We start from the raw sequence: 142,322 nt of genomic DNA, 5'->3' as shown, positions 1-142,322 counted from the left end.
TCTGCACAGGCTAATCAGGAACGACACTTTCCACACTAACTGGATTTTCGCGTAGAAAAGACATATTTTAAAAGAAAAAGACAATAAAACTGGAGAGTGTCGTCAATGATAAGCCTATGCGGACTTCAAAGGCTTATCCGTGAATACACTTAACGCACATGCACACTGCCCCATTGTCACCAGAGCGCAACTAAAGTATAAACACGTTTTGGAGGTTACCCAACCGGGCTAGGGCGGCTACATCGAAGCCGGTGTCGATGTTCGATTTTAGCGACGGAACCTTAGCCGTCAAGAGGAAACCTTCGTCGGCATACCACGCAAAGACGAACTTCAATTCCTGCAGTGGTGAGGGCGAGTGAAATGAGCGAAATGTACATACGACATAACATAGTAGTGGACTGAGTTAAGTTAACGGCGGTGAACTTTGTAATCATGTGCTCTGTGTAAATGTCTTAAGTAAACTGACTCTTAATTTAACTAGCATTACGAGTTTTTAGAAACTCGTTATAGATGTGTGTTAAACGTATGTTGTATTTAAGGAAAAAGATGTATGACTTATCAAAAGTAAAGTAACAGCATCACAACATATCGATTAAAGTTAAAGAAAATAATTTCAATATTGTACACTCAATGAGTTTTTTACGAAGTTCACGAGTACCCTCCCCGCCTAAAATACTAAGCGCGAGCACCGGGAGTATGTCTTGGAACCACTGCCTTAGATAAATAGAACCGCGTTGTTCTCCAGTAGGAAAACTGGGCTTACCGTAAAGCATATGCGTTAAGTGTCGTCCAATATTAGTCTGTGCATGCCGCACATGCTACTCCGGGACGACACATTCCCCTACACTGGGTTTTCGTTTAGATAAGATCGCAATAAAAAAATATATAGTCTAACAGCGGAAAGTGTCATCCCTCATAAGCATGCACGCACTGCATAGGCTAATTTAGGATAACACTTTACGCACATGCAAAAAGTCAAGTTTCCCAGAACAAGGCACAATCCGATATTGGACGACTTCTAAACAATAGATCTGCGATTTTTATATATATTTTTTTAATTTTATTTTTTAATTTAAGGTATGTGTGATTTTATTATGTCTATAAAAAGTTCATGCTTGGGTAGCGGGAAAAGAGAATACCAATCATTGTGATCGCCGGATTTTATACATGTGTATGTAAAATTGTAGGACTCACTTCAACCAAACGCACGTAGTTCTCTTTGTCCGAAGCCTGTCCGCCTCTGGAGCCCGGGTACTCCCAGTCAAGGTCAATTCCATTGAATCCATAGCGACGGAGAAAGGTCAAGGTCGACTCAATGAACGTGCGTCTGTTGGACCCAGAAGAGAACATTCTTGTGAACTCTGCACTTCCGGCATTCCATCCACCCACCGAAATGAGCGTCTTCAGACCAGTGTTGTTTTTTCTTTAGAGAGTTGAATAGTTTAATCCTACCATGGGAAGAAAACGGTTTAAGGCAAATAACTTAAAATAAAATAACGTATTATGCGTTTCTGGCAGATCTTTTTTATTAAGATGGCTTACGACTGTCTTATACTAGAAACAATAATCACAAGCCTATGCACATTTAAATTATATGTAATTTTTATTACAATAACTACCCAAAGTAACCCATGCGGCTTTTTATTAATTTTGAATGATTGGACGATAAAAGAGCAATGAATAACTTACATTTGGTCGTCATTACGCCGCTCGACTGCCTGCACTTGGTTGTCCACCAATTTAGCGTGGGCGTATATAAGATGCGTGCAGAGGTTTGGGTGAATGTTAGTTGGGGTGTAGCGCCCGACCCCAGGGCGATACTGGGACCAGTTGGTATAGTAACACACCCTCTTGTAGTCCACATCTTCGGTACTTTGGTAGAAATCTTCGACAAATCTGGCTGAAATCAAATGGTTCTACTATTAAAGGGGCTTTTTCACAGATTTTGGCATGCTTTGAAGTTTGTCATTAAATGCTTCTATTGATAAATGTAAACATTTGCTCTAAAAAGCTCCAGTTTAAAATAAAGAATAAAAAAAAATTAAAAAAGAAAAAAGTAACCCTTAACAGGGTTCGAACCACTGACCCCTGGAGTTCTGGAGTAAAAAGTCTACAATTTAGACCCCTCAACCATTCTTCCGCATGCAATGTAAGCTGTATTTTATACTATATGTCACGGTACCGAACTTAAGCGGGACTGGTGGAATGATGTGTGGCGGCCCGGTTAACTCAGTCGGAAGAGCACTCGCCCTGTAAGCGAGGTGTCCCGGGTTCGAGTCCCAGACTGACTGCACACTTTTCACCACCCGGCGACAATGGCGCCAAACGTGGGGTCCGTGACACTAGCAGTTCTCCATAGAACCTTCCCGTGGGTTTGTCGGGATCAGTATTTCACTGTTCCTTGTGACTCGAATTCGAGGACGAATTCCAACTTGGCAGGGGAGAATGTCACGGTACCGAACTTAAGCGGGATGGGTGGATAAATGTGTGGCGGCCCGGTTAGCTCAGTCAGGAGAGCACTCACCCTGTAAGCGAGGTGTCCCGGGTTCGAGTCCCGGACTGGCTGCACACTTTTCACCACCCGGCAACATATATATAAGCAATCCTCGTACTTTCACAAAATATAACGACAACAACAGAATTCTCCAAATTTTTCAATCGTTTCGCGTTGCAACGCATTATAATTTTAAGTTTTTTTTTAAATCGTCAAAACATGCATATAATGGCTATATTAGAGCATGGTAAATATTCAGTATTACTGTTTCCTCACAGATATCATAACTAAATCGAAAATATACGAAAATATACGAATCTGAAACAACTTTTTTTAAATTTTGTCAATTTACCAAAACGTGAAAAGGCCCCTTTAATGTATTGTTTATTTGATCTTGGAATAAATGTTTTCACAGTTAATCTGTTGTTGATAATGATTATAACTATAATATTTACAGCATCATCATCATCATCATCATCAGCAGCAGCAGCAGCAGCAGCATTCTTCTCCATTAATATTTTTAACATGGCTTTTACCATTAAATTGTTATTATTGTTATTATTATTATTATTAAAATAATAATAATTATTATTATTAAAATAATTATAATTATTGTTTTTGTTGTTATTAATACTGTAATTATTATTATTATTAATATTATTAATATTATTTATTACAACTTTTAACATGCAAAGCACTATCAAAGTCACATATTTCAGCGCTTTCATTCTAGCTATATTCATTCTTTTTATTTTGAAATCGAAAATTGTATTTCTTTTGTCCCACTTTTCACGTAGTAATTCTTTAAATCTGATTATTTAAATGGGTCTCTTCTTACTGGTAGCGTTTATCTAAACAATCACTGTTTCGAACCAAACTACACTAACATTTCAATCAAATTTATACTCACTGTTTCGTTGATAATAGTGTGGACATGGACAAATAAGTGGCCCGTTTTCCTAATCGCAAAAAAATCTCTTCCTTCCTGTACCGTCAAGACTGATTCATACAAAACATTAAATGTCCATTGAACACGCACTTACAAGCATGATTCGAATGTGTCTTTTGGCTTCGCACGTATTCTTATACATTTTAATACATATGGAAAGCCCTTGGTGACCCCCGATTAAATATATTAAATAAGTATTTAATAACTATCGGGATTTTCGCGGAACTCTCACTTTCCGTCTGTCTGTCTGCCTGTCTGCCTGTCTGCCTGTCTGCCTGCCTGCCTGCCTGCCTGCCTGCCTGCCTGCCTGCCTGCCTGCCCGCCCGCCCGCCCGCCCGCCCGCCGCCCGCCCGCCCGCCCGCCCGCCCGCCCGCCCGCCCGCCCGCCCGCCCGCCCGCCCGCCCGTCCGTCCGTCCGTCCGTCCGCCTGTCTGTCTTTAATCATATTTTATTTCCGAGAGCAAATAATGACACTATTACACATGTGTATATTTGGATCATAAAGAAATATTGGAATAAGGATTAGACACTAATTGCTACTTCATTATCGAGGGTCTATGCCTTGGGATAGTATATCCTCCCTAGAAGCTGATAAGAAATCATTAAAAGACTAAGTAGTATATCTCCAATCACAGTCCATCAGAAGTAATTTAGTGTTTGTAAATATTGAAGAATCAGCCACAGAAACAAACATCGAAACAGAATCTAAACTAAAAACCTTTCTTGTTTAAAGATGCAGATTGCGAAGGATTATGTTAATCAAATAGTGCTCGAAAGAGTTCACAGAATGGGTACCAGCCGGAATGGAAACCCAAGAAGCATTGTGGCGAAGTTTCATGAGTTTAAGGACAGAGAGTACGTACGTAAGCAGGCGAAAACGTTGAAGGGGACTCGTTTCTATGTAAATGAACAGTACCCTAAGGAGATAGCAGACAAAAGGAGAAAGCTTGTACCCCAGATGAAAGCGGCTAAAGAGCAAGGGAAGAAGGCCTGGATATTCTTCGACACGCTATACATCGACGGTCGTCCAATAAGAGACTAGGGCTTCCAGGGAGGTGATGTGCGGATCCTTAGCTGGAATGTAAATGGGCTTTCCGGCCAGAAAATGGACGATCCTGATTTTTCAGAACTTATATCAAGCCAAGATATTATTTTCTTGTTTGAGACATGGGCTTCAGAAACCACTGACATCAATCTGTCTTCCTTTGATAGTTACAATTATTTTCGTAAGTTCCAACATAGAAATGCAAAAAGAAATAGCGGTGGTGTAGCTTTATATATACATGAACGAATTAAAATTGGTGTAGAAATATTAACTCATGAATACGATTCCATTATCTGGTTAAAACTCTGTAAACATTTCTTTCACTTAGAAAAAGATATTTATTTGTGTGGTGTTTATATTTGGCCTGAGGGGTCACCAGCATACAACATTATTGATGTTGATTTTTTCGATAATTTAGAAAATGATATAACAGTTATAATATTGAGGGTCCGGTTTTTATTACAGGTGATTTAAATGCCAGAGTTGGCCAAAAAGACGATTTTATAGTGTTTGACCAATGTGTTGATTTTCTTGATTGTGAAAATTACATTCCTGATAATTTTCTTAGCAGGGCCTCAATGGACAAAACATGTAATACGTTTGGTTGCAAACTGGTTGACCTATGTAAATCTTTGGATATGCGATTTGTTAATGGGATGTTATTTGATGATTGTAACAAAGGTTCATTCACATTTGCGTCACGTAACGGTACTTCCCCTATTGATTATGTACTAGCACGTGAATGTCACTTTACTCTGATCACTGATTTTGCGGTGTTAAATTTTAACCAGTTGAGCGATCACGCACCATTGTATTTTGCTGTCAAGTGTAATAATAACCTATTGTCAAAACATGAATATGTTGAAACCAAATATAGATGGAATGATTTTAAAAATGGCTTATTGTCGATTACTGAACAATTAGACAATTTAACATCAAGTATTGACTCAACTTGTATAAATGACGTTGTAAATCAGTTTTCATGTCTCTTGAACGACGTTGCTGAACCACTTTTTGCAAAATCTTTTACAAATCGTAACAACAGTTATTTTGCACCGTCGTCAGTTGCCAAGCAAGCAGAATGGTTCGATAGCGATTGTTTACAAGCCAGACTTATATATGACGAATCTTTACGTATTTTTAATCAGCGTATGACGCCTGCTTCTCGAGAATATTTGTGTGCTTGTAAAAGTCGTTATAAGAAATTAATTTCACAAAAAAAGAAAAAATTTGAGTCAAAAAAATTAAAGGATATCGAAAATTTAAAATAGAGCAAACCTAGGGATTTTTGGAAATATTTTACCAAAAAGAAAAAGGATCATATCGATGCCACTATATGTTTGGACGATTTTTATAGATTCTTTTCAAACTTAGAACAAGATATTTTTCAGTTGCCCAACGAAACTGTAGAAACTTTTTGTACGAGTCACGATTTTAATGCAGATGCCGATTTTAATGACGAATTAGATTTTCCTATATCGATTGATTAAGTTAAGAAAGAAATCAAAAGATTAAAACGAAATAAGGCACATGGTATAGACTGTTTACTAAATGAGTATTTTATTGAATGTAATGATATTCTCTCGCCATATATTTGTAAAATATTCAATGCGATATTAGTGTCGGGTGTTTCTCCGGAAAGTTGGGCGGGTGGAATTATTATTCCACTGTTCAAAAAAGGCGATCGTTGTTCTGTTGCAAATTACAGAGGTATCACTTTATTAAGTTGTTTTTCAAAGTTATTTACAACTATATTGAATGTTAGAATTACGTCATTTTGTGAAAAATATAACCTCATTTCCGATGCACAGTTTGGTTTTCGTAAAGATTTGTCCGCTGCGGATGCCATATTTTCCTTATTGTCTGTTGTCCAACATTATTTGAATAACTAATAATAATTGATTTAATTATCTCGGTTGTGTTTTTAAATATACTGGGAATTTTGCTACAAATAATTAGTTCTTAATTGGTAAATCTTTAAAAGCTTTAAATATTTTGTTACATAATCTAAAAAAATATCCTTTCAGTCCAAAGTCATGTTTTGAATTGTTCGATGCTTTTGTAGGTTCTACACTTAATTATGCGTCCGAAGTTTGGGGTTTTACCAAGTCAAAAGATATTGAACGTGTGCATTTAAAATTTTGTAAAGCAATACTAAATGTAAGGAAATCAACTGCATCTGTAGGAGTATACGGCGACTTGGGGCGATTACTTTTATATATATCCAGGTATACGAGAATAATATCGTATTGGTGTAAGATTTTGCAGAGCGATAATATAATTATTTCATCTTTGTATCATAGAGCTTTAGAAGATTGTAAACTAGGTCACTCTAACTGGGTGTCCTGTGTTAAGAAACTTCTAGATGATTTTGGGTTTTCTGGCGTATTTTTAAACCCAGAAAATGTATGTAGTTCTTTTCCTTTCATATTTAAGGAGCGGGTTATAAGTAATTTTATTAAAGAATGGCAATGGTTATTACTGCGTAGTCCAGTTTTAACAGATTACGCTCATTACAAAACTAACTTTGCCTATGAAAACTACCTTGATATATTGCCTGTTAACCTGAGGACATTTGTTACACGCTTTAGGATTTGTGCACACTCATTAAGAATTCATACGGGCCGTTATGGCTCTAGTAATATACCAAGAAACGAAAGATACTGTTTGTATTGTGGTAGTCGCGATCTAGAAGACGTGTACCATTTTATATGTATTTGTCCATGTTACAATACTGTAAGGAGAAGATTCCTTGATAGAAAATTTTACGTTAGACCTATTCAATTCGTTAATGGGATCTGTTAACGCATCTGTTCTTTAAAATGTTGCTAACTATATCAAATATGCACTAGATATCAGACAATCTGTTACTGTGTAATACATGTACATCACTCTCCATGTGTATGTTACGTAGTCTGTACACTGTATTTGAATCAATATTTGTTTTTTTGTTAAAAACATTACCTTAAACATTACCTAAACAAACTGACCACTGATTTATTGTATTTAATCACACTATTTTCTAGATTATCTACTCTGTACCGATCTCGAATAAAATGTTTGTCTTGTCTTGTTGTAAAGTATAAACATGTTATCAAGGTGACAGATCTAATTTACCAAATATACAGTAGATAACACATTTTCAAACGCAATAATAATAATAATAATAATAATAATAATAATAATAATAATAATAATAATAATAATAATAATAATAATAATAGTAATAATAATAATAATAATAATAATAATAATAATAATGATAATAATAATAATAATAGTAAGTAAAATATTTTATACGGTAAAGGATAGGATTAAGTATAGTAATAACTCATGTCGAGCAAAAAATGTTACATAGTTACTAATCGCTTTGTCGTATTAATATATCTATGAAATTCGTTAAGAATGGAGCCTTTTATGGAGGTATTATTTTCATTGTTTAATTAAGGCTTATTAAGAGTAGCAGCTCACATATCAATGGATGAAATGATCGAAGTGCAGTAAAAAAAGCTACTCGCTGCAAACGTTAAGAAGGACATTGAAAGAAGTAATGCGCAACATTTTCTAGCTCATTTTTGCATGCACATAGGGATGTGTTTGCTTTTGCGAAACTTTGATATCTTCCGCCAGAGCTATTGTCAATTAAACAACGAACACAAAGTGTGTGTGTGGGCGGGGGGGGGGGGGGCTAAAAATCGCGCGGAACTTGGTAGAAATGGGGGGGGGGGCTAAAAATCGCGCGGAACTTGGCAGAAATTGTATTGAAATTGTCAATCTATCGACTTTGCTAGTACGAGTTATTTTTCAGGAACGATTATAAATGTGTATTGGATCGACCATAAAGCAGAACATGACAAGATTTAATTGTGATATAAATTATTTTACATTGGATGATGCAAATATCATTTTAACGTATCAGTGAAGTTATGTCAAATACGGACAGTAGAACATATGGAGAGTGCTAACTGAAGCCGCACATTACAGAGAACCCTGGAGTACTGTTGCCGAGGCCACTGTGCTAAACAAGGAATTGAAGGGAATACGCCAAGTAAGGCAAGTACTTATGTGTTTAACCATTGTAAGCCGGGAAATTGTCGTCTGCTAAAATGTCGTCTGCTCAATTTCTAAAATTAGCATTTTCTTTGATTTTGTTTTCAAAGAATATTATCAGAATAGCAAACAGTTTTGATCCTGATGAGACGCCACGTTCTGTGGCGTCTCATCTGGATCCAAACTGTTTGCAAAGGCCTTTAAAATTCGGTTCCAGCGCTGGAAGGGTTTATAAGATATCATTGGTTCAGGTTTCCACACACATTTTAATAACATGTTTCAATATATGAAGCGAGATATAAAATAATCAAATCAACGATTGCATAAAATAGTTAACTGTTAATGAACGAACTCTTATCTGATGTGTTGGTCGTTCTTAACGGAAGAAACCTGTTTATCAAGTTTGACATTTTTTTATTGTTTTATCAGATCTCAAACAAGTAGGACGATGTTTCGTACTTATACGGATATATTAATTTGATTTATCAGTTCTAACACAGACAGGCCGATATCCTACTGTACACGGATCTGGGACCTCGCCGGGGTGGTTTCTACTTCCTAATATGATGGTTTACACCGATATTGCGCTCGAATTACAAGTATATACATTGTATAAGTGAAGTAAGGGCCTACGGGGTCGTTAGTTTCCTTCGAGATCTTTGATATATTTCATGATAAGATTAAAATATACAAAATACTCATTATGCGAAGATTTTTTCAATATAAACCCAGACAACACAAAGTCGTTGATGAGTCAATTTGAACAATGAAGTACATCTTGACCTATGAGGTTATATTTTTACCTCTTAATTACTTATATCTTCCATTAAGGACGTTTATATAGGATTTGGCATGATTTGTCATAGTATAGGCCCTACGATATTTTATTAAACGAGTTCAGGAATTGTACTAGCGCATTTCCTGGACGAGTTTAATAAAATATGGTATGAAATGACAATGAGTGTCAGATCTTTTTATCACATGCTTTTAAATGAGCAAATTTAATAAATATTTACGCAAACATAATGATAAATCCCGAATGTTGTTTATATTTCGTGACGTCATTTGACGTTGCAACGTCATTTCAGCAAAATAACAAAATGCGATTGGTCAATCGAACGAACATAAGCCAATGAAAACGTTTAAAAAGTATAAATATACACATGTGTAAGATAAAAATATGATTATGTAATGGTTATATTACATGGGAAACAGGGTATAGCATGTGGTAAAAGGATAAACGATCGTTTCCAATTAAATGTCCTTTATTTATTTTGTCGTTAAAGCTAAAAAAAGGCAACGATCTTGTCTTGTTGATTTAAAGTCAAAGGCATAAAAGAGGAAAAATATAAATATTCTTCATTCCGTTCGAACGCAATCCCACAAACACTATCAACAGAGGGGGTAATCACGTGATTGTCACGATGGCAACGTCCATGCCGAGAAGTTCCTTTTCGCCGTTTTATACGCTTTATTACTTTTGTTTATTTTGTAAATGACGCTCACTTTCCAGCCATGTCAGGAAAAAGGTGATTGGAGTTTATTTCGTATTTCAATTTGCTTTATAGCTCGACTTTACTCCCCGATTTTTTTTAAGTGGAGCCCTAATTAGTAATTAGGTCATCTCGCCAAGAACGTTTGCAGCGAGTAAAGTCGATATATATAGCGAATATTGCTATGAATTAAACGCCAATAACTTTCTTGTTTATATGGGTGGAAAGTGAGCGGAATTTTAAAAATAATACTAGTAATAACGGGTATAAAACGGCGAAAAATACCTGCCTCGGCATGGACATCGCCGTCTTGATAATCACGTGATTACCCCCTCTGATCAAGATTTAAGATGTTTTAGCATCGGTGACTGCTCAAATCCGTCGTCAAAATGGTGTGTTCGAGCATAGGCGCTCGATGGCAATGTTTATTTTTTTTTTTTATTAATTTATTTATTTTAATTACCCGTTGTTTATTATAAATGCATACATACTAAATCAATAAAAATCTTCCGACAAAACGTCCTCTTAAAAAAAGTTAGTTCGACAATGTACATAGATATTGTTTAAGTCGAACTATCTTTTTGTATTGGGTAGATGCAATTTCGGGTCAAAACCTCCCGATCTCCGCACAGAGTTGTCGTTCCTTGCTCTCACATTCAATCTCTGTCATCACAAGAAAATCCTACCAGATTAATTCGATTTGTTTGTTTAAGAATTATATTACGAAAGTAGTATGGTTTTCTTTTATATTTTGAAAATAGTGTATTAGTTACCCAGCAAACATGAGACGTCTTTTAGACGTCTTTATTTTGTTGTTTTACGGTCGCGACGTCGCCGCCAAATAAATAGAGAATACTAGGTCGGTGCCGAATAAAGCAAAGTTTATTTTGCGAGGCTTAGAAAATCTGAACCACGAGCCTTGGCGAGTGGTTCAGATTTTCGTGCCGAACAAAATAAACTTTGCTTTATTCGGCACCGACCTAGTATTCGATTTATCCCATCAGTTTTCTTAGTCGTAAATTATTTCTTTAAAAATTGAGTAGGAAAATCGAACTACACGGAAAATCCCAAAGTTATTCTAAGCAAACATTGTTTCATTATTTTAATCGTGCCGAGCCTAATTCATTACAAAAAGATCAGTAACTAACCGGTTTTTCTGTTTATCATACCTCTACGTCCCCGATTTTTAAGAAATAATGAAAAAAAAACACTAAACAACTGCAGCTTTAGCGTAAAAGAACATGCATTGTGTCGTATGACGTGTTAATAATGACGTCACGAATACGCGCACTATATATTTGTTAATAATGTTTTTTTTGCTTTTTGAGTTGCATTATGTGTTAAAAATATATTACATCTTGGTATCAAATTGTTTGTTTTGTTGAATCTGATTCGATTTTACTAAAAATGATTTCTTTATAGTTGATTCCGAGTAATATGACAATTCTCCGCCGCGCGTGACAGTTATATTTCAGCACTGCCGAAATAGAGGAAAATTTATTCCACAGTGGTTTGTTTCGACAATGCACGTCTGATTATGGGATAAACAACGTCTTTTCAACGTCTTTTTAGCGATATGATAATAACGTCTTTTAAAAGACGTCAAAAAAGACGTCGAAAAGACGTTTTTTTGGCGTGGAAAATAATGACGTCTTTTAAATTACGTCGAAAAGACGCCTTTTTACAGAGAAAAAAAGACGTCGTTATAACGTAACACTATAAAGACGTCTGAGAAAATTGTAAAATAAACGTCTTTTCAACGTCTTTTTTAGCAACATGATAATAACGTCTTTTTAAAGACGTCGAAAAGACGTGTTTTTAGCGATATAATAATGACGTCTTTTAAATGACGTCGAAAAGACGTCATTTTAACGTTACTGTATAAAGTCGTCTGAAAAAGTCAATGCTTATTATTATTTTTTAGTTTTGATCACGTTTGTTTTCTGTGTTGTGCTGTTTTATAAAGTATTGTTCTAATATGATTATAGGTGCTACCTAATTTACGGGCAAAAGCTTTTTAAGTTTTTTTGATTACTATGTATTTTTAATAAATATATTGACATGATTGTGTTCAAAATATTATAATTGTTGCAATAATTAAGTAATGCATACAAAAAAAATCAATCTTAAAACAAGTTACATGTTCCAAGCTTAAAGATCTAGCATCTTATATATTTTTTGTTTTCTAGCCACAGGAATTTATAGCTGGTTCGGTGTCTGTGGTATAGTGGATGGGGTGTCTGCTAACTGGCTTAGTCACTGGGAGGTCTCTGTATTGATCTCTTAAGTGGGAGCATTCTTTAGATAACCCTAAAGACATACTATGGCGTACCATTTGGGTTGAAAGTCAAGAAGACCTACAAGTAAAAAAGAGAAATGTACGTCAAAGTACAATAATTGTACGTCGACATAAATATAAAGTACACTTCGAAGTATATATTTGTACGTCAAAGTACAATTTGTACTTCGACATACATGTTTGTACTTCGACGTACACATTTTTTGAACAGCCAATCAAAACACTAGTCTCTTGAGCCGCTTTTCCTTCAGATTTATTCATAATAAATGTTTAAAATCTCTTTTTTAATTGAGGACAAAATGAATAAAAATATCAGAATGGCAAAAAACAACACATAGAAGTTTCAAGTATTTAATGCATTGAAATAGATTATTTACAAATTTGAAGAAGATTCAATTGTTACCTTTTTAAAATTAAAATTATTCAGCATATTGTGAGTATTTATTGATCATGCGGGGCGGAGTATCACGACCGTCCAGTGCATTACTGTGTAGGAAATTCCAAACGGTGACCAAACAGTTACCAAGCATTTACGGGATAAATAATGTATTATAACCTCTCCGTTGGTCGTATTTTGTGATAACCATAACTTGCATAAGTCAGAGGTTAATTCCGCCACGCCAGGTCAATAAATACGTACAATATCTATGAGTTAGCGGTCTATAGTCGCATAATTTGGTATAAATTATAATAATAATAATGTTTAATAAATACGCACAATATCTATGAGTAAGCGGTCGATTGTCGCATAATTTGGTATAAATAATAATAATACTTATGTTCAATGTCAAATATTTCTAAAAGCAACAGATGTAAGGTGTCTTCTGATTGGCTAACACTCAAGGGTCGGTGAAAACTGTACGTCGAAGTACATTTCTCGTTCTACCTAGTAGGTCTTGTAGACTTTCGACGTCATGGTACGTCATATAGACACGTACTGTACGTACTACCCAGGAACCAGTTTGTTTCATCAAATGTCTCAATTCAACTTGACAGCTTGCTAAAGCAGTTCCATTTAGCATACAGTACATCTGATGTGTCAAATCAATTTTGAATGACAAATTTGACAGGATTTTTTTAATCCAATAAGTTTTAGACTGCCAAATAACACACACTACGTATTGAAAGCCATACCTGGAGCTTTCGTCTTTATACCAATTACTTCATCAGAAGAATGATTTCTACTGTTGGGAAACGTTAACACCACTAATTGTCTTCTTATTTATTATCAATGTATAATTATGTGTAACAGCATAACAACATACTTGTTTCGCAATTAAAATATTTAATAAATACAGGTATCTTGCAGGTTTCTAATATTCTTTCGCAAACTATTGTTGAATAGTTTAAATTGTGTCGCCACTAAAAAACTAGCCATTTTGTAGCAATTCTAAAATCACAGTCTAAACTGCATACACTTAGCTCTACAGTTACAATTTGAATGCAAATATTAGAATGCATCATGTTATATCATCCATATTTTTATTTAAACATTCAAATAACACATAATACAGTACATATATAAAAAGATATGTGGTATTGTGTGGATATACAAAACACTTCACATCATTTATTTGCACATAAAATGTTACAAAATAAGTAAAACTCATCAACCTACATTTCAAGAATATTTACGTATATGAAATTACAAAGTGGTGTTATTGTATTACCTTTTACAAAATAAACATTGCTGGTTTTGCACTAGCCATAAAACATTTATCATGGATTAGCAAGTAACAACCAATTTATTAATTACACAATAGAACGGAAATCATATTAATTGCATTATGCATTTACTAAACAAGCTATTTGCTACTGTTTAGAATTACACTATCTTACTAAAAATGATCACTGGTACTTAGTGCTTTTACATACTTGTGGTAAGTTTTGTATTACTAGTTTGACAATAATCGGCAGACACTTGTCGATATACAGACAAAATGTGCATGGAAACTTTTAATATTTTTTCAGCATAATTGCCTTCCAATTGTTAATTTAACAACCCTTTGACATTGTTTGCACATCTGATCTTATTATACCACAGCTGATTTTTATTTACAGATAGACATATATAGACTTTTCAAAGTTCTATAAAAGTTCACACATGTTCCATCCAAGTAAACAAACAGAACCAATAAAGATCACCACAGATAATAACTGTGTGTATAGCTTGGAAATTTTGATAGTTCGGGAATCCCTCCTTTGTTGATTTCTGTAAACCAAAACTGTTAGTTTTGCTGGATAGAATGGCTTGTATAATGCCCAGCTCTTGCCTTGGCAGAACAGCTTCTAAAAACGGAAAACCAACACATATCTTAAAATTTGATCAATAATGCAGACAATTTATAAATGTCTTGTTTTTTGTTGATTTCGAATCTGGAAGATTTTTTACGTAAGATTGTGGTACGAAAATTCCAACGGTATCGGATTTTGTGGTTTTAGGCCTAAACTATTTATAGTGATATGTAACCTTTCGGGATATCGGTAAAGTGCGAGCAGACGAGGTGTAAATACTTTAAAAATTAAAGCTAAAAGACTAAAAAGTTAGATCTGAATATCTTAAAAATGTGTGAATAAATGTGTTTCTGGTGGATAACAATGACAACTTACCAGAATATTGCTCATGATCAAACGTTAAACTTCTTTCTGAGAGCGAATGGAAAATGCGTCACAAATTCTGATACATAAACTGTAGGGTGTCGTTATTGAAATACCGTGAGAATACTGGAAGAATAGAGATGCCAACTATAGTGTTTAAAACAAATAATTTTTAACAAGCGTTTGTGATTTGTCAGGATAATAATAACAATAAGATATCGAAAGATCAAAGCAAATAAATTCGACAGAAATCGGAGATTCGGCAATATATTAAAGACGGGTTATGTTCCCTTAAATTGTGTTCGGTGAAGACTGTTACTATATGTAGTGAACCAGTCTTCGGCTTATACCCACTGAAGAAGAGCATTCAGGGGAGATAATTGAGTAATGACCTAATTCTGGAACGGTTGCGAAGAAAAACAAATAATGCGAGAATATTTAGTGCGATTCGCTACACAATTATGATGTCATTGATAAAACTTTTCCTGAGGTATGTATTTACATGTGATTTAGCATATGTCAAAGTGTTTTTGATTTGTTCAAGTTCAAAAATAGCATCGCGAAAATATATGTCGCGTGGCAAATTTTTTTGAGACGTATCCATATGTGGTATTCTTATGTAATTTTATGTCTAAATTCCCATATGTATGAACGGTCAACGCCCGCTTCGCGGGCTTTTGCCCGTATTATAAGCAATTGGTAATTTTCCCTAAATTCCCATAGGACTTGCGCTTGATAACAATGGTTTCTTTTCTTGTAATGTCTCTGCCGGAGTTTCCTATAATTTTAGATGATAAATTATGTATTGATTCAAACGAACCAATCAGCACACCATTATCGGATAGATTCGGTAGCAAAACGGTATATCGGCAAATCGTCTATCCGATATTAGTCCGTTTCGCCGCCCGAAATATGTTATTTACAATAAAGTCATTTAATATGCAACACTTAATGAAAAAATAAAAATGTATATATTCGTACCACAAAACATAAATATGGTCAAAAGTTAATATGCAGCTTGTGGTTAATTTTATTAAGTATGTTATTTGATTCCAATAAGTGTTCTAATCTATTTTTGACCATTATTTCTAATAATTTACCTGCGTGTGATGTTAAACTTATTGGACGATATGAGTTTGGATCATTTTTGTCCTTACCGGGTTTAGGAATTGGAATCACTGTGGCCTGCTTCCACCCGGGTGGTACCGTGCCTGTCCTATACACCTGATTGAATAGATTAAGCCAAATTTTGAGAGTTATGGCTGGCATATTTTTAAACATTAAATATGCAATTTTGTCAGGCCCCGTGGCAGTGCTGCTCCTGGTGTTAATGGCATTTAATAATTCTGTTATAGTAAATGGTAAATTGAGAGGCGTGCTGTTGTCCCCAGGCTCATTTAAAATATTTTGGTGCTCAGTCTCAAACCGCTTTTGATAATTCAAAGTTTCAACGGGAAGGTTTGAGTCACTGGAAACAGATTGGAAGTGTCGTACCAAAAATTGAGCCTTTTCCCTTGGGGTAGTGGCAATTTCGCCTTTGTATTTAAGTAACGGTACAGGGGTGAATGATTTTCCTTTAATTCTGTGATTTTTTTGCCAAAAATCCCTAGTATTTTTCTTATTATAATTGCTGAATCACAGAATTCTTTCCAATTTTGAGTTTTTGCGTTTAAAATAACCCGCTTTGTCAGATTTTCGAGGGACCTATAATTAAGAAGATTATGCTCAGCGGGGTTCTTTTTAAGAATTTTTAAAGCTTTTTTACGGGCCTGCTCCGCCTTGGAGCACGCCTCATTCCACCACGGGACCCTATTTCTGGCCTTAACCTTGCCGGAGGAGACCGGTATGCTACATTCCGCTATGGACAGTATCTTGCTAGTTAAGATGTTACAAAACAGATTTGAGTCCTGAGAGTGAACATCTGCAAGGGAGAGATCTGAGCATTTAAAATATTTTGGTGCTCAGTCTCAAACCGTTTTTGATAATTCAAAGTTTCAACGGGAAGGTTTGAGTCACTGGAAACAGACTGGAAGTGTCGTACCAAAAATTGAGCCTTTTCCCTTGGGGTAGTGGCAATTTCGCCTTTGTATTTAAGTAGCGGTACAGGGGTGAATGATTTTCCTTTAATTCTGAGATTTTTTTGCCAAAAATCCCTAGTATTTTTCTTATTAATAATTGCTGAATCACAGAATTCTTTCCAATTTTGAGTTTTTGCGTCTAAAATAACCCGCTTTGCCAGATTTTCGAGGGACCTATAATTAAGATTATGCTCAGCGGGGTTCTTTTTAAGAATTTTAAAGCTTTTTTACGGGCCTGCTCCGCCTTGGAGCACGCCTCATTCCACCACGGGACCCTATTTCTGGCCTTAACCTTGCCGGAGGAGACCGGTATGCTACATTCCGCTATGGACAGTATCTTGCTAGTTAAGATGTTACAAAACAGATTTGAGTCCTGAGAGTGAACATCTGCAAGGGAGAGATCTGAGCAGAGTTCCCTAAACTGAGCCCAATTTGCTTTTTCCAATAAAAACTTTTGCTCTCCTGAGCATTGAGCCTCAGTTCCCTGTGCAATGTAGTTGAACAGGGTAACCTGTTGTGGGAGGTGATCAGATACCATGGTATCATTAACGGTTGCCCATGCAGACGCACTTGCTATCCTGGCATTAACAGCAGTAAGGTCAATGTGGGAGTTTAAACCAGTGGGTTAAGTCTGGTTGGAGAACCGTCATTGAGCAGTATAAGATCTTGCTCGTCCAACCATTCTATTACCGCCCGACCTTCTGCATCTGAATTGATGGAACCCCAAGCAAGGTGATGTGCATTAAAGTCGCCTGTGAATATTACATCAAAGGGTCCTTTAATGGTCCTTAATTCCTTAAAGAGGCCGTTCAGAGTTTCAAGATCACATCCTCTTGAATTTAAATTGACCAGGATAAGAGGCCGGTTCTTGTCAATAACCAATTTAATTGCTAATGCCTCAATAGCAGTGCTACCATCAGATTTAAATTGGTTGTTCACTCCCAGGTGTTCATAATTAGTTGAGTTTTTAATATATATGGCAAGGCCACCAGCAATATTATGGTTTAAAATACCAAAATTTTTAAATTCACAGTTGTACCCAGGTATATGTTTTACTGTACTATTGGAAAATTTGGTTTCCTGTACGCATAGGATATGAGTATTAGGGTTATTATCAATACAATACTTTAACTCTGTAAGCGGTAAGACCACCGACATTGAAAGAAATGATTTGCAGATTACTGTCCATAGTGGTGTGAAATTAACTTGCGTTTAAAATGATTGATTTTATGATATGGAGATTTAACTCCTAATTTATGGCCAGCACAGGCCCCTTTGAGTTTCGCGGGGGTCCTCGCAAGCCGAACAGGTTTCTTATTTACGGAGAGGGGGCCGCCGGCCGGGGGGGGGGGACATCCTGGATCTGCTATTTTTGGAGGATCCCCAGTTCCAGAATGGATTTTGTTAGTTAGGGATTTGTCAGGGGGGATGACCTTTGTTAGTGATTCTCTGCAATTTTTTAACCGAGAATCAATTTTGTTATAAATGTAGGAGATAACACGACTCCCAGTGGGCCTTTTCTGGTCCTTTAGTATCTCAGCAACCAGATCCTTGATTTTGATAAATGAATCCCCAGCAAACGAGTTACGTCTGCTGGTGTTGTCGGCAGGGGAACTCATTGGGGATGTTTGGGAGTCGACCATTCTGGGACGGTTAGGGGGGACACTAACTCGGGGCTCCTCCTTTATTTCGCAGACACCAGAGATAGTGAGATTCTCCAATATACTGGAGTGCACCGACACCAGAGAGCCTCTCCCCGTCACATCAAATATGGAGTCGTCCGACAGTGTAGGGCCACTACAGGTGGTGTCGCTAGCACCGTCGGTCAACGGGGTGGACGGGGAGGACCCCCTGGTAGCCACAGGAGGGCGTCTCTGAATGGGTGACTCCCCCTGGATAGGCGATACAGGGGGGGGGGGTGCGTAAATCTGGTGTGTGATTGGATACCGGTTCCACAAAAATAACCTTAGGGGGGGTCCCTATTTATAGGTTGAGGGGGGGGGGTACTCTTAACCACTAACCCCTCAACTATTGGACATGTCCTCCCGGATTGGGGCGAGATAATACCGGTGGAGGCATGTTTGGGTGATGACGTGGAACCGGTTGTGGTGGTTGTGTTCCGGGCGCCCACGCTGTGGCTCACAGTGTCAGGTGCAAATAGCCTGCTCTCCGCTTCGGACCAGGTGACCCCATAAAAGTGAGCAAAAGTGGCTATAGAAACAGCCTTCTTATAGGAGGGGCAACCCTGGTAGGATGCGGAGTGCTGGCCGCCACAGTTGGCGCACGAACGAAGCTTGTTGGTGCACCTTCTTTGGCAAATAGGGCCGGCGCAGCGGCAGCAGGAAGTGGTATTATGGCATTTACCCCTACTGGCTATATGCCCGATGCCCTGGCAATTAAAGCATCGGACAGGTGTGGTCGGGCAGGGACGACTGTCGAGGGCTATGCTGGTTCCCTTGACAAAGATTTTGTTAGGGACTGGAATGGAGGTTAAGAAAGAGATCTTGACCAGTCTCGGAAAGCCAGGTGGGGCAGAGCGAAAAGGTACAACCCTTTCCAATTTAGTGATGAGAATATCAGAAGCAGATATCGCAGGGTTAAAAGAGAGAAATGACTGAAGTTCCATCAAATCCTGGCTTTCCGGGATCCCTGCAATGAGACCATGTACCGTTCTCATGTTTGACGGAGATAAGGCCCGGACCGCGACTTTGCCTAGGAGAAAGGTACCCCTGGAAAGAAAAGTGGCAAGCGCTTGAGCGGACTTGAGCTGCAAGAGAACGCAGCCAGACGCCAAGGGCGCCGTCCGCTCAACAAGTTCGGATAGTTCTCCTGTCAAACACGAGGCCAGTTGAAAAATTGTAAAAAGAGACATGATAGGGCCTACACTTCCAACTGACTGGAGGAGGCACTTAAAGGGCATGGTATTGTTGGGAAGGTGGTGGCTATCCAACCCTGAAAGTGCCTCCCCTAGTAAAGGAGTCAGGTTTTGACTTTGCCCCTTGGATGGTTTGTTATTAGAGGCCATTGTAGTGGATTGGAGAAGGTTGGTAACCAAAAAGGAATAATAATGATATAGATGGTAATCCTAGGTAAAGTGTGCAGTGTGTCAACCAGTATAGTGTCAATTATCACAGTAATTTTTATCACAATACAAAGTACAGCATTAAATGTGAGCACCGCACCGGTAAACAACCCAATAAAGTATATATACGTTAATGGAGATAGTTAATTAGGTCATTTGGTAATTTATTTGTTATAATGAAAGAGCCAATAGATAATAATTTCCAACTACCAAATGACGTCCGAAATACTGCAAGTTTTGGATAACGAAAAAAGAAAAAAGGGATCAATGGACGGGCAAGGAACAATAATGTAGCGGTGGCTTGATGGTAATGATATAGAAGTGGAAGGTTCTTCTCTTTACGTCAGTTTTCACTTTTTCTACGGCGGTATAAGCTCTGATTGTAAACAACCTCTCTACAAGATGGCGACCCGCTGTAAATAGGTGTAATAAAATATAGGACCGAATAAGCCTGGTCGATTTGGGTCCGAAAAGGCCTGACATTTCGGTCTGGGCCGAAAGAGCTTGGGGCCGAAAGAGCCTGCTACCGTTGCCCAGACCCAGCCCTCAACAGCCTACCCGCATTTCCAGTGGTGAATCTTCAAGGTTGTTCTGACAGACCACAAACGATAGTTTCAGGTACATATTATTCCTGAAGTTGTTTCTTTGGTTATTAAAATGCTATTTGTACTTTGTATTTTTTTGACACGTATAACAGCATAAAGTACTAGTCAGCAGTAGTGCAATTCTTTATGCAGATAAACTGATCATTTGAATTAAATGTGTTAATCAGGTGACTATAGTATATCGTTTAATTTAAACTGCCATAATATTTCAGGTTTTAAACCCGTACATCAAAATTAATAGCCCTGAATATTTGAAAAGTTAACAAAAATGCTTGTCGATGAAAAAGTGAATATCTTGTTTTAATAAATTAAAAATCTTGGGATATTTAAGCAAATGTATTTAAATGATCATTACTAATCCTAAATGTGTACTTTTGCAGAAGCTGTCAAGCGAGTCTTTCCGAACTTAACGAACAGTGAAATAGAGTAGCTGCAAAGCCAGTCATTTCGAACTAAACGAACTGTGAAATAGAATAGCTGTCAAGCGAGTCTTTCCGAACTAAACGAACAGTGAAATAAAGTAGCTTTCAAGCGAGTCTTTCCGAACTAAACGCACGTTGAAATAGAGTTTTTCATAAAAGATTTGTTCGAAATGCCAGTGACCGTGACTGCCGTGAGGGTTGGCGTACCAAGCCATCAACGGTGACATCAGCCATGGCTGAAGAAGATCATGATGATTATTTAACTTTCTATGTGACTGTCAATTGCATTAATAGTTACAACTAATAAGGTTTACAATTTAAATCTTAACGTATACACTTTTAATTATGACTTATTGTGTAAGCCTGATACTTAGACTGCCTTTTGTTGCATTTTATATATGTATTCTTAAATATTGAGGCGTTAAATAAATATACTAACATGAATAGAATTTAAAACGAGAAATTTTGAGAAAAAAGTTTGCCTTATCGGGGCTCAAACTGCTGTGATCACTCGGCAATCCGGACTGTTATAAGAAGTCTGCTTTTTATACTTTATTTATATAAGTGATCTACGTGTTGTTACAAAATTTAAAGGAGTTAACAGAAACTAGCCATTCCAATACATTACATCATTTCGGGTTTGTAACATTTTATACTTTTATCAATTTCAAATAATCACTAATCATAAACTACACTGTTTTTTCAACAACCGTCTACAACATATAGTGTCATTTGGCAATCTGTGAACAATGTCCTTCGGGGCGAGCCTTCTCTTTCTTAAGCCAAATTTGCATCGATATATAAACAATGTTGTTATGTTTGCTATGTTATGGGTTTAATAATGAAAAAGATGTAGCCGAGTATAAATTTCTTAAACCAAATGTTTCAACTTGAAGCCATCGGCAAAATTTGGTAAATGGCAGAGTTAGTCCTGTCCTTTAAGACTGTCTATTGTTCCAAATAGGTAGTAAAGATAAGATTGTAGATGAAAAGTGCATTGCTACACTAATTATGTAAATTAATTTTGATTAAGTTTATCAAAATTATCCAAGTCATCACAAAGATTACATATTGAGACATGCAGATGGGCTACACCTAAGGCTATTCAATTAGATTTAAGAAAGTGTGTTATTTGTAATAAATTCGAAAATAAGTTTAATTTTATTCTTGAATGTAAATAATATACGGAACTGAGATCAAAATATATAACAGTTTATTACAGACAAAGACATAAAATGTACACATTTATCGAGCTTATTACATCAATTAATGGACTATTAATAAAAAATTGGGCTGTTATATTTATTGCTCCTTTCAGGGATGCATACTACCTTTGTATCATCAATTTAATGTATTCTGATGTGTTGTACCGCATATATCATGTTGTTACTCAAATTGTATTTGTTATGTACATAATGTTGTTACTTAAACATTATAAAGAGGGACCTAACGCGGACTTTATGGATTGTTTGCCATTTTATAATTGTAAAAACATACTGGCAGGGAATAATCAAATATTCTTCAACACCTGTATCAATAAGGATGTTATAAAAGCTATGTTCTGATATTATCTAATGATATTTAGTGTAGTAAGCCTTAAGACTGTTTATTGTTTTGTTAAGGATAGAAAGTCTAAACGAGGCATTTATAGACTACAGTTAAAATGGTTGCGATTATTATATTTATTGGATATGATCAAACATGTTTTGCTTTCAGACTTTCTATTGTATTGAATAGGTAGTCTAGAATTAGGCATTAACATCAGTATATAAACATGTCATTGCTATAAAGAATAGTATGATACATTTACTTTATATTGTCCTACAATACAAAGTATCAGCCATACGGAAAAAGACTTGGAGGATGTGGTTTCAAAGATTTTGAAGTACGCGTCTGACAGAAAAGGCGGTGTGGGCCGAAGGCTAGAAAAAAACCATCATCTTAATGTGCAGTCAGATAGACTCTGGACCATAACATATATCATTATGGAATGTGTAGTCACTAACACCTTTGGTTATTCCCATTTGATTGCTAAATAGCTGGTCAAGGACCACCAATCTTGCCATTGTCAGTGCCCTTTTGTGTTTAACACTTGACCAGTATGTAGTTTATGTATGTACAAATATAAATACTTAATTTTAAATAAAAATCTTGACATTTCATTTTTAATTTTATTGGGATATTTAATTGTACCATGACATATATCAGAACCTTCTTAAGAGCACTCTTTCAAACATTTACAATTTACGTTCCCTCTTGGTAATTGTACATGTTTGCATTTTTTACAAATACCTTTTTGGGAGCATGCACTTAATTGTATATAACAACCTATGTTTGTCTTTAGTTTGTATTGTGTTTAATTGTATTTAGATATGTAACTCAAAACGTGATAATGCTGTGTCGTGACTTTGTTATTGATTATGTACTACAGTGCTGTATATTTAGATAGTCTTTTCAAAGAAATAGGCATGCTTTTCTACTTGCCCTGCGTATCACGTTCGGTAGGTTTTTGAGTTGGCTTCTAAGGGCTGACTTGAAGGATACTGAACATACTTAAACACTTGATACTCTTTATTTAAATAAACCAAAATTTCGTTGCTCTAGATAGATTTTTGTCAAAAATATGTTTGTTATGCTAAGGCAAATAAAATTGCATGAAAATATGAAGATTCAAGTTTTGGATTATACTGTACCCCCGCAAACGAGGCTTGGCTTCATGAACACTTGCAATCTATATTTGTAAAACACAGAGGTGTCAGTTATCCGGATTATTCCGGAAATCCGGATTTCAGCCGTCCAGGGTCGATTTTGAGATAAATTTAAATCCGATTAAATATTTTTTTGCGGGATGGGGTGGGGGTAGGGGAAAATATGATTGAGTGCGTGATCAATTGAAACGTAATTTATATATTTGTTAAAGCTTCATCGTCTTTCTGGAATTTGGGCTCGGTACCGATTTTGCTCCGTATTTCATTTATTTATTTCTGATTGGTTAGCGGCTGGCACGAAAATGAACGGTAACTGACGAAAAAAACTCGCTACTTTCCATAAATCTTACACTCAATATATGCAGTCATTCGTCCATTTTACAAACGGTGGAAGTCTATATGACGTCCAATAATCGGCATGTACGTCTTTTCTTATACACAGGACGTACAAAAACAATCGTACATCCTTAAACACTCTAAATGGAAGCTATAAGTGGTGAAAAAATATTAGGTCAAGATGTAAATCCTTGTGTAAATGGACTCATCAATCAGTATGTTTGGTCTGGGTTTATATAGATAATAAAATCAACTCATTGAAGTAAAAGTATCTTGTTTATTTGTAGCTTATCTTGACCTACGTTAAGGATGCCAAATGACACTAACGACCACGTAGGTCCTTGCTGTACTTATAGATACTTGTAAATCGAGTGTTACTTCGGTGTAAACTATCATATTAGGAAGTAAAATCACTCGAGCAGTCACAGATTCGTGTACTGTAGGATACCGTCCTGCCTGTGTTAGAACTGATAAAACACTTAAAAAAGGCCAAACTTGCAAAACATTTTTTTTTCGTTAAGCTCAACCAACAAATTAGTTAAGGGTGTGTTCATAGAGAGTTCATTATTTCATGCAATTATGAATATGAATATTTTCTTACTCGCTAATTATCCTAAAACATGTTATTTCAAATCTTTTGAACAGTATACTTCCTGCAAAAGAAACTGTTCTTTGGTCAACACATTGAGTAGGTCGGTTTGTGCACCTGAACCAAACTTATCTTGTTAACATCTAAGTACTAGTATCCGTGTTTTACAAAATTTCAGTTGTACGTTAAAATTAATGATTTTTATGATAGAATGTAAAATAAAATTAATATCAAATTTTATATGTACTTAGCTTTTTATAGGGCTTTGCTTTATGGTTGATCCAATGCACCTTTTACAACTATTCGTGAAAAATAACAAACAGTCGCACAGCCGGTACATTGGTGATTACAATTACATTTCTGGCATCCAGATTTTCATGATTCATAATATGTTTTGGTTGTTATATTCAATTTAAAAGATAGAATTTCTTGTACAAGAAATAGTACGGCTACTAGCTTTATAGCTTTATTTTAAATCGTTACATCAGTGAAATTGTCGATGTTTATTCTTGAGATCACCTTTTATATGATGCAAATTACTGACCCGCATTTTTTGTAAATATTAAATACATTTATTAATATATGCAATATTGGTACTTAATATGAGATCCGTTTATTACAATTTAGGTGTTTTAATGTAAGTTTTTATGCCCCTGGATCGAATGATCGGGGGTATATTGTTTTTGGCCTGTCTGTCTGTGTGTCTGTCATTGTATGTCTGTCTGTCATTGTATGTGTGACAAACTTTAACCTTGGTCTTAACTTTTGCAATATTGAAGATAGCAACTTGATATGTGGCATGCATGTGTATCTCATGGAACTGCACATTTTGAGTGGTGAAATGTCAAGATAAAGGTCATCTTTCAAGGTCAAATGTCAAATATATGGCTTCAAAGCGGCGCAGTAGGGGCATTGTGTTTCACAAACACAGCTCTGGTTTAATATTTTGTATCGAGTTATTGAATAAACACATGTATGTATGCATATGTTTTACGATACTGTAAAAATGCTTTTGCAAACCAATCAGTGCTCATGCTGAAAAATCCCGATTGTAAACAATAACAATCATCTGGTCTACATGATTTACTTACAATTATATAAAAATAATTTTTGTTGTAGTTTTGAATAGGACAGCTCTTCTCAATTTTAATATTTAAGTTGTACAGTAAAATAAAAAACTTCTGGATAAACTAATTAAGACAAGTTTTGCCTGACAATAACTTTTAAATGACTCGTGCAATTTGTTCTCTTTTAAAACGCATAAAAATGAATTTGGATTTTACTTAGTGTATCGAACAACGAGTAGCTAGAAAACAACTTTAGATATGTGAGCATACATGCTATGTTTAATGTATATCATGATGCGATTAATTTCATTTGCTAAATATAGAAAAATATTAACCTTTCCTTTTATTGTATTTTAACAATCATACAAAAGACACAACAACACACAACTCATAGTTCCGAAGCCCATTGTAAAAAACTGAAATAAAAGTGGGACTTTCAGATATTATGACTTGGACTTCCAAAATTTAAGTCAAGACAGTAAGGACTGCCAACTTTTAAAAGCTAGTGGAAGCGCTGCCTTTATCTCAGTAAGGGACCGGCGTCCACAGACCCCCCGGCATAATGTTTCGGATTTTAAATTTGGGATAATTGACACCAGTGAAAACATGATATGTGATGTCTTTGTTGCTTTTTGCGTCTGAAATATAGTACGTCTTCTTTACGTCGAAAAAGACGTCAAAAAACCTTTCAAAAATAACCAAAAACACACGTGATTAAGACGTCGCAAAACGGCCTCTTTTTCGCGTCACGAAAAGACTTCAAAACACCTTTCAAAAACAACCATAAACACACGTGATAAAGACGTCGCAAAAAGACGTCTTTTTCGCGTCACGAAAAGACGTCAAAAAACCTTTCAAAAACAACCAAAAAAGACATAATAAGGACGTCGCAAAAGACGTCTTTTTCACGTCACGAATAGATGTCAAAAAACCTTTCAAAAACAGACGTGATAAAGACGTCGCAAAAAAACGTCAAAAAACGTTTCAAAAACAACCAAAAAAGACATAATAAAGACGTCGGAAAAAGACGTATTTTTCGCGTCACGAAAAGACGTCAAAAAATTTCAAAAACAACCAAAAAAGACATAATTAAGACGTCGCAAAAGACGTCTTTTTTCAAGTCTTGAAAAGACGTCAAAAAACATTCAAAAACAACCTTAAAAAAGACATAATAAAGACGTCGCAAAAAAGACGCCATTTTCACGCCGCGAAAAGACGTCAAAAAACCTTTCAAAATAAGACGTGATAAAGACGTCGCAAAAGACGTCTTTTTCATGTCACGAAAAGACGTAAAAAAACATTCAAAAACAATCAAAAAAGACATAATAGAGACGTCGCAAAAGACGTCTTTTTCACGCCACGAAAAGACGTCAAAAAAACTTTCAAAATAAGACGTGATAAAGACGTCGCAGAACAACGTCTTATCAACCATAGAAAGACGTCATTTGTTTGCTGGGTATGTTCCACAATTAAAAAATACATACATTAAAATAGAGGTAAGAAAAACAACGGGAAATGATTGTACCACCTGGCTCTGCTATCATCACGTGGTTAATTATGATGTCAGGCATTCGATCCAGCTACGCTGGTTCTAGTCAGATCTCTTCCCGGAAATAGATCCAGCTGCGCCGTTTCCAGTCAGATCTCTTCGCGGAGATTGATCAGGCCACGCTGTTTCCAGTCAGATCTCTGCGCGGAGATTGATCCAGCTACGCTGTTTCCAGTCAGATATATGCTCAGAGATTGATCAAGCTACGCTCTTTTCAATCAGATCTCTGCGCGGAGATTGATCAAGCCACGCTGTTTCCAGTCAGATCTCTGCGCGGAGATTGATCAAGCTACGATGTTTCCAGTCAGATGTCTGCGCGGAGATTGATCAGGCTACGATGTTTCCAGTCAGATGTCTGCGCGGATATTGATCAAGCTACGATGTTTCCAGTCAGATCTCTGCGCGGAGATTGATCAAGCTACGATGTTTCCAGTCAGATGTCTGCGCGGAGATTGATCAAGCCACGCTGTTTCCAGTCAGATCTCTGCGCGGAGATTGATCAAGCTACGATGTTTCCAGTCAGATGTCTGCGCGGAGATTGATCAAGCTACGCTGTTTCCAGTCAGATGTCTGCGCGGAGATTGATCAAGCTACGCTGGTTCCAGTCAGATCTCTGCGCGGAGATTGATCAAGATACGCTGTCTCCAGTCAGAACTCTGTGCGGAGATTGATCAAGCTATGCTGTCTCCAGTCAGATCTCTACGCGGAGATTGATCAAGCTACGCTGTTTCCAGTCAGATCTCTGCTCGGAGATTGACCAAGCTACGATGTTTCCAGTCAGATGTCTGCGCGGAGATTGATCAAGCTACGCTGTTTCCAGTCAGATGTCTGCGCGGAGATTGATCAAGCTACGATGTTTCCAGTCAGATGTCTGCGTGGAGATTGATCAAGCTACGCTGTTTTCAGTCAGATCTCTGCGCGGAGATTGGTAACATACACTTGCATTTACATGTATATGAACACGATAGGTCGATGGTAAAGTATGTTTTGAGATGTTAGTAAGTTTAGAAATGAAAAATAATATTGTATAGAACCTTACATATAACCCGAGGAATTTATTTATAGCTACGATCTTAAAGGTACCATTGAAAAGCACTACATGACATTGTGTAGTCAAAGCATATTCATGTCTACGATGTGGATAAGTCACGTACTCTATGCGAGGCTTTTTAAGTTCCTCGTTGTAGCGCATTGTTGCTTATTCATAAGCTGTATTCATAATAATAAACCGTTCAACAAAGTACATTATTAACAATTTAATATGGCAAACATTAATGTAAATTCATAACACGGTAAACGGTATCAAGACAAAATAACATGTTTTCTATAATTAAAAAAAAAACGAGAAAAGGAGATGTAAAATGCGAATAACTAAAATGTGCCACAAGAACCAAAGAACAACGAATTCAAATAAAAGATTTCTAGCTTATAATTTGCTTGTGGTAAAAATATACATTTTTCCGCCTTTCCAATTTTCTAAGGTCTTATCTCCGAGGATTTAAAATAAAATCATGTGTTATATACCGACATTTTCCTAACTAGACCCTTCATTCATTACTCGAAACTGATCAATAGTACAGTCATGCAGTGATATAAATTATCTCGACAATTGCCTTTCTCATACAAACAATTAACAGCAGCCAGCAAAAGCACTGGAACAAAACTTTCGCTAAAGTCTAAACAATATGTATATCATAATGTTAATACAATTCGTCGCTTTGGTTAAGTCATCATTAAGCATGAAACGTGGTTCAGTTTCTACACGGGTAGTTATGAGGCCAGTCGCAACTCTGGATAGCAGGGTTATAGACCAGAGTCCCTGGGCAGGAGAACCGGAAGGGCTGTTGGGACACGCAACGGAAGAACTTGTGGCAGTTCTTGGGGTCTGCGTAGAATCCGTCCGCCTTTCCAGCGCATGAGAAGTCTATAAACAAAATAATAACTTAACTCAGAGTTTTGTCGGTTAACAACGCATCACAATGATGTTCATAAAACAGTTGTTTGCAAAGTAATTTTTTTAAACAACCAAACGTATACTAGTAATTTATTGTAATCTATACGCATGTGTATCTAATTCAACTAACCTTGGCCCGAATGTGCTGTTGTCGTCTGCTGCGTTGTTGCTTCTGTTGTTCTTATTGTTGTTTTGGGTGAAGGGGATGTCGTCTGGTGGCGCGCACTTGTGGTCGGCAGTTGCCCGGATGTGAGGAGTGTGAAGATGGTGTTTAGGAGCGGATACTTGGATGCGGAGGACTGGCACACGCCGTTGAAATCATCAAGGTCGAGAGCCCATATCATGGCGCCGGCATAACCTTCCCGCATCAACCATTGGACCTGTAACCGGGCGAGAAATGTTACGAAATATTAACTTAACCTAATCATTCTATGCTAATTTTCTCAAAAATGACATAGTTAACACATTGTCGGTGTTATATGCCCTTTATACATTTTTTTCAAAAACTAATTTTTCTGCTGTTTATCAGTCACAAGCGGCAAGCGCTAATTAACATGTAAGTCGTCTCCCTTGACAATAATTCTATTACGCGTGATCATATAAGAAACAAACACATGTCGCCTATATTTGTCCAGTAATCAAACATATATACATATTGGTCACGAAAAACGCGCAAACACAGGGCGTTTCAACAGCATGTATTGAAAATAATAAGCCTCACGGTCGCTGAAACGCAAATTTAGCAGAGGCTGCGACTAGTTATGTTAGTTTAAACTAGGGATGCAAGAGGTTAACCGGTTAACCGGTTAACCTACCGAAACGACCAGTTAACAGGTTATATTTTCGGGAAAAGGTTAACCTGGACAAACATGTTTGATTATGCTGTTTTTTGTTCATGGAATAAATAGTACGATTTTAGTTTTGCACGTTACATACTGCCAACTTGCGCTGGCTACTAGTTAGAACAACATGCCGCACCATCGACGGTAATATATAACGTGTCAACAATCAAAGTAATACAGCAATAAATCAATACCTGTGTGATAACTAATAGGGGGTACGTTTTGATAACTGTAACTATTGTTTTGTTTGACTCGCGAACATTTAATTAGCGAACTGCGGAGAGTCGGGGCAATTAGCGAAGACGTAATTGACACGTTTATTGAACTCGCGATAAAAAACAGTTGAGACATTGGACGGCTTATTTTGGCTACTTTAAACCTATTTATTTTAGCTCGATTACATCGAAAGCATCATTGAAACGCTCTCGAGTCTGACTCCTGGGACTACTTGAACCAGTACTTGATGTCTTTGGAAGAGATCTAAAAAACGCTCCAGCAATAGAGATCTAACCCATAACCTCCCGGTCGCTAGGCGGACACCATATCCATTACACCACGGCGACCTTAGTTCTGTTGGATATCTACGCAAGCAGCTTTAAAGCGATGTTAGTATCGTTTTTTATGGAACATAGAATTACTTGGGATTTATTCGGATAAAAATCAACTGTACTCAAGACATGTTCTGATCATAATAACACATTTATTATAAATTAATTACCCAAATGGAGCTACACTCGACCAACCTGACCACATAGCATTGTAGCGGATTCACAGTTTATAAAATTAGACTAAACATTGAATAGCGATTTCAGGACATGAATTTGAACTCATGTGGGCTCACATATAATCAACAGTTGCGGACGACTGCTTATAACCTTATTCTATAAGCGAACGCACCTTATCGGCAATGCTCCTTTGATTATCGAACCCCACCCACAGATCACCGTTGACGTAATATGGCACGTGTTGTTCAGGTTCCCAGTGGCTTGACCCGGCTCCACTCTCTTGCATCGTACATATCTGAAACGGGAACGCGAAAACATAACTTAACACTTTTGAAGTCCCTTAAATATACCATAACTAGATGTTCTTATGACAATTTATTTAGATTTTACCGTAGACGGGAGTCGCGGGAGTGAGGCAAACAGTTGTTTTTACAGTAGACGGGACTCGCGAGAGGGACGCAAACAGTTGTTTTACAGTAGACGGGACTCGCGGGAGGGACTCAAACAGTTGTTTTACAGTAGACGGGACTCGCGGGAGGGACGCAAACAGTTGTTTTACAGTAGACGGGACTCGCGAGAGGGACGCAAACAGTTGTTTTTTACAGTTGACGGGAGTCGCGAGAGGGACGCACACATTTGTTGTTTACAGTAGACGAGAGTCGCGGGATGGACGCAAACAGTTGTTTTTACAGTAGACGGGAGTCGCGGGAGGGACGTAAATCATCATATTACAGTTGACGGGAATAGATAGAAACCGTTGTTTTACAGTAGACGGTAGTAGCGGTAGGTACGTAACCCAGTGTTTCACAGTAGTTTGGATGAGCAAGAGGGGCAAAAATCATAATTTTACCGTATACGGGAATAGATTGAGGGATGCAAACCATTGTTTCACAGTGGATGGGATGAGCAAGTGGGACGACAATAATTATTTTACCATACACGGGAAAAGATGGATGGACGTGAACAATCGGTTCACAGTAGACGGTACTCGCGGTAGGGCCACAAACATTATTTTTATATTTAATGCGTGAGCGTTTGCTGTTAAATACTTTTAAGCTTACACCATGAAATATCATATTGTATCAGCTCTCTGAAATTTTGCTACGAGTTACGAAAAGAGTGCGAGTACTTTTGCCACCGCTTGGTAGTTCAGGTAATGTTTGCGAACAGTGAGGCATATCGAGCTGACTTTGGTTCGCGGCAAACCCTGCTTTACGGTCAAGGTACAAGTACAAGGTACTTAAGAATGAATGGATGTACATGCCTTCTCTATGGTTCTGTGTCCTTATTGTATATCTCAACTTAGATATCTTAAGTGCTTTGATACGTCGCGATACTGATGTCAATACATTTAATCACACGTCTGATTTATATACTTTAAAGGCATATCAACTTACATGAATAAATTTCAAGTACATTGTATAACAAAAAACGGACTTTGTCCGCATCTCAAGTGCAGTTAAGTTCTAACAAGAGGAAATTCTTTCCGTTTTCGTGATAATGCAAATGTATAAATATACACAGGAACAGTTGAATGTTCCCACTAGACCTTTTCTCTTGTGCATTTTCTCTTATAGTTTGCGTAATAATTAAAAGTTATTTAAAGTACAAACATGGACGAATAAAAGTTGAATGTGTCCAAAATGCACCAATTGCCTCATAATACGACAGGAAGCCCGCCTCCCTGGTGAACGGTCCCGTCTGCGCGTCACCAGAGGCGGGTGCCCCGACTCCCGTCTGTCGGCGGTCCGATAGTTTGAATGATCGGCCGTACGTCGCCATGCCAATGACGATCTTGTGTTTCGGCATCCCTAGAGAAGTCCAATATTGGGCGGCCCATTGCTGAAATGCAGAATGCATTTTATTTGAGGAGTTATCTTTGGATACGCATGGTTGATGGTTGATAGCAGTTGATTCAGTTTGATTGGTTGAAGCATAGTTGATTAATGAACTGTTCTTTTATCCTTGCACAAGTACGTATAATGACAAAGATTATGTTAAAGGGAGGTTGTGCCCACCATGTTCAAATACGTCTGCTCGCCGGTCTCGCCCGATCTCGCGTACAGAGGCGAGTTCGCGCCTGTCACTCTCTCAAATGACCCATGCAGGTCATACGCCATCAAGTTGATGAAGTCAAGGTGGCTGAAACAAAAGTGTTTAAAAAATAAGTATGAATGCGTGACTATCAATGTACGTTGTTCACACACGATTGTGCTATAAAGTGCGATAAATCACGGATTAATTTAAATACCAGCGTCGGTGTTTTTTTCTAGCCGTGCATGCCATGCCGTACATGCTATGCTGATACATGAATCCTTTCATTATTATCGTGACAGTGAATATAACACTGACGCAAAGATAAAGAAAAAAATATGTTTCAGGCAAACAAGTTTTGACAATCGTTGATATATAATGTTACTTTTTTTTAAACATACACAAATGCAGAGAAAAGCAGAAGTTTCCCAAAAAGTATTTATTTAATTGAGCTTTGTTGTTACACGGAAACTGGAACATGTTTTTACACATTTGTTTAAGTATCGCTCTGGGAAAATCGGGATTTATGATGTGCGTAACGTGTCGTACCAGATTAGCCTGTGCAGAGGCTAATCAGGACTATTCTTCCCGCTTTAATGGTATTTTTCGTTTAAAGGAAGTCTCATCGTAGCGAAAATCCAGTTTAGGCGTAAAGAGTCGTCCATGGTTAGCCTGTGCGATGTGAATTGTTGTTTTGAACGGTTCATTCAAAAGCTGCATTCTTATTAGTATATAATTATATTCTAGTCTGAAAGTTAAACGTACCTTGCGAGGGCCGTTATGTCGAATCCGGCGTCGATGTACGACTTACCCGCCGGCACCGCAGCCGTCAATAGGTAGCCGTCGGCAGCGAATGCTGACTTCATTTCCTTCAAAGTAAAATAAGCGGTCATGTAAATACGAAATCAAAAGATAATAATTTGAATTGAAAGTAAAACGAATTTTAGGGCATTCATCGACTGTAGATTCAACAATAAACATTACGATTTGTTTTCATAATGGTATATATTATTAATGTCGTCCCAGATTAGATTGTGCAGTTCGCAAAGGCTAATCAGGGACGACAATTTCCGCCTACATTGGATTTTTGCTAAGAAGGGACTTTCTTTACACGAAAATTCCCACTTAATAGAAAAGTGTCGTTTTGATTAACTTGAGCGGACTGTAGAGGCTATCATGGACGGCACTTTAAGCACATGCATGAAGCCACGTTTCCCTAAAGCGATGCTCTTATATACTAAAACATACATGTACATAAAATATCCCCTCACCTGAGCCAAGCGCAGGTAGTTCTCTTTGTCCGAAGCCTGTCCGCCTCTGGAGCCCGGGTACTCCCAGTCAAGGTCAAGGCCATTGAATCCATAGCGACGGAGGAAGGTCAAGGTCGACTGAATGAACATGCGTCTGTTTGACGCAGATGAGACCATTCTTGTGAACTCTGCACTTCCGGCATTCCATCCACCCACCGCAATGAGCGTCTTAAGACCAGGATTTATTTTCTTCAAAGCGTTGAATTTTTCAAACCTGTTATGCCAACACAAGTTAGAATGAGATCACATTTGTAAGTCGCGTTTCACGATATGAAATTTAAGTATTTTTTTTATATTTCTAAATAGAATACAACTGCAATCAATTTATAATCATATATGTCACATTCAAGAGATGATGGAGATAATGGTTTACCATTTTAAGTACGGTATTTGACATATATTTAGACGGTATTTAAGCAAAAGAAACAAAAACAATTTAGTAGGACAAAGTTTAAAGGGATGATGTTTATAAAATACTAATAAACGACCATACTCAAATAAATAAAAGCATGTATATAACGAACTCAAAAAGATGTCGATTTAAATGTAATACTATCAGTGCTTTAGTTATCGTTCAATTCGGAATGTATGCCAACGTTGTTTTAAATATGCGAATTTCTGTAACAAAATGTTTGATTTAGGTTCTTCAATCAAAGACGAACACCTCTGTAGTATATGTATATATCGCTGCATCGAATAATTCTATAATGCATGTTTAGAGATAGATCGACGTTAGAACGTGGAGCTGGTGTAATTGATGTATAATTGTTCAGCATTTTTATCGGTTTCACTTTAATTCTCGCAATTAACAACAACACAACTAACTTACATTTGGTCGTCATTCCACTCTACAGTCAGGAGTTCGTTGTTCACCACTTTGGCGAATGCGTACATAAGATGTGTGCAGAGGCGTGGGTCGATGTTGTCGGGAGTGTATCGCCCGACCCCAGGGCGATACTGGGACCAATTGGTATAGTAACACACCCTCTTGTAGTCCGTATTTTCAACATTTTGAACATTTCTGGCTGAAATCGAACCATATTATTGATTAATTAATTAATTTATTTATTTATTCATTATTAATGCATTTATGGCGTCACCATTGTCGTCATCTTCATCATCGTCGTCGTCCTGCTCCTCCTCCTCATTTTCATCATCATCATCATCATCATCATCATCATCATCATCATCATCATCATCATCATCATCATCATCATTGATTATTCATTATTGCTGTAATTATTATTATTATTATTATTATTATTGTTACCATCATCATCATCATCATCATCATCATCATCATCATCATCATCATCATCATCATCATCATCATCATCATCATCAACAAGAACATCATCATCATCATCAACAAGAACATCATCATCATCATTATCATCATCATCATCATCATCATCATCATCATCATCATCATCATCATCATCATTATTATTACCTTTTGCAATATTTATCAATATGCCAAACACTAAGAAAGTAACACATTTCAGCGCTTTCATTTTAACTATATTCTAATTTTGTTTACTTTGAAATTAAACTTTATTAAATTGAAGTTCCGATTCTTTTATTTATATTATTTCCGCTCTACACAAATGTATCGTGTAAATGTTTTATCTCAATGGTTGGCTAAAATAATTGACGCGCTTAATTTTAAAAGAAGAGAATGCACGACACGGCGTTCTATAAGTGACTATACAAACTACTAAACAGTTAATTGTATTTATACTCACAGTTTCGCTGATGTGTGACTCAATCCCATTAAAAAATCTAATTGTACTCGTTCCCTTCCTGCTGTATTGAGTCTGAATCATGCAAAACAATCAATGACGCTCGGACACGACCGCTGATAAGGCGAGTTCGGTCCGTCCAAAACAGAATATATCTCATATCCGCATATGAACGAAAAGACGGAATATCAACGAATAAAGGCTATATATTGATGTCTTTTTCAGATTTTTTTATGAGCAAATCATTGTATAATGAAAAATGCACAATGTAAGTTATATATGTTTACACTGTCTCAAATTAGAGCATTTTATTAGACATGGCGTGTGAAGCCTTTATGTCAATCGTATATAAATATGGAATTACAAACATTATAATGTCAAGACACACTATATGTTTTAGTCTTTCTAAACAGTATTCCAATATTAATATATTAAATGATTTTTATTCACATGTCATATGTTAATAAATAAATTGGAAAACATAATTAAATAAGCCGTTATCTGTTCATATTCTCTCTTTTCAGTCATATCCGCTGAAATGATTCATATACGGTGATTGGTCTTGCATCGGCAAGCGAATCCTTAAAGGAATGTTAACATTGACTAAGGCTTAACACGGATATACTTATGATTTATTATCTTAAGGCAAGTCACTAGTAACAAGTCACAATCATAAATTAAATATTGAAGTTGATAGACAGTTGCATATAATTTGAGAATTTGTAATTTTTGTTTTAACGAGAATAATGTATATTTTATTGATTGTGAATACAACGCTTTTTTTTCCAATGTAGTAAATATGACGTTGTCTGTAGAGAATTTCTATATAACTGGTATATGGGTGCAAATACTGTAAATGACTTAAATAATCTAATAAGCAAAACAGATAATGACACCCTATTGAATTATGCTTGTATGTGTATCATCTTAAAGACTTTTGAAGAAAAATTATTAAGCTGATATTTTTTTAATGAAACATGTACACAATGTAATACGTTGATATATTTTATAATTAAGATGATGTGTTCGCAACTAAAAACATGTGTTATCTTCTGTGTCAAATACTGTGTATTTTGGGCCAACGGCCTTTATTTATTTAAGCTGAGTTAAGTTAGACATCCGGATTACATAAAAGCTGTCAACTTTGTAACCTTTTGGCTTTTTCACAGATTGGTTTGTGCGCGATGTATAGAATGGCTTTTTTTCTTTTTTTTTTTAGAAGAGTTAACTATGAATTCACTCAAGATTAACGTACCATGTCAACTAATTATGTCCACAAAGCCTTTTCCGGGACGTCTTGTGGCCCTTTATGGTATTTTCAATTCAATGACGAAGCTTCGTATCAAAATTCAGCTTTAAACGGGAAAAATGTGAAGCTTAACGCAAGTTAATACGATCTTGTGACTTTTTTTCTTAACAGATAAAACGCTGACAGATCAAATACTAGTAAATGATAGAAGAAGTAGTTAGAGAAAATAAAGTAACATTGTTTTCTTCAATATCAAACTAGAGTTTGCCGGATCTTTGTCACAGACGTGACGTATACCCCCACACGTTGCATTGACAAAGAATATTTTGCACGCTGTCTTGACAAAACAAGAGAAGCTAATTTATGACGATTTTTAAGAAGTATTATGACCATTTTGACCTCTGAACTCTTGAATTCTTTCGCATGACACGCCGTCCATTGACTGTGAACAAAATTAATGTATAGAGTCATTTTAAAATCTCATAATGTATGACACCGTCCAATTATGGTGAACACATGTGCCAAATTATTTTAAAATTTCACAATGAACGAAATAGTTATGGCCCGGACAAGCTCATTTATGGCTATTTTTTACATTTGAACTCAAAGTGTGACATTGACGTTGCAGATATCGACGTAATTCTTTCGCATGACACACAGTCTAATGATGGTGAACAAATGTGCCAAATGATTTTAAAATCTCACAATGAACAACATAGTTATGGCCCGGACAAGCTCATTTATGGCCATTTTTGACCTTTGAACTCAAAGTGTGACCTTGACTTTTGAGATATCGACGTAATTCTTTTGCATGACACACTGTCCAATGATGGTGAACAAATGTGCCAAATGATGTGAAAGTCTCACAATAAATGACAAAGTTGTGGCCCGGAAAAGCATTTGACCTTTGAACTCCAAGTGTGACCTTGACCTTGGAGATATCGAGGTACTTCTTTCGCATGACACGCCGGCAAATGATTGTTAACAAATGTACTAAGTGATAAAATCTAACGATACATGACATAGTTATGGTCCGAACAAACTTTCGGTGTAAAACGCACTAAGTGACCCCGTGACCTAATTTTTGACCCGGCATGACCCATATTTAAACATGACCTAGACATCATCTAGATACAACTTCTGACCAAGTTTGCTGAAGATCGGATGAAATTTACGGGACAGACAGACCGACCGACAGACCGACAAAGTGACTCCTATATAGCCCCATTACCAATGGTAATGGGGGTATAATAATGTTATCCTGTAAAGGAGAAAACTCTTGCATGTGCACAAGCCATCTGATGTGCTGGGTGATCCCCATTCGTCTGTGCAGATCCTTTCATACGAAACATGGACACAATTTGGTTCTACAAACACAGGAAACCAGTGACCTATGTCAGAAGCCGTGATTTTTTTCAAAAACAGTTAACGTTTCACGGATAATTATAAAGTACAAATTATAGCAAGTCATGAAAAAAACTCATGTGTCACCACTCCCTACACATATCATTTTATATAAAACGCACTAATTTACACAGATACAAAACATAACCCACATTAACAGTTTAACACTTTCTGGCATATTTCCAGTAACTGTGTCTTGTAATTTATATTACTTAATAATGCCATAATGTTGTATTTGAATTGATTTTCAACGCCACCAACGCTTTCTTAATGGGCTGGTTCCTAACCAGAATTCTTATTCTTGTGAATAATTATGCGACTCTTTCGAAGTGCGCATTTGGATGTTATCGCTGTACCTTCCCTCTCTCTGCAATGATACATCTTATGATTATATGAGACCCGTTATTAGAAAAAAACGGGCTAAATGCATGTGGGTTAAGTATCTTCCCCGAGTAGCCTGTGCAGTCCGCATAGGCTAATCAGAGTAGACACTTTCCGCCAATACTGAACTTTTGTTATGAAAAGATCTTCATTAAATGAAATAAATCTTTAAAAAGCGGAGTGTCGTTCCTGATTAGCCCGTGCGAACTGCATAGGCTAATCTGGGACAAAACAATATGCATAGGTATTAAGCGCTGTTTTCCCAAAGCGCGGGTCAAATGAGTGCCTTATCCTTATTACTTTTTTGATATCGATTGCGTTCTTTTATTCAGATTATAAACCTGACATCAAATTCAGAGGGGGCAGTCACGTGATAGTCTAGATTGCGACGTCCATGCCGAGACAGTTATTTTTCGCCGTTTATACCAGGGACCTATACATTTGTTTGTATAGGTCCCTGTTTATACACTTTATTACTTTTATTTAATTTTTCGATAACGCTCACTTTCCAGACATATCAGTAAAAAGGTGAGAACTACGTTGGGCTTTCGAAGGTGCCCGAAGCCAATCTCGCGTTCACTCGTAAATGTTCAGATATCGTAGCCGGAAATTCACATGGAATATACTGTGACACACAAAAAAACGAGCATTTTGTATTGCGTTAAATATATGTTACCAGAGCACATCTAGCGTTGAATTTTGGCTATTGCTATAAGGAACATTGATTTTTTATGTGTTAACTTTATTTTTCGAAATATTATACTTAATATTCGTTGATTTTGAATGTTAATGGGCTTTTACCAAGTTTTCTTACGTGGCGAGTATCGGACATAGATGGCGGACTCTTTCATGGCGGCTTCTTAAAATTACCCGAATATTCGTGAAACAATGAGTTCAAAAAATAAACATTTACATTATATTTTTAAATGCAACAACATGTTATTTTAAACATAAAATTAATAAGCTCCATACCCGTAGCCAGGGGGAGGGGGGGGTTGCGTTGGGTGCGTTCGGACAAGTTAACAGACGCAAAAACGGTTATTTTTTTTCCATGAACCAATTGAGTCTTCGTATTTAAGCGTTAAAATAATGTTGTATTCAATAAGCAACCGACAGGTTACCATATAATTAATTTTTTTCGATTAAGTCATCTCCAAGATAGCGCGTGAGTTTTATTTTCAAGTTTTAACCGTAGAATTGTTGAAATCAACAGAAGTTGTGACAGCAAAATTTGAGAAGATCTAAGAAGCTGCTCCCCGCAAAATGGAATTGGAATCTTTGTTACAAATAGATATTTGTTTTCTGTATAATGCAAAGTTATTAACCAGGCACTCTAATCCGTACAAATACGATACTAATTTATAGATATATGATACTAAATGCTTGTTTTGTAACTTTTGTCATCTTTTTAATGTCTATAACTGTAAAAGATGTCATAACAAAAAGTAGACGCCTACTTACTGTGGGTTGAAATCCAAGTCCAATAACCTTTTTCGACAATTTTCTAAATGGCTGGAAAACAATTTGATTAACTTAAATAAATACATAATCTAATAAAAAAAGAAAATACATTGTAGACGATAATTAACGGAAGGTTATGTCAGCTTCCGAAAACTTACGATACAGAAAGCTTTTTGGTTTCATACAAATTGTGTAAAATCGCATATTTTAGCATACTTGTATGGGTGCTTTCTAAATCAGCCTCGTTCCAATATCCATTTACCCTCGTTACAACTAAATATTATATCTTCAAAGCAAATAAAATTAAAATAATTTATTCTTAGCATTCATTGGTTGCGTCTCTTTTCCAGTTGATGTTATGTGCCTTCAACTGAATCATTTACTTGACTGAAATAAAAGAACACCCTTCGACTATTGCCGAAGACTAATTAGTCACTGGTTAATAACTTTGCATTATACCACGATTTATAACAAGAACACATTGTGCACAGCATTTTCGACAGACTGAGTTGTCTTTTTGTTATATCCTCATACAACCATATTCGGATTCCCTAAAGGGTTTTCCAGCAAAAAATATCAGCTATGCTCAAGTCGTGATATTTTTTGTTGAATGACAAGAAAACAAATCATTGTTACAAAGCAATGAAGCTTTTTTTGTAGTTTACCAACACTAAATGGCATCTGTTCTGCTCCACATACAATGTACATAACTTTCCACAATGTTTTAATTATGTGAAACTTGACACTAGGAATGTCCTATTCTTAAACAGTTGTTATAATGAATTTAAAACGTTATAACATATGATCAGATGGACGTTAACGTTTAATTATCATCAACTGAGACGGATCTTGAGCATATATATATAATGGGCAAATAAGTACATCTTTTTTCTTCAACGTCGTGGTATACATTGTCAAGATCTTTGAGACCACAGGGCCAGTAGTTTGTGGTTTAAGGGTCTTAATGAAGCCTAAAGTGTTATATGTTTCTGAAATTCGTTTAGAAAAAGATTTGTTAAAAATAGTAAAAAAAATAAATAAAGTAACCAGTTATACCATTTTGATTCCTTTTTAGTATTGATGCAGATTAGAGAAGACCCAGTTTTGTTATCCCCCGCCATAGGCGGAGGGATATTGTTTTGGCGTTGTCCGTCCTTCCGTCCGTCCGTTCTTCCGTCTTTCCGTCCGTCCGTCTTTCCGTCCGTCCGGAGCCATATCTTGGAAGTGCTTTGGCGGATTTCATTTAAACTTGGTATGAGTATATATATGGATGAGGGGATGATGCACGCCAAATGGCATTGTACACCATCTGTTAATAACGGAGTTATGGCCCTTTTTATCTTGAAAAAATGCTTTTTTGTGTGTCTGAAGCCATATCTTGAAAGTGCTTTGGCCGATTTCATTGAAACTTGGTATGAGTATATATATCAATAAGAGGATGATGCACACCAAATGGCATTGTACACCATCTGTTAATAACGGAGTTATGGCCCTTTGTATCTTGAAAAAAATGCTCTTTTGATTGTCAAATATAACACTTTTGTGTCCAGAAGCATATTGGCGGGGGATATCAATTCAACGAATTTGCTTGTTAATCGGTGTTTGTTGTATAATACACTATTAGCACGTTTATAGCAATGCTAGACCTCTGGTACTATCCATAGTAGCAGACAAACAACTGATTTTAACAAAATAAAATATTGCCATTTTATTTGCTCGATTTATGAATGGTAGAATGTTGGAATGGTAAAACACACCAATTTTATCAAGGTTCCAAGACTCCAATAAATAATGATATTTTATACCGTTCTTATTGTTGATTTTACATTCTATAAATTTGTTGTTGCATATGTATATACAGTACATGTATAAACAAAGTGTGTGCGCGCATACTAGTGTCGGGTTAAACACCGTATAAAATGATGTATTTCCGTGACTGATCGAAAAAGGTGGTTATTGAAAAACGTGGTGAGGTAAACATGTATGTTATATCATATTCATGTCGAAAGTGAAATTTCATATAAAAATGCTCTATAACTTCAGTCTCTAAATACAGTTAAAAAGTGACCAGAATGCAAGAGTTTACGTTTCATTTTAAAAATTGTCAAGGGGGAGGACCTCCAAAGCTCCCGATTGCAGGAGGAACATCCCCTCCCGCACATACCCCATTCGCCAGTTCGTTGCTCAATAACAATCGTCGATGGAAAAAATTCGCACCCCCTTTTCAAAAACCTGGCTACGGGCCTGAGCTCAAGTAACAAAGTTCCAAACTAACGCTACGTTCCCATTATCGAGCGATCCGACCCAAATTCAACGAATGGCGGTAAGTTAACTGATCACCACGATGAAGTAGTACGAAGAAATTAGTCGCGCTTGTTTACGACACAATGCGATTTGATACGATGACCCGGGAGTTAATCATAAACGTTTTTGAACCGATCAGAAAAATCTAGATCTGATTATACCACATTAGATCTGATATTTAATGAGCTTACCACGTTACGCTCACGATAAAGACCACAATTTCAATCGCGGAGCCAATCGTGATGTTGCGAAGTCAGCATACGACCCTTTTTACATTCCAGACATCGAAATCTGTAGTAGTTGTCCCCTTGATAAGATAAACGAGGCAACCGGACGACAGATTTACCGGGTGTCAGATCTACCGGACGACAGATTTACCGGACGACATATTTACAAGACGACAGATTCACCGGACGACAAACACCTTATTTAACTTGCTCAATACAAATCAAGTGTATTTTTTTGGGAAAATTCATATAAATTTTTTTAACCCTTTATATTATGTTATTGTAAAAAACAACAAATAATGTTTAAAAATTTTGACATGTTTGATAAACATGTTGCTTGGAAAAGGATTGCGTTAACATTTAAAGTTTACACGCTCGTAACTTAACTGATAGTTAAAGTTTCGAGCAACCAATCAAAGATATTAAAGTACAAACAAGACTTACATATTGTTGAGCCAACGCGTTTGTATCTAAATATTACTTTGAAACTATCAGCTGGTTATCTGTAAATGGAAATCCTGTTGGCCGTGGTGCATGAGCCACTCGTTGGTTGTGAAGTGTGATGTAATCTGGGGACTCATGGACTACATCCGGGGATTCACTGACCACATCCTCCTGTATGTGGCTTGCATATGGCAGGGCTTTAATGGACATTTCCCGGACTACATCCGAGGATTCATGGACCACATCCTCCTGTATGTGGCGTGCATATGTCAAGGCTTTCATGGACATTTTCCAGCGAACTTCAGGAACATCTATGTATGATTAATGAAATAACTTCTCCATATACGACCCAAGCAAGCTAATTCTGCAAAACAAAAGCGAAGTTATAACGGGTGTAGAGCGCCACGTACGTGTTCGTTTCTCTATTAACCCATTTATGCCTAGTGGACTCTCCCATTTTTCTAAATTGCATCAATTTATTTCCAAAATTAGGGATGTCTAGTAAATTTATTTCTATATTTAGAATATTTCTTACGGAAATTCCTTTATGCAAACAGCGTAGACCCAGATGAGACGCCGCATCATGCGGCGTCTCATCTCGGTCTACGCTGTTTTCCAAGGCCTTTTTCTAGACGGTAGGCATAAATGGGTTAATATGCACGATTCGCCTGGAAATCGAGCGCATTGATACCATGTGCTTAACTAAATTTTGGATTGCGCATATGCAAGACTTAAACGTGGAAAAATTCTCTCCGTTATTTTAACTACACGTAATAAGCAAATTCCACAATGCACATGTATTGATAAAATTATGTAAAATCTACCAATTATTGTGTCCGTAATATGTTCAACATTTTTTAATCACAACACCAAAAACCTAACAAGTTCTAGTTAGTGGATTGACTGTGCCGTTAATTAAAGTGTTTGATTCTGTATTTAGTCTTAACGTCTTATTTTTCATTGTTTCACATCTGGAATTTGATTTGCAAATGAATATTTTACATAAAAGACATTTGTTAAAGGACATACATGTTTTAGGAACTAACAAGGTTAAGGAGGGGGGGCGGAGACTGGTGGGGGGGGGGGGGCAACCGGGACCGGGGAGGGTGCGGGAGGGGTCTCCCCTCCCTATTTTTTTATAATTTGGCACTTTTCAATATTAATTGTAATGCTTAAAAAACTTACTTTGTAATATAAATTTATGGAATATAATAGGTAAATCAGTACCTTTCTGAAGTCTTTTTTGTGAGGTTTTGTTTCGCAACATTTTCCGATATTGAGCTGATTAAGATTCCACCGGCAGGGTGGCATATAGCAGTCTGACTGTCCGTCCGACTGCCCGGCATTTTATTATCCGTACTGAATAAAAAAGGCTTTAAGATTTTGACCTGATATTTGGTGTGTGAGTCTTCCTTACATGACTTAGGGATGAAGTGTGACTTTCGATCCGATCCATTGATTTTTGGCGAAGTTATGGGCCTTGGACTTAGAAAAAAAACCGTTCAAATTAATGACAATTATCAGGGACCTATAAAAACAAATAGGTCCCTGCATTTATCCATATCAACTCTCTGATTGCTTCTAACATTATTTTCTTTTTCACAAATTATGAACGTCAGCAATTTTCAATCCATTCCATCAGACCAACGACCTCCTGTATCATTTGCTTCCATCGGCTGCTTCTCTTTCCTTGGCCAATCAAAAGACACGTTACACTTACCATCGGTAGATGAAGCATTCAGGATCACAAGGGTAATTGAACGATCGGGGATGTGTGTGCAAGGCGATAAGAACTCTCCACTCGCGAGTAAAATAGGCATATCCCCTTGATTATCAGGGACAATAAAACACCTCTTTCGTATTAAGGGAAAGTGTACTGTGGACCCTTTCAGGAGAGAAAAATTGCAGTAGGCGCATTAGTGTAAAAAAAATCATAACTTGACAGTCAGCAAGGGGGCCCGGGCCCCAGGGACCCTAGCCTGCGTACGAGCCTGGGCTCCGATATTGACAATAATACACAAATTATTCCTAGCACAAAGCCGATACCGACGCGTTTTTCTTGTGTAAGTTGAAGAGTACACCATTTCATAGGCGGAACAATAAAGGGGAATGAAACTTATGCATGTGAAATTACAATGGGTTGATAAGGAGATATTACATAATTTATTCTTAACGAAATGCAAGACCCCAGGTCAAAGTTCAAGGGAACAATTACAATTTTCAAAGGTCAAATTGAGGAAATTAGTATTTGACACTTACCCCAGAGCATAACTGAGTTTAACATGGATTGATTTGCAAACAAATTAGAAAAGGTGATCAGAATTATTAGATGAGATGTCACGAACAAGAGCATATTCTCTGAAAGTGAACAATTGCGTTCAGAATTAGCTTTTTACACAAAGGTTGTTGGATTTCCCAACCGTGCATTTCCTATAGGCAATATTGCACAACACTGGTTTTCAATTTTTCACATGATAATTCAAGCATGTTGCGGACAAGATTTTTTTTCTATTTTGCTTAGTTTATTTTTTTTATAACAAATGCGAAAATTGCACGCATTGATTCGGGCCTCCTGAAGGAAAAATTCCGCAAAAGTATGTTGGCTGTTGATAAAGGTCATTAAAGGTCAAAGGTCCAGGGTTCGACAGCAACGCCGAAAAAATCAAAAGATATGAGATTTAAATAAAATAGACCAATCAATTATTCCGTGAGCTCATGCGTCTTAAGTGCGTTCCGTAAAGGTGAACGTTCGCAGCTGTTCGGGAAAGATCGCTCACGGAACGGATGAATCGCGGCCAATGTTTGCGATCTATAGTCAAAGCTATCGGAATGTAGTTTGCTTACAAAAACGAAAATGTTTTAGGGCGTTCGTCGTGAAAAAAAAATGTTTTATTTTAACGTAAATTAAAATACTACTTAAAAAGCTTCATCAAACATTTTTTATTTTATTTTCTAGACCGAAATAGGACAAATCAGCGCAAGGGCGTTGTGGTGCTGCCATGTTCACATGGTGCTGCCCTGTTCACATGGTGCTGCCCTGTGCACATGTTGCTGCCCTGTTCACATAGGGCTGCCCTGTTCACATGGTGCTGCCCTGTTCACACCATCACTTTCGGTCAAAAGTTTCGTCGTTGAGAATGGCTTAATGAAATCAGCGGTGTTATTGAGCATTCCAGTGAAAGCATTATTTCTTCAATTATACGACCTTACAAAGATTCTTTTTCAGGCATAATATCCAGTGCGCATTGCATTCGCAGTGACGCAATGATTAAACCAACTTGAATGATTGTTTCAGAATTTTTAGATGAACTTACCTGTTAGTTGCAGTCAATCCACACACCGAAACTTTGTTAAGTTATTAAAAAGTATTGAACATACATTTAGTGCTTTATAACCATACATTTCAAATAAGCTTTTCTCCGTAAACCGCGCCTAATAAGTAGCGACCATTATCATATGAGCCCCGTGATCCGGAAATGGGGCTTATGACAGCGTATCCCCATTTCAGACTGCGCGTCTGCTTTAAAGTCACGCGAGGTTTTTAGTCTCATATGCGGACAGGTAGCTCCTGACCAGACTGCGCAGAAGGAGCTTACCTGACCGCAAATGGCATAAGACCCATTTCGCAAGACGCGGCTCTTTTTACATTCAGTAGGACTGCTGTTAAACTAGTATGTGCAAAGTCTGTGAATTAATTTTGACCATATACAAATACTCAATATCTATCGATTATTTTTTTATTGCAGTTAAGGAAAAGTACAAATAAAAAACTTGTAGTTTATGTCCACGTTATTATTTATCACATGATCTTAAAATCAACTTGCTTGAAATTACTGACGTCTCACCTACGTTTGCGTTTGTTACAACTACAACACCTCTGAAAAAAAAAGATGGACGATCAAAGTGACAAATATCTTCATCAAGTGTCAAGGTAATTCTTTTGAAATATAATTAAAGTTTAGCTATAAACATATGTTTATATTAGTTTATATTAAACCAGAATAAATGAATTCAATTTTACAAGAAAAGCCGAAGTAAATAATATGTCACATGTTTTCGCGACACGGGTTTCGAAACAAAAAGCGCGTGTGATTTGGAGGATCTGGATAGATACGTTGCAGGTCATTTCAGCATTGGCGCAACTGTAGAGAGTGTTGAAGTTCCACTGTAGGACAGTTGACCTGAAGCAAAGACCTATAGAATACAATGTAATATATAGGTCTTTGCCTGAAGCTGTCATATGTGTCTGCACACACAACACTTTCTTTCAGATTATTCCACTCTATCCACTTTCTTGGGGGGGGGGGGGGGAAGAGTTCTTATATTGTGGAGTTTTGCAATGTATTTGCATGAAAAAAATAATACGGGCAAAAGCCTGAGAAGCGGGCGTTGACCGTTCATACATATGGAAATTTAGACCATAAAATTACATAAGAATACCATATAGGGATCCGTCTAAAAAAATTTGCCACATGACATATATTTTCGCGATGCTATTTATGACCTTGAACAAATCAAAAACACTTTGACATATGCTAAATCACATGTAAATACATACCTCAGGAAAAATTATGTCAATGATATCATAATTTTGTAGCGAATTGCACTAAATATTCTCGCATTATTTGTTTTTCTTCGCAACCGTTCCAGAATTAAGTCATTACTCAATTATCACCTTAATGCTCTTCTTCAGTAGGTATAAACCGAAGACTGGATCACTACATATACAGGGCTAGCGCTGGCCCAAAAAATGTTTGAGCCACCCAGATGTAGGGGTGTCCGGCATGCCCCTCCCCCCCCCCCGGAGATATTTTGGATCCTAGATTGTCTGTGGTGCGTCTTGGGCCTATTGCCAACCAGTTTTCGTTTGTTTCAAATAACAATTTATACTATAGATTTTTCATATTTCTTTTAATGACAACAAGCACATGTCACATATTATAATATACATCAAATCACAATTTTCATAGTAATAGAGATATTTTAATACAGCGCATTTTTAACAACATGATGAATGGCATGAAAAATACAAGCATACATTTCATTCACAAAATACATTGTTTTGCTGCTTTACTGCTTGCTGGCATCGACGGCATGAGTGTGATCTAAAAAAAAATACATAGTCAATCTGCATATATACATATAGTTAGACTATAGCATTTCAAAGTAATTTCAAATTAAAATTCCTCTCATCTTCAAAATCTTACCTTTAGACTTTGCATGTTTAGTCACCGAGTCTTTTTTCAGGATATTGCAACCTACAGTGAACGTGTTGGAATTCTGCACCTTAATGCATAGGTCACAGTACATTGATTTTGATTCATTCTCAAAACGAAGCCAATTATTATCAACTTTCCATGACTCTTGGAATGCTCTAGTTTTTGTGTTTTAATTATTTTGTTTGTTTGTTCAGACTCATTTTCGTCCAAAGGACGCTTTAAGGTTAAAGAAGTCATGTTAGCGACTGTACGGACAAAGTGGTATCTTCCATTTATATAGTAGACGACATGAATTAGTCTTCCTATGCGTTACAAATTCGTAACTTTAATTAAATTTTAATTGCAATTAAACCGCGCGTGTTTTTCACGTTTTCCTTTGATTAAAATACGCCGCTGTTAGTTATCATAGTGTGTGAGTAAAACGATCAAATTATTAATGAACACCTTTTCATTTCAATCGAAAATCGGCAGAAAGTTGTAACATCAACGACATAGAACTAATTATTTAATTATCACTCTTTAATTTGGATCGATAGTCAGCTTGGAAACAATTAATTTATTGTCACGCTTATTTTCATTTTTAATCTTATAATACGACATTTGCGACCATCCGCTATTTTGTTTGCAGACGACAATATTAACTGTGTATTCATAGCTCCACCCATTTTTACGTTTCATTCAACAACGTCATTTCATGTGTAAGCCAGCTCAGTTTTGATTGGCCAGCTACCATGTGCACTTAAATAACAATAAGGTCAAGCGATGTCTCGATACAGGTGCAGACCGGTTTTCGTTCACTGTTCAAATTGCGAATACTTTCATTGAAACAAAAAGAAAAATATAGAAAACCAGTTTCGGGTTAAAATGGGGGCTGTTTTCAATGAAATTTTACGAGATTTTAGCATTTTCGCAAATCGGATTTTTCTTGAGCCAAATTCTCAATATTTTCGCAAATGGCTCAAGTGGCGAACGACAGCGCGAGCCCTGATATAGTGACAGTCTTTACCAAACACAATTTAAGTGAACATAACCTGTCTTTAATATATTGCCGAATCTCAGATTTCTGTCAAATTTATTTGCTTTGATCTTTTCGATATCTTATTGTTATTTTTATCCTGACAAATCACAAACGCTTGTTAAAAAATTATTTGTTTTAAACATTAAAGTTGGCATCTCTATTCTTCCAGTATTCTCGCGGTATTTCAATAACGACACCCTACTGTTTATTTGTCAGAATTTGTTACGCATGTTGCATTCGCTCTCAGAAAGAAGTTTTACGTGTGATCATTAGCAATATTCTGGTAAGTTGTCGTTGTTATCCACCAAAAACACATTTATTCACAAAATTTAAAGATATTCCGATCAAACTTTTTAGTCTTTTAGCTTTAATTATTAACGTATTTACACCTCGTCTGCTCGCACTTTACCGATATCCCGAAAGGTAACATATCACTATAATTAGTATAGGCCTAAAACCACAAAATCCGATACCATTGGATTTTCGTACCACAATCTTACATTAAAAATCATCCAGATTCGAAATCAACAAAAAAAAAAGACATTTATAAATTGTCTGCATTATTGATCAAATTTTAAGATATTTGTTGGTTTTCCGTTTTTAGAAGCTGTTCTGCCAAGGCAAGAGCTGGGCATCATACAAGCCATTCTATCCAGCAAAACTGACAGTTTTGGTTTACAGAAATCAACAAAGGAGGGATTCCTGAACTATCAAAATTTCCGAGCTATACACACAGTTATTATCTGTGGTGATCTTTATTGGTTCTGTTTGTTTACTTGGATGGAACTTGTGTGAACTTTTATAGAACTTTGAAAAGTCTATATATGTCTATCTATAAACAAAAATCAGCTATGGTATAATAAGATCAGATGTGCAAACAATGTCAAAGGGTTGTTAAATTAACAATTTGAAGGCAATTATGCTGAAAAAATATAAATGTTCCCATGAAAATTTTGTCTGTATATCGACAAGTGTCTGCCGATAATTGTCAAACTAGTAATACAAAACTTACCACAAGTATGTAAAAGCACTAAGTACCTGTGATCATTTTTAGTAAGATAGTATAATTCTAAACAGTAGCAAATAGCTTGTTTAGTAAGTGCATAATGCAATTAATATGATTTCCGTTCTATTGTGTAATTAATAAATTGGTTGTTACTTGTTAATCCATGATAAATGTTTTTTGGCTAGTACAAAACCAGCAATGTTAATTTTGTAAAAGGTAATACAATAACACCACTTTGTAATTTCATATACGTAAATATTCTTGAAATGTAGGTTGATGACAGTGTTTTAGTTTTACTTATTTTGTAACTATTATTTTATGTGCAAATAAATGATGTGAAGTGTTTTGTATCTCCACACAAGACCACATACCTTTTTATGTCCCCCACCACTATAGTGGGGGACATATTGTTTTTGCCGTGTCTGTTGGTTGGTTGGTTGGTCTGTTGGTCTGTTGGTTGGTTTGCGCCAACTTTAACATTTGCAATAACTTTTGCAATATTGAAGATAGCAATTTGATATTTGGCATGCATATGTATCTCATGGAGCTGCACATTTTGAGTGGTGAAAGGTCAAGGTCATCCTTCAAGGTCGAAGGTCAAATATATAGCTTCAAAGCAGCGCAAAAGGGGACATAGTGTTTCTGACAAACACATACATGTATCTTGAAAAATGTTATATATGTACTGTGTTATGTGTTATTTGAATGTTTAAATAAAAAATATGGATGATATTACATGATGCATTCTTATATTTGCATTCAAAATGTAACTATAGAGCTAAGTGTATGCAATTTAGACTGTGATTTTAGAATTGCTACAAAATGGCTAGTTTTTTAGTGGCGACAAAATTTAAGCTATTCAACAATAGTTTGTGAAAGAAAATTAGAAACCTGCAAGATACCTGTATTTATTAAATTTTTTAATTGTGAAACAAGTGTGTTGTAATACTGTTACACATAATTATACATTGATAATAAATAAGAAGACAATTAGTGGTGTTAACGTTTCCCAACAGTAGAAATCATTCTTCTGATGAAGTCAGTGATATACAGACGAAAGCTCCAGGTATGGCTTTCAATACGTAGTGTGTGTTATTTGACAGTCTAAAACTTAATGGATTAAAAAAAATCCTGTCAAATTTGTCAATCAAAATTGATTTGACACATCACATGATTTTGATTATGTTAAATCAGTTTACTGTATGCTAAATGCAACTGCTTTAGCAAGCTGTCAAGTTGAATTGAGACATTTGATGAAACAAACTGTTTCCTGGGTAGGACCAGTACTTAGTGTCTATATGACGTACCATGACGTCGAAAGTCTACAAAACCTACTAGGTAGAACGAGAAATGTACTTCCACATACAATTTTCACCGACCCTTGAGTGTTAGCCAATCAGAAGACACCTTATGTCTGTTGCTTTTAGAGATATTTGACATTGAACATCATTATTATTATTTATACCAAATTATGCGACTATCAACAGCATACTCATAAATATTGTGCGCATTTATTAAACATTATTATTATTATTATAATTTATACCAAATTATGCGACTATCGACCGCTAACTCATAGATATTGTGCGTATTTATTGACCTGGCGTGGCGGAATTAACCTCTGACTTATGCAGTTATGGTTATCACAAAATACGACCAACGGGGAGGTTATAATACATTATTTATCCCGTTAATGCTTGGTAACTGTTTGGTTACCGTTGGGAATTTCCTATACAGTAATGGGCTGGATGGTCGTGATACTCCGCCCCGCATGATCAATAAATACTCACAATATGCTGAATAATTTTAATTTTAAAAAGGTAACAATTGAATCTTCTTCAAATTTGTATATAATCTATTTCGATGCATTAAATACTTGAAACTTCTATGTGTTGTTTTTTTGCCATTCTGATATTTTTATTCATTTTGTCCTCAATTGAAAAAGAGATTTTAAACATTTATTATGAATAAATCTGAAGGAAAAGCGGCTCAAGAGACTAGTGTTTTGATTGGCTGTTCAGAAAATGTGTACGTAGAAGTGCAAACATGTATGTCAAAGTACAAATTGTTTTCAAAGATCGTCTTATAAATTATTAAATATAAACAATTTCCCTATCATGGCTTACGTTATACTGTCAAGCACTCAAATAGTCGATTACTCATGATAATGGATTACATTCTAGACAGAATCATTAGGTAATCAAGGGAAGTTAATTAATTATTTCTGCATAAGAGCTCTAACTTCGTGTCATTTGGTCCCTATTTGTTTCTCCTGCAAAAATGGATGTTTCATGCTTTGCATGTCACAACAAAACAAAAGTTGAAGAGTCAGGGATGGACACTAACGTTTTACAATTGGTTGCCCGCACGGGCAACCATCTATAGTATTTTGGTTGCCCAGCTAAAGACTAACAAGCCCAGTACAATGTACGTGTAGTGTCATGTGTATATAAGACTTTCTTTAAATAAAATAAAAATAACTAAACAACAACATTGCTTAATTGACAAACTCTATATGTATCATGTCCATATATAAGTCTGAGTTAAATCATTTCATTGGCTTTGATAAATGAATTTTATTAACCTAATTAATAACTCACTTGTCACAGTCGCCAATTTCATTAAATGTTTAATTGCACTGAATTGTTTCAAGCTTAAAAAGCAAGTTGCCCAGCCGGACTACTAACTTTTGAATTTGAGTTGCCCAGGCCAAAATGTACTGGCCCCGGGCTCACGGGCAACCACTAATTTCAATCCCTGAGAGTGAAAACAAATTTCAGGGGACAAAAATTCAACTTTTTCGCTCATATTTACTTGTCCAATCTTGAAAGGACAAGTGGATTTCCCATAAGCTATTGTCTTACAGGACAAGTGAAAAATCTGATGTTTAAATATGCATGTTCTAACCTGTGAGTATGATTCTTTTTCATTGAATTTAATTCCTTTTCTACATGTATAAGCAAATCTATACAAATTAATTTCTGTATAATCCCCAATTCATTACTTGATCCAGTTTAGTCCAGATGTTTGTGCCTTCATTATACATTACATTCACGCTTGTGTAGAGGGACAAAAAATGAAACAATAACCCCAGTTACCCAATATCAAAGACAGGATGCCAGCTGTCAATAGAATTCTTCAAGGGAATCATCAGATACAGAGTAAAGGCCTTTTTTTACTAAGAGAACTAGTTTTTTTTAAAATGAACTTCCAATTTTCTTACCAAAAGTAAAATTCTCAGGGTCATACTTTCCATTCGTTGTGTTTTATTTAGCAAGATTTAATCAAGACAATACATAATATAACATCCATTTAACATCCATACTGCCTGGTTTCAGTTTGAATATTTATCAATTCAACCCCAACCAACCGCAAACGCAAAACTGTTTAAACAAAGTCCATTTCTTGCCAGCCGGTATAGATTCAAATTATATAAATGACAAACCAGGTTATGGTCATTTACTAATTCTGAAACTTACAAAAATAAGGTCAACATCTTGAGTACTTTCGTAAAAACATTGGCACTATTTTGTCTTGTTTTCATGTAAGGGCAAACAATACAATTTCATTTATCAGAAGTATGTCATAGTTTAAAAACTGCTAGCTGGACTTTCCCTATTATCTAAGGGACGTCCATACAAAAAAAGAAGTAATTTCAAGCAAAGTTACTGCAAAATTTAATCTCTGAAATGCATATTTTGTTGATTTATGTTTTCTAAGAGTCTTTCCAGATTGTTCATTTCAACTCGGGCAATTGTTAAATAAGAATTCTTTGTTTTGGCGATCAGGCAATGGGTTCATTTTGCAGTCAGTCAAATCATAATTAAAATTCAGATGTATCCTCTGTTGTAGTGACAGCAATGAAGAAATCCAGTCTGACACCAAGGGAAAGTCTAGCAAGAAAAAGAAGAAGCACAAACATAAGCACAAGCACAAACACGGGTCTGAAAAGGCGAAACATGGCTCTGAAAAGTCTAAACATAAACACAAAAGGAAAAAACATAGGGATGACACTGCTGACATGGAAGATGGTGAATTCCCTGCAAGAAAAAGACCAAGAGTAAGCGAATATGATGGTGAAGATGCAGCAGATGCTTTGGATGAATCGGACTTAGAAAGATTGGAGGCTGCCCGTGCAGCATTAAGAGCTGAACTGAACGGGGGACATTTTGATAAATATGATGCCAATACTGAAGAACAGGACCAAGCTGGACAAGAACTTAGAAAGTCTGAAAATTATGATGAAGGTGAGGATGTCTCTTATCACAAATCACAGGGGAAAAACAGTCATAGTATGGAAGAACTGGACACTTATCAACAAGATATTGGTCTTGCCATTACCATTAAAGGTGATTCAAGAGATGACAGTAGATTAGTTTCAGATAGGCAAAGAAAGAGTAGAAAGTTTGAGGGAGAGAAGCAGAGAGATGTTAAAGACAAAATTAAAAACGCTGGTGGATCCTTCGGTTTGATAGCTAACTATGGATCTAATGAAAACAGTGGGTCTGAGGAAGAAGGTGAAATTCAGAATGATCTCAATGATGACTTGTTGGAATATGCAATGAATGAAAGTGAAAGTGCATCAAGGGGAAGGAGGGAACATTCAAAAAGCAACAAGGATGGTGCTCTACAAAGTTTTGAAAAAGAATATGACGATATAAGAAGACGGCGTGAAAAGGACAGGGAACGAAAGAAGGAAAAAAAGGAAAAATCAAAGAAGTCAGAAAAACGTGAGAAAGACAAAAAGAAAGACAAAGAAAAGCAGAAAGATGATTCGAAACGTGTAAAAGAACGGTCATCTGGAAAAACTGAAAGATCACGGTAAATTGTTGCTTTATTCCTAATATTTAGACATTTTGTTTGCTAGAAATTATAATGCAATGAATTAAACAATGTGAATATAATTAGATACACTTTCAACTATGTCCTAGTTTCTGTCCATTATCTCACAATTGACTTACTTTAAGATTTCAATGTACAGTGGATACTCTTTGGTCAATAAAAAAGACTTGATTGGAATCCTTAATATGTTGACTCATGAATTTCTGTACATATTTTCAAAACGTGTATACATGTGTCATAAACAATTAGTGAATATTATTGAAAGGTATTACATAATTGTATTATACTAAGACTGTTGTACAGAATCCAATTGACTTCTTACGGGCTTTCTTGCTATAGTTCTGTCAGACGATGTTACTGATTTTGATAGCTCAAAGTCCCGCGCAGAAGAGTCGAGACTTGAGCAAGACCGTGAGCGAAGAAGGGAAGAGGAAAGGCAGCGAGAGAGACAGAGGGAACAGGACAGAGACACTGAACGGAAGCAAGAGCGGGAGAGAGCAGTGGAGCGAGAACGGGAAAGGGAGAGAACTAGAGATCAGGAACGGGAGAGGGAAAGAATTAGGGATCAGGAAAGAGAGCGAGAGAGGGCACTGGAACGGGAGAGGGATAGGACTAGGGACCAGGAGAGGGACCGAGACCGCACCAGAGATGGCCGTGACTCGAGAGATCCCAGAAGGTTAGGTTTTGTTTGTTTTGATAGTTTTCCTTACAGAAAAAGCCTTAGGCCTTTTTCCTGTCCAGATATCCTGTCTTTACAATGACAGACATTTCCGAACACTTCAAGTTTATCGTGGAAAATTTCTTCCCTTTTCTATCCCTTACTCTCAAAGTATCGCTCCTCCTCATTGTATCGTGCCTTTAACGAAAAACCTTCAAGAAGTGCTGGAAAGTTAATGATCTTTCAATTTTTAGAAGTTGTAATTTATTTGAGGGTAATCCATGACTATTACGACGATCATTCTCATGATTGCCGGTGTTTGTTGGAAAATAGGTCATGTCTACTCTAGTGTAATGCTATGATTTTTATTGACCTAACACACAATTATGTTTGTTTGTTTATGGACTAATAGTGGCTTTATCAAATGTTTTATATGCCACTTATGTTTGAATAAAATGTAAAAATATTTTAAGAACAACTTGAGCAAGAGTTTAGTTTTTCCTTTAAGTTACTTGTTTTAGAAGAAGCACATGCACATAGTAACAAATCTTAGCAACCAATCAAAAAGGCCGACACAATGAGATAAATTGTACATGAAACAGATTACTACAGGGAGCTAAGTCTAGCCAGTATTTTGTCGAAACATTGCCGATTTAAATGCAGTTTACGTTGTTATGTCCATGAATGCACATTTAAATATTGATTGACGTTTTGTATTTGTTCACTTCCAAAATTTGTATGTAATCATTAAGAGGGCCAATACTACGGATAGACATGCTACATGTTGTTGCAATTTTTCCCTGAAAATTGTAAGTCCCTTTCTCCAACGCAAGGAAAAAAACACTCTGAGAGATTCAACATTAGACAATTTATGATAAATGCAGGTCTGGGGACTAGAGTTATAGCAAATTCAGCGATACGTTGCTGTAAATTAGTTGCACAAAGTAGAAGCTTTCTAATGCTTATTTGCTACATTACTTTCACTTTATTGAAAATCAGTTGCTCTAACTGTAATGATATGCGGTAGTTCTTTAAGGCTTCCTGTGGCTCAACATATGTTCGTAAGTTAAATGTTTGTCTTGCTTTGCGAAAATTCTCATTTTAAGTTCACCTGATCATAAAGCACTGTATGAAACTTGGTCAGAAAAAAATGTTTATCTTGAAAAAAAAGTTCGAATCTAGGTCACAGGGCTACTAAATATCAAGGTTACCACTCTAGAAGCGAAATATATCAATATAGCTCAATATTAATTAAAAATAATTTGATCAGAATGTTTATCCAGATCATGTGTGTCCAATAAGGTCATCTGGTAAAATGCTAGAAAATCTTTTTATCTTTTGTTCTAGAGGCCACATGTATGATTCAAACTCTATGAAACGTGATCAGAATGTTTATCGCCACAAGGTCTGAAATGAGTTGGAATTTGGATCAAGTGTATCCAAAAATTAGGTCACCAAGTCAAATCTAAGGAAACCCATATTACCACTATATATGACTCTTTTGAGCAAACTGGGTAAAAATGTTAATCATTACATTATGAAGGTGATTGTTAATCTTGTGTGGTGTACCCTTAAATCAGGCGAGCACTTTCAGGTTTCAATATTTGAAGAAATATATTTTTCTTTAGCAAAGTATGAAATACAAGTATTAAGTGCATGTGTAGCCATTACTTACCTAGGCCATAGGCAATTTAAGGTCTATTTTTTCTGAAATCATTCTTCAAATTAACCTCTGTTAAAATCTGTTCAAATTGTTTTATGCCATTATCTCACAGAGACAGGAGTAGAGATAGGCGTTTGAGCCCAAGACGAAGGTCACGTGAGCGTCGCCCTGGGTCACAAGGCAGAGGCCGTGACCCCAGGGGCTCACGACGGGATAACGAAAAGAACGAGGACAAGTTTAAGGGCAGTCTGTCCGAGGGACTCTTTGTGAAGAAGGGCGACTCGGACGATGAGTTGGAAGTGTAAGTTCCCTTGCAGTGCAGTCTTTGTTGCAGTAGTATAGGATATGTTGTGTACCCTATTTTAGGATGTAAATTATAGCTATTTGACCGTTAGCCTTGCATCAATACTAACTTCTAAAAAGGTTTGATACTTCCATTCAACGCTCATCACTCTCACATCACTTGACCTGATTGTGATCGTGACATTGACCTAATTTAGCTTGAACCAGGGTTTATCAGGGCTTATTGAAAGCAGCACTTAGTGGATTGATGATTTATGCTTTGTCTATGTCAGTTTGTACCATTACCCACATACACTATATCTGAGTCTGTTCCAGACATGATTTTGATCCCGAGGAGGAGGAGAATGAGGAGACAGTGATAGAGAGACGACGCAAGGAGAGGGAGGCACTCATGCAGGTATGGTCTGCACATATGTGCATCACGGTCCCACCATAGGGTATGTCTGTATGTCTAAAGGGCTGTCATTGACCTTTGTAACCCTTTCCTACTAAGAAATGTTTTTGGACCAGAGCTCCAGGTAAGGATTTAGTCTAAAGGGTATTTTATCCCCTGATATTATTGTTAAAGCGTATTTTACTCCTTTGTTTCAGCCATAAAGTGTATTTTGGAATATTGAGGGGTATTTTCCATTTCCATAGAAAACTTACAAAGTACATGACCTGTTTAATCTAGAAATATAATAATTTGTTATTTATATTATTATATGCAAACAGAATTTAAAATGGTGATATAACCAGACTTGTTTTAAAATATTCCCGCATGAGCCGCTGGCCGCTTAAAACGTCCCTGTTTTTTATCCACTAACATTACGGTATGGGCCGCCATTTTTATTACAAGCTTATTTTCATTCACTTACTTTTGATTCAAAGGTTAACTTTATCTAAAAATTCAACTGGATTATTGCTTAAACCAGTTACGCACTTTAATCGATTAAAAAACGTACCAAGATTTGTATTGCGTTTTGTTACGTACTGGGTCGATTTTTAATGCGTTTTTTTATACGCCCGTATAAAATACGGGACGTATTATGTGAAACCCCTTGGCGGCGGGCGGCGGGCGGCGGGCGGCGGGCGGAAGGCATCACTTTGTCCGGACTCTAATTCAAATTGTATTCATCCGATCTTCACCAAACTTGGTCAGCAGTTGCATCTAGTTGATATCTAGGCCAAGTTCGAATATGGGTCATGCCGGGTCAAAAACTAGGTCATAGGGTCAATAAGTGCATTTTCAAAGGGGCCACTTTGTCCGGACTCTATTTCAAATTGTATTCATCCGATCTTCACCAAACTTGGTCAGCAGTTGCATCTAGTTGATATATAGGCCAAGTTCGAATATGGGTCATGCCGGGTCAAAAACTAGGTCATAGGGTCAATTAGTGCATTTTCAACGGCGCCACTTTGTCCGGACTCTAATTCAAATTGTATTCATCCGATCTTCACCAAACTTGGTCAGAAGTTGTATCTAGACAATATCTAGGTCAAGTTCGAATATGGGTCATGCCGGGTCAAAAACTAGGTCACAGGGTCACTTAGTGTATTTCAAGCATTTAGCATGGTGTGCGGGCGGAAGGCATCACTTTGTCCGGACTCTAATTCAAATTGTATTCATCCGATCTTCACCAAACTTGGTCAGCAGTTGCATCTAGTTGATATCTAGGCCAAGTTCGAATATGGGTCATGCCGGGTCAAAAACTAGGTCATAGGGTCAATAAGTGCATTTTCAAAGGGGCCACTTTGTCCGGACTCTATTTCAAATTGTATTCATCCGATCTTCACCAAACTTGGTCAGCAGTTGCATCTAGTTGATATATAGGCCAAGTTCGAATATGGGTCATGCCGGGTAAAAAACTAGGTCATAGGGTCAATTAGTGCATTTTCAACGGCGCCACTTTGTCCGGACTCTAATTCAAATTGTATTCATCCGATCTTCACCAAACTTGGTCAGAAGTTGTATCTAGACAATATCTAGGTCAAGTTCGAATATGGGTCATGCCGGGTCAAAAACTAGGTCACAGGGTCACTTAGTGTATTTCAAGCATTTAGCATGGTGTCCGCTCTCTAATTGAAGTAGTTTTCATCCGATCTTCACCAAACTTGGTCAGAAGTTGTATCTAGACAATGTTTAGGTCAAGTTCAAATATGGGTCATGCCGGGTCAAAAACTAGGTCACAGGGTCACTTAAACCATTTCAAGCATTTAGCATGGTGTCCGCTCTCTAATTGAAGTAGTTATCATCCGATCTTCACCAAATTTGGTCAGAAGTTGTGTCTAGACAATATCTACATGTAGGTCAAGTTCAAATATGGGTCATGCAAGGTTAAAAACTAGGTCACGAGGTCACTTAGTGCATTTCAATCATTTAGCATGGTGTCCGCTCTCTAATTGAAGTAGTTTTCATCAGATCTTCATCAACTTTGGTCAGAAGTTGTGTCTAGATGATATGTAGGTCAAGTTCAAAAATGGGTCATTTTAAAGTTATCAAGTTGTCCAAAGCCTTAAAACGGGCGTATCTTGTGACAGTTTGGCACTCTTGTTAATTTTTTCAATGCGTAAATACGCAGATACGCCTCTTAATTGGAGCTCTGATTTGGACTCATTTGTAGCTTTGGAAAGTAACATTTAATTAAAGACCTATCTTACTAGATTCAAGTTTTAAAGGCTTCATTTCCTGAAATACTGATGAGCTGTAAACAGCATAAAACCTGAACAGACTGCGAGCAACTCGCAAGCTGTTCTTGTTTTATGCTGGTTGCAAAAGCCATTTTCACTCTGCTTCTATTGGGGAAAAGGGTAAAACAGAAAGCGTCCATCTGTCCCTGGGCTAGGTTGATGAAATATGCAAGTAGATGAAGGTCCACATGGATATATTAAAGTTATTTCAGGCGCATCAGTCTGTCATTTTGTCTGTATGATTAATATCATTTTTCTAGATCCTTTTGATAACTCAAAAAGGTTTATCTATTATAAATCTTTTTACCTCGTTAATATGATAATTTAAAACTGTTTCACGTTAATATGATAATTTAAAACTGTTTCAAGTATTTCAGTTTTGTTCGTAAATTCATTTTATGACATTCTTTAAAACTTAAAAAAAATCATTGAACATGCAAATATAAAATAAGTAACCACAAATGTTCAATATGTTGTGATGGCATTTCAAGTACAAGACCATTCAAGATCATGGTCCCATTAAAGTTTAAACCTAAGAAATGGTCATGCTTCAGCTTGTTTTGATTTTAACTTTTTCATTCATCTGTGAATTTTATTATAACATGCCCTCAACATGTTAACCACTTGGAGAAAGAGAGACCTCTCAAGGCCATTCACAATTTATGGGCAATTCTCAAATATGGACTATATACAACTTGTGCACAATGCACCATTAATTGTTCATTCTTACTATAACTTGTCACAACATTAAGCATTTTGTAACAGCATTTTGCATGCAAGTCTTAACTTGTTATACCAAACCAAGCATTCCCTACTTGAAGCATAAAAGTGTTAAAAAACAGATGGTACCTTAATACCATATTTTTTTACAGAAAATGAAAGGGTCTGAACCAGAGATTGAAGAACCAGTCAGAGCCATGGAAGTGAAGCCAGATGTAGACCCAGTGGGAGTTTCCATGGAAACCAATTCACAGTATGGGTTGTTGATGGAAGAGTTTAACACACCCACACCCACCCCTCCTCCACCTGCCCATAGTCATCAGCAACATATCGTTCACACAGGTATAAATATTTTATACTTTCATGTATAATGTCTTTGAACATTAGAAGCACGTCAACGTCACTTGACCTCAATTTGACCTTGACATTGACCTACTTTAGGACTAATTCAAGAGGTCTGGATTTGTGGTTGACCCAAAATGTTTCATCTTTACTATCAACGTGCTTCTTACAAAGTGTTTTGATACTTGCATTAGTGATTTATTTGAATAATATCCACACACCCACATCTTGCCTTATTTTGATTTTATCTTTGTCCTGCTATTAGACTTATTCAGAAGGTACACATTTTTTGTTAACTCTTAATGACGCATTTTTGTCTTAATGTTAACATTACTTGATGAGAAACTTTGATATTTGCATGGATGTTATCTATGAACATGATCAAAACACTTGACATCCACCTTATTTTGGACTCGGACTAATGCAGAAGGTCCAACTTCTTAATAACCCAAAATGCTGTGTTTTGTCTAACATCAATACTGCTTGCCACAAAGCTTTGACACTTGTATGATGTTATTTATGAACACTCTTAATAGTTACAAGGATCCATTAGGGGTGAGCGCATTTATTGAATGCAGCATCTTGTCTTTACTGTTAATTACTTGTACTCTCATTTCAGTTGATACATTCATTTAGCATGAACTTTGTTGTTCATGAATCGGATATGATTTTTTGTACAGCTACAAAATTCTTACATCCATCCCTTGATTTAAATGAGACACATTCTCGGAAAACTAGGCTAAATGCATGTTTATAAAGTGATGTGCTGTCTTTGATTAGCCTCTGAAGACCACACAGGCTAATCTGGGAGAATACTTTACGCATATGCAATAAGTTGGTTTTCGCAGAATGCAGGGTTCTCAATAAGAGCCGGCCGCCGGCCAAAGCGGCTGTTTGAAATAAGATTTTGGCCGGTTGAAAATTTTCAGATTCTGAATAATCGGCATTGACTTTTCGAAATTCGCTTGAATATCTCCCTTAACGCATTACAACAACAACAACAATGAAAAGGCGCAAATTGGAATCGGTCAAAAATCTGTGTGTAGAAATACCGAAATCCCCGTAATAACCGAAATTCCCAGAAACCCCCCAAATACTAATGTATAAATATTTTAGTTTTTCACTACCAAACTTGGATAAAAACAATGTTTCATCAGTGAAATCAGCGTATTTTGCAATATTCTATCTTTATATCCGCAGTATTTTGATAAATAATTAATATTAATGAGGATTTCGGGAGATTTCGGTAATTACGGGGATTTCCGTATTTCTACAAACCCGTCAAAAAGCAGTCAAATATTTTTACGTTCTTTTCATCACATGGCGAGTTTTTGTTCCTGGTTGCTTGCGTTTTTTGGGTTAATGCAAAGTTTTCGTTCTTGTGAAAGTTTGTTTTAATTCAGTTACGTTTTAAACTAGAAGTGTCACTCAAAATGCGCATGGTAGACGGACGATCAGGCCTTTTCTCCCCATTCCTGTAGGGCCGAATTTCGGCCCCATCCCCAATCCAAAATGGAAGTTTTTTCCTTATCAGAATAAAATGTCCCAATTGCAACCTTGTGCAAAAAAAAACCCCATCAAAATTGTACAAATTGACTCTAAAAATCGAGTGCAATTACGTATCCGTAAGTATCTGTATACGTATATTTATCCAAATTATGATACACTTTATTTTTGAAAAATCATATTTGTAATGAATTAGGGCAAACCTTTGTTGGAAACTTACTAGAAAATCAGAATTTTATTGAAGAAACTGATAAGGTCTCAGTCTGTCATCAAAGATATACTATTAGATGCTGAACTAAGTGGCTGTGAATCTGATGACAGTAATGGTGACTGGGATGATTAGTAAATGTCCAGAAATATGAGTTAAAATTTTACAAAAGTAATAAAGAACTTTTTTTATTTATCTTTTGTTAGTTAAAAAAGCTAAAACTCATCAAATGCACAAAAAATGCTCAAATTTAAGTGCCTGGTTGACCATTAAATAGCCATAAAATGGCCCAAAATGCAGGAAATCAAGTGCTCAATTTTAAAGTTTTAAGGGGGAACATACCCCCGGAACCCCCTAGAAGGCCTGTTGGTATCACATTTTGGCCTGTTGGCTCAAAAGTTATTGAGAACCCTGAGAATGAGGCTCAAATGTTAAACAGATTCAAAATTTTGAAATTCATTCCTTGCCTCAAATAAATATTGTTTTATTCAAAGGGAAGAACGAGGGTCCGGCCAGTCCAGATAACTCTGCAAGTCAAGATTCCTCTACATCATCATCCAGCGGGTCAGAATCTTCATCCTCTGATGATGAAGAGGAAGAAAAGAGGGAATCACATAGGAGGAGGAAGGAAGAAATGGAAAGAATCATCAGGGACAGTGTTAAAGGACAGGAGCGTATTATGGATGAACAGTCTCAGGGTTCTAGGCAAAAATCAGGGAACAGAAAAATGTCAAAAGAGCCTGAAGCTGACAAAGATCACAAACGTCAATATAGGAAAAATGAGGACACAGATGATTTTGATAGTGATGATGACAAAGACAAGAAAAGTAAGGCTAAAGTTGGTCAAGACAAAAGAAGCAGAAACAAATCAGACAGCGAAAGCGATAAGTATGATAAAAAAGCGAAAACGAAACATGCTGGTACGGCTGATAGTGATGATAATAAGAGAAAAAAAAGAGGAGATAGCAAAGAACTTGAAAAACATCAGAAAAATGCAAAAAAGTATGAAGAAAAGAATAAAGAAGGGAAAGATAGTAAATCTAAAACCAAAAAATATAAGTCATCTAGTGAAGATAATAGTGAAGAGGATATGAGGTTGAAGATAAAAGAGAAGAAGCCTACTGAGAAAGACCAGGAAAAATATATAAAAGATGAAAGAACAAGTAAATCTAGAAGAGATGCGAGATCTCGAAGTAGGGATAAATCAAGAAGAAGTCAAAGGTCAAACAGTAGAGAAAGGTCAAGAAGAGATGAGAAATCAAGGCGGGACTATTCTTATAGTAAAAGAAGTGATGAAAGGAGAAAAAAAGACTCAAGGAATGATTCTGAAGACGAAAATAGAAGTAAGAGGAGAAGTAAGAAATATAGTGACAGTGAATCTGAAAGTGATTCGAGGAGAAAGACTGATCGAAAAGACTCAACGAAGAATAAACGAGGTGAAAGTAATGAAAGGGAAAAGAGTCAAGGTGCCCAAGAGAAATCTGTTGATGAAAAGAATAAGAATATTGAGGAAAGCCAGCAGGATAAAAATGGGGACAAGGACCTGAGTATTTATGACTCTGATATGGACAATACCACTGACTTTGATGAAGTCATGAAGCAGAAGAGGATGTCATTAGAGGGATTTCCTCAGGGTAGGAATTATATGTATCTTGATAGGCATGTTATAATATGCACAAGACAGATAGCAAATAACTTCTTGCTGATGGCAAATGTTATAAAAATTTTAATTTTTTGAATGCCATGTGTATGTTAATACTGACTTTCTCAGTTTCTGCCTGCAATCAAGTGAACCATGATATATTGTAAACATGAAAGAAATCAAATTGATTGGTAGAAAGTTGTTTTAGTCAAAATGCATCACTTTCCGTTTTTTTTCACATTCTGGTACTATCCATAAAGTCAAATGTTTCTCCTTTATTATTGTAGAAGATAGCAATGACAAGAAACCGGATGAGAAGTCTACCAAGGAGGTTGACATGTTTGCCGAGGATGCAGACATGTTTTCAGAGAACTACAATGTGAGTCACAATCTATCATATAAACCTTTCAATGTTAAATCTTTATTTATGTAAGTAAAGTGTAATCCTTAGCCCCAGACAATGCTAAGATTGTCCATAGTGTATGATTGTAAGTATAGGGCCAAGTTCAGAGTATCTCTTTTTGGTCCAAACATACTCCTTTCTAAGGAAATATTAAGTGTTTTTCCCCAATTGTGAAGTTTAAATTGTTCAAGCCTACTTTACTTGGACATTGCTAATGCAGTGTCTAGTTTAGTGATCCACAAATAGAGGGGAATTCCCCCCTCACTTTGGAAAAATAGGGTGGATTTTTAAGAAAGGGGGGTGCAATTATTAAATACCGTATTTATACATTTTAGTTTTATGTAAAATTGGTTATACTCTTCTTCTGCATAGAGTACGATATTGTCTGCTATTTTATTCCATAAACATTCACGAGTTGCATCCCCTGATTTTTTAAACGAATTACTTATTTTTATGCCCCCGGATCGAAAGATCGGGGGTATATTGTTTTTGGCCTGTCTGTCATTCATTCATTGTATGTGTCCCAAAACTTTAACCTTGGTTTAAGTTTTGTCATAACTTTTTGAATATTGAAGATAGCAACTTGATATTTGGCATGCATGTGTATCTCATTAAGCTGCACATTTTGAGTGGTGAAAGGTCAAGGTCATTCTTCAAGGTCAAAAGTAAAAAAATACAATGCAAGGGAAGTAATAAGCTTTAAAAGGGAGATAATTTCTAAGCCTGCCAAATGATATATTGAAATTTTATTTCAAAGCGGTGCAATAGGAGGCATTGTGTTTCTGACAAACACATCTCTTGTTTATTTATCCACCTGACTTTTAAAGGAAAATTCTTTATATTCTGTTGACAGCGTATTGAAGATTCAATTCCCTTTGACTTCTTGTGTTCCTGTCAAAAATATACAAAGTGGAATAAAGCAACTTTAAACATATGTAAAAGGATATTGAGTGCATGAATTTTGTCGCACACATGCTGAAAATGTGTGGGATCTGTGAACAAATAGCTAGAATCACGCAATTGCTGTCTATTAAGACACTGGTTAATAGTGAGGAAGTTTGTTTTGGATACAATGTAACAACTTGTGCTACATGAACCCTGTTGAGCAGGTTAAAGCACTGAAATGTATTATATTGTTAGAATTTATGATACTCCACAACAAGGAAAAGTGACAAATATATTGATGAAGGTGAAGTTTACAATATATAAAAGTATATTACAAGAGTTTATTGATATTTTAAAACATAAGAATATACAGTGCTACAGAGTTTTAAGATGATGAATAAATGTTTCAGAGTCCCAACCTGTCTGCTTACAAAACAGGCAAGAATGAGAATCCAAACCTGATGGACAATTGGGACGATGCTGAAGGGTACTACAGTGAGTATATTTCTTCACTACTGTAGTATGTTTGCATTCAGTATGAGCCAATCTCTGGGAAAACGGGGCGTGATGCATTTGCGTAAAATGTCTTCTCAGATAAGCCTGTGCAATCTGCATAGGCTAATCACTGTAATCAGGGACATCACTTGCTGCCTAAACATCATTATCATTTAGAAGAGACTTCCATTTTAAACAAAAATACCAATAAAGCCAAAAGTGTCGTCATTTATAAGTATTGGACCACACTTTACACACATTCATCAAGCCCGGTTTTCCCGCAGCAAGGTTCATATGTAATGTATTACTTGTATTGATGTCTTAAAGCTGAATGTAGGCATTGAGCATTCTTGAGAACTTACCATATACAGCAAGTATTGGTCTGGAAACAGTCTACAACTCAATCAAGCTTTTAGTTCAATTTAGCCATACATGTTTACCACATAGATACGTATTTTGACGGATTTTTAGTGCCTTAGAAATTCAATTTTAATAAAGGCCTTTCTTACTAGATTCAAGTTTTTAAGGCTTCATTTCCAACACTTAGATGATGATAAGCAGCAAACAGCATAAATCCTGAACAGACTGCGAGTTACTAGCAGGCTGATCTGGTTTTATGCTGTTTGAACATAGACATTTTCACTTTGCTTCTGAGTGGGAAAGGGTTAAGACTCTTCAAATTAATCTGCCCCATGTTTTGCAGGGGTGCGTATCGGTGAGATGCTGGACAAGCGGTACACAGTGTACGGGTACACAGGCCAGGGGGTGTTCAGTAACGTGGTACGGGCCCGGGACCAGGCACGCGGGTCACAGGAGGTCGCCATTAAGATCATCAGGAACAATGAAATGATGTAAATAGCAAAAGAGAATAATATAATATTAAATGCATCATTATTCAAAAATTAACATATCCGTTTAAAAACAAAACAAATTTGAATGAAGGCAATTTATGAAAATTATTCACAGATTTAAATCATTTTCAATGGAATAGGGGGATTTTCACCTTCCAGTGAAATAGAAATGAGTTGCTTCAATTAAAAGTACTGCAAAATATTTACCTTCACCTTCTGTCACAAACATATGAAAATGATTATAAGAGGGCCCCCACTATACAGTCTGTTACCTACAGTTGATATCATTGTAATGAGATTGCAAATTTAGACTCATTTTTATCCCCGCCGAAAATTTTTCGGACGGAATATAGTAATAGTCTTCGTCCGTCTGTGCGTCCGTCTGTCCGAAACTTTGTCCCGAGCATAACTCTAAATCAACTGAAGGGATTTACTTGAAACTTGAAATATAAACAGATGGCAACTAGGAGAAGTGCAGTGACCAAGAACCATAACTCTATATACCTTAGTGTTTGAATTATCTTTTTTATATAATTCCAAAGTAAATTTTTGTCCAGAGCATAACTCTAAATGTACTAAAGGGATTTACTTGAAACTTAAAATATAAACAGATGGCAAGTAGGAGAAGTACAGTGACTAAGAACCATAACTCTATCTACCTTAGTTTTTAAATTATCTCCCTTTATTTAATTTCAAAGTAAATTTTTGTTCGGAGCATAACTCTAAATCTACTGAACTGATTTACTTGAAACTTTAAATACAAACAGATAGCAAGTAGGAGAAGTGCAGTGACTAAGAACCATAACTCTATTTACCTTAATTTTTGAATTATCTCCCTTTATTAAATTTCATAGTAAATTTTTGTCAGAAGCATAACTCTAAATCTACTGAAGGGATTTACTTGAAACTTGAAATATAAACAGATGGCAAGTAGGGGAAGTGCAGTGACTAAGAACCATAACTCTATCAACGTTAATTTTTGAATTATCTCCCTTTATTTAATTTCAATGTAAATTTTTGTCCGGAGCATAACTCTATATCTACTTAAGAGATTTACTTGAAACTAGAAATATAAACAGATGGTAACTAGGAGAAGTGCAGTGAATATGAAATATAACTCTATGGGCCGTAATTTTTTAATTACCTCCCTTTTTTCATTTCCAAGTATTTTTATTCTCTACAGCATAACTCCAACACTATATAACTAATTGATCATTGAAATATAAATAGATGACACAGGTGCCATTTTTTACAAATATTATTCAACCCTCTAAAACAAATGTCTTCATACAGGCAAAGACATTTGGGCAGGGATTTGGCACTACTGTGACAAGCTATTGTTAACATTAATTTATTAAAAAAAGGATATATTTATTCCCATTTGATGTATATTGTGTCTGTTCATGTTTTTCTAGTAATAGAAGCAAAAATAAAAAAAGATACAATAACCAAACCTGGACAGGTAATGATACATTATGATTATATAAGTATGAACTCAAGTATATGAGTCTCATTCTGAGGAAACTGGGCTTAATACATGTGCACAATGTGTCGTCCAATATCAACCTGTGCAGTCCACCTACATTGGATTTTCATTTGGAAGAGATTTCCTTTAAATGAATGATTAACTGAAATGTGGTTAGTGTTGTCCCTGATAAGCCTGTGCAGACTGCAAGGCTAATCTGGGATGACACTTCACGCACATTCATTTAGCCCAGAATTCCCAAAATATGTCTCGTATAATAATTTCTATACCCCATGTTCATCGTGTATTCAGGCACAAGACGGGTCTGAAGGAGCTGGAGTTCCTGCGGAAACTGAACGACGCTGACCCAGATGACAAGTTCCACTGCCTGCGGCTGTTCAGACACTTCTTCCACAAGAACCACCTCTGTCTGGTGTTCGAGTCTCTCAGGTGAGTAGATGTTATGTGCCGGCCTTGGGGAGACGTTAAGAATGTCATGTTCTGTAAAAACTGGGCATTATGCATGTGCATATCTGTGATGACTCTTTACCCACGTGAATTGAGCCCAGTTTTCCCAGAACAAGTCTCCGCTGTGCGGTGCTCTTGTTTTAAACACACATTTTGGGGAAAGGACAATAACCGTCATCAATAAATAAATTGTTATACATAACCTTTCAATGGCTTATTGTTCCCTACCAGTTTCACCGGAGGGGACTTATGGTTTGCGCTCTGTGTGTCCGTCAGTGTGTGTTTCCGTCAGTCCGTGAGTCTGTCACACTTTTCTGGATCCTGCGATAACTTTTTAAGTTCTTAATATTTTTTCAGGAAACTTTAAACATGGATAAAAAAACGGTAGGGACTTATGGTTTGCGCTCTGTGTGTCCGTCAGTCCATGAGTCTGTCACACTTTTCTGGATCCTGCGATAACTTTAAAAGTTCTTAATATTTTTTCAGGAAACTTGAAACATGGGTAGATGGCAATATGGACACTATGCACGTCATTTCATTTTGTTCCTACATCAAAAATTTTGGTTGCTATGGCAACAAATGTAGTGTAGTTTTATTTTGGAGATCATTCTCAGTAAAATAAATGTGGCCCTCTCTGTTTTAACGCAGAATCCAATATAACCACAGTCTCCACCCTGCCATTTAGGTCTCGAGCATTTTCTAAAAATTAAAATATGGAGGGGCCCATTGTTTTTGCATAATTGCTCTATTATAAACAATTATAAACAAACCATCACTTAGGAATCGAACATTTTAACTGTGATCATCTATTATTTGATGCAAATAAAAGTTTGCAAAATAGGATGTCTTAACTGTGTTTCACACTCCAGTTCTATGCGAGTTATGCGCTATCAATATTTTAATCATTGACAGCTTTTACAAGTTTAACAAGGCATGTTTCATTTTATTGTTAAATGTAAACAATATGCATTTAAATATTTTCTGCAAAAATGCAATTGAAAACATAACAGGCAAAGAAAAATAAAATTAGTTATCCAAACGATTTGGTTACACGCAAACACTGATAATGTTAACAGAACTTCAGTTTTATTTACTCCCTGGAAAGCATGTTACTGGCATGACTGCTCATAACGCGATAAACCATTGCTTTGTATTGGGTTGCATTAAATCTTAATTTAAGCTCATTATTCCACTGGCTGTTAAATCTGAACAGTGTCCAATGAAAGCTCTGTCCCATAATGCACTGTATGCTTTACTCTTGAGAAAAAAGGCATATATTTGTGTTTATGAAATTCTTAAACACACTTATCGTCTTGAATGGCCAGAATTTGTTTTTATGTTGTAATTATATTGGATTATCAGATATATATATATACACATTATAAGGCGGTACTATACATTCATCAATAACGAAGGTTTATATGCATGCGGCAAATTAAACCACAACATGGCCATTGATCAGCTCAGAACTTATAACACAGATCTGTTTGAAAGGTTGTCTTTTGGCTTGGATCCTGTCATCCATGTTATATTGGTGTTACAGCGTATATCAAAAAAGTATTGAAGAAACAAAATATGTGTTATAATAGAGGGTGTTTAGAGAAACTGCATAGTTAAAAAAAACATAACTGCCTCTTCAATATTGACATTTATTGCCTTTCGGTTATTTTTTTGTATGGAGTTGTCTGGTCAGGAGCTGCCCTGACCACTACAATGTCAGTATGGTTTTGTGATTTCATAAGCCAATATTATGACCCATCATTAGAGTATACAGATACAGAGGCCTACCTGGAGCCATAATGTTTGCATATGTCCTTAGGCCCTTATTTGCTTGACATTGCTAACTTGATGATTGGGAATTTTTTTTTAGCCATAATCGTGGAAAACTAGGTCTAATGCATGTGCGTATAGTGTTGATCCAGATTATCCTGTGCAGTCTGCTAGGCTAATCATGGATGAAACTTTTCGCCGACTTGATTTTTGTTTAGAAGAGAATTACTTGAAACAAAAAATTCCATAAGGGTGGAAAGTGTCAAAGTGCACAGGCTAATCTGGGACGACACTTAACGCACATGAATTAAGCCCCATTTTCCCAGAATGAGGCTCATTTATTATGCATTCTAATTATACCCCCACAAACGAAGTTTAGGGGGGTATATAGGAGTGAGCTTGTCTGTTGGTCGGTTGGTCTGTCGGTCCGTACTAAGTGTACGCTCTCTATTTCAAGTTGTTTTCATCCGATCTCCACCAAACTTGGTCAGATGATGTATCTAGATGATGTCAAGGTGAAGTTCGAATATGGGTCATGCCGGGTCAAAAACTAGGTAACGGGGTCACTTAGTGCGTTTTAAACATTGAGTACAGTGTCCGCTCGCTAATTCAAGTAGTTTTAATCCGCGCTTCACCAAACTTTGTCAGAAGTTGTAACTAGATGATGTCTAGGCCATGTTCAAACATGGGTCATGGCAGGTCAAAAACTAGGTCACGGGGTCACTAAGTGCGTTTTAGACATTGAGCATGGTGTCCGCTCTCTACTTTAAGTAGTTTTCATCCGATCTTCACCACACTTGGTCAGAAGTTGTATCTAGATGATGTGTAGGTCAAGTTCGAACATGGGCCCTGCCGGGTCAAAAACTAGGTCACGGGGTCACTATGTGTGTTTAAAACATTGAGCATGGTGTCCGCTGTTTTTTGTGAAGACAACATGCAAAATATGTCGATGCCGAATGTCACGTATTAGTCACGTCTGTGACAAAGCTCTAGTTGTTTTGGCACAGAGGCACCTCATAAACCTCAAAACAACCACACAGATGTGATAAAAATATTCATCATGTATTGTTATTGTTGCAGCATGAACCTTCGAGAGGTAATGAAGAAGTATGGCAAGAACATCGGCCTCCACATCAAGGCAGTGCGAAGCTACAGCCAGCAGCTGCTGTATGCACTCAAACTGCTGCAGAAATGTAGTCTGCTGCATGCTGACATCAAACCTGATAACATACTGGTGAGATCTGCTAAATTTTATTGCCCTCCCAAAACAGGGGTTATATGAGCAGCGTTCTGAGAAAAACTGGGCTTAATGCATGTGCGTTAAGTGTTGTTCCAGATTAGCCTGTGCAGTCCGCACAGGCTAATCAAGGACGACACTTTCGGCTTGTATGGTATTTTTAGTTTCAATGAAGTCCATACTTACCGAAAATCAAGTTTAGGTGGAATGTGTCGTCCCTGATTAGCCTGTGCGGACTGCACAGGCTAATCTGGGACGACACTACGCACAAGCAGTAAAGCCAGTTTTCTCAGAACAAGGCTCATATTTGTGATTCTCATGCAGTAAGGTATATACTATAAATTATTGTCTAGAGTCGCAATATAATTCAAACTGTTTAGCTTATTATCAGATTAGGTGCATTTGTGCCCCAAACTGAGAGCTGAATAAAATCGATCAATGTTAATTTGCATAACCTTCACAACTGTTGGGTTTAGTGAGGTTAACTTGAACACTTTAACAGAAAATGTACCCCTACTACTGTTCAGTATTCAGAATTCAATGAGTCCAATATACTGAGGGATTTAACTCCTGATATCAATTGGGCAAAAATCTGGACTGTAGAATCTGTTTGGTTGAAGGAATCAAGTTTATAGAAAGTTTGATGTTATATTATTTTTGTCAAGAGAGAAAAAATAAATAGGCTTACAGATATTTCATAAGTAATGGTGTACTGTCCATGTTATTTGGATTTTTTTTAATGTACATATCTGTTCTTGTTATGTGTTATGTTTATGTCCATATTTATGCATCAGATTGTTTTAAACTTTAAGTCAGTTAATATATCAACATGTTTTTTATTTTTCTCCTATCTCAGGTGAATGAGTCAAAGATGGTCCTCAAGTTGTGTGATTTTGGCTCTGCCTCCCATGTGTCTGAGAATGACATCACACCCTACCTTGTCAGCAGGTTTTATAGGGCACCAGAAATAAGTAGGTTACATTAAACCTGTTTTCTTCTGAGCTTTTGTATTTCACATATTTGCAATGGTGTTTTGTTAATAAGGATTTGTGAAAGTAATACATTGCTTTGAGTTTAAACCTAATTATTTTAGCTATATTGTATCTAAAACTGAACATGCTTGAGTCTGTTTTCTGGGTAGAAGCAGTACTTGTTGTCTTTTGTTGGAGATTTAAAGAAGACTTCCACAGTGGGAATCCAACTCGTGACTTTCTGGACGCTAGTAGGACACCATATGCACTACGCCACAACAACCTTTGATTTTGAACCCTTAGTATATTTTTGTAATCTTTAATGGAACATGCAGTGTAAAAAGTATGTGTACATGAAATTGACTTATCAACTCTTGTTTACAGTAAGTAAATTTTTAGTATGCATACCATATAGCTGTTCACTTTGATATTTAATTTCTCCAATAGCATCCAGGACATATGGGCTCTTGTTTGCATATTAGAGACAATTGATGGTAATGATGGTGGATTTTGGCATGTTAAGGGTTGATAGAGTACAGAATATTGCTTCATAAATATATTACAAGTCTTTCCCACTCAGAATGAAAGTGAAAATGGCAATAAGCAACCAGCATAAAATCAGAACAGTATCTCCCAGGTTGCTATGGTTTTATGCTGTTTGCTGCTCATCAGTATCCTTGGATTTCAAATGAAGCTTTTAAATTTTGATTCTATTAAGAATTCCAAAAATTGAAGAAAAAATCCTACGCATTTGTCCGAACAATTTAATCACTCCAGTTATCGTTGTATGCTAGGACCATGAAATAAGCATGATCTTAGTGGGCTGCATTTTACCCATTTATGCCTAGTGGACTCTCCCATCCATCTAAATTGGATAAATTTATTTCCAAAATTAGGGATGTCATGTATATTTATGTCCCCCTTCGAAGAAGAGGGGGTAAATTGTTTTGCACATGTCGGTTGGTCGGTCCGTCAGTCGGTTGGTCCGTCCACCAGATGGTTTCCGGATGATAACTCAAGAAGGCTTAGGCCTAGGATCATGAAACATCATAGGTACATTGATCATGACTGGCAGATGACCCCTATTGATTTTCAGGTCACTAGGTCAAGGGTCTAGGTCACAATAACTGGAAATAGTAAAATGGTTTCCTGATGATAACTCAAGAATAATTAGGCCTAGGATCATGAAACTTCATAGGTACATTGATCATGACTGGCAGATGACCTCTATTGATTTTCAGGTCACTAGGTCAAAGGTCAAGGTCACAGTGACAAAAAACATATTCACACAATGGCTGCCACTTCAACTGACAGCCCATATGGGAGGCATGCATGTTTTACAAACAGCCCTTGTTATTTCTATATTTAGAATATTTCTTACAGAAATTCCTTTGAGCAAACAGCCCAGACCCTGATGAGACGCAGGCAGCGTCTCATCTGGGTCTTGGCTGTTTGCCTAGGCATAAATGGGTTAAAGGGACTTGTTCACAGATTTTGGGCAAGTTTCGAAGTTTGCCATTAAATGTTTTAAGTTGATAAATGAAAACAATTATATTAAAGAGCGCCAGTATAAAACAAGAATAAAAGTTAAGAAAAAAAAAGTAATCCACACCTGGGCTTGAACTACTGACCCTTGGAGTAAAAGTCTAGTGCTTTGACCATTCTGGCATCCGTGCTGATATAATCACAGAGGTACTTTGTACTTTATTATGCTCCCCCCCAAAAAATTGGGGGGGGGGAGCATATAGTCGCCACTTTGTCCGTCCGTCCGTGTGTCCGTCCATCCGAGTGTCCATCCATGTGTCCGTCCGTGTGTCCGTCCATGCACAATTTTTTCTGGGCTATTTCTCAGCAACTAATGACCGGAAGTCAATGAAACTTTATGGGAAGCTTCACTACCAAGAGGAGATGTGCATATTATCAGCGGGTTCTGGTCGGATGATTTTTCACAGAGTTATGGCCCTTTGAAATTTGATATAAAAAAATTCTTGTCCCCCCAACTACTGTGCCCTCAAGACGTTTCCTTTTATCTGAATATATCAGTGTCCGACAAATTTCTTATTTTTCAGGTAGCCCACTGGGCTACCAATAAAAATATTTGGTAGCCCATAAAATTTTCCTACAAAATGATAAGAGGCATGTTTTCATCTTTATATTACTTCTTCATTTACATATACATAATATGTATACATACATATACATAATACAGCAAGTAGTCTGATGTACACAGTTAATATCGTAAATCAATGTTACAGTACAGGCACCGTGTGCTTAAATGTAAATGTACCAAAGAAAATATATACTACATGTAGATATAACATGTATGTGCACATGTATGTGTACTTAAATTCGGACAGCACGTTAAGTCGGAAACGTAAATAAAGCGTTTAGATGATCAATACGATTGACTCTTATGGTGTTAATCAATGAAATTGCCCTTTTTAACAACAAATACCGAGTTTCAAGAAATCAAGAGTATTAAATCATTTATTTACTTGTGTCCGACTTTAAGTACTGTATGAATTTACGTATTGCATCCGTATGTTACGACACTTGTGTGCAGTCAGTAAACAATACAATAATTGTTTCAATAATGAAGGAACTGATACAGCGTAACGGTAACGATACAGCGTGTTTACATTATATTTTATTAAGAGGAAATGTCAGTGCCAAATAATTCGCAAGATAACCCGGTACTTTAGTTGAAATTCACAACGATACTTTTAATGGAAATTAAATGATCTCAATGTTGTACCCGCTACAAAATTTTTAATCACAAATATATACACTAACGCCAATCTTCGCGCGCTTTTTATCTGGACAAAGAAATTCATTTATTAAATGAAGAATTTTGTTATCTAAAATAGCTGTACACAACGCGTGCAAACCGTGGCAGGTGATTTACGCATGTTGCAATACAACGGTCCTGATTGGGAGCTTATTTCATTATATCTTTAAATAGATCCATATGCCGAAATTCATTTGACACTTTAGAAAATTTCAAACGTTTTTGTTTATGACTCTAATCGTCTATATTACCCACCCATAATTTGGTTTTAAAAATATAAATCGGGCATAATTATGGGATTATTGATTAATAGTCGATTAATCCAATTATTAATTGACACTGCAAACTAATTAGCAGGTGTTAACCGCGTTCACACCGTTGTTATTAATATTCATTTTCGGTTTCGTTACCGTTTTGAAGAATCTGCTATTGTTTTGATTTATTTAATGTTCGGCGTCCTTGGATATTTAACGACATCAAAAACGTTGTCGGTATTATTCATTGTTGCGGTTAACAAAGAATTCCATACTGCGAAATGATGTCGCATCATGTGCGCCAACTATCCAACCGGCTCTCATTATATTATTAGCAGACGACAAATGTTGATTCTGATTGGATGATTAAAATACACTGTTACTGTTTAAGACATTACCGCAAGTGATCGGTGACTGATTAGATAATTGATTGCACTTTGTTATCGGATTATAAGCAATACACAGTGTACAAACACATGGTCAGCGAGTTTATTCTACGTATGTCTGTCAATAAACCGGGCTACCGCTCTTATGGATTTATAGTAGCCCGGCGGGCGTCAGCTGGCAAATTTCAGTAGCCCGATGAAAAATTTCGGTAGCCCCCGGGCTCCGGGCAATGGATTTGTCGGACACTGATATATAGTGCAATATTGTGACAAAAAAAGACTTTGGGGAGCATCATTCGTCTCCTACGGTTTCTTGTATAAACAAATCCCCATAATGTTACAAATACAACAATATCAACAGAACTCTCCAAATTAATCCATTGTTAAGCAATTGTAATGCTTTATAATTTTCAGATATTTAAATCATCAAAAGATGCATATAATTGATATTTTCGAGCATGGTAAATGTTCAGTATTACTATTTCCTTGCAAAAAAAATAACAACGAAAATGTGCAAATCTGTAACATTTTTTAGCTCAACTGTTATATATGAAATATATATATAGTGGAGCTATCCTACTCACCCCGGCGTCGGCGTTAGCGTTAAAGTTAGCGTTAGCGTGCAAATGTTCGCGTTCTACCCCAAATATTTCCTATGTCCTTTGACATATTGCTTTTATATTTTGCATGCTTCTTTACCAACATGACCCCAATCTATAAACAAGAGCAGACAACTGTATCAAGCATTTTGACAAAATGTTAAAGTTGACATACTACCAGAAATATTTCCTATGTCCTTTGACATATTGCTTTCATATTTTGCATGCTTCTTTACCAACATAATCCCAATCTATAAACAAGAGCAGACAACTGTATCAAGCATTTTGACAGAATTATGGCCCCTTTTATACTTAGATAATTGAACATTTTGCTTAAATTGCCATAACTTCTTTATTTATGATCACATTTGATTCATACTTTGACAAAACAACACTCACCTGACATACCACAATGCACTCCACCCAAACCATCCCCCATGCCCCACCCCAGAATCCCCCCCCCCCAAAAAAAAAATAAGTAAATATTTGTTTTCCTTATTTTTGAGAGATCATCTATTAAATGACCACACACCCACATAATCCCCCCCCCCCTCTCCATGATGGCTTACATTATACTGTCAAGCACTAGAATAGTCGAGCGCGCTGTCCTCTGACAGCTCTTGTTTTCTATTTTGTCAATTTATCAAAACGTGAACAGGTCCCTTTAATGTATGTGTGTAAAGAGTCATCCTAGATTAGCCTGTTGCAATCTGCACAGGCTAATCAGGGACAACACTTTCCTCCTTGACTGAATTTTTGCTAAGAAGAGACTATATACAAATAACATCATAAAAGCACAGAGTGTTGTCCCTGATAAGCCTTGGCAGATTGCACAGGCTAATGAGGAAGGACATTTAAGGCACATGCATTTATCCCAATTTTACTGAGCTAGGCGGAAATAATTATGCCACTTGGCATAAGTGTTTAAGTGTTAATAGAGTGTAAAATATTTCTTCATAAATCTATTATTAACTGAGACAATTGCAAAATATTAAGAAAAAAAATCTGACGCCTTTTATACAATTATGCCTCTTCAGTAATCGGTATCGGCTACGACCACGCGATAGACATGTTCTCGGTTGGCTGCACAGTATACGAGCTGTACACCGGTAAGATCCTGTTTGCGGGAACGTCCAATAATGAGATGCTAAAGTTCATGATGGACGTGAAGGGCAAGATTCCCAACAAGGTCATACGTAAAGGCCTGTTCCGGGACCAGCATTTTGACAGTAATAACAACTTTATGTACCATGAGGTTGACAAAGTCACCCATAGGGTAAGTGTTGTTTAATAGTACTTGTTATTTTATCGTTAGTTTTAATTTTTTGCGTGATGACGAAGGGATGTTCCAGATTATTTATGTTTGTCTGACTTGACTGTCTGTAATTTTATCCGTTTGTCTTTCTGTAGGCAAAAGTTGCCACAATCAAGTACACTTTCAATAAGACTAGGATTAGCAATTTTTTCGCCCAATTAGAAAAAGTACCTGTACCATACCAATTGGGCATTATTATTTAAAAAAAAAAAATGGAAAAATTGGTGTCCGGAAAACTTCAGATATGGAATTATGGGTCTTTTCGATAAATTGCTTGGTAAAAATTTCACAAATCAATTCAAATATTCATTGACGTGCAATTTGGCTTGAAATGTTCAGTTTATGTGCTCATTTTATTTGAAAACTTGCAGATAATGCAATTTTTGAACAATTTTGAATAAATTTTTCTTCCATTAGGGAATTCTTTAGACGGAAGTTGCGATGTTTGAAGTTTTGTTAGGATATTTAAACAGCTAACAGTTTGTTTCTGTTGCATTATGTTTTACCTTACCTTTACATAACTATAATGTGAGAAAAACATGTGAGAAAAAAAAGTTTTGTTCTAATTGTACTGAGTGAAGTTTCTGCAATATTGTGCAAAAATAGACCTTTTGATTTATTCTTATTTAGTCATTTAATTCTTAAGTTTAATAATGAATGTAATAGTAATACATTGAACTTTCTCTATGATAACAGGGCTCATTGCATCTACATGAAGATTGCATAGGCTAATCTGGGAAATATTTCTTGCCTTAAGTAATTTTTACTAAGGAGAGACTTCCTTTAAAAAACCCATAAAGGACCAAAAGATAAAATATCCCTGGCCTAACCGAAATATGACGATGATTGTTACAGGAGAAGACAACTGTGATGAGCACCATTTCCCCCAGCAGGGACCTCCTGGCTGAGCTGATCGGGTACCAGCGCCTTCCTGAGGATCAGCTGAGGAAAGTGAAGCATCTAAAGGACCTTCTTGAGAACATTCTCATGCTCGACCCCGCAAAAAGGATTTCTATTAAGGCCGCTCTTAGTCATCCCTTCATTACTGAGAAGATTTGAAGAAGAGACATAACTCTGCCCAAAAACTTTGTTTGTGAGTGGGGTAGGATATTTGTGTGCTCTTTATGTTTTTTTCATGATTTTATTGGAAGTCCTGCAACTAAAGTGTGAAAGTTTTTTATTGCTTTTGTTTTGTTCAAGATGGTTAATGATTGTTGTGTGATCTTTGGACATCACATTTTGTTGGGAATTAGGAAGGTATGTAGTTTTAGCTCACCTGGGCACAAAGTGGTTATTGTGAGCTATTGGGGTAGGTGGCCATGTGGCTTGGTTTGGTTTGTGTTGTTAGCAGTCAATAATAAGATTATTGTCCGTAGTCTACAATTAAGTTTCAAATAAAAGTTTTACAATATTATTGGAAACTACAAGGCTAACAGGTTTAACTTTATGTGCAACATCTTCTATTGGTCCAAGGCTAAGAGATTTGTATTTGGATTTTTTCATGATCCATTAGTCCCCTACAAAGGCTGTTTAAATCATGATCTTTGTATAAAAAAAACATGTCAAGGGTCACATAATTTATGTAGGCTTACATATTGAAATATTAAAAAACTTTATCAGAATAAAAAAGTCCAAGGGATGTAGTATTTGGCATGTTACATCATATAGTCCTCCTCTTTGTTTTAGGGGTTTGGGGTGAAATGTTTTAAATTAAATTTAGAATTAGTATGTTAGATATTTGCAGTCCTTATAAAAGCTTGTAAAAATCCCTTGGGATTGAAACTGGCCATGCCCAATAATACAGGTGAGCGATATGGGGCCATCTTGGCCCTCTTGTTTCCTTTATTCAGTTTAAGAGTGTCTGTTGGATTGTATTTAAAAGTGTTAAATAATGTTTACTTTTGAATTACACAAAACATTTTTTTAAAGAGACTTTGATGTATTACAGCAAACAGGTCCTGACGTGACCAATGTAGCTCCAATCACGCAACTGGATATCAGAGTTCGCCAAGTTTGGCAAGATAAGTTCAAACAGAAAAAAATGTATATTGGTGTGCAGTTTGGTTTGCTATGTGTTTTAAAGGTGCATGACTGATGAACTGATGTTTTACATAGTCATGATGGCAATCCTGGATTTTGCATGAGATTGAAAGTTATGATCCTCATAGAAACCTGCTTTAATCCTTATATCTCATGTCTATTCTGTATATTTGAATGTATCAATGACTAATTTATTTGATCAAAGTTTCTTAAGACATGACAAGATTAAAAAATGGTTTCAAAGATTTCCTGCATAGATTCAGCCTTTATGAAAATTTGAATGGTTAAAGCAATGTATTTTTTACTTATTGTTTCAAACTTTTCATACAAATTAAATAAATCATAACATCTCCTTCTAGTATTAAATAACACTAAGGTACTTTTTAATTTAATTAAAACATTTTTTGCTCAGCCTTTTTGCAAATAATGTGTGGATCCAATGAAAACTCTGTTTTAACAATATGTTGTCACTGACATTTTCAATTATTCATGTTTATATGTACTCATATGAATGTATTAGTGTATATGTGATATGCAAAAGTTTCTTTATTCAGGACAGAAGAAATGTTGCGTTGATGCTGGGTACAGATCAGTAATATTAAGTTTGGGTAAATGCATTTCTACTGTGCTTTTATACAATTCCAGTGTATTTGAACATGTACCTTAAACATTTCATAGAAAGACTCGAAGTTTCTAGAGTTCTGCATAACCAGTCTAATAATATGTCTCTGCATATGTATTTTTTTCGAGTGTCAATTTTGATAAGATGATCAGTGGTAGAAATAATTTAAAAAGCATATAAACGATCAATTGAATTATGTTTACTAAAAGCTAGAAGTTTTTGTTCTCCATGTAATAATGTGATTTAATCTTGCTGTTATACATTTACTGTGTTTTGAATAACAGTTGATGAATGTCTACCTTTAACCTGGGTCTGTATATGGAAAATAAGTATCTTTAATAAACAACTGTGTTTCTTTCTTGTGTTGAATAAATGAATTTTCAAAGTTAACTTTTCTTTTACAAACAACATCTGCGGGTGATGGCCGGACTCGACATTATGCCGCAGTTGTTACCGTAAATGGTGTGTAACCTGATGAAAGACGTGTAACCTATGGCAGATGGTCATCACAACAGAAACGCTTGAAGTCAACCTTGGTTCACGTAAATGTAAACAAAAATGTACTGTGATGGTTGAATGTATGCATTATGTAACACATTCAAGTCTTTCCCTAGACAACGTGTTTCAGTAGCAGGCGGCAGATGAATCATTTTGACTGGTGCTTTCTTTGCTAAAATACTCCATCTTGTGTTTAATCTCTTTGGTATCAACACTGCTTAATACAGTTTCATAAATTACCGGTAAGCAAAATATATTTGGTAAAGTTGTTAGTTTAAAAGAAGCTCAATAAAGATACTAATACTGGGTCATCACTTTTACACTCGACTTCCATTTTTTGTAAATTATATGTACAAATTATATGATAGACTGGTCAACCTCGCCAGCTTTTGTGGTGTTTTTTAGTCTTAAAGGCCCAATTTTGAAAATGTTGAGCCCTGAGGGTTGTTTTTAGGGATAAATATGGCACAATATTTGTTTGGCTGTCCAACTATGGTAATATGAGTTCCTTTCTTCAATCAAACTGTAGATATAATAGAGACTTGATAAATTTCTGTCTGTTTCAACACGTGTCAGTAGACTTTTGTAAATACATTCAGTGTTGATTAGAAATAATGAAATATCTGTAGTTATTGTTTTGACACAGTATGAAGTGTGTGCAATATGTATATACAGCTACAGCAAAGAAAACAATGTCTACAAAACTCAACTCCAGCCCTAGTATTTCAAGTTCGCCAGTAGTTAATACAAGATCTCCAGTAGTAACCCAAATCGAATGTTTTAATATTTGAGTGTTTTATTTTCTGTAGGTCCAAAGAACAGTTGCAGACAAGGTTTATCAATCTCCAACACATGTAGATGAATCTAAAGTGGTAATCTTGTTTGACAAATATCCCATTTACTAGTCCATTCCACTGTTGAATACTGGGCTTGATGCAAGTGCGCAAAGTGTCCTCCGAAATTAGCTTGTGCATGTGCAGACTGCACAGGCTAATCAGGGATGACACTTTCGGCTTTTATGGTATTTTTCGTTTAAAGGAAGTCTTTTCTTAGTGAAAATTCAGTTTTTGTCCCTGATGAGACTGTGGCAAATATGAATTTTGCTTGGCACTATTTGCACATGCATTAAGCCCAGTTTTCCCAGAATGTGGCCTCTTAGTGATTTTTAATCAAAATTAAGAAGGATACTTTTCTTATAATGAAGACAAAATAATGTACAAGAACACAACCACAAGCAAATTTCTGCATATATTTTGTCATATTAACCTTTATTTTTGATGTATCTGTAATTAATAGACCGCATTTTTCGAACGACAACAATGTTAAGTCCAATCGAAGGTCTGTTACTTTTTACCTATTTTTATGTTTGTGTTTAAAATGTAATTTTGTTTCTATTTGAAGAAGCATTATTGTGAACTAAAAGTAAGCTTTAAAGTTTTATTTAAGCTGTAATAAGTCTGGTATTATAGACAATTAATGCGTTGTGTAAATTTTTCACCCATTTTTTCTTGAAAAAAAACGCATTTAGTATTACATAGCTTTAACTTCATTGGTGGGTGGGGTAAGCTGAATAAAAATCTAAAGGAAGGATTTTTTCAACTTGTCAGCTGTGAACATGTCTTCTGTGTGCGTTTTGTGTATATTTTCAGGACCAGCACCCATGAGGACATTTCAAACAGGTGGTAACCACGAGGAAACTTTAAAGGGAGCATGCAAATGCTTGGGAAAGACATAAACAAAATCCTTTAGATAATCTTAATAACCAGTTGTATCATTTTCTTATGTTAAAAACAGTATATTATGTTTAAAACATGAAGCGCCAAAAATTTTTTATAGTCTTTGGTAGATCAAGAGTTTTGGAGAAGTGTAAAAATGTTAGATATTCTATTGTCAGTCTTTATAATAAATTTAATTGGACTCTGGTATTTGAAAATATTTGTAACGTATTTGGGCAAAAAATACCAGTTTTGTGTCAAATGCTTACAAAATGTGTTGCTTTTACACGAGTATGAACTTTCCAGTTTCAAACCGGATAATGTTTTTTTTTTATGTACTGATTTATGTGCAAGTAATGCAGTGTGTAACTATACAACTAAACAGTATTGTACTTTAATGAATGTTTATGAGTGTGCGTGTTGTTTTTCAGGTAAGAAATTGGTGTATTTTGTTAGCCATCTCATTGGACCCTGGCTACCACATACAAGTATGGCCAACCGGTTGATGATCGGACACATTGGGAAATAAAGTGATTATGATGGTGCTGACTATATTTACTGTCTTGGGGACTGAAATGATACCAGTCTGTTACTATTCTGTCATTGTTCACTTATATGAGACACTGAGTTTTGTGTGATACTTGTAGCTAGTGAAGTTTCCTCTAGAATAATGATTGTGTTGCTATTTTTGGCCCCTACCGGTTTCACCGGAGGGGACTTATGGTTTGCGCTCTGTCTGTCAGTCTGTCTGTCACACTTTTCTGGATCCTGCGATAACTTGAAAAGTTCTTCATATTTTTTCACGAAACTTGAAACATGGATAGATGGCAATATGGACATTATGTGCGTCATTTCATTGTGTTCCTACGTCAAAAATTCTGGTTGCTATGGCAACAAATAATATAAAAAATCTGAAATTCTGTCAATGGTGGAAATTTCTGACAATGGTGGAGCTGGTAGGGGACATATATTGTATGGCAATAGTCTTGTTTAGAAATGTCTTTTTTGGCAAACTTTTCTGTAGATTGGTACCTGAATATCTTTAATTGTAAACCTGTTTGACAAAAGATCATAATTATGGTAATGTAAGACTTTAAAAATGTCTTTCATGGAGTAAACAGCATTGTGCTATGTAAGTGTTACAACTTCTGTATTGTCTTATTAAGAGGTTGTCGTACTGTTTAATTGTGATTTTTTTTTAATAGATTAAGTTTGAGGAAATATGTGAGCAATACACATGTATTCGTTTTGAAGAGACTGTTAATCATGAACTGTAAAGCCTCGGCTGTGATTAGTTTAAACCTATTTATTTTAGCTCGAGCGCATAAAAAGCCTAAGCCTTGCAATGCTCTCTAGTCAGTTTCTTGGGACTAGAACCAGTACTTGGTGTCTATGGGGGACAAAGATATAAAGAACGCTCCTACAGTGGGGATGGAGCCTGTGACCTCCCATTGCAACGTGGACACCATATCAACTACCCCATGTCAGTTGTGGTTGACATTATATTCAATACATTTACTTTATACTTTATGCATATCTATGATTTATGTGAAAACTTAATATTTAGAAACATGTATATAAAAGAAAAGTTATTGTGAGATTTAACATTCATTGTTGCCTTAAATGTAACGAGATTATTTCCATAAATTTTCTTTGTAAATGAGCACATTTTATATTTCAATTTCTATTTTTGTAAATTTACTATCAAAATAGTTATTGCACTTCTGGGGGGAAAACAGGAGTGTTTTTAGTAAATAATAACATTAGATAGAACTATTTTGCAGTTGTGTTGTTTTTACCTGCGGAAAATCGCAGTAAGACAATTAAAATTAAGATAGCTGTAATGTTACCAAGTGTATTTCACTTGTATCTTTTTGTGTTTCTTTTTCCATGTGAATGATATGTCAATTTATGGGCATTTTTTTCTCCTCAACAATATTCTGAAAAAACGAATCATAATTAAGTTATGTTTTATATTCCATTTGCATATGTCATCTAGAGTTGCGTCCCTGTGACTAGATGTAATAAATGGTTCTAGGGTAACTCGTCCTTGAGTCGATTTCGCCCTTGAGTCGGACATTTGTATCTATGCAGTTTGTAAAGATGCGTGTTATTTGACATGGCTTGAGACTTTGCAATTACCACTTTATCTTTGGCACTCAAAATAAATAAAATTTCTAAATCAAATGATGTAAAATATTTTCATACGATAAACGTATGAATAGTGTAAATGTATTAATAGCTTCTGGTGTCAGTAAATTATGAATTTTAAATTTTTCGATCATCTTATACCATCGACATTCTGGCCTGACGCATTTCATGGCATTCCCCAATGACTCGATATTAAAAACATAATATTTTCCTTTTATAATGGAAAGCTTTTATCAGTGGTTTGTTGTATTTTATAGATAACACAGTAAATAAATGTGATACAATTCGATTAGCCATTGAGACGAAAGCAATTCGCCCTTGTGGCGAATACGAGTTTGCCTACTGGCAGAGGCATACGGATGAGAATTAACCAAATATTCTTACAAAATTATCATGACACCATCTATGAAGAAACCCTAGGCTCAAAAACAACAATAATCACAATGTTTTTCTCTGTTTTCGTACTTTTCTGTGTCGCTTAAGTGCTTCAAATAGTCCCGTTGTTGTTAGGTTCGAAAAGACACCTAAATGACATATGTCATATTTTTAAAAGCTTATTTTCCTCATGTTGACAAATTAATAAATTTATAAATTCAACACAGGACTGTAACAGCATATTTGAATTGTTATACTTTAAGGGAATGGATAATCTTATCAGACAAATATGTGTCCGGGTTAAGGGCGAATGTGTCCGACTGGGGAGCGTTATTCAGTTGGTATTGATAAGACATCGATATCTACGTCTCTGGTATTGATTTTCAACTTTTTTCATGAACATTTGCTGGGAACCTTATAGTGATTTAAAAAATAGATTAATAAAATATGGTACTAAAAGGTAGCACCAGCCGAGTCCAGGCTTTGATAGAAGAGCTTGTTAATATAGAGTTGTGCAGCTAACCCGTACGACTCGATGGCGAATTAACCTACATCTTCTTAATAATATTCCATTAATGTGCTTAATTACATCAAATTAAATACAAAATAGTTCCCATAATATGAGACAGACATATGTAACCGTGAGTGTACCACGTGGTTTACTCTGTATAACATAATATAAATTAGCCGCGCTTTGGAAAAACGGGACTTAATACATGTGCCTTAAGTGTCCTCCCAGATTAGAATGTGCAGACTGCACAGGCTAATTAGAAACAACACTTTCCGTTTGAACGGGAATTCATTTAAACGGAAAATATCATAAATTCGGAAAGTGTCGTGACGATACTTACTGCACTTGCATTAAACCCGTTTTCCCATATAACTACGATCAAATATGAAAGCCAATGAGTACAACGATCAACGCCAAGCTCTATATAAGCTCTACATAAAAATAAGTATTATGCACCAAATGGAAATCGTCATACTTTTCATAATGATCTTCTTTTCTAAATAAAAATTACAACTTACATTACATTATCAGCAATAAACATAAAATTGTTGTGTTTACATGCACAAATAAAGATATATATTGGGGTGAACGGTACATAATTGACAAGTTACTAATTCGATACTGGACTACATGTATTATAAAATGTAAAATTATTCAATCGTGTTTGGTGTGTAAAACTTTTTGTGTGATTGTAGTTTTTCCCTATTGAAATGTTACGTTTGTTCTAATTTTAATGTAATTTAACATAGTTAATACAGAGTTGTAAACGACTTTATTTATTATACGTATTCCGTCATGGAAGGCTGAGTAATTTCAAGCTGAGATTTGTGGATCGGACTCGAAATGGCGGGTTTCCGTTGCGATTTGAGCCACATCAGCAGCCTCGATTTCACTTCTGGAAGGCAGAACGACAAGAGCAGGAAAAAGGCAAAGGGCACAAAATATGGCCACACCCAACAGTTGCTCATTCGGCATCACACTTCATTAGTTTATAAATTCGTCGTACCAGTACTTGCGAATCATGTCTTTCACAAACGAGCTAAATGAACATTATGCTTAAAAATGCGGTTTTATAGCTCTAGTTTTATTTTACCGCAGCTTCTCTACACAAATAGTTTTATTCAACGCGCACTGCACATACAGTTTCTTAATTGTACACCGTATTTTGATCTGCAGGTTTTTGTTATCAAATAATTTCCATTTATTTTATATGAATTAATGCAGCGCATTTTGAATTGTGTTGAAAAAAAACGTTTAAAAACATATATCGGAGGGCAAAGGCAAGTGTTCGTCTCCACCAACATCCTAAATATTGTATGTGGTTATGCAAAACAATTTCATTAGCTTTTATGCGATACATGTCGAAATCCCCATTTCATTCATGATTTTCAACGACAGAAATCGTCCAATATACCGTACACAGTATTTTCTATGAAAGTTAATATAGGTAACACGATCGAGTAAAATGTCGTATTGTATTTTTCTCTTATTCGGCTGTGTTTAACAATGCTTGACTTCTCAGTCCACTTGGTATTATTTCGCTTTATTATGTCCTTTCAATCAAATTAGCAACCTAACACGCATTGCCCTTAAATGTTGCGTTCTTCGACTGATTCCCATAGTGCATTAAAAAAAAATGAATCGGAATATTTTTGGATATGACAATGTTGGCTATATAGTTTTGGCCCTTTCTTTCTATTAAATGCATGTAATTCAGACTGCTATGATCTTGTCGGAAAATCGTTTTTAGCTATGTCCTTCCTTTAAATGCTTATAATTTATAATCTTCGAACGGCCGGCCGCTCACTAGCTTCGATTGAGAATCTCGCTCTAACATGCTGTTCTCTTTTTCAATGTTTCTGTATATTTTTGCATTTACCACATTTTAATCTTTTTCTGGTTTCGTCGTTATCTGGCTTTGTTCTTCTTTCTATTGTTCTTTACCCACTGATATTTCTTTGCTCGCACTTGAAATGTTGCGGTTTTCAATTCAGTTACTTCCTCCATCATAATGCGTACGTTTCCGATTTGGCTACATCCACTCTTTTGCTATGTTCTCTCGTTGATGGCAATTGTCTCTCGTTAAATGTGCCGCCCCTGTTTGACAATGTTATCCTTTTAAATGCTCCGGTGCATGTTTGGCAATATCCGTTTAAATGATCCGGTTCCTATTTGGCAATATTATCCGTTTTAATATTCCGGTACCTATTTGGAAATGTTATCATTTAAGATGTTCAGGTAACTTTTGTCATCCCTTTACTTGTGAATGTTCCGTTGTCTATTTTGAAATGTGCTCACTCTTATTTACCCGGCACCTATTTTGCCGTGATCTACTTTTTAATATATATGTTCCGGTAAATATTTAGTAATATTCTCCTTTTAAAGGTTTAACGGTACCAACGTTTGTGTATGTTCTCCTTTAAATTTCTTAATGCCTGTTTGGCTCTGCCCTCAACGAGCCCGAGTTTAATCTCTATATTACGTATCCGTTATCTCTGTGAAATGGCTACACAAGTACCGTGTCATGCTACTAATTAAACCCTAATTTATCACGTTAGTTAATGTGAAATGTTAGGGACGACTGGATACATGTATTCAGTAGTTCGGTTGGTATGCAGTTAGACATTAGATGCGCATTAAGGTAATTAGAAAATACATTTCTGTCATCGGAATTTATGTCGTTAGCTTAATTGGGGGTGAACATGATATTTAAACAAAATTTTCTACTTCAATTTGTTGAGCAAAAATTAAATATAGAACAGAGTATTGAATAAAATGCATGGTTACAGTGGTTTTATTCTAGTACTGTTCTTTACCTTGTTTACTGCTTATTTGTAGCAATAACCTGGTTTAATTATGTTTTCGACTATACTTTTTCGGACAGCAAGAACTTGCCGTTTAAATAAATGACGCAACATTTTTGGAAAGTTTAATTGTTGTCTTCCTATTTTCGTTTATCCGTTGAAAAATCAAGATACAAGATACAAACTTTTTTTTAAAGTCGGTTTACAGTAATAACAGTTCAACATTAGCTATGCATATCTATTTACCGACACATTCAAATGTATTCCGGTTATGTACAAGGCATATATAAATACAAATCCTTTTTCTTGTCATAGTACCAAAGGCATATTTAGTTTTAGTAACACATCACATGATAATAAATTAATAACTATATATAAAAAAATAAACACATATAAAATACTAAAAATTTAAGTAAAAACAAGAAGCTGGCAAACACACTGACATGCTGAATAAGAGATGAAGATATTATTATGTAGTTTTAAAAGTAAGCCATGAGTGTTTTAATAAAATAAATTAAGATATGGAAGGAAAACATAATTACTAATTTAAGTAATAAAAATTAAAAGATTATTCTACCATATATTTCGCACATTAAGAAATTATGTTGAGAGTATATTTTACTCAATAGTGATTTAACTTACATATTTTATAATCAGTTTCCTTACGAGGTAAAAAAGAGCATATATCACAGCGTACATGAAACATAAAACAAGCAAGCACAAAACGTCACACGTAAATTTAACAACCGGTCTACGGCCTGGTAAAAAAACAGAAAATCTATTATGAGTTCACTTTAAATGTATTTGTCTTGACTGTTAGATTAAAAAAATATGTTCAAATGTTTTCCAAAATACAGCACATTGTATGGTAAAGGCTATTGACATAACTCTTTAGTAGAACTAGACGCCGTAAAATATCAAATAGTAAATATGTACAAGAGTAACCTAATAAACAGATTTGTCACTATGAGCCGTGGTATATAGCAATGAAATGTATATATACAGAGGCGTATCCAGAAAATTTTCAGAGGGGGGGCTCAACAGGGGAGGGTGCGGTAGGGGTGTCCCCTTCCGTCGTTGATTTTTTTTTTTAATGGCACCTTGAAATGATGCGATTTCCTGCTATCTAATCAGCATTTTGCATGATAAAAGTGCATGTGAAACAAATAAGAACTTTAGTTCACACATCAAGTGTGACAGACACACGGACAGACAGACACACAGGGGTAAATCAAATGTCTCTCAAACCACTAAAGTATATTATAGTTAACTGGTATTTAACAAGCGTATTGTGTTTTTCGTTAAGAATATCAGTCCAATTTAATTACCGATGCTCAGCGATTATTCGCTTTGTCAATGCATGGGTCAATCGGATGAAAAAACATATTCTTCTAAACTCCCAGAAAATTCACTGGGGCGGAATAACCTAACAATGTGCGTATGTCAACCATGTAAGGTTATTGCATATAAAACTGCTTCGAATTCGGATCACTTGTTACTGCGATCGGACACAGAAACGCATGTTTCACTTAAGCATGTCATCATTTAAATAAAATGGCACTAACAGAATGAAACATTTTTGAAGCGTAAGAACCTTACGGATAAGGCACGTCGATCCTCAAAATACAGATGCTGCTTATGAAGTGTCATATAAAAGTCGGAGTATCTAATAGTATCCGAGATCAAACGTCGAAAGGGATATTTTCAAACGACAATAACTCTATGCAAAAGCAATTGAGCGAACTACTTCACAATATGCGCATGTACGTCCTAAAAAAGTGCATACAAACTTTTAACCAACTCGGATTTATAGTTCCTGAGATTTTTTGCGAAAGCGAAATATCCATTAGAAAACGACCCATTAATAATGAAATTGAAAAAGCTCTCTTAAAAATTATTTTACAAGAATACAAGAGGCAAGTTTCAGCACATTCGGATCACCAATGTCTGTGATATTGCGCGTTTACAAAAAGTTGCATATTAGATCTAGTAATTAAAGAACAAAACTCCTTGAACACTCATTTTGCTGGTCATATCTTGAGAATTTGATGATTCTATAAAGAGAAGGACGATTACCCACATGTGGTTTTATAATTTCAATCTGGCAAACTGCTGAGAGCGCTTGAATATCGTTTTTAATGACAAAGCGGGCAAGTTTGTAGCAATTTAGTATCTTGTAGCCTTTATGTTTCTTCAGAAAGCGTTGATTTGGGGCTTTTAAAGTGTAAACAAGGAAATGCATTTCCGTTAAATAAAAGTCAAAATGGCAACAGAATTTACAGAAGACTCGGTGAAAGAATTTCTTCTGAGAAAAGGGGGAAAAGTTAAAAATAACGAACTGGTCATCCACTTCAAAAACTTCTTGAATGACTCTGCCAGGAAAGGTGTAATTTTTTGTGTGTAAATCTTCCCTTAATCATTGACATTATGGAAAGAAGCTAGTCAAAACGGCCCCACCTCTAAATTCTAATATAAATATTAGACTGCTACTTTGGGATCTTTTGAATATAAGATGTCATATATAGTGTTTTTCCCAGGAGGGCAAAGGGGCATGGCGCATTACTTTCAAAAAGGGCATTTTAGCGTGTAGTTTAGGCAAAAAAGGGCAAAAACATTCCAAGAATACCTGAATTAGGGAGAAACATGTAATCGCATCAGAGGCAATTGTGAAAAAATATAAACAAGCATATTTAATGGTAATTGATGTATTGAACTTACTTTGATTTATATTAATATATTTACCTTGCAATGTACATTTAATTCCAATGCTGTTTCAATACACTGTACAGCAAGACAAACATAATAAAGCAATATACGCATATGAATCTGATTATACACAGATGCACTAACATATAAATGAAACCATGTTGTGTTTTCCCATTTTCTAACGATACTTTGGTCAGATGTTCAACAATGCGAGTCAATTGAGCGCTAACAATATGCAAACACTCGTTTCCGTGACACATCCACTGAGTAGATTACAAATAAATATGTTGTTGCTATCTAAAACATTTTCATGCATTGTTGATATTCACAGACATTTCATAAATTCCTTCTAAATGTATTATCTCCATCGTTAATTCGACAGGTGTGCATAGCAACGTAAAATCGTATAATACGTCCGCCTAAGACGCAATTCGCATTTTGTTTAATTAGTATACATCTCAGTAATTATTTCAATAATTAATTATCTTAAAGACGATAACTATACAGAAATAATTTGTTTGTGTTTTTAAATGTAAATATGCTTAAAAATATATGTTTTTATATAACTGAATTATGCATGAAATGCACAATTTCCACGAGGATAACGCCAATTTTTTATCAAAAGTCTCCGAAGTAACAGTCCACGATTTTATCGTGGAGGATTACACATCACTGACAGATTAGTGCGCTTGATATAACATAGCCTCTGCCATAATCGATTGATATTGACACGGGGTTATTCACACATTACTAATTCACAACCGCGCGATCTGATACTAGTCCGCTTAGAAGTTTGGTCAAGGGCCAATTAAGATGTTATCAATAAGGGTGGAAAACAGTGGGTGCTCATGAAAGGGCAGGGCGGCGGCCTTTGGAAAGGGCAGCGTGGCTCTAAATGGCTTTGAAAGGGGCAGCGTGGCGCTACAAAAAAGGGCATGGCGCAGTGCCACGCTAAAACGGCCTGGGAAAAACACTAATATATATGTTTGTATATAATGTTAGGCTAGCTAGATTGCACTTTACCGGTACACAGTTGTTCACCCCGGTACCACTATCGACAAAGCGGAGGTTTGGGGGCAGTAGGAGTAGCCCCAGATTCTAAGAAAATATATATATTTAAGGATAAAAAGGATTATTAGGTGTTGCGGGTTAGGGTACGTTTTTCCGTTCTTTTTTACGTACCGGTAAAGTGCAATTGCCTCTAATGTCAACAGGGTATAAATCAGTCAATGTTTTTAAGTGTGATATATTACTTGGAATCAACAATAAAGTTATCAGTTATAATTAAAATGGATCAAATTCAACTAAAATAATAATATGATACCAAGATGTTATATAATTAGACACAATTAGCAACAGAATTAGCACCATTTTTTTTTACATATATTAAGCGCTAGTGCATAATGACATCTTGATTAATGCCTTAAATGTTGTGTTATATGGCATCGCACAAGCCACTCGACTGATACATACTCTGGGAACAACTGACTAGCTAAATGTTCTGTATAAAAGCCACAACTCAGAAAATGAGATCATTTATATAACATACACATGAGCTTTTGCAGATATATTATATTCATATTTGACACCATTGTTGTTTTATTATAGATGAGATGCGAGAGAAGTTCAAAAACTATGTGAATACACTGGCAACAATAAAACTAGATGAGGTAATATGCAGCTAACAGTTTACCATGAATTAATAAAATACTGCATAAACATATATGTTGTATAACATTATCTTTAAGATAATAAAATAGGCATTATTATAATTAATTTATTATTATTTGTTTGGTAATAACAAGCATTTCTATTTTGATTAGTATTAGTCATTGGTAACAGGAAATTGGTATAATAAGTTTGGTGTAAGCAACTTTGAGGTCCTAGGTTTGATCTCCTCTCAGTGATGTTTCCTGGAAAATGAGATCTACAGGTAGTCTTTATAAGCCTAATTCTTCTGATGGGATGGAGCTAAATATGAGTGTTCATAGGAAAGTTTATATGGTGTTAAACATGACATGAATTGATTAACAATATTATAAAGTAGTAAATTTTTGTCTAACATGAGCTTTTATGATCAGCTTTTGTCAGTGTTTCGTTGTTCTTTAGGCCACATGGTCATGAAACATGGTCAGTATGTTTGTTCCAATGATATCTCTGCCTTGCCCTAGTTTGAAACTTGATCATGTGGGTTCAATAACTGTATTATCATGTCAAACCGAGCAAAAAGCTTGTGAACACCCAAGAAGTCAAGCACTTTTTGCCAAATAAGCTGGTATGAATGCCTGCACAATTTGAAATCTTAATTTTGATTTTTTTACACACACCCTGATTCCACATTCAATAATGCTTTATCAGCTATGTTATCATTCTATTCTATAGGTGCACTTGTATTGATTGATGCTGTTTTCAGTGACCATATACAAATCCTTCAATATCAATGAATGGCCTTTCTTTTTTTGCTTTTATTTAAGTGATATGAAAAGAACTTTATTTGTATTTTTTTTCATTATTGACATGTGATAAACAGGGCCCACTTCCAGTAATGACTCCCCAAACCTAATGTATCGGGGATTGGCCAACGCAATTTCCAAAGTTGTTTTGTTATCAATTAAAAACTTACCTATCCACAAAAAAGTCATTTTTCCAAAAAATATTAAACGTCATGCCGACAAATAAACTTGATTTTAAAGCAGTATCAGAATACAGTAAAGGAATTCTGATGAAATTGCCGTTCACATGAGCCTTGTTTTGGGGAAATTGGGCTTAATGCATGTGCGTTAAGTGTCATCCTAGATAAGCCTGTGCAGTCAACACTGGCTTATCATGAACAACACTTTACTCTTTTATGATTTTATGGTCTCTTCTTAAAGAAATTCCAGTTCTGGGGTCGTATTCCAGAAGCATATTAAGTTAAATTTTATTCTTATCCTTAAATTGGGAAATTTTCTTAAGTGTTTCATTTCATATTGCAATAGATTGGCATCAAGATACACATTTAAATAACATCATTATGCCAATGTTATTTTAGTAATACCAACAGAACATGTGTTTCATTATTTAGTAAAGAAATACAAAACATTGTAATATTGAACTTAAGTGAAATTATTTAAGAAATGACTTAAGATGTTTTTGGAATACCACCCCAGGCAGAAGTTGTCATCCCTGATGCACAGGCTTACCTGGGATATTTTGTACATATGCATTAAGCCTGGTTTTCCCAGAACGCAGCTCATATAGTTGTAATAGACTGCAAAGGCTAATCTGAGACGACACTTTACACATGACATGCATTAAACCCTGTTTTCTCAAAGCGAGACTCATGTTTTTTCATTGTGATGTAGAACAAGGAGAAGATCCTAGTGTTGAAGAAGAAGTACATGCAGGACAGCAGCAGGGACAGTGACGAGATGTTGCCACAGGATACATTCCTGAGAGCCAAGTCTGAGCCACCATCTTCAGGTAGGCTGAGCCGATTGTTGGACAAATGGCACCTGGAAAATCGGCACCCTGTATTTTATTGCATACCCGGACCCTGTAAATTTGTTGACCAGGACAATCAGCACCTGATTAAATTGTAAACCCGGACAAACGGCACCCGATTTAAGACTTAGAAACAGTTAATGTTTTGTTTACCAATAAAGACATTCGACTTAGAAAATCCCGTCAACACCTGAATAAATGACTGTATAGACTTAATCATACTGATAAGTCTAATCTGCTCATTGGTTGGAAAAAAGAGATAACTGATTGTTAATGTAAATAATACCTGACGGACTTTGCGATAAAAGGAGTACTATCTCTGTGTATTGTGGTGTTTTCAGATTATATATTGTATATATATATTGGGGCAAGGAAAATGCCAGTCAGTTGTAATTTCCGTTCTGCAATTAATTTTGTTGTAAAATACCGGTAGTACATGCTTCTATCAAAATTTAAAGACATAAGTAGTCCACGCAGAAATATCGTTTCCTCAGTTTGACAATAATTGGAAATTACTTAGCAATTAATTGTATGAATAAAGCAAATCACAGATAACGTTAATCAATCCACACTTAAATTAGTTTGATAACAAAGTTTGTTGACGGGATTTATTAATCATCTCTGTTACCAAACCAATCAGCGGATTAGACACATTTGTACAACAAGGTGCTGACGGGCTTTATCGATCACCTTTCATCGAATGCCGACTGTCCAGGTTAACAATTAAATTGGGTGCCAATTTTCCTGGTCGACAAATTTACAGGGTTCCGCCTGTCTGGGTATGCAAAAATACACAGGGTGACAAATGTGCAGGTGCCATTTGTCTGGATACCGGCTGAGCCACCACCGTCAGCTAGTAGGTTGTCTGTAGTCAGGGTGCAGGATCACGTGACTTTTTGGGGTTCCACTTTTTAACTTTATAGGATTAAACACGACGGTAAGTGGTGCTTTATTTCAAATAACTTTTTTAAACAAGTTTTCTTAAGAATTTCAACTAGTGCATAAAAAACAGATAATTATGCTGATTATGGCAATTTGAAATACATCAGAATTACTGTATTTATTAAGCATGTTCTCTTGTTGAAAAATTTCATTTTTACTGCAAACCTTGTACACGGTTAATGGCCGGTTATGTTTCACGCAAGGTAAAATTTTGTCTCCAATTTCAGGCGTATTCAAGGATTTATTCTTATACCTTAAGATATTGGCACAAACTGCAAGACAAACGGTCCTTTATGCACTAGATTTTTGCAAATGTATTTCAATAACTTGAGATATTTGCAAAAATGAAGTTCTTAATGGTGTGATTACATTCTGTCCAGCCAGTGTGTAAAACCTTGATTCTGCACCCTGAAGTAGAGGTTCTGAAGTTTCTAGATTTGTACTGAACTTCATTCTTCCATTTCAAGTATCCTAAAACTCATTTGTTAATATCAGTCAAGGTCCACATATACATTGTAATTTTAGTGCTATGTTACATCATTATAGAGGTCATAGTTGTGAATTTCTAGTATATTGGCACACAGTCCTATTGCCACTTACTATATTGGATTGCCTTGCTGCCAGATACATCTCCTGTTTCCTATAACATATTATATTTCTTTGGGTGTGTGTGTGTGTAAATGTTTATATATTCTTGGTAAAATATTACAAACATACATACAAGAATATATTTTACATAGTATTTTAAGAACAGGTATTCAATGGGTACATGAACTAAGTAATTTTCTTAAGATATTACATACTTACATGCAAGCATGTTATTTATAGAGTATTTTAAGTAAAGCTATTTGAGTAGAGCATACAAAAAGTTATAAAACGTACATTCATATACGATTAATATGGTTTAATATTTCAAGCATTGTACCAACAAAACTAATTTGCTCATGCATATTATAAGGCTTTTGTTGTATGCATATCTTTTGTCTGTAATATATTACACATTGGAAAGGTAACTTAAGTGCTGAATTGCATTGTGTAAAATACATATGAGCTGCGTTCTAAAAAAAACTGGGCTTAATGCATGTGCGTAAAGTGTAGTGCCAGATTAGCCTGTGCAGTCCACACAGGCTAATCAGAGACGACACTTTCCGCTTTTATGGTATTTAAAGTTTCAAGGAAGTCCCTCCTGCACAAAAATCAAGTTTAGACGGAAAGTGTCGTCCCTGATTAGCCTGTTTGGACTGCACAGGCTAATCTGGGATGACACTTTACGCACATGCATTTAGCCCAGTTTTCTCAGAACAAGGCTCATATGCATATAACATATGATATCTCAACTATGTTGATTTTAGCCTTGTTCTGGAAAATACTGGGCTTCATGTAAAGTGTTCTCCCACATTAGCCTGTGCCGTCCACATAGGCTAATCAGGGACTACACAAGTTGATTTTCGTTAAGAAGAGACTGCCTTTGTAAGAAAAATTCCATATAAGGGGGAAAGTGTTGTCCCTGATTAGTGGACTGCACAGGTTAATTGTTTATGACACTTTACGCACATGAAATGCATTAAGCCCAGCTTTCCCAGAACGTGAGTAATTGTTTCAGTGGACCGGCCTGACGGGGGTGTACAGTCATCACTGGTGCGAAGTGAAAACGTCAGGTCCACGTCGGATCTGTTGGCTGGGTCAGACTCGTATAGCCTCGCCTCCACAGTGTCTTCCTCCTCACTGGTCAGTACATTTTGTCATAATTATGGCCCCTTTTCTACTTAGAAAATGCAGCAAATGTTAAAGTTTGCGTACTACCCCAAATATTTTCAATGTCCCTTGACATATTGCTTTCATATTTTGCATACTTGTTAACCATCATGACCCCAACCTATAAACAAGAGCATACAACTGTATCAAGCATTTTAACAGAATTATTGCCCCTTTTATACTTAGAATTTGCATATTATTGATAAATCTATGTTAAAGTTTGCGTACTACCCCAAATGTTTCCTATATCCTTTGACATATTGCTTTTATATTTTGCATACTTGTTAACCAACATGACCCCAACCTATAAACAAGAGAAACCACTGTATCAAGCATTTTGACATAATTATGGCCCCTTTTACACTTAGATAATTGAACATTTTGCTTAAATTGCCATACTTCTTTATTTATGATCACATTTTATTATTAATTTGACAAAACAACACTTACCTGAATACCACAATGGATTCCACCCAAACAATACCCCACGCCCCTACCCAGAATCCCTTCCCCCCCGACCCCCCCCCCAAAAAAAATATTTTTTTAAACATCATCTAATAAATTACCACACCCCACATTATACCCCCTCTCACACCCCCACCCCCTACCCCCCCCTACCCCCCCATTTTTTTTTAGACATCATCTAATAAATTACCACACCCCACATTATACCCCCCTCTCCCCCCCCCCTCCTCCCCCCCCAAATTTTTATTTTTATTTTTTTTCCTTTCTTTATTTTTGAAAGGTCGTCTAATAAATGACCACACCCCACATTATACCCCCTGTCAACCCCCCCCCCCCCCCCGAATTTTTATTTATTTTTTCCTTTTTTTATTTTTGAAAGATCGTCTAATAAATTATTGAATATGAACAATTTCCCCATGATGGCTTACGTTATACTGTCAAGCACTCGAATAGTCGAGCGCGCTGTCCTCTGACAGCTCTTGTTTCCTGTTTATAGTCGATAAGAAAATCAAAATTAATTTAAGACTTTAAAAAATATATTCAAGTTTTCAAGTTTAATTAACAACCATGACATACTGATTAGCAGCAAACAGCATAACATTTGAACAGCCTTTGAGTTACTTGCAGGCTTTTCAACTTTTAAGATGTTTGCATATAGTCATTTTGACTTTGTTTCTGAGTGAGAAAGGGTAAACCAAGAACAAACAACCTTGTCCTACCAAAAATGGGTCAAATGCCATATGTGGCAAGAGTAGCTCTAGACAAAACTGCAAATATATGCACACTAGTAAAGAACTTAACTTACCGTTATTAAGTCTTGCAAGGTTTCGTGCTCACATTAGGGGACAGAGTAGCTCCTGACCAGACAGCTTGCAAGTATAGACTGGTCTGTAGCTATGCTCTCTGCATATTCTGTAGGACTCATTTTTTCCCTTGACAAACTTCTGTTCTCTACCAGACCACTCTCTTTGCATAATCCTTCGTGCACTAACCACTGTTCTCTACCAGACCACTCACCCTCATTGCACTTACCACCCACAGGGATAGAAACCTACTTTTTGCAGTAGGTTGCCCAGACAAAGAATAAGGGCCCCAGACGCAAGTTCATGAAATGGTTATCTAGAACTTCCTTTTAAGAACACAAAATAAAAAAATAATATAACAATACTGACGTGACTCCATGACATTATGTCCTTTAATGAGCAAGAATTTTCAGTCTTTGTAAAAATAAAGTAATAAGCTGTTGTTAAATTTGTTCAACCTTTTCTATAAGCTAGTTGCTTCATCAGACAAACAACTTTTCAAATTAACTAGCCCTTGCCTAAATCCACTCACCCCTACTCGCAACCATTGATTTCTATCCCTGTGCACTATACTTTGTTTGCAAGCTTTGTCTGCTTCTCTCCAGTCGTCAGGGGGACAGGAGTTGGAGGAGGACGTCAACGCCTCCATCATGAGTGTGAAGGAACGCGCTCAACACCTTAACAGAATGGAGTCAGAGACCGAACTGCGAAAAATATCCTCCACCACTAATTTGGCTGCTACGGGTAAAAAAGGCTACAAAAAGGTGATGCACTATGATCAAGCATGTATTTCTGCCTTGTTTATGATGGTTACTCTCTTTTGAATGCCAAGTTTTTAATTTGTCAGTAGGTTTTTAACGAAGATAAAATATTCAAACAATATAATTAATAGTTATTAAAATTATTTAAGTGTCCCAATATCAAAGGTTGGTTAGGTGATTTTTTTGCCTGTACCCGGAAATGTTTGATTTTTCCTTTTATAATTTGTTTATGGTTGTTTGTTCAATTTGGATGTTTTTGGAAAGCAATGTCATTCAATGTCAAGTGTTTGCCTCTTGTTTAGGGCCGAGATCTGGATGGTGATGACTCCTCCACAAGTTCCATGTATTCTGGAGGCTATATGCCAGTAAGAGGAAAATATATCTATAATCATAGTTTATTATCTGACATGAGAAATATGGTATTTTCTTGTTTAGAAATGCAATAATTTTATTGGGCATTCTTGATTATCAAAAATTATTTATGTTATGTATAGGGTTAAATAAATTACCAATTAAAATTATTGGGTTATTGCTTTTACTTTCAGTTGATAATAAATAGATTCAAAAGTCAAAATCTATTCAGATTTGAAAGTGTTTACTTGCAATGGCAGTGGGGACACTTGACCTATAGGGGATATTTGTATAAGAGCCACATTCTGTGAAAAACTGGGTTTATTTTATGGGTGTAAAGCGTCCTCCCAGATTAGCTTATGCAGTTTGCACAGGCTAATCAGGGGTGATTTTCTGCTTGTAACAAAAATCCTTTTAAGGAGGGGAGTCTGATCAAAGATAAGCCTGTGCAAATTGCACAAGCTTATCTGGGACAATACTGTACGCACAGTTTAACCAGAACTAGGCTCATTTATCTATATGGGGAGGAAAGCACTGTGAGTTGTTAGCCTATTATTTTTTATGTATTCCAGCTTTCTCCAAAAGAGAAGGAATGGCTAGTGAAGTGTTCCAAGTCAGACTACCATCTTATGAATGAGCTGCTGTCCAAAAATCCTGAGCTTGCTAAAGTCAGAGATTTCACCTCGGTATGAAACATGTGATGTGCTTGTTTTTCTGTTTAATCATATATATATATATCAGGGATCATATGTTCCCGCTACATCAATCGGTCTGGATATAAATGGGGAAAAAGTATCCGAAAATTTATGTCTGAAATCATGACAAATTACGTTAAATTATATACCATTGATTTTGCCATTTATGAAGGTGGTATAATAAATGTACAAGTAAAATTCCCTTAGGCATTTTTTTAAACGGAACATACCAGTTTTATCAACTGGTTTTATCATTTTTATTTGATTGTTGTTTCGCGTGCTGTTTTATCAGACTTTTTTCATCGTTGTCAATATTATTAATCTGTGCAAGTCTATACCGATGTTTTAAATAGTTGTCGACTCGACAATAGCTTACAAACATGCACTGAACCAAACAAATGTCTGTGTGTAGGTTGGCTACTAACCATAACAAAACCAAATAATTAAGTAATAATTCGTGTACGTTATATTTTGTTGTCAAATAACCCACGGCCGATAGTTTAGATGCGTAGGGATTAATTCACGAGAGCGAAGCATTTGAAACCACACATCTTATTTTCCGGTCGTGGGTTATTCAACAGCAAACTATAAAGTACACAAATTATTTTGATTCTAACACGGTTTTACTAAAGATTTATACAATGTATATTAATTTCTTGTGTACTATTTTATGTGAAGTTTCGCCCATAAAAATAACTTTCGGCTGTTCTGTGGATCAGATCCGCGACTTTCATTCGTAATTATATTACCGGATTATTACGCGGGTGAAAACTGCATCAGCATGTTTTGTTTGTGCTTTCAGACGCGTCTTTTCGGATGCGTCTTTAATCCGCTGTTCACAAGTTTTTGATTCTTTGTCTGACGTGCAATAAACCGGTCCTGACCGGTTTAGAGACTGCAGCGAATGGTTTATCACACCTAATCGAGATAAGAATGTCACTAGGGTGTGTTAGCATGTACACTGTGTAATCGATTTCATGACATGGGAATTTTAGAAAACAGAATCGACCCAACTGTTTTGGATTTTCAATCGGTCTTTCATGACCCCAATCGGTCTAGGACCGACAAAACCAAAAAAATATGATCCCTGATATATACATATATATATATATATATATATTTATATATATATATACATAAAAATATGTAAATATGCCTATTTTTATGGAGCATTGCACCTAGATAAATTGACACTTTTCCTAATGACGTCTGTTATAAATTATAAGCTTTTATATGCTTAAAATCTTAAAATTAAGTTTACATTTAAAGGCTTCAAAGAATGTTATGTTGAATTAAATAATCTGTTTACTTTGGTAGCTATAATTCAGATAAAAATAACATTCTTGCTGTTTATGTTATATTTCTTTTCCATGATATCTGACATTCATAACACTACACGAAGATTTAATTGATTGACATTCATTTTGATAGATTTCCTCATTTGATATATTTCTACATTCTGATACATTTCTTTTCTTTCCATATCTGGAATGCAGGGGGTAAGTCAGCACTATTTATAATATTTAATTAAGTAAATAAATAAGACACTTATGGTGATGATTACACACTGAATTAGTTTTAAACTATGCAGCATTGTGTTATGTTCTATGTTGTTGGGCCTGTATTTACACAGCAAGCGCTGGACAAAAATTATTTTGAGCCAAACAGTTTTTGTTTTTCGGCGCCCGAAAACTGGTTTTGATATAATAATATATGCTATCAACTTGTTTATATTTCTTTTAATGACAAAAAGGGCATATTACATATAATACTATAATATACAGTTTTCAATATAGAAATAATGATTATGGTACTTGTCAAAGTACAAACATAAGTTATTTTATACATTAACATTTAACAGTGGTGTCGATTGTCCCAAATTTGAAATCCTGAAAATTAGGCTGGTGGAATTGCAGCCACAGGAACCTAACAGGAAAGAAGGGCAGAGTCCCCCACCCCACCCAGATCCCTTACTTATTGTTTTTTTTTATAGTCTTTCCAAATTTTGTCAAACTTCTTCTGAAAATTGTTGGGCCAGTTAGGTCAGTTGGTATAAAGCTGGACTACAAATTCGAGGATCCCAGTTTGATCTCTGGCTTGGCCACATAATCTGTGTCGGGATATATTGTGAAAGCCTTCATTCGGCCATTATACCCTGTGATTCACGTAGAGCAGTTGTCAGTTACTGTCATGAGAATGTGCACTCTGTATGTGAAAACTTGCTCTTCCAGGAAAAGTGTGTGTTGGTTTACTGACATCTGTGACTGAGCTTCTGTTGAAAACAGCGAGCAATTTAACTTAACAAACAAACAATTACAATTGTAACTTATATTTGTTTTAACCAAAAAATAAACTATATATTTTAAAATGATTTGTAAGATTGCTTTATTTGCCTCTAAAAATGTTTAAATCAATAATATTCACACAAAATAAAATATGGAATAAAAGGAAATTAAGGAAATTATTTGAATTGAAATTTAGTGAAATGTTGAAATATATGGCATAGATTTAGTTTAATTACAGAAAGTATGAGCATGCAATTTAATGGAAATGATCTTTTTAAGGACATTGGAATTTGGGATAAAGATATACTGATATCCTTTTGATATGTGATTTAAAAGTTACACAATAATATTGTTGGCTGAGTAATACAAAACAAATCATATGTTGACTTTATTAATTGCATTGTTTACTTTCATGCTGCTGCTTTGATCCTGACCATATACATAGTATGTAAGTATAACTTTCTGTGCTTCCTTGTCTTTATACATTTATTTAAGTAAAACTTATTTGATTTTAAACTCGCCTCAACAGGATGTGCTTGTCAACTTAAGGCTCATTACCACGGCAGTGGCCATATTTTTAGTGGGACTATTTACCTGATAGTCTGAGCTATTCATTTCAGCCAGTTGTTGGCCTTAGCATCAGGGTCATGCTCTTCCAAAGGTTAACGTAGTTACTACTAGGTTATATTAACAATTTCTAGGCAGAGTCCGAATCTAGGTCACCTGCATTAAAAAATAAATCACAAGATTAAATCTTACAAAAAAACTTGTTACCACTTTAGAGGCCATATGTATAACGCAAGCTTGATGAATCATGGTTGAAGTGAATATATTGGCAACATCTATGCCAAGTTTGAATCTGGTTTACATGCATCTTAGAACTAGGTAATAAGGTCTTATCTTATAAAAACCTTGTTATAGAAGTTATATTAATGACTTAATCTGAATGAAGCTTTTCCAGAATTTGGCAATATCATGGCCTTGTTTAAATACGGGTAAAGTGGGTTCAAAAACTAGATCAACACGTTGTGTCTTTATCAGTTTGTGAACACTAAAGGGCCATCATGGCCCTGGTGTTTATAGAAATAAAGAAGAAGCAAAGTGAAAAATGCTCTTCATGAGTTAGATTGGTTACCTCCCTTATCTATTGCATACTCTCTATATTATAGTCAAGGGAGTCAACGGTTATATTCAATGGGGGACCAGTTTATTCATGAGTGATTAGTTTGTTTTCTGTGGTCTTACAGACCAACAAACATCATTGAAATAAATGTTAAGTTAAAAGTTTCTTGTGAATATTCAAAGTAATACTTTTTCTTTTGTGCCTAATATTAAAAACTAAAAAATGTTTGTGCTCATTTAAAAATAAATACATGAAGCAAGTTATTCATGAATTTCAGACTGCACTGCATTGGGCCTGTTTACATGGAAAGGCAGATGTCATCAAATTACTGATGGGGAAACACGGGGTCAACGTCAACCAAAGATCGGTATGTGCCAAAACAGTGTATGCAATATCGATAATCATTTCACAAAAGAGGGTTTTCCATGTCAAAACTTGTATTCCATTCTAAAAAACTTGCTTTATTTATAAATTTATTAGATAAAATGTAAACATTGCAAAAAGGGCTAGGTTCATGAAGAGTTGCAATATGCCCTGTTACAGAATTGAATGAATTTACTTTAATCTTTTAAATATAGTAAAACTACATATAAAGCTGCTTCGTGAACCTAGTCCTTTGGTTCATGATTAGCTCAGTGTAATCATCTGAATGGATATTAAATAATAATCACTTCTCTGATTCTACTCATTTAATTAATGTTTTGGCATTGCGCCTTTAGCAAAACAATGGAAATATCTATGGTAAGTTACATGCATCCTCATACTAGGTCACATGGTTTTGATGAAGGCGCAATGCCGAAAAGTCAATAAAAGGAGTAGAATCAGAGAAATTGCTCATTATTGTTTAGTTATCTTTCAAAATTTGTAATTAAATTTAGAAGTTGAGAATGCCAAATATTTCCATTTTGGTGAATCAATAATTCGAGCCAAAATCTTGATGTACACATGTAGTATGATCCTTACTCTGTGATATTAGGGCATTGAGATGGTACGTAGAGTGTGGCCCCAGATAAGCATCTGTGATCCGCTCAGGCTAATCAGGGATGAAACTTTCTAGCCTAATTGAATGTTTGCCAAGAAGATACCTCCTTTAAAATGACATACAAGTGGAAAGAGTTTATCCTTGATAAGCCTGTGCTCACTGAAGCACTCAAGAAACATTTTTCAGATTGTTATGATCCCCAAAAATTTTTGGGAAGCATATAGTTGCCAGTTTGTCCTTCCTTCCTTCCGTCACACTTTTGTTACAGTTTCTCATAGCACCTTCAATACTTTACCGATCTCTTTCATATTTGGCATGTAGGTACCTTGCATGGACCTCTACATTTTGATGAGGTTTGAGGTCACTGGGATCAAGGTCAAGGTCACCGAGGCTAATAATAGATTTTTCCGTCACACTTTCGTTACAGTTTCTCATAGCACCTTCAATACTTTACGGATCTCTTTCATACTTGGCATGTAGGTACCTTGCATGGACCTCTACCTTTTGATGAGGTTTGAGGTCACTGGAGTCAATGTCACTGAGGCTAATAATAGATTTTTCCGTCACACTTTTGTTACAGTTTCTCATAGCACCTTCAATACTTTACGGATCTCTTTCATACTTGGCATGTAGGTACCTTGCATGGACCTCTACCTTTTGATGAGGTTTTAAGTCACTGGGGTCAAGGTCACCGAGGCTAACTTTTTTTACTGTTTGTCATAGCGCCGTCAATTCTTTACTGATCTCTTTCATATTTGGCATGTAGGTACCTTGCATGGACCTCTACCTTTTGATGAGGTTTGAGGTCACTGGGATCATGGTCAAGGTCACCAAGGCTAATAATATATTATTTTAGGTTGTTATTAACACATAGATTGACAAAGCGCATCATCAGGGAGCATCCATCAGTTTCACTTATATTCTTGTTTTTTTATGGCTGACATCTTAAAGACCAAAATGCATTTTTTTATATTGAAATTGGTAAAAAATAACTAATCCCCCTTATATATTTTGAATTTGATAGCTTGTAATGCTTCTGGAACATGTATACTACACATAGCTTATATTATGTTTGTTTCAAGCATTTTTCTAATGAATTGTATATTATAGTTTGTAAATGTTTGCAAGAAGTCTTCCAAAAAGGAGTTATTGGATTCTATTTTGATTTAAATAAAACAAGTCCTAAACAACATAATTTTTTAACTGAAGCCCTCTAAAAAATATTTGCTGACAATAAAATTAGAATGATCATCTAATTTCTTTGTTTTCCATTGGTTTGCTGAAATTAAGACTTGTATATAATTGTGTTTCACTTTGATTTTACACACGACATGCATAAATAAGTCTTATGCAAAAATGGTCCTTATAAATATTTCCTTTGTATTTTCATGCCCGGTTCCAGAATGTAAGTACATGTTTTTAAGTCTCATGAAATATTGATCATTTAAGACACAGACAAATTGTATCTCTTGAAATTGGAATACCACCAATGCAATAATAGTTGTATTAAATAACATGATCTTATATGTTCAGTTAAACCTGCACAGACTAAACTAAGACCATCTTTCAAATGATAAGTAATGGTACTATATACTCTTGTAATTAAGTATTTATTTATAAATACATTTATATGTTTTCATTCAAAATACCATATATTATACTTCAAAGTTTTTTTTATCAGCATTTATTTGTATAAGTTTTAACTTCCTGTATTTACTAATTTCATACTTCTGCTGACATTCCAGGGGGTAAGTTTTATTTTATTTTTTTCATTTTGATAATTTTAATAATTAAGATAGTATTTGATCACATTATGTTTGTAGATGAAAAATTTATTTTGCCATGTGTCTTAAACAATAAATACACAATTTAAACTTGTTAAGGAGTAGAAGTGTGTTTTTTAGTTTCACAAAAATACCATATTCATTTTATTATACACACTTTCCCCATGAAACAGGCATTCTAAGATATTTGGGTACCAATTAAGTGAAAAATCAGAAGGAACGATAATGATTCATTTATTGTTTACATACACCAAAACTAGTTTGTCATGATAATCAATCTCTGCTGTTGCATTACACCCTCTGTTATTACAATTTTAATCTGCTTTTTTGTGTACTCATCAGAATTGTTATTTCATCGTTGCTAAGAAGTAAAAAAGAAACAAAACAATGTATACATTTGAAGTATTGGCATCATACCAATTAATTGATGTACACTGTATGGCTGTATTGAACGTTGATTGTGATGTTATACCATTATGTAAATCAATTATTTTAGTCTCCTTCTGTTAAAACAAGGCTTAATGAATGTGCCAAAAGTGTTGTCCGAGATAAGCCTGTGCAGTCTGCACAGGGTTATATGTGACGACACTTTCCGCTGAGACAGGATTTTCTTCAAGAAGAGACTTCCTTTAAACAGAAAATTCCATAAAAGCCGAACATGTTTTTTCTGATTGGCCTTTGCAGACTGCATTAAGCCCAGTTTTTCAAGAAAGCTGCTCAAACGTTCATGTATGCCTGTTTGTGTGCTGACAAGTATATTCCTGCTTGTAGGGTTACACTCCACTCCATATAGCGGCACAGCAAAATCATGAGGATGTGGTGGAGCTTCTCATTGGATTCAGTAAGTTTGCTCTTGTATCAGTAAGTTGGCCCTTGGATTCAGTAAGTTGGCCTTGGATTCAGTAGGTTGGCCTTGGATTCAGTAAGTTGGCCTTGGATTCAGTAAGTTGGCTCTTGGACTCAGTAAGTTGGCCTTGGATTCAGTAAGTTGGCCCTTGGATTCAGTAAGTTGTCCCTTGGATTCAGTAAGTTGGCCCTTGGATTCAGTAAGTTGGCTCTTGTATCAGTAAGTTGGCCCTTGGATTCAGTAAGTTGGCCTTGGATTCAGTAAGTTGGCCCTTGAATTCAGTAAGTTGCCCTTGGATTCAGTAAGTTGGCCTTGGATTCAGTAAGTTGGTCTTGGGTTCAGTAAGTTGGTCCTTGGATTCAGTAAGTTGGCCTTGGATTCAGTAAGTTGGCCTTGGATTCAGTAAGTTGGCATTGGATTGAGTAAGTTGGCCCTTGGATTGAGTAAGTTGGCCCTTGGATTTAGTAAGTTGGTCTAGGATTCAGTAAGTTGGCCCTTGGATTCAGTAAGTTGGCCCTTGGATTGAGTAAGTTGGCCCTTGGTTTCAGTAAGTTGGTCTTGGATTCAGTAATTTGGCCCTTGGATTCAGTAAGTTGGCCTTGGATTCAGTAAGTTGTCCCTTGGATTTAGTAAGTTGGCCTTGGATTCAGTAAGTTGGTCCTTGGATTGAGTAAGTTGGCCCTTGGATTGAGTAAGTTGGCCCTTGGATTCAGTAAGTTGGCCCTTGGATTCAGTAAGTTGGCCCTTGGATTCAGTAAGTTGGTCTTGGATTCAGTAAGTTGGCCCTTGGATTCAGTAAGTTGGCCCTTGGATTCAGTAAGTTGGCCTTGGATAGAGTAACTTGGTCGTTGGATTTTGTAAGTTGGCCCTTTTCGTCTCTTATACACATTTTTACCCATTTTATCCATCAAAGAATGAAATTAAAGTACAGGTCTTTCTTATTACATTTAACTTTTAAAGTGTTCATTTCCAACCATAAGGTACTGATGAACAGCAACCAGTATAAAACATCAAAAGCCTGTGATTTACTTGCAAGAGGGGAGCATATAGTCAAATAAAAATACTGTGCTTTAAAGTGTAATTACAAGTATAAGCGAAAGTAATTCCATACATGCATTAAATTAATTTATAAGAAAGAGTGACTGACACTTTTCATCTTATTCCATGTATAATTATGCCAGCCAAACCCAAGTGTCTGTCCATGCACACAAAGTTGTCCAAAGGTATTCTTCTACACTTGTCAATGTACAGCATTTAAACTTTCGGGAATTGTTGCCTTGTTTCTTTTGATGCAAAGTTTGAGAAGAGTGCAATGTTCATTTAATGACAGAGTCACTTATGCTTGTTGTATTCATTTTGTAGAAGCAGATCCAAATATCCGAGACTATAGCGGAAAGAAACCGAAACAGTATCTACGGAATTCTGCTGCCTCGCGTACGCAACGTAAGTCACCATTATCTCCCTTTAAGGACACTGTTGATAGCCAAATAACCACCAGTGTCAATTTACGCCACACCACACCTGCAGAGACTGCTGTTTTTTTACGACAAAAACATGGCGCTCCAATCAGTCACCCGACCGATTTTCGACACGTCAAAAGCGAACTGATAAGCGCTCCCACTGATTTTCGGCATGTGCAGAGCGCTGGTTTTAGCAATGAAATTGGTGGCTTTGGGGGTGGGTCATTAAGGACATCTGTTAGGCTTGAACGATTTTCGTTACGCGAGTCAGATGACTTGAAAACTGAGTCCGGTGATTTGTAGTTTCTTATTCTAAACAATTCAGTATTGTAAGATGTACACAAGATCTGTTTGACACTCTCCAGATTTGTCTTCAGCTGTTCTTACTTATAAGCATTTGCTTATAATCCCTTTTTCTGGGAAAATGAGGTGTTATGCATGTGCGTTAAGTGTCTTCCTCAATAAGCCTGTGCAGTCTGTGTAGGCTTATCAGGAACAACGCTTTCCACCTAACCTGTTTGTGTGTTAAGAACAGAATTTCCTCTTTTATGATATTTTTTCTTTAAATGAAGTCTCTACTTAGCAAAAATTCAGTTGAGGCAGAACGTATTGTCCCTACATACAGCACAGGCTAATCTAGAACACTACACACATGCCTTAAGCCCCATCCTCTCAGAGTGAGGCTCATGTCCTGTTGTACATATGCATTTGTGTCTTGTTCTGTGAAGCTGGTCATAATGCATGTGCGTAAAGTGTCGTCCCAGATTAGCCTGTGCAGTCCGCACAGGCTAATCAGGGACGACACTTTCCCCCAAAATATGATTTTCGGTAAGGAGGGACTTCCTTGAAACTAAAAATACAATTAAAGCGGAAAGTGTTGTCCCTGATTAGCCTGTGCGGACTGCACAGGCTAATCTGGGACGAAACTTTAGGCACATGAATTAAGCCCAGTTTTCTCAGAACAAGACCCATTTTATGACATGGTCGTACGATCAGTGATCCATTAGAGTTCAGAAGCATTGAATCTTTAACCAATAAATAATTGCAAAATGCTAATCATTTTATGTGTGGATTTTTTTTTTAATTCTCTGTGAAAATATAATTTTTTTATAGATACTTAATGATTTAAATTCTGGCTAGGAAAGTTTTCTGTGAAAGTGAGTTTATCATGCTTATACCTTTAAGATGTATAGTAATAGTTTATAACTTAATATATATTTTTACTAATTATAAACATGCTCTAGAGTCTGGGCAATTTGTAAAGACTGTCATCAATAGTGTTCATGCATTTATTTATGTTATTAAAACACCTTGACTGTCTTGTTAAATTATGTTTAGTGGGAACATGCATTTAAATGGGTTTGCATTTATTCAATGGAATGATTTTTTATTTATTCTGTACTCATTAGAAGTCTTAAACTTCATCTTGTTAAATTTATATCACAACTTTTATTTAGAATTAGATTAGTTGTAGGATATAAAGGCAGAAGTAGATTCATGCTTCATTTATCATTTAAATGCACAAATTCGTTATGGTCCCTTTTGTAAATGTAGTCATGTTTATGCTATAGCATCAGGCGATAAATAAGCAAATGTAAATAAGTGTTGTATGCAAATTGGTCTGATGTCATATGTGGCCTGTGTAGCTCCAGACCAGCCTGTGCTTTTGCACAGTCTGGTTTGGAGCTATTCTTTCCGCTCATCTCTAATGAGACAAAAAACGTTGTGTGATTTTATGGCATTCAACATAATTATAATAAACAATTATTTAGTGAGCAGGAGATAGTATAGCATTATGTTATATGGCATTTAGTCATATTTCGTTTTTGTTTTTTTACAAATTTTAAGATTTGGTTTACTTAAATAGTTCAAGGTCGAACCATTTCAACAGATGAAACCTATGGCTTGAATTTGAAATTTGATGCAATAATTTTACATTACTTTGTGCAATGTGTTTAACTTCACAAACATCTTGAAGTCCTTCAACATCTGTTTATTATCTTATTTACAAATTACCAATTATAAAAGCTTCTTATTGTCCCCGACTTATGGTTTGCGCTTTGTCTGTCACACTTTTCTGGATCCTGAGATAACTTGAAAATTTCGTCATATTTTTTCATGAAAATTGAAATATGGATAGATGGCAATATGGAAATTATGCACCTCATTTCATTTTGTTCCTTTGTTAAGAATTCTGGTTGTTATGGCAACAAATAGACTAGAAATATTAACAACTAGACTAGAAATATTGCTGAAAATAGTGAATCATGCAATAACTTTAAAAGTTCTTCATATTTTTTCATAAAACTTGAAATATGGATAGATGGCAATATGGAGATTACGCTCATCATTCAATTTTGTTCCTACGTCAAGAATTCTGGTTGCTATGGCAACAAATAGACTAGAAATATTGCCGAAAATGGTGAAGTTTTACTGGTAGGGGACTTATGTTGCTTGGCAATAGTCTTGTTCTTTTATGATATTTATAAAATGTAAATAACAGCCCTGTCCATTCTGAATTGTCATTAAATGATATTCAATATGAAATTCATTTTTTTGTCACAAATAACTTTATATACTTGTATGCCTACTCAATATTCAGTCTTTAGACATTTATCCATGATAGCTTGACTTATTGGAGTCAATTATATATACTGGTTATGACAATTTATTGTGACAAAATATCTGCTTTTGTTGAAAATCAGGCCCTTTCCAAGATCCATTGTAGGAAGAAATTTGTATATTTTACTTTGTTAACTTCACATTGAGCAGTCCTCTGGGAAACATGGGTTTAATGCAAGTGAGTTCAGTATTGTCTATGATTAGCCTCAGCAGCCGTAACTGGCTAATCAGGGACGATTCTGTCAACATAGAGTGGATCTTAGCTTCAGCAGCCGTAACTGGCTAGTCAGGGACAATTCTGTCAACATAGAGTGAATCTTCAGTTCAGCAGAGACTAACCTGAAATGAACAATGCCCAAAAAGCGTAAAGTGTTGTCCCTGATTATCCTGTGGGGCTTCACAGGCTAATCTGGGATAATACTTAAAGCACATACTTTAAACTGGTTGTCCTAGAGCTCTGCTCAAATATAGGCACAAGTGTTTTAAAAGAAATAAGTCAAATGATATGGTCTTGATATTGTACATCTCTCGGATCCACAGAAATAAGTCAAATGATATGGTCTTGATATTGTACATCTCTCGGATCCACAGAAATAAGTCAAATGATATGGTCTTGATATTGTACATCTCTCGGATCCACAGAAATAGGTCAAAGAATATGGTCTTGATATTGTACATCTCTCGGATCCACAGAAATAAGTCAAATGATATGGTCTTGATATTGTACATCTCTCGGATCCACAGAAATAAGTCAAATGATATGGTCTTGATATTGTACATCTCTCGGATCCACAGAAATAGGTCAAATAATATGGTCTTGATATTGTACATCTCTCGGATCCACATTAAGGCCTGTTCAAAGAATTTGCATACATTTGCTTCAAACATGTAAATAATGCTTCAGTTTGGTATTTAATTAGGTGTCCAAAATATTTGAATATTCATTCTTTTCCCTCGTTTTTAATGAGATCTGAGATTATGTCGCTTTTACTGTGTCTGTGATAAAAATTGTTTTGAATTATTTTTCAACCATTTTATAAAGAGAAATGTACTCGGCTGTTTTGGGATTATTGTTGTTAAAGTAAAGCTTTTGCTTACGAAATAAGATACTTGTTGTTGAGATTTCAGCCTTCTCTAAATGATGAAAGCGTGATTATGCATATAACAGATTCATAAACATTAAAATTTTTATTTCCATGATGATTTATGCTCAACCATGACATTTTGTTAGTCAGTCAAGCTTACTCTAGGTCAAGGTCGTGCTTGAAGGTACATGTAAAATGTTTGAGCCATCTTTGTATTCCACTCTATATCTTCTATACCTTTCATTTTTCAAGATGGTCATGTTTAAGAGATGATATGGAAAAAACCCTGAGTCAGTCATGGTTTCTCAATGATATTCTTTACTATCAAGTTTGATCCTCAATTTCGAAGGTCACAGCCATACTTTAAGGTAAAATATTCCATTATCTGTTTTGTTCCCGCTCTAAAATTCCTATGTGTTGAAGGGATTATTCTTAACTTGGCTCAACTGATTTGCTCATTGAGACCATGTGCAGAAGCCAGTTTGCAAACTCAGGCTCAAGGTCAAGCTCAAAGTTGAATGTTTGAACCTTTTGTTGTGTCCGTTTATAAATCTCTATTGCCCTGTAAAGGATTTTCATTAATCTTTCATCCAATATTTATATTGTTAACAAAGTAAGAGACATTCTTGCCACCTTCTTGCCACCTCAAGGTCAAGATCAATACTCAAAAGTCAAAAGAAAAACAGCCGGTCATAAAGCTGACCTTGGGGCTGCATTATCTTGTCAGTTTTTTAGTGGAAGTTTGTAGAAAATAGGTTTCTGTCTGCTACCTGTCCTGGATTTGTATGATTTGCTCAGTTAAAAAGCTACCATGCTTGAAATTCGTCTTTCATTGAAATGATGTTATAAGTAAATTATTGGAAGTTTCCAGTGTGTTGGGGTAGCATACCTTTTTTAAACTTAACCAAAGGATTAATGTTATGGTTGCATTTCATCGTTACTTGTTGGTGTGTATTCATATTCTTCATAGTTATAATTATTTAAAAATTTCTTCATATTAATTTGCTTTCAAACAAAGTATACAAATATTAATATTATGTTTGAAATATTACTTTTATAAAATGTTTATTTTGTTGAACATATCTTGTTATATAATTCTCACTGCCTGCTAACATTTCCAACATCTTTTTATGTGTTTATATTATTTTACCAGTGTTTATATTATTTTACCAGTGTTTATATTATTTTACCAGTGTTTATATTATTTTACTAGTGTTTATTTCGGGTGACTGAATGATCCTCATTCTGGAAAAACTGAGCTTAATGCGATTATGTAAAGTGTCGTCTCATAGTAGCCTGTGCAGGGATTATGTAAAGTGTCGTCTCATAGTAGCATGTGCAGGGATTATGTAAAGTGTCGTCTCATAGTAGCCTGTGCAGGGATTATGTAAAGTGTCGTCTCATAGTAGCCTGTGCAGGGATTATGTAAAGTGTTGTCTCATAGTAGCCTGTGCAGGGATTATGTAAAGTGTTGTCTCATGGTAGCCTGTGCAGGGATTATGTAAAGTGTTGTCTCATAGTAGCCTGTGCAGGGATAATGTAAAGTGTCATCTGATAGTAGCCTGTGCAGGGATTATGTAAAGCGTTGTCTCATAGTAGCCTGTGCAGGGATTATGTAAAGTGTCATCTCATAGTAGCCTGTGCAGGGATTATGTAAAGTGTCGTCTCATAGTAGCCTGTGCAGGGATTATGTAAAGTGTTGTCTCATAGTAGCCTGTGCAGGGATTATGTAAAGTGTCGTCTCATAGTAGCCTGTGCAGGGATTATGTAAAGTGTCATCTCATAGTAGCCTGTGCAGGGATTATGTAAAGTGTCATCTCATAGTAGCCTTTGCAGGGATTATGTAAAGTGTCGTCTCATAGTAGCCTGTGCAGGGATTATGTAAAGTGTCATCTCACAGTAGCCTGTGCAGGGATTATGTAAAGTGTTGTCTCATAGTAGCCTGTGCAGGGATTATGTAAAGTGTCGTCTCATGGTAGCCTGTGCAGGGATTATGTAAAGTGTCGTCTCATGGTAGCCTGTGCAGGGATTATGTAAAGTGTTGTCTCATAGTAGCCTGTGCAGGGACTGAGCTTATTGCGATTATGTAAAGTGTCGTCTCATAGTAGCCTGTGCAGGGATGACACTTTCCCCTGTTTTGGATTTTTTGTTAGAGGAGGTATTTTTTAAATGAACATCCAGTGTAGGCAGAAAGTGTTGTTCCTGATTAGCCTGTGCAGACTACACAGTCTAATCAGGGACAAACTATTTATGCACATGCATTAAGCCCAGTTTTCCCAGAACAAATCTCATACTATTTTACCTGTTATTATTTTGGATGACTGTTTTGTTGTGATTGTTGGTGCTATGCTTCATTCTAGGCTCTCGTTACCTTGAGACCAGATCTAGCAGTGTGCAAGGCAATGATAAGTTTGATGCTCGTATTAGACTGGGAACTGTCTAGGCTAATCTCCTTTTTCTTCCCTCTACATCTGTGTACCAGTCATACTTGGGACATAACTTCATATAAATATGTTTAGCCAATGAAATAAAAGCTAAGATGTAGAATTTGATTTTGACTATGAAAGAGAATATTTTTATTTGGATAGTCAATGCCCTTAAAGGGTAGAAGAAAGCAAGTACAGAGGCAGACTTTTGGGCTGAAAGTGAGGGACTTAGGCCAAGTATTTCAAACAAACTTAAGTCAATATTCTGATTCAAATTCGTTCATGAGTTGACTATCTTCGATTCACAGTTGAGTGGAATTTCCACCCTCATTTTCAGAGTGGAGGTAGAAATTGAGATTACTAGGAAAGCGTTGAATAGAGAGAAGTTTATGTTGCGAGGCTTAGAACGCAGGGAGCGCAAGCCGTGGCGAGTGCTTTTGGTGTTCGAGCCGTGCAACATAAACTTCTCTCTATTCAACTCTAATCTTAGTATTCTATTCATCCCATCGCATTTTTACTAAACAAGAAAAATAACAAACAAACGTGGCATGTTTGGAAACTTAAAAAACAATGAAACACAGCGAACGATTGTTTGTTTATTCATGACATCATTTGTCCGTGCACGCGACAAGTTTATTCAACAAGGAGTGATAGAGGCTAGTATATTCCATGAGGTGTTACACAGTCAAATTTGCAGTGAAGATGGGATACATTGAGATTGTTTGTGATACTGACCCAAGATGTCTTAAATGTTGTGAATCTGTCTAATTAATGAAAGAATGTAATGAAATAGCAGTGTTCTTCATAAAAATTTTAGTAGCCAGTTATATTTTCAAAGTAGCCAGCGATTAAGAACTAAAACGGGCGTTTATTGCTGTTTTGAATTGAAGTTTTGGAGGAAAGCAGCTGGCCCCAAGATTTTTAGTAAACGGTAAAATCGCCAGCTGCCTGTGCTTCTGGAGAACACTGGAAAAAGAGACCAAAATGAAAGCAAACAATCAGTTTGGGAACTATGTCAGCAATTATTATCCATGGCGACTACTTTTTAATTAATCATTTAATTTACATTCCATCTGATGTTTCTGACTCTCAGTAGCTTTTGTACCGTATTTGAGCCTTATTCTGTGAAAACTGGGTTTAATAAATGTGCCTAAAGTGTGTCCCAGATTTGCCTGTGCAGTCTGTAGGGCAATCAGGGACTAAATTTTCCTCCTAGACTGGACCTTATTTAGAAGAGATTACCGTTAAACAAAAGATCCAATTAAGCAGAAATGTAGGCACATGCATTTCACCCAGTTTTACCAGAATAAAGCTTAATTGTTTGTAGCTTTTGTACCATGAATGTGTTCACTGTGGAGAACATAATTATGATTTATTCTTTTGTAGCATGCAAGCATTTAATGAATCTTTAAGCAATGAAAAAAAAACTGATAAAAATTAATATTATCACATTTATATTGATTATACAAGAAATAACATGCTTTTTTTGTACTAATGTTTTTAACCAGGATTTTCAACTTAATTTGAAATTGCAAGTGATTAGACTAGGGTATGGTGGTTGAATGGTCTTCTTGGTGTTTGATGGCGTTGCATTGTTTCTATTTTATCACATGGGTTAGCATATACCTGGAGTATCACCAGGATATGAACACACATTTGTTTTAAATCTCCTCTGATGTTTGACTGTACTTGCTGCCAAAACAATTCAATAATGGCAAAAAATAGTACATAACTAAAATGCTTTGCGTAATGATTAACAAAGCTGTACAAATACCAGAGTATTTGATTATTCTCATTCATATTATTATTTTCAAGATGATGTGAAATTTGCACTATTTTGTTATTTTGCATTCATCATGTAATCCTTTTTTCTTTGTCAAACAGAAGGTAAAAGGCTATAAACAAAATTATGTAACTTAATGACCGACTGTGGATTGTTTAATAAGTAAATAATAAAAACAATGACAAACAATGCCCAAATGCCATGCAAGTATGATATAATGCTTTTTGGGAGGATTGGTTATGCATGTTCAAACTGGTAAGGGCATGAAACACAATACGTTATTAAATTATCCTCGTTCTGGAAAAACTGGGCTTAATACGAATGTGTGTAAATTGTTCTCCTAGATTAGCCTTTGCAGTCCTCACAGGCATATCAGGGTTGATACTTGCCTTTGCAGTCCTCACAGGCATATCAGGGTTGATACTTGCAGTCCTCACAGGCATATCAGGGTTGATACTTGCCTCCTAAACTTTGTTTAGAAGAGACTTCCTGTAAACGAAAAATCTCCATAAAAAAACGGAAAGAGTTGTCCCCTATCTGGGACGACACTTGATGCGCATGCATATAACTCTTTCAGTGCTGGAACCAAATTTTGAAGGCCTTTGCAAACAGTTTGGATCCGGATGAGACGCCACAAAACATGGCGTCTCATCAGGATCCAAACTGTTTGCTATTCTGATAGTATTCTTTGAAAAAAATCGAAGAAAATGCTAATTTTAGAAATTCAGCAGATGACATTTTAGCAGACAACAAATTTCCCAGCATGCAAAGGGTTAAGCCTAGTTTTCCAGAGCACTGCTAAACAAAATAAGATTTTGCATGATCATAAATTGCAACTTGCATACATTTTAAACCACTGCAATATTTATAGTTTCTACTACAATTTTTAACTGTTGTCTTACTGGATACGCTTTCTGTATAATTTGATTATGTTGCTTGCATAATATAAAACTGTTTAACCGATATGTGAGAGAGATATTAATATGCTTCAATGATAAGATTTAAAACTGTTTTGTTGGCTTTAACATACATATAGAAGCTAATATATATATATATATATATATAAATAATGTTGTTGCAATATTTTGATAAGCACTTGTTATCCCCTGCCATAGGCGGAGGGATATTGTTTTGGCGTTGTCCGTCCGTCCTTCCGTCCGTATTTCCGTCTGTCCGGAGCCATATCTTGGAAGTGCTTGGGCGGATTTCATTGAAACTTGGTATGAGTATATATATATATATGGATAAGAGGATGATGCACCCCAAATGGCATTGTACACCATCTGTTAATAACAGATTTTTGGCCCTTTGTATCTTGAGAAATGCTATTGTGTGTGTCCAAAGCCATATATTGGAAGTGCTTTGGTGGATTTCATGAAACTTGATATGAGTGTCCAGAACCATATTGGCAGGGATATCAATTTAATGAATTTGCTTGTTTTCTTTAATTCTTAGCATGTCATGAACATAATACTTCTATTGCAAGATGTGTATCTTATTTTGCTAGCATTATTTAGATTTGTCAATTGTATGTATTAGTCTCTGTATAATATAATGTTTTTTTTATGGTTTTATTATTTAGTATATTCAATAGTTTATAAAAATTTATAAATAATACAAATATTATATATACTGTCATGTTACTTTCAGGATATTATTAAACTATTTCAAACTTTATGTTGTCCTTTCTTGCTCTCATGTTTGCTGAATATGCAAATGTTATGCACATATTATCAGATGTCTCGACTTGTGTCACGCAAAGTATTTCCAAATTCTTATCCAGTTGCAAATAATCTTGACCTACTGGTACATCATTCATAAGTACAAACATTTATATGAGTCGTGTTCTGAGAAAACTGGGCATAATGCATTTGCGTAAAGTGTCATCTCAGATTAGCCTGTGCATTCCGCACAGGCTAATCAGGGATGACACTTTCTGCTTTTATGGTATTTTTAGTTTAAAGGAAGTCCCTCCTTACCGAAAATCATGTTTCGGTGGAAAGTGTCATCCCTGATTAGTCTTTGTTGACTGCACAGGCTAATCTGGGACGACACTTTACGCACATGCATTAAGCCCAGTTTTCCCAGAAGACGACTCATATAGACTTTAAATGTCTGCAGAGTTATGTCTTCTGTAATGCTATTGTATGCCTATTTTTTCTCGCTCACATCTTGCTGGGATGGTGCGGTCCAAGTGCACTTAGTTCATGGTAAGTGACCTTTGACCTGCTGCTGTATCCCTGTATCTGCTTGGCTAGTTCACAAAGATCTTAGAAATGAGGGAACCGGAATGGATTTTTCTGTACTAATCTTTAAACAGAATGCAGCTTTTGAAAACAGACTGTGAAATGAATATATTGGCATGTATGTTTAGCATGAACATTAAATTATTTTGCTTTGGGCTTTCTTATTTGATAAGGTAAGATCAACAAAGCATTAAAAGCATGTAATATGATTGTGTGTGGATCCTTATGTTTCGGTTATCATATGCATTCTTCATACTTTAATAGTATAACATGAAATCATTTTGTACTGATGATGACATATATTTGTGAAATACTTGATTTCAAAATAAATGATTCAATCTGTTTGAAAATACAGTCTATCTATAAAGCAAAAGAAAGAAAATGAAAGAAAAATTCCATCACCACTAATAAATTAACACTTTTAATATTTAGAAAAGATCTTGGTTTGGTTCTAATAACTTTACACCCTTAATGTTTGGTTCAATGTATTTTGTATGATTGCACCTATGTATACAAACAATGGGACATCTTTGTTTTATGTGCCTCAAATGTATATTTTACCCAAAAGTATGGTTGTATCAATTATCTTGATCAGTGTCCATTTATCAACAGCTAGCAATTTTAATTATCCACCTTGTTTTTTAACTACCAGTAGCGGTATTTCTAAGTGTTTTTTGATTACCGGTACTTTAAAGTTGTGAGAGGGTGAAATTTCACGCTTGATGTACAATCCATTATTTGAAACACAAGGTCATATGACAATTTTGAGTTTGAGGAGAAGATTAGTGCGATACTTGCATGACTTGAGTAGACATATATATGTAGATAGTTCTATGCAGTATATAGTGCTTCTTTGTAAAAAAAAAGGCACAACCACCAACCAACAAACAAATATTTTTTTCCCAGTATCTATCCAACTGAAGAGTTGGACAAGTGTTTTACTGTAATGTGCAAGTATTATTATATTATCAATCTTATTTAAAATGTACATTATGATTTGTAAGGGCTTTCATGAAATATATACTTTGTTCTTCTTGTTCTTTTTGTTCTTGTATACAATTCCGGGTATGTGATATTTTGTGTAAGATCTTTGTTTGCTAAGCCAAGCTATGGTACAGTGAGTTGTACCCTCACAATTTCATTGGTGTTGAGAGAGATGAGAAAATTCTTGTCGCGTTCTGTAAAAACTGGGCTTGATGCCTGTACTTAAAGTGTTGTCCCAGATTAGCCTGTGCATTCTCCACAAGCTAATCAGGGACAACACTTTCCGCTTTTATGGAATTTTTATGTCCCCCACTATAGTAGTGGGGGACATATTGTTTTTGCCCTGTCTGTTGGTCTGTTGGTTGGTTGGTTGGTTGGTTTGCGCCAACTTAAACATTTGCAATAACTTTTGCAATATTGAAGATAGCAACTTGATATTTGGCATGCAGATGTATCTCATGGAGCTGCACATTTTGAGTGGTGAAAGGTCAAGGTCATCCTTCAAGGTCAAAGGTCAAATATATGGGTCAAAATCGCTCATTTAATGTATACTTTTGCAGTATTTCAATATTGAAGATAGCAACTTGATATTTGGCATGCATGTGTATCTCATGGAGCTGCACATTTTGAGTGGTGAAAGGTCAAGGTCAAGGTCATCCTTCAAGGTCAGAGGTCAAATATATGTGGCCCAAATCGCTTATTTTATGAATACTTTTGCAATATTGAAGATAGCAACTTGATATTTGGCATGCATGTGTATCTCATGGAGCTGCACATTTTAAGTGGTAAAAGGTCAAGGTCAAGGTCATCCTTCAAGGTCAAATATATGGGTCAAAATTGCTCATGTAATGTCACTTCTGCAATATTGAAGCTAGCAATTTTATATTTGAAATGCATGTGTATCTCATGGAGCTGCACATTTTGAGTGGTGAAAGGTCAAGGTCAAGGTCATCCTTCAAGGTCAAACATCATATAGGGGTCAAGGTCATCCTTCGAGGTCAAACATCATATAGGGGGACATTGTGTTTCACAAACACATCTTGTTGTTTTAAGAATGTCTCTTCTAAACAAAAATAAAGAGTAGGTGGAAAATGTTGCACCTGATTAGCCTGTGCGGTCTTCATAGGATAATCTGGGATGACACTTTATGCTCTTGCATTAAGCCCAGTTTTTTTCAGAACGCATATCATAACTTTCATCTAGATATAACATCTACAATCATGTCTTTGAGGATACAAACCTTGTATTAAATAAATAGGCATAACATTATACATTTGTTATAACATTAAAATGCAACAAGTGATCTTATTTGTACTCCACTTTATTGACACATCAGTCCTAGCTAACCTGACATAATTATATGGGCCTTGTTCTGAGAAAACTGGGCATAATGCATGTGCGTAAAGTTTCGTCCCAGATTAGACTGTGCAGATAGCACAAGCTAATCTGGGACAACACTTGGGTTAACGTACATGCATTATGCCCAGTTTTCTCAGAACACGACTCATATGCATAGAATTGGTTAATGTTTCCAGCGTTTTCCAGTTAGTTGCTCCATCTGTCTTCACTTATGCTAATGATATGTCTGTATTGATATCGACCAATTAAGCTGTGCATTTAATCTTGTAGAAGTTCGTAAATGAATTATGAAACATTTTTTTTGTAAATTAAAATTTATTTTTAGTATTAATATGTATTTTATTGGAGGATGTTTTTATCTTTAACAAGATTTCATGCATCTTGATTTTGCCCTTGTATGATATCGTTGTGTGTTTATATATATGATTTCACCCTCTTTTATTCCTGAAATTTTGTTATGGTTTTGTGTTACACGTTTATTATTTCTTTGTATGACTTAGTATTTATTTCTATTGACATTTTGATTATGCCCCCGGATCGAAAGATCGGGGGCATATTGATTTTTGCCTGTATGTCTGTCATTCATTGTGTGTGTCCCAAAACTTTAACCTTGGTTAAAGTTTTGCAATAACTTTTGCATTATTGAAGATAGAAACTTGATATTTGGAATGCATGTCATTGTTTTTCTCATGGAGCTTCACATTTTGAGTGGTGAAAGGTCAAGGTCATCCTTCAAGTACAAAGGTCAAATATATGGCTTCAAAGCGGCGCAAAAGGGGGCATTGTGATTCTGACAAACACATCTCTTGTTCAAGATAATTTTATAATTTACTGAAGAAATGTTTTAGCTGTTGAGAACTTCTTGTCACAGTGGAGCTGTGTCATGCGAAAATGGGTCTTATGTCATATGCAGAGTAGCTCCAGACCAGCCTGCTTCAACCTGGCTAGTGCAGTCTTTTCAGAAGCTACCCTTTCTGCTATTAAGGCCACTAATCCTTTCGTGACTTAATAGTGGACTTATGCGCAGGCTGGTCTAAAATAACGCTGGCTGCATAAGGCACTAGACCCATTTTTGCATAATATGGCTCAGAGATAATTTTGGTATCTGAACAGTTGTTGTACTAATTTTGAGAACAGAATCCAAAATCATGTATTGCATGGCACCTTAATGTATCCAATTCATATCAGTGAAAATGGCTTTGGTATTACACTATCTGATGACCTTTAAAAAGACTATACCTATATGGAAAAAATTCTAATTGGTCATTTAATAATGACAAAAATGTCACTGACTGATTTTTAACTTGACCTGCATGTTTTATGTAATCCAGATTTGATCCCACACTACGGTATGTCAAGGAGATTTTTCTGTGCTGACCTGAAAATCTAGCTTACTCTAAATGCTGAGTGGTTGTTAGCCTCTCAGGGGACATGACTTGTGTGACTTTGCAACTTGGCTTATTGTTTAATTATCATCATGTAAACATTATTAGAATTGATGATCTAGGTTTTGTAAAGCTCACCTGAGCTTGGAGTTCTCATGAGCTAATGTGATCACTATATGTCAAGGATCGTCAACTTTTTGCTTATAACCACTCCTGAGGCAACATTTTTATGCCCCCAGTAGGGTGGCATATAGCAGTTGAACTGTCAGTGCGTCCGTCCGAAAACTTTAACATTGGCCATAACTTTTTCAATATTGAAGATAGCAACTTGATATTTGGCATGCATGTGCATCTCATGGTGTTGCACATTTTGAATGGTGAAAGGTCAAGGTCATCCATCAAGATCAAAGGTCAAAAACAAAATTCAAGGGAAGTAACAAGCTTTAAAGGGAGATAATTTCTATTTTATATCATTTGACAGGTACAGATCATTTTACCAAGTAAAGTAATATTTTTTAAATGGATATAATTTTTTTTATTTTTTTTATTCAAAGCGGCGCATTAGGGGGCTTTGTGTTTCTGACAAACACATTTCTTGTTTATCCAATCTTGATGAAACTTGGTGAAAATGTTTATATTTGCAATACCTTGGCCAAACAGAAGCTGGGTCCTGTGGGTCAAAAATCTTTGTCATCAGATGTTTGAATCTGGGTGACATGCATTCAAAAACAAGGCCACTATGTAAAATATGAAAACAAAAATGTTACCACTCTATAGGCAACAAATATGTCTCAATCTGGATGAAACTTGGTCTGAATGTTTATCTTTCCAATATATATGCCAAGTTTCTGGTTAATATGTAAAGAGAAAACCCATTGTAACCACTCTAGCAACCACATTAATGACTCAAGCTTTAAGAAACTTGGTCAGAATGTTTATCTTGCCAATATATTTGCCAAGGTTGTGGCTATTGTGTTATGAAAACCCCTTGTTTCCCCTCTAGCAGCCACATTAATGACTCAAGCTTGATGATACTTGGTCAGACTGTTTATCTTGCCAATATATTTGCCAAGGTTTTGGCTATTGTGTTAAGAAAACCCCTTGTTACCCCTCTAGCAGCCACATTAATGACTCAAGCTTGATGATACCTGGTCAGAATGTTTATCTTGCCAATATATTTGCCAAGGTTTTGGCTATTGTGTTAAGAAAACCCCTTGTTACCCCTCTAGCAGCCACATTAATGACTCAAGCTTGATGAACCTTGGTCAGAATGTTTATCTTGCCAATATATTTGCCAAGGTTTTGGCTATTGTGTTAAGAAAACCCCTTGTTACCACTCTAGCAGCCACATTAATGACTCAAGCTTGATGATACCTGGTCAGAATGTTTATCTTGCCAATATATTTGCCAAGGTTTTGGTTATTGTGTTAAGAAAACCCCTTGTTACCTCTCTAGCAGCCTTATTAATGACTCAAGCTTGATGATACCTGGTCAGAATGTTTATCTTGCCAATATATTTGCCAAGGTTTGGGTTATTGTGTTAAGAAAACCCCTTGTTACCTCTCTAGCAGCCACATTAATGACTCAAGCTTGATGATACTTGGTCAGAATGTTTATCTTGCCAATATAGTTGCCAAGGTTTTGGCTATTGTGTTAAGAAAACCCCTTGTTACCCCTCTAGCAGCCACATTAATGACTCAAGCTTGATGATACCTGGTCAGAATGTTTATCTTGCCAATATATTTGCCAAGGTTTTGGCTTTTGTGTTAAGAAAACCCCTTGTTACCTCTCTAGCAGCCACATTAATGACTCAAGCTTGATGATACCTGGTCAGAATGTTTATCTTGCCAATATATTTGCCAAGGTTTTGGCTTTTGTGTTAAGAAAACCCCTTGTTACCCCTCTAGCAGCCACATTAATGACTCAAGCTTGATGATACCTGGTCAGAATGTTTATCTTGCCAATATATTTGCCAAGGTTTTGGCTATTGTGTTAAGAAAACCCCTTGTTACCCCTCAAGCAGCCACATTAATGACTCAAGCTTGATGATACCTGGTCAGACTGTTTATCTTGCCAATATATTTGCCAAGGTTTTGGCTATTGTGTTTAGAAAAACCCTTGTTACCTCTCTAGCAGCCACATTAATGACTCAAGCTTGATGATACTTGGTCAGAATGTTTATCTTGCCAATATATTTGCCAAGGTTTTGGCTATTGTGTTAAGAAAACCCCTTGTTACCCCTCTAGCAGCCTTATTAATGACTCAAGCTTGATGATACCTGGTCAGACTGTTTATCTTGCCAATATAATTGCCAAGGTTTTGGCTATTGTGTTAAGAAAACCCCTTGTTACCCCTCTAGCAGCCACATTAATGACTCAAGCTTGATGATACCTGGTCAGAATGTTTATCTTGCCAATATATTTGCCATGGTTTTGGTTATTGTGTTAAGAAAAGCCCTTGTTACCACTCTAGCAGCCACATTAATGACTCAAGCTTGATGATACTTGGTCAGAATGTGTATCTTGCCAATATATTTGCCAAGGTTTTGGCTATTGTGTTAAGAAAACCCCTTGTTACCACTCTAGCAGCCACATTAATGACTCAAGCTTGATGATACTTGGCCAGAATGTTTATCTTGCCAATATATTTGCCATAGTTTTGGCTATTGTGTTAAGAAAACCCCTTGTTACCCCTCTAGCAGCCACATTTATGACTCAAGCTTGATGATAACTTGGTCAGAATGTTTATCTTGCCAATATATTTGCCAAGGTTTTGGCTATTGTGTTAAGAAAACCCCTTGTTACCTCTCTAGCAGCCTTATTAATGACTCAAGCTTGATGATACCTGATCAGAATGTTTATCTTGCCAATATATTTGCCAAGGTTTTGGCTATTGTGTTAAGAAAACCCCCTTGTTACTTCTCTAGCAGCCACATTTATGACTCAAACTTGATGATACTTGGTCAGAATGTTTATCTTGCCAATATATTTGCCAAGGTTTTGGCTATTGTGTTAAGAAAACCCCTTGTTACCTCTCTAGCAGCCACAATAAAGACTCAAGCTTAATGATACCTGATCAGAATGTTTATCGTGACAGTATCTAGACTTAGTCTGTATCTTGGTAGCATGCATCCAAAAACTAGGTCACCCAGTTAAATCTTAGATAAACCTTGTTACTATTCTAGAAGCCACATTTTTTAGTCTGTTTTTGGGAAACTTGGTCAGAATGGTTATCTTAACAATGTTCGGGTCAACATTAAATTTTAGTCATGGGTATCCACCAGGTCTAATGTTTAAAGAAACTTGATTGGCACTGGGTTAAGTAGGATTCAAACTATATCAATAGAGTTAGTCATGAATAATTGCTGTACCATAAACTATATCAACAGAGTTGGTCATGAATAATGGTATTCCATAAACTATATCAACAGAGTTAATCATGAATAATGGCTGTATTGTAAACTATATCAACAGAGTTAGTCATGAATTATGGCTGTACCGTAAACTCAGATGGGAGCTTAGGGGCCATCATGGTTCTTAAGTTATGTTCTGAACGAAAACTGTTGGTTTATGTGTTACAAACATCTTACCTAATGAATATGGTAATTTAAGTTAACATACATGTATATCCTCAGTCAAGTTTTCTGAAATTGAATGAGAATGTTTCTATGGTCTTTTCCACATATTCTCTGAACTTTTCAGTGCAATGTTTCATGTATGAAATGTATGTATTTTTATATACTATGTAATGGTTATGTATTGGATTTCCATTTTCCTCCTTCAATTATTTTCCGTCAGTGGACTGCGTATTTATCTCTGTAACATGTTTTGTATATACAACACTACTAGTGTTTTCCCATTAACCTTTGACGAAATTGTGTCTTGAGTTGTTTGAGGTTTCCTATTTGTCTTTCATGTCTTTAGTTTAAACCTGATGCAGTTCTCTTGAAATTGTTTTTCATCTTTACCTACCGGTAACAGATTGTTAAGAAAATGTGATTAATTGATGTAAATGTCAGTTTGAGTTATAAATTGCATGACTTTGTATTGCTATCATACTTGATGAATAACTTGATGGAAAGTGGACATATTAGCCACTGACCGTTAGGCATGAATATTTAAATCATTACAAAACTGTTACTATCTTTATTTTCATGTTTGAATCAATGTAGGAGTTTTTCACTAAAAAGTGTCATGTCTTGCATAAAACGGGTCTTATGCTGTATACTTCCTGAGTATCTTCAGTCTAGCCTGCGCATCCACACAGTCTTGTGAGGAGTGACCCTGTCAGCTAATAGCTAAAAGCCTATTAAGTCAATGAAATCTTGATTGACTTTATAGCAGACCTGTCGTTCCTGACCGGACTTATCAAATGCACGTACTCTTCTGGAGCTACCATATGGCACAAGACCCATTTTTGCATGTCACTGCTCTTTTGTAAACTAATGGAACTCACATACACGCAACACAATGAACATATTAATACAAGGTTGTTATTTAAAAAAAAAAAAATTTTTTTTTTTTGTATGTGCTATAAAAAAAGTCAAGTAATACAAAACAAATTTCACTGAATATGTTAATTTTTGCATGACCTTTCTTATATCTGTCTCATCTGACTCCTGTGATATACCTTTCTGAAGCTTTCCACGTGTGTAACACAGTCTGTACTTCCGATTGAATGGCATTATTGGTTCTAAATATACATGTTGAAAGAACAAATAGATTGCCTTAGTTACTGTAAGTTTTCATACACTTAAAAATAATGTTATATTTCCTGTCCAAACATATAGATTTCTAGTAAAAAGACATTGTTAAATAAATTGTCAGAAAATTTAGAGTCATGAATTATGGACAAAAACTTATATGTCAGTAAATTTAGAGTCTTGAAAAATATATGCTAAATTGGGTTTGTCCGAAAATTAAGAGTGTCAGAAACGTTAGTACTAACTGTATGATAAATAAATAAAAATTGATGTAAAAAGAATCTTTGCATTGGCTATCTCTCAAGTTTATTAATAATTTAGTAACAATAAGATGTAGTTATTTACTGTGTAGTTTTTTTAATAGGTCTGGTTTTTGCGGTAATAAAGACAACTGAAAATTATAAGTTTATGAAAAATTGTTATACCCACTCGTATTAAAGGAGACGGGTAGTATAATGGATTCTCCCTTGATGTATGTTTGTCTGTCTGTCTGTTAGTAGATGCAGACTATTCTGACCATTCATTGTTTCTTATGACATTTAGTTTGGTAATTGCAATTTTTAGCATTCTATGTTAAGAATTGCTTTGTAAACTTCTTTATTAGGATGATCATAACTTGTTACACATAATGATATTATCATATGTGGCGTTGATGGGTATTTGTCACTGCTGTGACACCCTAGTCGTGATGTATAAACTATTTCATGGTTTTTTAAATATAATTGTAGTTATTTGAATGAACAATAGCATATAGCATCAGAATTCACTTATTATCATAATGATGTAAGCGTATTATGGTTTGAAAGTTTTTTGTATCTTTTCAGAATTATTAGTGTCAAGTAGGCTAGGATCTAAGACAAGTAAGTGCATTAAATATTTATTTATTAAGCCACTTAACCATATTTTCTGTGACATAAACACTTTTAAAATATTTTTTGTCGTACATACAACCTTATTACTGTTCATGTATCATAAAATAGTGTAAAAAGGATGCCAAGTTTAAGAACAAAAATAAAAGATGTTTAATTTATGCTTTGTCTTTTTTAGTTAATTAAATATATTCTAGTATAATATTGTTTAATTAATAACTAAACAACACAATTATAAAGCATGTATATGGTTGTTAGGATGCAAATATATGACCTTAGTAAAATGTATTAAATTGTTATGACTAGATACAGAAAAAGAGGAATCTGGTGGTTTTTTACGAAATACAACCAATCGTCGCAGCAACAGGGATAGCGCAATACGTTCCTTGATACGAGCGTCGTCGGGTGCAGTTCAACGCACTGTCATGGGAGTTGGAGAAAACTTCCTGCGCAATTCATCAGAAGACGTGAACAGCGACGGATATACGCCAATGTCTTCACCAAGAAACAGCGCCGAGCCATCTCCCAGCATGCACAGGAAACATGTGAGAAGGAATTCATGTACTTTTTGATTGTTAAATGATGTTTGCATTTATGACAAATTAGGATTCTTGGGATGTATTTAGAAATGAATCCTTATTTCAACACAACTCAAAACACAAATTAAAATATGGTGGTGTTGGTTATATACATCTTCTCTTTAATAAGTTCTTGTGGTTCTTAGATTTTACATTTTTAGCTCATCTTTTTTTTGAAATAAAATTATGAGCTATTGTTATCACCTTGGCGTCGGCGTCCGGTTAAGTTTTGCGTTTAGGTCCACTTTTCTTATAAAGTATCAATGCTATTGCTTTCATACTTGCAACACTTACTAACTTTCATAAGGGGACTGTGCAGGCAACGTTATGTAACTCTGACTGGCGTTTTGACAGAATTATGTGCCCTTTTTATACTTAGAAAATTGAAAATTTGGTTAAGTTTTGTGTTTAGGTCCACTTTTTTCCTAAAGTATCAAAGCTATTGCTTTCATACTTGCAACACTTACTAACTATCGTAAGGGGACTGTGCAGACAAAGTTATGTAACTCTGACTGGCATTTTGACGGAATTATGGGCCCTTTATACTTGAAAATTTGGTTAAGTTTTGTGTTTTGGTCAACTTTACCCCGAAAGTAACATAGATATTGCTTTCATACTTGGAACACTCGCAAACTATCATAAGGGGACAGTAAAGGACAAGTTGCATAACTCTGGTTGTCATTTTTACGGAATTATGGCCCTTTATTGACTTAGTAACTTTGAATATATGGTTACATTTTGTGTTCAGATCCACTTTACTTCTAAAGTATCAAGGATATTGCTTTTAAACTTTAAATAATTTTAATGCTATCATGAGGGTACTGTACCTGGCAAGTTGAATTTTACCTTGACCTTTGAATGACCTTGACTCTCAACGTCAAATTATTAAATTTTGCTAAAATTGCCATAACTTCTTTATTTATGATAAGATTTGATTGGTACTTTGACAAAACAACTCTTACCTAACATACCACAATAGACTCCACCCATCCCCCCCCCCCCCCCGAATCCCCCCTCAATCCCCCCCATTATTTTTTTTTAATTAAAGATCATCTAATAAATGACCACCACACCCTCACACTATACCCCCCACTCCCTACCCCAAAAAATAATTTTTAAGCCCCCGGTAGCATATAGCAGTTGAACTGTCGGTCAGTATGTCAGTCAGTCTGTCCGTCCGTCCGAAAAAAACTTTAACATTGGCCATAACTTTTTCACTTTTGAAGATAACAACTTGATATTTGGCATGCATGTGTATCTCATGGAGCTGCACATTTTAGTGGAGAAAGGTCAAGGTCAATGTCATCCTTCAAGGTCAAATGTCAAATTTATGGTGTCTGTCCGTCCGAAAACTTTATCATTGGCCATAACTTTTTTTAATATTGAAGATAGCAACTTGATATTTGGCATGCATGTGTATCTCATGAAGCTGCACATTTTGAGTGGTGGAAGTTCAAGGTCAAGGTCATCCTTCAAGGTAAAAAAAAAAAAAAAATTATGCGAAGCGGCGTTCTCATGAAGCTGCACATTTTGAGTGGTGGAAGTTCAAGGTCAAGGTCATCCTTCAAGGTCAAGGTCATCCTTCAAGGTCAAAGGTTAAAAAAAATAATTCAAAGCGGCGTTATCATGAAGTGCACATTTTGAGTGATGGAAGTTAAAGGTCAAGGTCATCCTTCAAGGTCAAGGTCATCCTTCAAGGTCAAAGGTAAAAAAAAATATATAAAAAATTCAAAGCAGCGTTATCATGAAGCTGCACATTTTGAGTGGTGGAAGTTCAAGGTCAAGGTCATCCTTAAAGGTAAAAAAAAAATAAAAAAAATTTCAAAGCGGCGTTCTCATGAAGCTGCACATTTTGAGTGGTGGAAGTTCAAGGTCAAGGTCATCCTTCAAGGTCAAGGTCATCCTTCAAGGTCAAAGGTAAAAAAATAAATAAAAATTTTCAAAGCGGCGTTCTCATGAAGCTGCACATTTTGAGTGGTGGAAGTTGAAGGTCAAGGTCATTCTTCAAGGTCAAGGTCATCCATCAAGGTTAAAGGTAAAAAAAAAATTAAAGCGGCGTTATCATGAAGCTGCACATTTCGAGTGGTGGAAGTTCAAGGTAAAGGTCATCCTTCAAGGTCAAGGTCATCCTTCAAGGTCAAAGGTCAAAAAGTAATAATTTCAAAGCAGTGTTCTCATAAAGCTGCACATTTTGAGTGGTGGAAGTTCAAGGTCAAGGTCATCCTTCAAGGTCAAAGGTAAAAAACAAACAAACAAACACCTCTTGTTTTTTTCAAACATGGTTAAAAAACACAAATATTTATTTTTATTATTTTATTTTTGAAATACCGTCCAACCATCCCACCCAAGAATCCCCCCCCCCAAAAAAAAATAAATATTTTTTGTGTGCATTTTTTGTGCATTTTTTGAAGATAATGTTATAAATGACCACACTCCCACACTATACACCCCTCTCCACCCCACCCCTCCCTCCTTTGTGACTGAAATTGAGATAGGTCCTTACACCTTTAAAAAGAAAAATAGATGAGCAGTCTGCACCTTGTTTGTAGTCTGCAAGCACAAAGTAGATACCTTTTTTTCCATATGGTAGAATGTAACAAATATTGTAGAATACACTGATACGTTTAAACATACAGAAAAAAATATGTATTCTTATTATAAAATACATAGTTATGGAAATGAAATGAATGATTTCAGATGTTTCAGTTGAGCAGTACAGAACCTGGGGACCATTTCAATAAACATCGTAGTACACATTTATGATACAATACATTTTTCTAAGATACATAATTGCTAAAGTCCATATCATATGATTATAAATTTTCAGTCCATAATTATTACATTGGCATCTCATGCGCCATATATATTTGACAAGCATGGCGAGCTAGTCTCTCTACTTATTAAGATTACGAAATTCTCTTGTAAGTTAAAATTGTTGTATGATCGTTTATGAAATGGCCCCCTGGTAAGCAACTTGTAATGCATTTGAACCTTGCTCTGAGAAAGTGACGCTTAATGCATGTGCGTAAAGTGTTGCCAGATAAGCATGTGATCCCCCTTAATCACATTTATGCTGAGAAGAGACCCTTATTAAAATACAATAACAACAGAAAGTGTTTTCCCTGATCAGACTGCATGGACAAATCTGGGACAACACTTTACGCACATGCATTAATCCCAGTTTTCTCAGGCTCATTCATGATAGAACGTCTCTGTTTCTAGGTCAGTGGTAACTATGGGGACAGTGACCTGATGCCACCCCCATCAGCGCCATCACGGAACAAGGTCAGGAAACCTGTACACTCGGTCAGCAAGGAGAGCCTCGTGTCGGACAACAGGATCAGGTAGGGTACCTTATTAGGTTGTGTCTTGGTGCAGTGCCACAAGACCATCCTTGGTTGACCAGTACATACTTCAGAAAGAATTGACCATATATGTTGGTTATGGCAATACTACTCTAAAGATTGGAGTTATTCAAATATCAAAGTATCAGCTTAGCAAATGTAATAGCCAGTCTTTAAAATGCAGATTTTGTATATATTATAAAAACATTGTTCCCTGCAAATTTTGTTTCAGTGTTGCCCGTCAAGTGTCCAGGTCTGAATCTGAGCCCAACCTTGGTGAGGTTGTCCAACCCAGCAAGACCACATTTATCTAGTGAACTATCGCATAAATCAAGCAGTGGCCATGAGATTATGCACAACACCATCAGATTCACTGAGACTCGTTCTGTGAAAACAGGCCTAATGCATGTTCGAAGAGTGTCATCTCAGATAAGGCAATAAGCCGCACAGGCTAATCAAGGGCAATATTTTTATGGATTTTTTTATTCAAGTCTTTTCTAGATGAAAATCAAGTTTTGCTGAAAGTGTCGTCCCTCATTAGCCTGTGAGAACTGAACAGTCTAATCTTGGACCATGCTTTATGCACATGCGTTAAGCCAAGCTTAACTAGAGGCCCAAACTTATTTGTGACAATGTAAGTTAGTCCATCCATGACAAACTACAAACTACATTCATCTAGTGATGTTATCGCACATCCACAACAGTTACTGTGGCTACATACCCCTGTTATACATTTGCTTGGCTACATTATCTAGAAGTATGTCTGCTTAATCAAAAACTGTGTCTGCCATACAAAAAACTGATTATCATCATTGGTCCAATGCCTTTCAAATTGTGTATGTTTGCACACACCCTTGTTAGAGGCAACACAAGTGTGTGTTTGAAGCTAATTTGTAATTACCATTGGTATTAATCAAGTGTTGAGCATGAAACAATAGCATCTGAGTAGAAATGAGCCACACCCTGGGAAATCGGGGCTTAAAGCAAGTGCTTAAAATAGGTACCTGATTAGCCTGTGCAGTATCAGGCGAACCAGAGATGACACGTTTGGCTTTTATGGATTTTTTCTATTAAAGGAATTCTATTCTATTCTAAATGAAAGTTTGTTCTAGGGGGAAAGTGTTGCGTTAGATAAGCCTGTGAGGACTGCACTGGCTTCTCTAGGGCAACACTCTACAAATACAAATTTTAGCCTGGTTTTCCCAGAGACTTGCTAAAATGTTATTTTATTCTCACACTTTACTCTTGCTTTCTTCTTATTAAATGAGAAACAAATTGATACCTTACAAACCTTATTTTGAATTAAAATCAGTTATCGGTGTCCCGTTTTCTTGTAGTAAAATATATTCACTTGTATTCAATATTTTTTTAAATGATTTTTTCAATTTTGAATTCAAATACTCTTTTTTATCCATTTTGTATGCTTAAGACATAGAAGATTAACTTTGTATATGTTTTTATGCAAGTTAGTAATCCCTTACATACCAGTAATGAAGAAGGAATATTAGCATAGCTTTATATGCTGTATGCTTGTACATGTATGTAATTTCTTTTCAGCATGACAATGAAGTTTTTACATTGAAATGTTGTATGAAGAAAGACTTTGTAGCTTGTCTGGTTAATGAAATATTACGTTGAATTAATATTTAAAGCAAATCTTGACCTTAAGCTTAGACACAAGTGTTGATATGTTTTATATGTGTATGTTATGCCTTGTAGAACAATTGTTGCAAAGTTGTAAACACTTTACATATTTTACATACTATAAAGCTGGGTATAATGTTTCTTTGATAAGCCCATAATTAAATATTGATTAATTGCAGACAGTTATATGCAGACAGTTAACTGCAGACAGTTCTATGTAGACAATTAATTGTTTTATTATTACAATTGAAGGCATTATTAACATCAAGTTAATAAAACATAGCAAGTTGCTGAATCATACATATATGAGATTTGTGCACTAACATAACTGACCCAATTTACACATGATATAGAATAACAAAGACCATGCAAAATACCCATGTAATATAATTATTAAGGTGCTATTTTTTTTTAATTGGCCATTTATTTAAGGCATCTATTGCTTTGATGTCTGTGTATTACATCATTGTGTTTTATATAAAATTGCGTTATTCAGTATTGTACTATCTCATTATGGAATAAAATATGTACACTTTTTTTATTTAAATTTGTATTACTTTGTGCAGTATGTGACTCTCAATGCTGAGAAATATACAGAATCTTCATGGGTTCCCTGCCAGTTCTACAGTGGGGACTGTAGGTTTGCCCTCCCTCTGTCTGTTGTCATTCCATCTGCAGACTGAAATACTTCTCTTATTAACCCATTTATGCCCAGTGGACTCACCCATCCTTCTAAATTGGATCAATTTATTTCCAAAATTAGGGATGTCTAGTATATTTATTTCTATATTTAGAACATTCCTTACAGAAATTCCTTTAAGCAAACAGCGCAGACCCTGATGAGACGCTGCATCATGCGTCTCATCTGGGTCTACGCTGTTTGCCATGGCCTTTTTTTCTAGACGCTAGGCATAAATGGGTTGAGTACATAAAGTATGATCATAAAGATTAAGAGTGATAACATAGCTCTGTTTCACAAGAGTTCAAATGCCAGATGACGGTTACAAAAATACAACTCTTGATACTGAAGTAACTAAAAAATTATACAAGCTGTTACCATGAAACTCTGTACATTGTTTTACTTTATCATACCACCGCATTGATATCTGCCTGATATAACGTTGCCTGATATATTATTTTATATCATGGTCAACAGGAAGTTCTTATATCAGTCAATGTTTAGAGTTACGTGGGATTTGCAATTAAGTCAACAGTTTCTATCAACATGAATCAGGTTCAACAAAACAAACAATTTGATACCAAGAACGTACATATTTTATTCTAGTTTCAAGTCATAAATCACAAAAACGTTTATTGAAAAAAATAATCACAGCCCGCACTATAGAAGTTAATTGACGTCATCAATGGGGCAATAAATCTTGAGAAGCGATAATATAGTCATTGTACACACAAGTGTTGCACAGAAAGTCAAGACAAATGATAACTGTATGCTAATCCTCAACTATTTAAACAAACGATTTAACACGCTTATGTCAATACACCATCATCAAAATGTCAATTTCAATACACATCTCCAAACAATTCGGTGAAGTGTGTTCTTCGATTAAATTTGTCGATGCAGTCCATTCCTGATCTCAAATTCAAGACGTTTATAATTAAAGCGGGTGTACTCTTTCCATTCGTAATGCAAATAATTTTGTTTCTCTATACGATGTTAAAAATAAGCGATTATTCGTGTCGTCTTTTCGAACGCCGTTGCTACATGTATGTCAACGTGTAAAAGCCGGATCAGCAAAATCAGCGGTGATCCGTACATTTTAATTATAAAAAATGGATTGCTTTGCAGATTTTTAGGAAAATGTGGTATGATAAACAGAAAAACAGGTTACTGTCCCATCGTTTTGTAATATATCAGGCTCGGCACGAATAAAATAACGGCTCGGCAAGCCTCGCCGTTATATTATTCTAAGCCTCACATGATATATTCCAAAAGGATGGGACAGTAACCTGTTATTCTCTTTATAACTGGCAATAGAAAGGCAATCTAAATATAATCTCACTTTATACCCCTGCAAATGAAGTTTGAGCGTAGATACAGAGAGGAGTCACTATGTCGGTCAGTCAGTTGAACAAACAATGTTTTAACTTTGTGGTGGGAACTGCCTTTACAAGAGATTGAATTAAAACTTAAAATGTCATCACTGTGGAATGTAAACGTGCTCAATTTTCGTGTTAAGTGATCCAATTATTTTTGAGTTATGTGCCCTTGAACTTATAGCCATCTGCCATATAAAATGTGTCAAGTTTGTGGATCAAACTACTTCTAAATATCTATAGCAATTAAACTTAAAAAAGTCATTTCCGTGAAGTGAACTTTTGAAAGAAGCTTTCACATTTCAACACTTTATGTGAAATGATCTTATGGCAGACTATGGGACTTTGAACTTGGTGTTTGGCATGGCTGCCATTCTTGTGGAAAAGTAATGCAGCAGGTGAAAGCTTTATTCATGGTATTTTAACCAGTTGAATCCTGTATTGCTTGCATGGTTTATTTGTATGTTCATTCAAGGCTAAGTGCAATTACTGTTCCTTAAAGTAATTTGGTGTCATAGCAATTGTCACAAGGGCATAAATTTAAGAAGCAACTCGATCTTTTTAATGGTTATTTTTTATTCACCTTTGTATAAGCAATATTTAGTACCACTAAGGCACTAGCCATTTTGTTGAGTAAAATAAACACACTTTACCAAGCTACATGAGTACAATGTTAATGTTTGAGCAAAACTTACATAAATTTCAAAACTTACGTTGAATAAGTAAAAATACACTTTAAAGCAAAAAGGAATTAAATAACAAGCAATACAATGGAAATAATTTGGAACAATCAAAAACAGGTTGAAACTACAAAAAATGTTATTTATTTAACGTTATTCTATATAGGCCTCATATTTGAAGATGGTTTGGAAAGAAACAAATATGACAACATAAAATACACCAAGAAAGGCTCAGGCTTAAATTGTGAAGTTTGTATTAAGTTGCGGTAAAAATCGTGGCAGAAAATAAGTTTGATGGCAATATGATTTAAACTGTTAGATCAAGATGGCAATGTTTTTTTCACATTTCAATAATGCAAGGACCACATATCAAAAGTGCTTCGGACGATTTGGTAAGATGGCGTCCTTGGCCGAGATTTTAAATGGTTTGATTATTTTCTCGATTATATAACATTACAACTATTTGAGTAGAATTGCGAACAATAATAATTTGGCCTATCTTTTTCATTATAGGCCATAATTCAGTAGCGCTTCTGGATTGGTATAAAACTTAGTCGAGGTTATATGCCAAAAAACATTGGCAACCCGTTTGAAGATGTTACGAATATTTGAGATACAGAGCTGACAACGTTAATTTGATTAAGTTGGACATTTTGTTCATGTTATTTATGGCAATTATTCAGAACTGTTTCAGGCGTCAGGCTTCGTCGAGATAATAGGCTCGCAAACAAAATCACAATGTTTCATGATAATCGGATATTACTATTGAATAAGAGAACGGACATGGTTACTTACATCATTTTTATAAATAAAGGACCATCGTTCGGAAGTGCTTCAGGTGATCTGGCTAGTAACCGAACCAGACAAGATTATATGCCCATAAACATAATAATCAAGTTGTATGATCATACTAACTACAGTTTTGGGTGGGAGGGTGGCCATTGTCCTCCCGACAGCCATCAGCCCGTCCACATATGGTGTTCGCATAATACGGCCCGTTTGTTTAACAAGCGTATTATAAATGATATATTAATTTAATAATTTACAATACATGTACGCTATTTAAAAAAAACATTATATAACACATCACGTGCCAGACATAGAAAACAGATATTCCATCCAAAGGTAAAGTAAAAGAAAATATAGAAAACTTGAACACACGAAACACGTTCAAATGCTCTTACCCAATGAATATTTTAAATAGTCCACAATAAAAAATACACATACTCTTTTGAAAAAAACAGACATAATATAACACACCATATGTCGGATATGTATACCCGATATTCCATCTAGATATCAAGTAGAAGAAATGATCATACGAAACACTTGTTAATGCAATAAGCCAAACACGACAAAAACTGTCCAACACATTAATATAAAACATTCCAATGGACAACACGTTTACAATACATCCATTGCAAGCAAAAAGAATTAAAACACTTAAAATATCCTTAGTAAAAAATAATTAAAAAAAAATATAGATGATTCACTGATGATACATCGTTTCGGAACTTTCGATAAATAATTCGAAAGAATGTATATGTAACGTTTCGGCCATTTTCTTAGAAATATGGATCTAACAAAAATATCTATATACATAACACTAACTAACTTTGTTTTTCTTAAACATGCATACGCATCATAATAGTGTCATGTATAAACTTTATTTTACAATACGAGTAAATATATGTCATGTTGGTATTTGTTCGTTGCCAGTTTGAACCCTATGGGCTTGATTTGAACAAACCCGGTAGAGCTTCTCTTAACAATTTTACACGCCAAATATAAGCATCTGATCGTTCTAGTAAGAACTAGAGGATAGCGCCTCTCGTGAAAATATATTTTCTATGATCACTCGTGAAATAACAAATTATCTTACACTGACACGAACAAATTTTCTGTTTCTTTTATGTCCCTTTTTTAAGAAAATAATTAACAACTATTTCCCTTTCGCTGAAAAGGTACCCTTTCTCCCGTGGCGTGCCTAAATACATTTCAATACACAAAATGACGTCATACGTGTTTGTCGAAATTCTCCGGTTAAACTCTTTTACAAAGTAAATAAACGGTGAAAAAAGCATATAATAAAAAGAAAATTTGTTGGATTCGGTGGAATGTCGATTTTAACAAGCAAGTACTTGTTAAATGGGTCAAACAAGGGTAAATCTTGATATGATAATATAAAAATAGAAAAAGTAGCTCCGAAAATTTGTTATTTGTTATTTTCAACCGGTGAAAATAACAATTTTTTATTTTCACTGCTGTTATTTCACTGCGAAATGTCATATTTTATCATAAGGTATAAAAGAAAAAAACATATTCTGTTGTTTTTTTTTCATTTGAAAAATACAATTTTAGCTCTGGTGCTGAACAATGTGAATTACTTTGAACGATGGTCGTCCAAGGATCATTTCTTCGTAGTGTCAATTTGATAAGGCTCAATTTAAACATAATACTGATTAATTTTACTCGTTTAAGATTTCTCTGTTACGTTGTCTTTTTCTTACAAATATTGATAATGTACAACGGAAGGCTGTAGAAAGGTTTTTGTAACGATCGAATTACATTTATGTAGATAATTCATAATTCACTGATTATTACGTAAAACAAAACTTATTAATCCGTCAACACAAAAGTATCTTAGTATCTTCTTCAGCTTACTTTTGTATTTCTTTAGTTTTTCTTTTATGAGTTCAAGTTCTGTCCTGAAACAATATTTTTATTATTATCATTTGTTTACATAATTGTTCTATTTGTTTAACAGACATTGCAAAGTAACATATTTTAAGAGAAATGTTTGCTCTATTTTTTCAGATACATTTTATTCTTCATAAGCATTTTTCAAAATTATTGTTTGCAAAACAAATAAGAGTAAGAGCACAAGAGTATAATTAGATTACGATACTCGATGCCGTTTTTGTCCTTGTACAAAGACTTGTTCGCACATTAAATAAATGTCTGTAGCATCAATGATATCATATTGACTAAGAAAAACACACAGCATACTATTATTATGAATAAGAGTTAATTCTTCAATAACCTACGCCATTAAGAATCAAGACTGGCGCTTTTACTACTCGGTTATTAAGAATTTCATAGATAATGTTCTTAATGTAAGTGATTTTAACACTATATTCAGGAACTATGCAGCACACCTGTTGAACAATTTTCCTATGGCAAATTATAACTAAAGTTAACGAACGGACAACCCATTTGTCAATTTTTAATTGACCTTAGTTATGCTGATAACATTTGACCTTCGAATCTAATTTAAATGCGGTTAAAATAACAATAGTGGAGCAATTATTTGTGTCTTCGTCAATCGCCACGTTGTTCAAGCAAAGCAATTAATTTCAAATGTCTCATTGTTGTTATTCTGTTTCTCTGGTCACATGAAACCATGGTGTTAACTTAAATTACACTGATTTTTATTCGTTTTATTGAGTTTTAAACTTTGAATGTTTTATATTGAACGTTACAAATCGGTGACCCCGGGTTTAATAATCTTGTAATGTGATGCATTTTTAATGTATTGTTTAGCTTATCGGTCACTTGCCTTACATAAAAGACTAGTTGATGTTTATCTCCTAATAATTTTCTGGGAGTTCCATGATTTCTAAATTCATTAAATAACAATATATATTGATAACATTTAGCGCATTCATTGTACCAGAAGACCTTTACATTTCTCCTTGGTTGAAATACGCATTCTTATAAAAAAATCAAAACAATTTATTTCAAAATTGCAAACAAGTACACATACAAAATGAATTATAACAGAAACGCGTTGCAGTAAGAAACGATTAATAAAACACACACAATTCTAACAAACATGACATGCAACCAACTCATATCTTAAGTTATATATCATATTTGTGTAGAAAAAACCCATATACGAAGATCTTTAACGGGAAAAGGGAGAAACAAATCCAGTATGTGTAAACAACACACAATGTGTGCATTGGAATAACAGATGGAAAAGGCATAGAAACAATAATAGGTGCAAACTGTTATAGTTTATAACACATAGGTCCTACATTGTATTTAAATAACGGTACGCTTTCAATAGTATTAAAAAAATTACTTACAACTACAATAACTATAAATTCTTATTTGTGAGACAATAGCATTAAACAATTCCCATTCACTGTCCAATGATTCTAAATTATGTTTTGAAATTGATATTTTTCTCAAGTTATCATATTCATACTTATTTTTTTTTTCTTTGCTCCTGCTATGCTTGGCATGCATTATACAATTTACATTTGTAAAAAT

General features: G+C 35.6%; 4 protein-coding genes and 4 long non-coding RNA genes across 16 annotated transcripts in view; 5 read left to right on the top strand and 3 right to left on the bottom strand.

Annotated features, from left to right (window-relative positions):
• Window positions 1-28,776: 28,776 nt before the first annotated feature.
• On the bottom strand, window positions 28,777-36,040 carry LOC127845018 (chitotriosidase-1-like). Of its 2 annotated transcripts, none has more exons than XM_052375642.1 (9): window positions 35,974-36,040; window positions 35,058-35,249; window positions 34,190-34,442; window positions 33,684-33,787; window positions 32,903-33,026; window positions 32,541-32,726; window positions 31,057-31,179; window positions 29,448-29,697; window positions 28,777-29,287 (listed from the first exon to the last, which is right to left on the bottom strand). In XM_052375642.1, the coding sequence occupies exons 1-9, from the start codon at window positions 36,000-36,002 to the stop codon at window positions 29,115-29,117; spliced, it is 1,434 nt and encodes a 477-aa protein (XP_052231602.1). In that variant the 5' UTR covers window positions 36,003-36,040; the 3' UTR covers window positions 28,777-29,114. The 2 variants fall into 2 exon arrangements, with proteins under 2 accessions (XP_052231602.1, XP_052231601.1); XM_052375641.1 differs by lacking the exon at window positions 35,974-36,040 and adding an exon at window positions 35,682-35,945 and having other exon boundaries at window positions 35,058-35,253.
• Window positions 36,041-37,987: 1,947 nt separating this feature from the next.
• On the bottom strand, window positions 37,988-43,581 carry LOC127845019 (uncharacterized). Its single transcript, XR_008033021.1, has 3 exons — window positions 43,441-43,581; window positions 42,961-43,060; window positions 37,988-38,990 (listed from the first exon to the last, which is right to left on the bottom strand). It is a non-coding gene; the product is annotated as an uncharacterized LOC127845019 (long non-coding RNA).
• A 3,692-nt stretch (window positions 43,582-47,273) lies between these two features.
• Window positions 47,274-86,381, top strand: LOC127843954 (serine/threonine-protein kinase PRP4 homolog). 7 transcript variants are annotated; one of them, XR_008032470.1, is made up of 18 exons: window positions 47,274-47,371; window positions 54,536-55,504; window positions 55,896-56,201; window positions 57,959-58,147; window positions 58,465-58,546; window positions 61,692-61,881; window positions 64,090-65,229; window positions 65,525-65,616; window positions 66,936-67,020; window positions 67,724-67,871; window positions 69,649-69,786; window positions 72,655-72,808; window positions 73,668-73,782; window positions 78,847-79,085; window positions 79,980-82,334; window positions 83,094-83,156; window positions 83,934-83,963; window positions 84,431-85,775. XR_008032470.1 is itself a non-coding variant. In XM_052373860.1 (15 exons), the coding sequence occupies exons 1-15, from the start codon at window positions 47,331-47,333 to the stop codon at window positions 80,181-80,183; spliced, it is 4,092 nt and encodes a 1,363-aa protein (XP_052229820.1). In that variant the 5' UTR covers window positions 47,274-47,330; the 3' UTR covers window positions 80,184-86,381. The 7 variants fall into 7 exon arrangements, 1 of the variants encoding a protein (XP_052229820.1); XR_008032472.1 differs by having other exon boundaries at window positions 79,980-80,217; window positions 81,073-82,334; window positions 83,094-85,775; XR_008032471.1 differs by having other exon boundaries at window positions 79,980-80,226; window positions 81,073-82,334; window positions 83,094-85,775.
• On the top strand, window positions 59,148-60,444 carry LOC127843955 (uncharacterized). The gene is made up of 2 exons (XR_008032473.1): window positions 59,148-59,665; window positions 60,002-60,444. It is a non-coding gene; the product is annotated as an uncharacterized LOC127843955 (long non-coding RNA).
• Window positions 86,382-92,056: 5,675 nt separating the features above from the next.
• Window positions 92,057-101,798, top strand: LOC127844840 (uncharacterized). The gene is made up of 7 exons (XM_052375354.1): window positions 92,057-92,224; window positions 94,155-94,216; window positions 95,891-96,008; window positions 98,575-98,699; window positions 100,600-100,758; window positions 101,058-101,120; window positions 101,679-101,798. The coding sequence occupies exons 1-7, from the start codon at window positions 92,104-92,106 to the stop codon at window positions 101,796-101,798; spliced, it is 768 nt and encodes a 255-aa protein (XP_052231314.1). The 5' UTR covers window positions 92,057-92,103.
• A 4,137-nt stretch (window positions 101,799-105,935) lies between these two features.
• On the top strand, window positions 105,936-135,850 carry LOC127844839 (uncharacterized). The gene is made up of 9 exons (XM_052375353.1): window positions 105,936-105,950; window positions 107,937-107,939; window positions 108,747-108,816; window positions 110,185-110,265; window positions 116,350-116,388; window positions 129,699-129,734; window positions 130,050-130,288; window positions 133,544-133,665; window positions 133,898-135,850. The coding sequence occupies exons 1-9, from the start codon at window positions 105,936-105,938 to the stop codon at window positions 133,977-133,979; spliced, it is 687 nt and encodes a 228-aa protein (XP_052231313.1). The 3' UTR covers window positions 133,980-135,850.
• On the top strand, window positions 124,144-126,559 carry LOC127844512 (uncharacterized). Of its 2 annotated transcripts, none has more exons than XR_008032779.1 (3): window positions 124,144-125,132; window positions 125,246-126,262; window positions 126,376-126,559. It is a non-coding gene; the product is annotated as an uncharacterized LOC127844512 (long non-coding RNA). The 2 variants fall into 2 exon arrangements; XR_008032778.1 differs by having other exon boundaries at window positions 124,144-125,697; window positions 125,811-126,262.
• A 4,820-nt stretch (window positions 135,851-140,670) lies between the features above and the next one.
• LOC127844568 (uncharacterized) overlaps window positions 140,671-142,322 on the bottom strand; it is a 3,755-nt gene continuing 2,103 nt past the window's right edge. Inside the window, exon 3 of the long non-coding RNA XR_008032811.1 lies at window positions 140,671-140,752. This is a non-coding gene — a long non-coding RNA (uncharacterized LOC127844568). The remainder of the gene's footprint in view (window positions 140,753-142,322) is intronic.

This window comes from Dreissena polymorpha, chromosome 9, assembly GCF_020536995.1.
Source record: "Dreissena polymorpha isolate Duluth1 chromosome 9, UMN_Dpol_1.0, whole genome shotgun sequence".
Lineage (NCBI taxonomy): Eukaryota > Metazoa > Mollusca > Bivalvia > Myida > Dreissenidae > Dreissena > Dreissena polymorpha.
The sequence above is the reverse complement of the archived record's forward strand: the minus strand, read 5'-3'. Positions and strand labels throughout refer to the sequence as shown.

What these genes read in the sequence shown, in the direction of transcription:
- LOC127844840 (XM_052375354.1), top strand. Translation starts at nt 92,104, where the DNA reads ATGGCAACAGAATTTACAGAAGACTCGGTGAAAGAATTTCTTCTGAGA. An exon ending in GAATGACTCTGCCAGGAAAG is followed by an intron (nt 92,225 to 94,154) that starts GTGTAATTTTTT and finishes GTTTTATTATAG; the next exon opens with ATGAGATGCGAGAGAAGTTC. An exon ending in CAGTGTCTTCCTCCTCACTG is followed by an intron (nt 98,700 to 100,599) that starts GTCAGTACATTT and finishes GCTTCTCTCCAG; the next exon opens with TCGTCAGGGGGACAGGAGTT.
- LOC127845018 (XM_052375641.1), bottom strand. Translation starts at nt 35,742, where the DNA reads ATGAAAGCGCTGAAATGTGTTACTTTCTTAGTGTTTGGCATATTGATA. An exon ending in AAAGGAGCATTGCCGATAAG is followed by an intron (nt 29,698 to 31,056) that starts GTGCGTTCGCTT and finishes GCCCGGTTACAG; the next exon opens with GTCCAATGGTTGATGCGGGA. An exon ending in AACAGCACATTCGGGCCAAG is followed by an intron (nt 29,288 to 29,447) that starts GTTAGTTGAATT and finishes TTTTGTTTATAG; the next exon opens with ACTTCTCATGCGCTGGAAAG.
- LOC127844839 (XM_052375353.1), top strand. An exon ending in TAGGCTAGGATCTAAGACAA is followed by an intron (nt 129,735 to 130,049) that starts GTAAGTGCATTA and finishes TGTTATGACTAG; the next exon opens with ATACAGAAAAAGAGGAATCT. An exon ending in CCAGCATGCACAGGAAACAT is followed by an intron (nt 130,289 to 133,543) that starts GTGAGAAGGAAT and finishes CTCTGTTTCTAG; the next exon opens with GTCAGTGGTAACTATGGGGA.
- LOC127843954 (XM_052373860.1), top strand. Translation starts at nt 47,331, where the DNA reads ATGGACGATCAAAGTGACAAATATCTTCATCAAGTGTCAAG. An exon ending in ATTAGAGGGATTTCCTCAGG is followed by an intron (nt 65,230 to 65,524) that starts GTAGGAATTATA and finishes TTATTATTGTAG; the next exon opens with AAGATAGCAATGACAAGAAA. An exon ending in TTGACAAAGTCACCCATAGG is followed by an intron (nt 79,086 to 79,979) that starts GTAAGTGTTGTT and finishes TGATTGTTACAG; the next exon opens with GAGAAGACAACTGTGATGAG.